Source organism: Python bivittatus, unplaced genomic scaffold (assembly GCF_059951505.1).
Source record: "Python bivittatus isolate LINGU-HERP-01145 unplaced genomic scaffold, Pbiv_v1 ctg000080_np1212, whole genome shotgun sequence".
NCBI lineage: Eukaryota > Metazoa > Chordata > Lepidosauria > Squamata > Pythonidae > Python > Python bivittatus.
Window position 1 is genome coordinate 90091896 of NW_028277035.1, and position 128635 is coordinate 90220530.

The 128635-nt window shown below is 42.2% G+C and overlaps 6 protein-coding genes across 10 annotated transcripts; 2 read left to right on the top strand and 4 right to left on the bottom strand.

The window, feature by feature from the left end:
* Nucleotides 1-3244: 3244 nt before the first annotated feature.
* LOC148216799 (uncharacterized) lies at nt 3245-17470 on the top strand. Its single transcript, XM_088134659.1, has 7 exons — nt 3245-3323; nt 5380-5700; nt 8116-8457; nt 11233-11350; nt 14413-14465; nt 16236-16291; nt 17341-17470. Exons 1-7 carry the CDS (start codon nt 3245-3247, stop codon nt 17467-17469), a joined length of 1098 nt encoding a protein of 365 aa, XP_087990785.1. The 3' UTR covers nt 17470.
* Nucleotides 17471-17520: 50 nt separating this feature from the next.
* On the bottom strand, nt 17521-28508 carry MPIG6B (megakaryocyte and platelet inhibitory receptor G6b). The gene is made up of 8 exons (XM_025171483.2): nt 28256-28508; nt 27487-27798; nt 23767-24051; nt 21860-22064; nt 21473-21496; nt 20844-20872; nt 20472-20536; nt 17521-19517 (listed from the first exon to the last, which is right to left on the bottom strand). Exons 1-8 carry the CDS (start codon nt 28485-28487, stop codon nt 19416-19418), a joined length of 1254 nt encoding a protein of 417 aa, XP_025027251.2. The 5' UTR covers nt 28488-28508; the 3' UTR covers nt 17521-19415.
* A 4851-nt stretch (nt 28509-33359) lies between these two features.
* Nucleotides 33360-58778, bottom strand: ABHD16A (abhydrolase domain containing 16A, phospholipase). Of its 2 annotated transcripts, XM_007435739.4 has the most exons (20): nt 58603-58778; nt 54544-54600; nt 53318-53384; nt 49449-49535; nt 48987-49072; nt 48107-48180; nt 47460-47564; nt 45323-45437; nt 45011-45112; nt 43442-43505; nt 42280-42329; nt 41102-41225; nt 39916-40020; nt 38432-38495; nt 36670-36723; nt 36423-36485; nt 35977-36053; nt 35372-35470; nt 34210-34256; nt 33360-33682 (listed from the first exon to the last, which is right to left on the bottom strand). In XM_007435739.4, exons 1-20 carry the CDS (start codon nt 58732-58734, stop codon nt 33599-33601), a joined length of 1656 nt encoding a protein of 551 aa, XP_007435801.1. In that variant the 5' UTR covers nt 58735-58778; the 3' UTR covers nt 33360-33598. The 2 variants fall into 2 exon arrangements, with proteins under 2 accessions (XP_007435801.1, XP_025027250.1); XM_025171482.2 differs by lacking the exons at nt 53318-53384; nt 58603-58778.
* Nucleotides 58779-61779: 3001 nt separating this feature from the next.
* Nucleotides 61780-73101, top strand: LY6G6F (lymphocyte antigen 6 family member G6F). The gene is made up of 6 exons (XM_025171484.2): nt 61780-62077; nt 62897-63172; nt 64378-64704; nt 66307-66445; nt 70788-70825; nt 72035-73101. The coding sequence occupies exons 1-6, from the start codon at nt 61963-61965 to the stop codon at nt 72085-72087; spliced, it is 948 nt and encodes a 315-aa protein (XP_025027252.1). The 5' UTR covers nt 61780-61962; the 3' UTR covers nt 72088-73101.
* Nucleotides 73102-79752: 6651 nt separating this feature from the next.
* Nucleotides 79753-104037, bottom strand: LY6G6D (lymphocyte antigen 6 family member G6D). Its single transcript, XM_007435736.3, has 3 exons — nt 103833-104037; nt 83063-83176; nt 79753-82636 (listed from the first exon to the last, which is right to left on the bottom strand). The coding sequence occupies exons 1-3, from the start codon at nt 103882-103884 to the stop codon at nt 82428-82430; spliced, it is 375 nt and encodes a 124-aa protein (XP_007435798.1). The 5' UTR covers nt 103885-104037; the 3' UTR covers nt 79753-82427.
* A 7922-nt stretch (nt 104038-111959) lies between these two features.
* LOC148216800 (uncharacterized) lies at nt 111960-119553 on the bottom strand. 4 transcript variants are annotated; one of them, XR_015795094.1, is made up of 3 exons: nt 116459-116497; nt 115869-116000; nt 111960-112213 (listed from the first exon to the last, which is right to left on the bottom strand). XR_015795094.1 is itself a non-coding variant. In XM_088134805.1 (3 exons), the coding sequence occupies exons 1-3, from the start codon at nt 119480-119482 to the stop codon at nt 115020-115022; spliced, it is 420 nt and encodes a 139-aa protein (XP_087990931.1). In that variant the 5' UTR covers nt 119483-119553; the 3' UTR covers nt 114004-115019. The 4 variants fall into 4 exon arrangements, 1 of the variants encoding a protein (XP_087990931.1); XR_015795095.1 differs by lacking the exon at nt 116459-116497 and adding an exon at nt 116226-116392; XR_015795093.1 differs by lacking the exon at nt 116459-116497 and adding an exon at nt 116175-116392.
* Between the last annotated feature and the right edge of the window lie 9082 nt (nt 119554-128635).

Consider the following 128635-nt stretch of genomic DNA (forward strand, 5'->3'; position numbering starts at 1 on the left):
CTCTTCATTATTATTTTTTACTTGTTAAAAAATACAGGTTTTTTTCCACAAAAAATATGTTATTTATGTTAATATCTAATGGGCTTGTTATTTTTACATAATTCAATAAATATTCAACAAATGCATCAATTTAAATTTTGAATACGGTAAACATTGATAAATATAACCCATACAAACAAAAGCTCTTTTGGGGCCCTCCATAATTTTTAAAAGTGGGAAGGGGTCCTGAGAGCAAAACGTTTTAAGAAACATTGATATAGTGATAGGCTTAGCTGCGTTACCAGTGAATGCTAACAGACTTCATTTATAGTTGAAACAAAAACTATATTTATTACAAAATACATGAGGACAGTCATGCCTTGCTTAACCAAACTACATCTTGATGAAAGAGAAGCAGGACTCTGGGAGTTCCACTCAGATCAGTCATACTGATTATAGCTGTTATTCTGGGTCCAACTCAAGGTGTTGGTTAGCCTTTCATGGCGCAGGACCAGGTCATCTGAGGAACCGTCTCACCCCATTCTATCCGCCCACCCCACTCGGTCCGGCAGCAGGGGCATGTTGTGGACCCCACCAGTCAAGGAATTTCAGCTGGCTGAGTCTAGGAAGAGGGCCTTTTCTGCTGTGGCCCCCGCTCTGTAGAACAGCTTGCCAGCTGAGGTGTGGGCTGCCCCCGCTCTCCTGGCCTTCCGAAAAAGTGTGAAAACATGGCTATGCCAGATGGCCTGGGGCCCTGATGGGACCTCGCATTGTTGGAATTGGCTCGTGGGGTAATTGATTCTGCTCCTCCCGTCATCTTGAATTTAATAGTCTTTTTATGGGTATAGTCTTTTTATATAGTATGATTTTTTAGCTAATTTAATATGGATATTTATATTTGTACTGTTTTTAATGTTTGATTTTAATTGCAAGCAGCCCAGAGTCACCCTCTGGGGGAGATGGGCGGCATATACATTTAATAAATAAATAAATAAATAAAATTAATGTTGAAGATCCTGGTAGTTCAAGTTAATTTTGCATTGTGTGTGTTCTTTTAAAAATGGTTTCATAATATTAGTAAAGCCCTGAAGGATTCATAAACGTAATCTTCCTTCTTCCTGCCCCCATGTAAAGTTGCACCATTACTTTGACTCTTCTTCTTGTTTTAAACACCCATTTCCAAGCTGGGTTCCCTAGAGGTGTTGAGACAACAATATCTAGATCTGTGTTTCTCAAACATGTCAACTTTCAGATGTGGGGACTTCAACTCCCAGAATTCCATGCTGGCTAGAGAATTCTGGGAGTTGAAGTCCACACATCTGAAAGTTGACAAGTTTGAGAAACATGGATCTAGAGTTTCCAGACAGGTGATGCTTCCTGGGAATTTGGCGGGCAGGGAGAGAAGCCCCAGCCCATACGGCAGATGCCTGATTGGGGAAAGCTAATGTAAAATGATCAGGATCAGATCAGGATCCTGATCCTCCAATAACCCAAGATGTCACTGGGAGGCTTCCAAGCAGAACAGATATGAAGTAGTAGTTCTCATGTATTTCCTCCAATAACTGATTTTTTGAGAGGCACGTGGCCTTTGATGCTGCAGTAAACAATGAGGTTGTGCAGATTCAATTCTAAATAAGACTTCGAAGTGCACAAGATTGCAAATGGAGCGCTTCCCTGCAACTCCTTTCAGTAGTCACACAATCTGGGAAAAAGATGCAGCTGCTTTAAAGAGTCACAGACAGGCAACACCTTTGCACCCTCACATGCTCAAGGGCACTTTTTGGAATTGAATCTGAAGTGTTGCACACTAACAATAATAATAATCGTTGAGGTGGGGAGAGAGATGTAAGGAGGTCCATTTATTTGCTTGTTTGCTAAGCTTGTATGCTGCTCCGTTTCCAAAGAATCCAAAGTGGCTTATAAATAACAACATAAAATTAAAACGTAAAAAAATCTGTAACAATAAGAAGGTCTTGAAGTGGCATCTTTTGGGTAGCAGAATCTTTGGGGATCCTCAAAACTCATGCCGAAGGTGAACCAGGTTTTCTCTGCTCTTCAATAATGTAATAGAGCAGTGTTGTCCAAACTTGGCCACTTTAAGATGAGTGGACTTAACTCCCAGAATTCCCCAGCCAGCCATGCTGGCTGGGGAATTCTGGGAGTTGAAGTCCACTCATCTTAAAGTGGCCAAGTTTGGACAACACTGTAATAGAGGCTTTTAAAGGGGCCTGGATGCTGACAAGTATCGCAAATTAGCAAATGCATAAAAAGGGGGGAAACAGAAATTAATAATTTAATTTTAATTATTATTACTTCTTTTTTCACTACTTTTTAGGTATTTTACTACTTTTTAGGTATTTAAACTTTTAGCTATTTTAACGTTTGTTATTTCCTTTTATCAAAATATAAACATATATACACACAAGCACACATTAAGTAACAATACAATGGGGGTCTTAATATTAAGTAATTTGTTTAACATTGAAACTATTATTTTCTAATACTTTGATGTGAATTGCGGTGGTGTGTGGTTTTTTTTTAAATCTTACATTCAACTTTGGATGAAAAGTTAAATCATCTTATGCTTCTAACGCTGACTTCCTAAATGCCAGTTAATACTGATAGAATTTGTACTTTTCCCTTTTTATTTTCTATATTTTCAGCTTTTTAAATAATAGAACGTTAATAAGTTTTAATCATATTATATAAACCTTACTGCTTTGAAAGCTGCATTGAAATAATACAGTGCATTCCGATTTATAATATTACAATAAATGGAAAAAAAAATTAATGTCATAGGGAGGGGGTGGTCCAAACACTGAAGGTAAGTTGTTCCAGATATGGGGACCATCCCTGAAAAGGCTTAAGCAGAGGGGCCCTGAAGATGGCATTCCGTTACATTTGGGGGCCCCCGCGAGCCCCTCGACTTTGTAGATTTCTCCAGGCTGGGAGATTCAACTGGGTGAGGGCAGAGATATCCTGATATCCCATGGGGCTGAGAAGGAGATAACCCACACCTTGAATTGCACCCAGAAGCTGACTTGTATGAATCAGAATGTTCTAAAAATTAGGAACAACATGGGATTGAGAGGGAAAGGCTGCTTGGCAGATGTCCCGGGGGACCCACCCACAGTGATGCAGCCTGGTGTTCCTTCTCCTTCTCTTGCTGGCTGACAACATCTGTGGTTTTCCTCTGCAGCTGCCCCAGTTCCTGTTCACAACTGGCCAAAGCTGGGCTTTGTTTCCATTGCCAGTCTTTCCCCCCATGAAGTCCTTTCACTTCTTAATTCTGGCTGCTATGGCTGCAGCCATCCTGGCAGGGACAACCACAGGTGCTCCTCAAGGTAAGCTTTCCGTCCTTCCTGGCAAGACGCGGCCTGATCATCTCGCGGCCAGACCCATCCGATGGCTTGGAAGCCTCCTTCAGCCCACGCCAGCCAAAGCTGAGGGCTCTATCGGCTGGTGCAGCCGGGCGGCACACAGATGGGGACGTTTCGAGTACAGCGACCCTATTTTCTCGGAAAAAATAAAGGGCAGACCTGAAAAAGGGGCCAATCTGAAAGAGGGTCAAAAGGAGAACCATTTCTTCATTCTTTATCCCTTTGCTTCAAGAGCCAAAGCAAGAAAACCTTTTACAAACGCTCCTCTTCTGATCAAAATATCTAAAATCAACCCGGAGATGTAAATTTATTTGAAAAAGACAATTCCATTTCCAGGTTTTTCCCATGAAGGTGAAAGACGGGGGGGCCATGAAGTGGTACCATTTGTATGGTAAAAGTTAGATGGCCGAAATGAAGGACAGAAGTGAGTTTTTGAAAAATGAATCGATCTCAAGGAGAGCTTTCTGAAATGAAGGATTGTCCTTTATCATAAAGGACATAGGGTCACCGTAGAAAGGCAAATTCTACTCCATCATAAAGCGAAGGGACAGTCACTTGTTTAGTTTAACTGCCTCCCCGCCCGGCATTATTTGTTAAGAAAAAATGGGAGAAGAAGGAGAGAGACCACGTGTTCCTACGAACAAAGCCAGGATTAAAATGCAATAGAATTAAAATAACGAGATTATCCAGTTAACTGCTGTAATTGTGCTTTAGCGTCACATGATAAGGCAAAATTAGCAGGTGATTGCTGAATTGTATTTACTGGATTCAGGCGCTATCTCACAAGTTAGAATCGTAACTGGTTTCTTAACAGGGTTTCTTGTGACATTCTGCCTTGGCTCTTGACACGGAGCTGCAGCGGGGCCAGTCTTTCTCCCTTAGCCCGGCCTACCTCACAGGGTTGTTGGGAGAAAAAGTTGGCGGAGATAGGTTTATGGATGCTGCCTTATTCTCCTGAAGGAAAAGTGGGAAATAGGACTTTTGAGAGTAAGTGTGGTATTGTGAATGGCGAAGGGTTGGACTAGGAGCAGCGAGACCCGGGTTCTAGTCCCCTCTCAGCCATGGAAACTCCCTGGGGGAGCTTGGAGCAGTCCCTCTCAGCCCAGCCTTCCTCACTGGATTGTTGTTGGGGGGGGAAAATAGGAGCAAGGAGACATTGAGTACTCTGTGAGTACCTGAATGAAAGATGAAGGAGAAATCTAATAAATAAATAATAAGTTTGCTACTTTTTGCTCCTGGAGGAAAGGTGGGACATAAGCCTCATACAAGTACTCCTGTGTTAATGACGCAATTGGGAGTGGAATTCCCATTAAGTGAAGCGGTCGTAATGCCCAACATCACATGATCGCACTGCTTAGCGATGGCAGTTCCGATAGTCCCAGTTGCCGTTGTTAAGCGAGGATTACGGTTCGTTAGGCGAGGACCTCACAAGACTGTGACTTCCGACTCCCTGCCGGCTTCCCCACTGACTTTCCTTGTGGGAAACTGGCAAGGAACGTCAGAAATTGTGATCACGTGACCGCAGGGACGCTGCGACGGACAGAACGCTGAGGATCGGTCATAAGTCCCCCTCATTCAGCACCATTGCAAGTTTGAAAGGTCACTGAACGAATGGACGTAAGCCGAGGACCACCTGTAAATCCAGTAAATAACTGTATTAGCTCTGGGGGTGAGATAGGCTGAAGAACTTGGAGCAACTGGCATCTTACACAATTTGTGTGATTCTTAGCACAAAGAAAACACATTTTCCATTTACATTTAACAGCATTGCTTTTACTTTATGTTGCTATGGCTCTGATGCTTGCCCAGAAGTTGGGGTTTGTCAAGATGTTTACAGCGGAGGGTATAAAAAAAGGTGTGGGCTTTGATCCTGGGGTCCAGGACGCCATCTTGACTGCTTTGACTCCCACCCCCTGCTGCAGATACCTCAAGTTCACAGAACGCTCTTGTGATTTTGGCATTTGGGGCTGGCATTGTGGAGGGTAAAGAATAATTAACATTTTTATCCTCATAATTTCAGAGATGGAGGTCGATGCTGGAGCTAAGATTAAAATTCCCTGCAGCCTGAAAGGCGTCCAACTCTCATGGCACTGGGTTCCCCATTACCCCATCTGCGCAGGCATAAGGATGATCCAGAAGGAGATTTTCTTCGTGATTTCTAGCAGCACTTCCACTAATGGAAAGGTGGACAGATTCCAAAAGCCATCACACTTGGCACCACAGGAAATGAATGGGAACTTCTCCCTCACCGTCCAGTTCGATCACATGAATGACTCAGGCATTTTCTATTGTTCCAATGGCAAAGATACCTCATCAGAAATCTCAGTCATTGTGAAATCTGGTAAAAAAAATATAATTGGGGTATCTAAAGCAGTGGTCTTATGGCTTTGGGAAAGGTAGTATTGAATATCCTCATTGTGCCAAATGATGAATGAAAATAGCAGTATGCTGTTTGAAAATGGCTCTGACTTTTTCCAGAAGACCTCTCCCCATCTGGGTGGCCTACCTAAAATGTTGAGAGACCAACATTTGGTTTGAATGAATGTCGGTGTGTGAGTCTTAATATACATCGTGGGTTTGAATGGTCCAAGCTTGCAATTCTAGACCAGTGTTTCTCAGACTTGGCAACTTTAAGAGGGGTGGACTTCAACTCCCAGAATTCCCCAGCCATGCTGGAGAATTCTGGGAGTTGAAGTCCACCCCTCTTAAAGTTGCCAAGTCTGAGAAACACTGGTCTAGACCATTTCTAGCTATTAAAACTTCAGTGTTACTTTTATGGTGTGTGAGGGAAGTGATGTGTTTGAGACCACAAGTTCTCTTAGGCTCTGTTATTGTTAGAATTATATCTCACCTTTGTTTTGTACAACACAAGGCAGCTGTCAGCCCTTCAAGGTAGTCCAGACAAGGAGCATAAACCATGAGTACTAACACTACCTTTATTGTAAGGTTACAGCAAGTCTGAAAGCATTTCTCCCCTCTTTATTTTTACTTTCCAGAGAACTAGGGAGGGTCCCTTCTGAGATGGTTCCCACACCCTTTTTCTTCTGTGGGCTGAGATACCTTTTCCATGATGTTGTCTAGGCTCAGCTCTTTCTCCTGCCTCCCAAGGTCATTCCCACATACCGTTAAGCAGCACATACCACACTCCCAGCTCCTATGATTAGATACCACACTCCCACCTGTGATTTGAACTCACAGTCTCCTGGTTTCTAGTCCAGCACCTTCACCACTACACCAAACTGGTTCTCATAGATGCCTGCAGTGATACTATCTGAGCACAATTGTGGGGGACTCTGATTCACTAACTGTAATTTTTCAGCCTTCCAAAGGCACAGGAATCCTGGCTACATATATAATGATGTCAGTGGAAGGAGTATATAAGTTACTTTAAAACGTTGGGGATGCTATGCAAAATAAATGTTAAGCCTTGCTTAACACCTCCCCAAGTTAAAATTCACGTATCCAAAATTGGTGATTTGTTGAAATCTTTGGGACTCTAGAGGCTGAAAAGATGGATGTGGGCATTTTTGAGTATACTATGGGCTGGCCATCACTATTTTAAAATATGAGTGAAAGTCACTATTTAATGCTGAGGTTCAGGAGACTAATTCCCATTCTGTCCTGCACTGGTCAGGGCAGGGATCACATGCCCAGTTCTGAGGACCATGTTTTAAGATGTGAATAAGCCAGAAACTAACTAAAGAAAGGTGAACAGGATCTGGCAAACCAACTCCTACAAGGGACCGTTGGAAAAGCTAAGAGAAAGATGATCAAAGGAGAGAGCCAGTCTAGTGTAGCAGCTATGAGACCATGAATGCTAGATATGAAGGCTAGCTTGGTGACTTTGAGCTGGACCCTCTTTCCCAGCCCAACCCACCTCACATAGTTGTTGCTATGGGCAAAATAGGAGTTGAGAACATTACGTATGTATGTCATCTTGAGTTGAGCAAAAATAAAGGCAGGATATAAATCAAATAAATAAATTGATAAATGGTAGAAATCTTCAAATATCTGAAAGGCTGTCCTTAGAAGATAGGCCAACTTTGTCCTTTGCTGCTCCGGAAGACCTAGCTAGGAGCAGTGAATGGGAACAGTAGAGAAAGAAGAACTTCAGGACAAATCAACCAACCAAAATCTACTGTTTGGCAACAGAACAGCACAGGTGGGTTCCTATTCACTGGAGGCTTAAAGCAGAGACAGCAGAGCCATCCATTTGGGATATTGTACTACATAGATTTTATGGAACCAAGTCTAGATGATCTCCAGCACGCCTTCCAACCTGTATTTGACAGGAAGGCAAGGACATGCTGATGGTGGTTTCTCCCCAGTGTCTGATTAACAGAGTGTATATTTCCCAAACCAAGAAGATGTCGTTGATGATATAGCCGTTATCGGACCTATTAAAAAAGTAATCTCGGCTAGTATTTCTCATTTCTTCTGATGGATTCCTTCCTGATGAGATGAGGAAAGTTTGCCTTTGTCTGTCTGGTTCTCCTCAACTATTTTTATTTGCTCGATCCCAAATTGCAATATGACAAGGGAGAGAAATTTCCTTCCATCGGTCTCCCCATATGAAGTCACCATGTCTCCCTTCACTGGGAGCATCCCACCCAATGCGCTAGAGAGCTCCGTATGTTACCAGGTAGGGCCACTGATAACTTAAACCTTTCATTCAGATTCCAGGGTCTCTCAAGAGGTGTCCTTACCTCTGCATGTGAAAATCTTTCCAGGAATAACATGTTGGTATTTCTGACAGATGATCAAAGAGGGATGAAAGTTGAAACTTCCAAAGACTCCCGGAAAGGGAAAGAGTGGGTAACCTTGATCTGCCAATCTTGTGAGAAGAAGTCGGCAGCCAGAACTGATAAAAGCACTGCCACCACCTGGACTCTAAATGGTAAAAAAGCTCCTGATCGTGTTTTCAAGGAACTAAGGAATAGAATTATAGTGGAAAAAAGTCCCCAAAACTATGGTCTCTGGAAATGCAGACATCCCACATGTCCTATGGAGCTTGATGGCTATTGTTTGGAAAACAAATTTAGAACTTCAAAGAAACCGGGGATTGAGGAAACTTCTGGGACTACCTCAACACCATTGGGTGAGTATCAGATTCATGCCCTGTCCATATCAGAGCTACCACCTGCATAGATTACGGCTCAGTTGAGTGCATACATGTAGGAGCAGCCCATAACACTTCAGGCACTCAAAACAAGGGCTTTTCCCAATATAAACCTAGTTTTGAACCTGTGTGAGTACAGGGCTGGTTGTAACAGCTGATTCCCATTTCTCACTTTATTTGAAACCCCAGTAGAGGAAAAGCTAGTTGAGCCAGTTTGGTGTAGTGGTTAAAGACACCAGGGTAGGAACCGGGAGACCGTTTTCGTCCCACCTTAGGCACAAAGCCAGTGGGTGACCTTGGGCCAGTCACTCTCTCTCAGCCCTGGGAAGGAGGCAATGGCAAACCACTTCTGAAAACTTGCCAAGAAAACAGCAGGGACTAGTCCAGGCAGTTGCCAGGAGTCAACAATGACTCAAAGGTGCACACACACACACACACACACAAAGAGGAAAGCTAGTTTTCCTTTGCAACCCGTGTGGGCAGCTTTCCCCCCAGAAACTTGCTTAACACTTCTCTTTGATTCCTGGATTCAAGGCAACCTCCGCTCCCTAAAACATCCTACAGCAACAGGCAACAATGAGGTTGCAGCTATAAGGAAACATGACTGACTGCCTAGAATGCCAGCATGTTATCCTTTCATGACCACAGCTTACAGGGACTGTTAAAGGCAAACAGGGAATGATGGCTTGGTGGCTTTGCAGCTCTCCATCTTAAAACCACTCAGACATTTTTGGCATATGGCCAATCAGTTGGATAGAATATGAGCTAAAACTTGGGATGGAATAGTGCCAGAATTCAATTTCTATCCATTTTGTGTATGTAGTGGTGAGGGAATATTTGTTATTCTGGGGTCTGCAGTGACTCAAGGGGAGGGGTACCAACAGAATGACATGCTGTCCACTCTCCTCCTGGTGTTCTAGAGGGAATACTTGATTGCTTCGTGATGTTCCTGGCATGTTCAAGGTCAGCACAAGTGAAAATTACTGTAGGTTGATTCTGTACTGCATTGGAGGGACAGGGACATAGAAATCGGGATGGTATGGAAATGTCCTTTATCACCTAAAAACTAGCAACTTCATCACCTGTTAACTGGGTGAAAGCCAGATGAGAGGTTTTGAGATCTAAAGTTTCATAATTGGTCACATTTGAGCTGGAATGTGTCTGAGCTTGCCCTCAAATGATCAAAAGCCACTTTAGTTTAACAGCAGGACTTTTGTGCTTTTAAGGGACAAAAGGCTGGCAAGAACAGGGAGCTGTCTTTCCCAATTAGCTTGAAGATCTCTTTCTCTCTCTTTCCGGAAAACCCAGGTAGAGGTAGGGAAAGAGAAAATAGAATCAAACATTTATAGATTAGAATAACTAACAGTGTTAGAATCCATTGGAGTTGGGCGGCCAATAAGTTTAAATAAATAAATAAACAAACAAACAAACAAACAAACAATTCAGGATTGATGTCTTATAGGTTGGTTTTGCACAAAGGACTTAGCAAAGACCAGGTTGATTAGTTTGTGGCCCATTGTGTTGAACAAACCCAGCCCGTGTGGTTAATTTACGATCTAGGATGTTCCATGAACCCAGTCAGATGGGTTACTTGTGGTAGCCATGGTTAAGCTAACCATGGATCAATGCATTGTGCAGTACAGCAACCATGATAAGCGATGGCAGAAGGGAGATTGGTGGAGGTGTGTTTCAGGGTAGCAAAGATGCGGTTGGGAGGCCATTGAGCTGCATCTGTCTGAATGTTTTTCAGATGCTCCTGAATGTTGAATATTCAGATGGTGGATGTTTTTCAGATGCAGTAGCAACCTCTTAGAGCTATGGTAGGAAGGAAGTGATGGAAAAGATTGCAGCTCTTCCTAGTCATTCCAAGGGTCCATTGAAATGGGGTGTCATTTTTGGCCTTAGAAATAGATGCACTCATGACAGTGATGTTTCTGACAATGCCATGTCGTAAAAGACTCAGCACAAGCTATCCCATTCCTCAGAAATGAGGTTCCCCCTGAGATCTTGCTGAAGACTCTTGGCCCAGGCCTTTGGTGAGGGCAGTGTTTCTCAACCTCAGCAACTTTAAGATGTGTGGACTTCAGCTCCCAGAATTCCCCAGCCAGCATGACTGGTTGGGGGGTTCTGGGAGTTGAAGTCCACATGTCATGGCTGGCTGGGGAATTCTGGGAGCTGAAGTCCACTCATCTTAAAGTTGCTGAGGTTGAGAAACACTGGGTAAGGGTGATGGAAGGCCCCTTTAGGTGCTGTGTTGGTTTACCTTTGTTCCTGTCGAATTTGCCATCCTTTATTCCTTGTTCTTGTTTATTGTTACATGGTTTTATTCCTTTTAATGTTGTTGATGTGTGAACCGCCCAGAGTCGTTGGGAGTCAGGTTGTGCCGATTAAATAAATAAATAAATAAATAAAAAGAGGAAACAAGTTGAGATTTCCATAGGCCAGGTAATTGGATCCTTATTCCCTCCATCAAGCGTTCAGCCCGATTGTATGTCAAAAAATCAAGAGGGCGACCTTGACGTGCCACTCAAGCTCCAGACCTTCATTATGAACACTGCATGGGCAGTGCCTTCTAAAAAGGGGTAGGGGCTCAGTTGCACGATTGAGGCTGTCGTCTTTTGACCCCTCCCTAGTAGATGCCCTGGAATGGCTCCTTTTCTCAGCTTAGAACAACTGGGATTCTGCTTTGGCAGAGACTGAAAGATACAATGTCTTCGCTCATTCTTTTCTGCCCTATTCTCTGTCTCTCCAAAGACACAACGGAGTTTAACATCCAAATCATTGGCGGTTCAGTGATAGGACTTCTCACTCTCCTATGGATAGGGGCCATTATATTTGCCCTCTGGGAGAAGCTTCGGGCACGGAGAATCAGGTAATGTTAAAAAAAAGAGAAAGGAATGACTCCCTTGAATTCAGTTTGTTTTATTTAATTTATTAATCAAATTTATGTGGCTGTCCATCTCACAGAAAGTTCTTTGCAGGGATGTTACTTCCTTGCTTTCCATGGTGGTGGGAGGTTGGGCAGAAACGGTTGGCAGTTGTCTTCTTCTGGAGTGATGTCCTTACCATCTGGCCAATGAAATCACATGAGAGGTGACTTGTATTCCACTAAAGCATGTAAAGAGTTAACTGGGCGCCTCCTTATAAAAGTAGGGGGACAGAGAACTGAAAGAACTTAGAAGGAGGAGACAGTTTTATAATTAAATAATTCAGTTATGATAATTAACCATTGGAAATTGGATCATTGAGAGCAAATAAAGGAAAAGGAGATAGGGTTAGAGCAATGTCTCTCAACCTGGGCAACCTGAAGACGTGTGGACTTCAACTCCCAGAATTCCCCAGCCAGCATGACTGGTTGAGGGGTTCTGGGAGTTGAAGTCCACACATGCCCAGGTTGAGAGACACTGGGTTACAGGATAGAATCAGTATAAAGAAAGAAAGGAAAAGATGGATAAACTTGGGAAGAAGTAAGCTATCATTCGGCACATAAGTATGACATTCGGTATCTTTCAAGGGAAGAAACCCAGATTCATACAATCTGATTAGAGAATTTTATTGTTAAATAACGTTTAATGGTTTATAAACAACTGGTTCACTGAGCAACGGAGGGACAGACTGCAATACTTCCTGTCTCTAAGATCCTTTCCTAAAGAAGAAGAACCAAAGAGAAGATGTAACCTCAATAATAAGAATTTGTAAGACTAGTATTTTGGCATAATGGCAGCAAGACTTTAAACTATCTTATTTATCCCAAAATGAACTTAGAAGAATGTAGGCAACTTCTGATCAGATAAAGCTTGTTTTGCCACATCTACAATCCTGGGGAATTCCTGGTAGTCTCCCATTCATATATTCCCCACAATCAACTTTGTTTAGATTTTTCTGAATCACCCAAGGTTAGCTGATTGCTGGGGATTTCCATTAGGGATGAATCTTCTAAGCCAGGAGTAGCCACCTAGACCCCCATGGGCTGCCTATGTTTTATTTTATGTTATTTACAAGTGTTTTTATGTCACTTCAGTCAGGCAAATCTAAGTAGCCTACAAGTAATGACAAAACATATAGCATAATAACATATAACTATGATCACAAATATCAATTAAACTATAATTAAATGGTCAACAAACTATAAACTTCATAAATGCACAATAAAGGACACTATACTTACCCAAGGTACTAACTTATTACATCTCCAATCAATCCTGTAGTTCAGTGTTTCTCAACCTTGGCAACTTTAAGATGTGTGGACTTCAACTCCCAGAATTCCCTAGCCAGCATGCCGGCTGGGGAATTCTGGGAGTTGAAGTCCACACATCTTAAAGTTGATAAGGTTGAAAAAAACTGATGTAGAAAATGCATACCTCCAAGGCCCCTTCTGCTGCACCTCATGGGTGATTGGGACTCTTAGAAAATATTCTCTACCAGCTTGTTGTAGAGAGCAAGGAAGAAGACCCTGACAGAGATATGCAAGCTCCATTACCAAAGCGATGAGGGATGAAACATATCTTAAGCCCACAACAGACAGGTAATATTCAGAAGAAGCTCAGACAGGCACCTCCTTAAGTCACTGGAGTATAAGAAGGGGAAGGAGGTATAACACAATCTGATTTGCAAGATCCTGTCATTATAGCCAATCTCAATAAAAGGATTTTTAGCTTTCCTGTGGAATTGATTTCTTGGTCTAGTCAACCTAGTGGGGCTGACACTTGGTTCTATTTAGTAGGTTCTACCTGGAGCAAGCAAAGGTCTTATAGATACCCAGGTCCCAAGCCATGTACAACTATAGAAGCTATTATTAGCACCTTAAATTGCACCCAGGAACAAATGAAGCTCCCCGAATACAGGTGTTGTTTGGGAGTATTGAGTCACTCCTGTCAGGATCTGAGCTGTTGCAGCAGCTGTAGTTTCCAGGTGATCTTCAAGGGCAATCCCACGCAGCGTCAGTTACAGTAGTCTGGTCCTGAAGTGATGAGGGCATGAGTGATTGTCACCAGCAGATGAAGCTGGGCAGAGGCCTTCCTGGCCACAGTCTCCACCTGCTATCTAGTAGGAATGGAATGTAATGTAATCCGGAAACACTTCCAGATTACAATCCAGTTTCTTTTGGTGGAGCACAACCCCTTCCAGAGCTAAAATTGGAACTCTCAGGGTTGCTATAAAGCTCAGTTCTGGGAGCTAGCTGTTATCCATTTAGATAAATACAAGTAATCTTCGACTTATGACCATTTGTTTAATGACCGTTTGAAGTTACAACAGTGCTGAAAAAGTGACTTACAACCAGTCCTTACAGTTACAACCATTGCAGCATCCCTGAAGTCACTTGATCAATATTCAGGCACTTGGAACTGGCATGTATTCATGACAGTTGCATCATCCCAGGGTCATGTGATCACCATTTGCAACCCTCCCAGGGGGCTTCTGACAAGCGAAGTCAATGGGAGAAGCCGGATTCGCTTAACGACCCTGTGATCCACCTAACAACTGTGGTGATTCACTAACGACTGTGGCAAGAAAGGTTGTAAAATCGGGCACAACTCACTTAATGACCGCATTGCTTAGTGATGGAAGTTCTGGTCCCAATTGTGGTTGTAAGCCGAGGACTACCTGTAGAATGGTACCTTTTCTTTTTACTTCAGAAAAGTTAGATCAGTAGAATGGGATGAAAGCCTCTGCATGAGCTGTAGATAGCAGGGGTTAAAAGGCCTCAGTCAGTTCCGATACTGGGAGGATTTTTTTGCTGAACCAGGGGGCTGATTTAGATGATCTCTGAGGTACTCTCAGATTCTAAAATTATTTGATTTTGCCATACTTTATCCTACTCATTCCAACCCCCATATTAAATGCCTGATCCAGCACAACATTGTGTTTTTCTTGTTTGAATTAACCTTATAAAAAGCTGGTATTTAGGAGGCATTTCTCTGTCACCCTTTTAAGCTCCAGTAAGACTGCAAAGGAGTCAAAATCACAAGAGATTCAGAATTCAGTTGGTGAGTACAGTATTTCAGAATTTCCCCCCCTTTTTGCTGGTCTACAACTGTAATAAAGGTTGATTTACTTTTTTTATGTTCCTGATAATGCTTTGTACAGTCCAAATCAGTGCATCGTTCACAGTCAATATTATGGGGTCGACAATTGTTTCTCTTTTACTGGCCACAGTAAAGAGCCTTCCAACTCTCAATAGGACAATATATCCGTTTTTCTATTCTGATTATAATGTATATACCTGAGGAATAAACTGTTGATTTTGTTCACTTAAGACAGAACTTCTCTGGGGCTGATAGCTACAACTGGCCTTAAGGAGTAGGCTGGAAGTTGCATTCCAAAGAGGGTGGGTCTCAGACACAAATTACATTTGACTTAATAGGAAGCTAATTAAAATTTAGTGAGTAACTCTGATTAGTTCTTATATTTTTAGGATTTTTTTTAAACTTAGGTCACATTAAAAATCACAATTCAGTGACAACCTTTAGTGAGACCCTGGTTTGTGCACCCCAGTTTAGGATATTTATATATACCCTTTAATCAAATCTGCAAGCGTGTAATTTGTGTGTATATGTATGCTTATTTAGGTGTATAGTCCCTTCTATTTTCAAGTGTGAGTGTGCTTATTCAGCTGTATAGTCCCATTACTTTTGATTATAATCTACTCTTGCTGCAGATCTTAATCTAGCCAACCTTGCTTAGTTTATGGCAATGAATTCAAGTCTTGCAAAGGTGCTAGATCTTAGCTACCTGACAGCCCAGATTTTGAAAAACATGTGTTAATTAACATGCCACACAGCTGAGGCTCATTTGTAAGAACCTCTAACAGGACTGTTCAGTGCTTTAAATCTGATTTCTAAGAGGTGGTTTGGTCTGTGGGTTATTTAACCTGATGTGTTAAATAAATGATAGTATATACCAGTGTTTCTCAACCTCAGCAACTTTTTAAGAAATGTAGACTCCAACTCCCAGAGTTCCCCAGCCAGCTTGGAGTCCACACATCTTAAAGTTGTTGAGGTTAAGAAACACTGGTCTATTTTATTATTTGGGTTTAATTTTCCTTTCCTTCTTCTTTGGGGAGTATTTTAAATTATAACCCACTTTGCATATTCATGTAGGACAGAAAACAACATACAGATAGTCTTGACTGAATGACAGCAATTCGGACCAGAATTTCCATCGCTAAGCCATGCGGTTGTAAAGCGTGATGTCACGTGACTGCATAGCTTAGCAACAGAAATTCTGGCACTTCTGGTTGCTGTCATTGAGCAAATCACCACAGGTCATTAAGTGAGGATGTCACATGGTCCCCATTTGCAACCTCTTGCTGGCTTTCTATTTCACTTGGCTTGTAGGAAGCAGGCAAAGAAGGTCGCAAATGGCGATCGCGTGACTGTGGGGACACTGTAACCAATATTAGTACGAGCACTGGTCATAACTACCACCCATTCAGCACTGTTGTAAGTTTGAACAGTCACTGAACAAGTCATTAAATGAGGACCACCTGTATAAAAATACTGTAATTTCTGCATCTACACATATCACAAGTAAGCCATAAACCATGGCTTACAAATGTGAGTGGCTGGATTCCCACAATGAGCTAAGCCTAAACCAAGCAAACTACATTGTGACTTAGCATGATGACTGAAGTCCACCTATGACATTTTCAGAATGGGTGCCTGGGAAGAAGAGCTGTTGACCAGGTCTCGAGCAAGTAAAACTAAGATGCTGTAGCTTGTTCAACTGCATTTCTTAATACCATCTTTCAATCCTAGGAGTAGAACAACATCCAAAGAAACAAGGGAAGGAGAAAGATGTGGAGATAGACGAGGTAAGTTAGGTGTCATTTCTACTGTTCCAGATCTTTATATTAATTACTGAATAAATGAATATGCCATTTCCAATATCAGGAAGAGTGTGATTGGAATAAACGTGATGTCCATTTGAGTTTGTGACAAACTGTCCTGTTTCTCAAGTGCAAGCCATTGTAAATTGAACCCGTTCTACCAGTTAATTCACATACTTTTGCATATTTGGCCCTTCGGCTGCTTGTCTGCCATGCATAAACCGGCTACAAATGAAGCCAGTTTAAGAAATCTCTTTTTGGATTCTAATTCTTCCTTCGCTGTGGCAGCAGTGCATTGGCACCCCAAAGAGAAAGAAGAAAGGCCTCAGGATTCAGCTATTTGTTTTGCCTCGCCCACTTCTGTCCTGCCAGACTATGCTGACTCCTTGAAGGCCAACAGGGCAGTTTCACACCCGTCCCTGTGCAGTCTTGCTACTTCCAAGCCAGGTCCCTCAAGACGTTGGGAGCAAAGTCTGTATTTGGGCTGCAGAGATCCAGATGACCACCAGGAGACAGCAACAAGTGATTCCCAACCTGAACAACTTCCAGTTGTGTGGACTTCAGTTCCCAGAGCTCTCAGTACTAACTGCTCTGGCTAGGGAATTCTGGGAATGGAAATCTATTTACCTTGGGCTTGCTCATGTGGGGAAACAGTGATTAGAGATATATCTTTGCTGCCACCTGGTGGTCATCTTCTGGATCTTTATGGCTTAGGTATGGTAGCTCTACTAAGAGGAGACCGAGGCAGATATTAGACAAGTCTACCAGAGGGTGGAGGAGGATGGAGGGCAAACACCATTTCTGGACTGTCTGGCATATTTCTGGAGGTCTGGCCACCCTACAAGTCGGACAGGATGGAAAACTCCATTCTATTGATTGCCAATTCCAGCTTCTGCAGATGGAATAGGGAAGAAGTAATGTCTGGCCGTTAGCCTGAGCTAAAATGCAGGAACGTTGATGAGGGTTGAAGGAGTTTGCTATACACTGACCCCACAGGCCTTTGTCTTTTGTTCTCTCCCCGTTTTGTCTTTTAGGGGGCAGAAGGGATCCAGTACACAGTATTACAATTCAAGGAGCTTGAGCAATGCCACGGTCAGAAAGACAAGGGAGCGCCCGCTGTCATCTATGCGGAAACGCTTGCAAGCAATTGTTCAAGAAGCTGATCGGTCCCAAAGGTTGACATACAGTCTTCTAGTGAACATAACATCCTTTAGATGCTGTCATTGCTGAAGATGGCAGGGAACCAGATTCTACAGGGACCAAAGAAATATTAACCTATGGATTGGATTACAAGCCAGATGCCATTATACCAGTAAATTTTATTGGGATTAGAGAAAACAGATAATCAACAGCAGACTTGGGGGCAGGAGGTTCAACTGTTGGAATGTAAATACAAAATGTATTTTTGTCACATTTACAGTATTTTTGTTTTGTACAGTTTTTGCTTCAGGTCTAAATACAGTGGTACCTCGGGATACGAACTTAATGCGTTCCGTGACTCTGGGCGTATCCCGAGTTGGTCGTAACCCGACGCAAAGTTCCCCATAGGGTTCAATGTAAATCCGGTTAATCCGTTCCGCCCTCCGAATTTGGTCGCACCCCGAAGCAAATTTTCCCATAAGGTTCAATGTAATTACCGTTAATCGGTTCTGGCATCCGCGGACCACATGTCAGGGGCAGGAGAACGGCCGGGCGCCACGCGGCGCAGTAAGAAAAAAGCTGGGCGCGGCGCGGCAGGAGAACGGCCGGGCGCGGTGCGGCCCGGCAAGAAAAAGGCCAGGTGCAGCGCGGTGGGAGAATGGCCCGGTGCGGCGTGGCGCGGCGGGAGAACGGGCGCGGATCACGTGTCAGGGGCGGAAAAATGGCCGCGGACCACGTGTCTGGGCGGAAAAATGACCGTACCCCGAGGCGGAGTTCACACATCGAGGTAAATTTTTGCGGCCGGAGCTGGTCGTAACCCGAAAAGTTCGTAGAGGCGTTCGTATCCCGAGGTACCACTGTAAATAGTAATGGGCCTGTCATACGAGTCACCCGACCAACCTGTGCTGGTTTACTCAAGAATCATTTTGTTCCGGGGGGCTTACTTTCTAGGAATAATGTTTAGGTTTGCAGTTTCAGGTTGCAAAATCTGGCACGCACCTTGCTGTTATGATACAGACTTTCCTTTCTCAGTTTCTCTTCCTGGTGTACTTTGCAAATGAAAAGCATATACAGAAAGGAAAGACAGACCTTGATTGCCAGGAATCCATCGGTGAAGCTGAATGTTTATTATATTTATAGCACCGTGTTAGAAATGATTTATGTTTTTCTACAGCCACCACAAATGTACCTTAAATTTACGAGGCGATAAAAAAACAGGACTGCCAAGTACATTGAAATCTACATGGTTGCAGGAAAGCAAAAGGAGGGAGCCAAGGATGAGAAACTGGTACAACAGCTTAGATATTTACAAATGCAGTTGTGACACTGAGGGTTAATGGAGGTTAAAAGGATGGGTGGAAATATCTTCAACCACAGCTATGGCAATTAATATCCATGTTTCTTTAAATGCACATAACAGCTGCAGCTGGCCAGATAAGACACAAGTGGTAGGAGAATTTAACCTTTTCTCTGTCTTGCTTTGCACTTGGCAAAAATGCCCTTGCTGTCTAAGGAAATCTCCAGGACTAGTTGTAGAGATCTTTTGGATACAAACACATGAGGTGATTTCTATTATTAAGAGGCCCCGAGAGAAAAGGGGGTGATGTTCTCTCCTTGCACTTTGGAGTTGCTGCATGGGGACAAATGTTGTTAGGCACCCCAAAATGGATGCTGTAGTTCTCAGGCCTGATGCAACCCACCCTCCTGAGGGCGTGGCTACTCCATTGCTACGTCTTGTCCTGCCCTTCTAAAAGGAAACATGAAGTCGAGGAAAACTCTTCTTTCTCATTCAAAACATGGAGCTGGGAGGATTTGCTTGGTCCTGGCCCTGATGAGCTCACGGGATGCTATGTTGGAAGCAGAGGCAAGGTGGAGTTTTGTGGTGACGTCGCACTGTCAGGTGACGTTACACTGTCAGGTAAAAGATGCAGAGTCTTCAAGTGCACGTAGGAAGTGATGAAAGGTGGTATCAAACAATCACAGCATATACTGTGGCATTGTCTGGAGCCTGAACCGGTGGAGATTTTCCTTGGGAATGTTGCAGCTGGGCGTAATAAAGGGAAACGGATCTCTGGAAAGGAAACCAGCATGAGATAAATGGTTCGAATACCCTCGGAGACTGGGGGGATAATATTTGCTCTAACTGTTGTGCTACAGCATTTCCCTTCTCCTTTCCTTCTTAAAAAGAGAACAGTGTCCTAGTAGCCTAACCGTTCCAAACTAGGTTCCTTCTAGAGGGATTGGACTACAATTCCCAACGTTTTTGCCAGGGTGATGGGTCTGGGGGACTGATTCCAGACCATAGCAAGTTGGGGAAGCCTGGCTGGTTGAGAAACACTGAACTACATCTAAAGCCAACCTTTTAACATGATTTCTTATCAGGCTGAAGTTTAGGCTAGGAAACGTTACTTTTATTTGATGGCCTGGGGCTTATTTATTCTTACTTTTGCACTGTACTGGAAAAGGCCATCTAACCCCATGCTCAGTGCAGAGATAAGAATCCAAGGATTGTATTGAGGCCCATCTGATGAAGGATGCATGATGAAGACTATCTGATGAAGGATGCATGAAGCACATCTACTCTCTTGGGTCCATTCCAATTCTCAACCACTCTGACCAAGAGGAAGCCATTCCTCAGATGCAACTAGACTCTGATTTGCTGTAACTCTTTACCTCTCTTCTGTATCCTGTCCTATCAATAAAGGTTACAGCGTGCTTCCATGGAATACCCTTCCAGAGTCCTCTTTCCTGACTGTGAACATACTCAGCTCCCATCTAGATTTTTTTTTTTTTTTGCCAAGTTAAATTGATACTCTGCCTTTTTTTAAAAAAAAAACAAACCGGGTTTGTTTGGCGTGAATTTATTTGTGGTTAATCTCTTCCCCACGCCCAAATTAACATGTACGGCAAAATTAATTACTTGTGAGTTCGGTTATGGAAATATGGCATAGCACCTTGGACTCACAATGTGCCCAAGTTTATTCTAACCATACTCTGCCCCCAGGATCATCCAGCTGGTATTTACCTCATCCAAACTTTCCTGTTTGCCTATTTTCTTCTTCCTGATGGGATTTCTCACAGAAGTAAAATCTTGAGGTTGTGATGTCATGATGAGCAAGATATAAAAGAAAGAGTGAGGAATGGACATAGTAGAAGGAGCATAAAAGAACAGAAAAAATAGCAGTACAGACTTGGACTAGGAGACCTCCAAGATCTCTATTTAACCCAATGAGTCTATGACTCTGGGGAGGAACAACAGATAAATGTTAGTGTCAGTTTGCAAACACTCAAAATGTTCCATTTAAAAACAAAAATATTCTGGAAGGAGTGGGCTAGTCCCGAAATATTGCTCAAAAATAATCAGTGGGTGGTAAGAAAGACTTCATTCACTCCTCACCTGTTTGCGCCATTCTTTCACCAGAAGCTCTAGAAAGAAATTTTTTAAAAAAGCTTTAGTGTGGCACTATATTATAATCAACATGGCAAGACCAGCTAAAATAGCACCCTCTCCCTTATTAAACTCCTTTCTCAATGAACACATTTGGCAACCATTCCTGCCTTGATGGGAACTATGGAGAGTCGTATGCTTAAACTTCTGGAAGACACCAAGTTTGGTTTAGGGATAGGTTGTAGGCAAATGTCAGGTTCAACCATTCCATGCTGACGATTGCATAACGGATGGGATTTCATGCATTTTGTGGAGGAAAGGCTATGAAGAAGACACACGTCTACGTGTTCATGGGTTTCCCATAAAATTTAGATCACGGGGGGTTCTAAATAGTGTGGGGAGTTTAAATGCATACAGCAGACTCTCTGCTCTTGATCTGGATGGATGACGCTGGGAGTGGCCGCAACCTGATTCCCATCTGACTGTAATTGCGTGACTATAATCCTTGAAGATAGCTGTAAGGCCAAGGATAGTGTCATGGTTGACGCATTGGACTAGGACCTACATTAACATCCCCTATATGGCATAAAGGTTATTTCATGATCTTCAGCCAATCACTATGTCTTGGTTCAGCTCACCTTGCAGCATTGTTATGAGGATACCTGGAAGAAAGGAGGTATATGAATGCAACAAATGAAACCATTCATTCCTAAAAACAAGGTATGATTCCAAACCCCACTAATGGCAGCCAGTAATGAGGAGCACAATGTGATGGTACACTGGGAGAATTTGTTTTAGGGATGTCCCCCCTAATAGCTTTGTGCTTAACCCTCCCCATGGTCTACTAGGAGAGCTATGAGTTTCTAAGTTTAAGCCCCCATTTTAATGACCAACAGCAATGGGCTTAGCAGCATCTGGAAGGGAAATGAAGTTACAGTAGCCAAACTAGTCAATGGGGGAATGCCCGGTTGAAAAAGTCCCACTTCCCTCCCATCAAGGTTCTTCATGGAAGCATCTTGACTCACCTGCCTGAAAACTCCCTTTTCAAAAAACACAAGGTGACACCCAGAGCAGCTGTGACCAGAGTCAGCCCAACTAACAGCAGCACCCAAATCCAGGTTGTGACTCCATCTGTGTCATGGTGTGTCTGTGTAACTTCCGTAGTCCTAGTGACAGCAGGACTTGACCAGTGGGATGACGCTGACAAAGTGGGCTGAGTAGAAGCAACATCTTCAGGAAAGGTTGGGAGGGTGACAATGAGATGAGAAATACATGATTTTCCCTCCCTACTCAAACACTGTGGCCTCTCTCCATCTTCTGAAAGTGTTTCAGATTTTAAGGTGCTTTAATTATCCCTTGCCAGCAAAAAACAGGCCAGTCTGCTTTCAGCCACTAATGGCCCACTGCTAGCAGACAACAAGTTGGCTGGCCTGGTGGACCTGTTTTTTGCCAGCAAGCAAGGATGAAGATGTGTTTTTGTGGCATCTGACCAGGTACACTGAAGTCACTACACAAGCATTGCCTTGCAGCAGCAGCATGACACAAACATGTAAAGGAGGGGCTTCTGCAGTGACATCACTCCTGGGCTTGTCATACCATTTTGCTGCAGCTATTTATTTATTTTATTTATTAAATTTATATGCCACCCATCTCCCCCAGAGGGTGACTCTGGGCTATCCCAGTGTATCCCATAAATAAAAAAACAAACAATAAAAAAACCCACCCCACATGGATGATGGGATGATGGAAATGGATCAAACTTTGTTAATCCAGCTTGGTTTAGTTAAGTAAAACCTTTGGCTATATTATCTTTTTTGCTAAGGAGACTGGATTCGAGGCCTCTCAAGGCCTAACTTTACATTTTATGTTTTATATTGGTGAAGTATAAGAAACATAGAAACCAACCAACCAAAGAATACATTAGTGATAGTACAATAAAGAAAATACATACATTAATATGATTAAAAAGAAACTGGGCTTAAAAAGGGAAAAAAAACTAAGGAAGAAAAAAATGATCCATCTATTAATATAAAATTATTCAATCCTTAAATTTATTGTTAAATCTAGACCATATGGATACATATTGATCCATCTTCTCCAATTTAGTATATAAAGACATTTCAAAAACTCATAAAGCACACAAATCCATTCCTTAACATCAGGAGTATATATATCTTTTTATCTACTTAAAACAATTCTCTTTGTTAAGCTCCAGGCTTGATAAAGGCAACATTTTTCCTAAAATGTGAAATTCCATATTTTAGGAGTCTCACACCACATCATATCTACATTTGTATCGACAATGTTTTCCCCAAGACTATATTAACAGATATTGTAAGTTGACCAAATATTATGAGTCAAATTCCTTACTCTGCTAGCCCAAATAATCTGATGTCCAACCTTTTTAAAACTTTATTTAAGGAACTGAATAAACATGAAGCAATGTTCTCCCCAGGCCATAGAATGACTGGAAAGGAGCCCTTTTGTCTTCTCCATGCCTACAAAGGATGTGCTAATATAGTGTTTCTACTGTAGCTTCCATCTATGAGAACCAGTTTGGTGTAGTGATTAAAGTATCAGGGTAGAAACTGGAAGACTGGAGTTCTAGTCCCACATTAGGCATGAAGCCAGCTGGGTGACCTCGGGCCAGTCCCTCTCTCTCAACCCTAGGAAGAAGAAGGCAAGGGCAAACCACTATCCATAGAAACCAGATAGAGAAATGGACAGTGATGTTTCTCCAGAAGGAGTCTGAAGGTGCTGACTGTCTTCTTCAATATCTGATGGGGGAATCAGATAATTTTTGGACATGTGGGACATCTAGCTCAGTCACTGATATGAGCAATGCCATATCTGCTGAACTTTTCCCCTTTCTGCGCAACTCTTTAACACACATAAGCCACAGGTAAAAACAAACCACCGATTCCCAAGTTACCTTCATCCTTTTCTCCAATGGGTGAACTCAAGCAAATTTCAGAAATCCAAGCAGGATTGGAGAGAGACTGGCACTCCCAGCGCCCCCATACCTTATCCTGGATGGGATGTAATAATACAGAAGAGCCCTTATCGCTCTTCTTAGCCCAAGGTGGGTTGCCCAGTCGCTTTGAATTCAGTGTCCATCGGAAACTGTCAACCTTCTGGATATAGCAGTGATGGCAGTTGAGCTGCAAAGAGGACACGTTGAGCCAGTGGAAGGAGACAAAGAGGTTGTTATGGCAGCCTGAAGAAAGAGAAGGAAATAGGGGAAACAGCAGGATTAACTCTGGATTTGAAGGAATCCTGAGGGGTACTAGGCAACCAGGGACCCTTAATGTTTCCCACAAATTCCCTAACACAGAACTAGATCCTCTGGGCTATGGAGCACGTCTGGTATCTTGAGAGTCGATTAGAACCATTGTGGTTACTACCATGGGCAGATTTACCAGAAGTTTCTCAGATGCTTCTACCACATGAAAAATGTTCCATCCTGACCCAGAATGGAATGTTCTGCACATTTTTATTCTCTACCACTCCAAGTTAACCTTTGAGAAGTGGGTAGGTGTACTTCCAAGCAAAGGACTAGAAACCATATCCCTTGGCCAATTTTATTTTCAAAGAATGAGTTTGGGGCTGAGGTGGAAATGAAGATGGTCCTAAAGGATAAGGCTTTGCGGCATGTTAGTTTGATTTTTCGTATTTTTTTATTTTTTAAAAATTAAAAAGAATTAGATGGGGAAGAGAGCCTGATGGGGGCCTGGATGAATGTTAATAGGCACCTTTTATGGAATTAGACAGTTTTGTAGCAAAGTATGCAAAACAGAAGTTGATTAAATTACTGAAGCTGGGGACAGCATGATATGAACAAGGTGGAGACATTCTCAGGTCTTCATCTTCTCAAAGCTTAGATCTTTGATCAAGAGATCTGAGACAGCAACATTCCATGAAAAAAATTGAGATAATTTATTGTACCTTTTTAGATCTTTTCATTCAAGTCTGGGGGGAAAGGCAGACCTAACCTTATCTGTACAGGGACTCATGCAGGGTGTTGTGTATTGCCAGCCTGTCTTCAATAAATGAGCTATCAGATAAACATATCTGTAAATATTCGTGGAATCTACTATTTTTAACACTCTCTCCCTTGCTGAAGCCTCTTCCTTCTGCTGCTGCTCCTGATCCGTTTCAGGAAAAGAAACTGTGAGACAGAGCTAGAAATATAAAGAATCTCCAGGCAGAATTTGGTTGATGGACACACAATTTTTCCCAGATGAAAAAGGGAAGTTGTGGGGAGGTAACAGCTGGGAAGGAACAATGGTACATTAGAAGATGACTCCTATGAAGTCCACAGACAGGGTCCTGAGCTTGTGACTCCCTGTGTCCACCAAATTTGGTGGCAAATCACCCTTCCTTCCTTCCTTCCTTCCTTCCTTCCTTCCTTCCTTCCTTCCTTCCTTCCTTCCTTCCTTCCTTCCTTCCTCCCTCCCTCCCCTCCCCTCCCCTCCCCTCCCCTCCCCTTCCCTTCCCTTCCCTTCCCTTCCCTTCCCTTCCCTTCCCTTCCCTTCCCTTCCAAACAGCTAAAACATGTATGTTAAGACTCTGATATATTTAATCTATTTTACTAAAAATAGAAGAAGACTCCTCTCTTAAAAATAGCTCCAACTTCCAAATCATCTTCCTCTGGTGATGTCACCATATCACTTCCATCCTCCCTGCAGCTTTGGAGACCAAACCGCAAAACAAAAGTAAACCCCAAATCCTCCTCTTCCAAGGAGAAGGAGAAGGAGAAGGAGAAGGAGAAGGAGAGGGAGAAGGAGAAGGATGCAGTGCTCAGCTACAGAACCTCCCCTTGATTTTGGCCTAGGGCAGGGGTGTGTGTAGCACATATAGGGGTGTGGCCTCCCATGACCTAGGGACAGGCAAACTTAGGCAGGCTAGGGAACACTTTTGGGTTGTGCTGGGGCTTAAGGGCCACCTTAAAGTTGTAAACCCTCCTTATCTTACGAGGCAAGATGCTTCTAAGAATGTGGATAGTCACTGTGCTGGTGTGTTGTCAGGTTCCTATCCCCTTCATTTCATGTGGGGCGGAATCCTCAGCCTATCTCCCATCAGGGACTATTCTATGAGGCAGGCCAGTGTTGGCCAGAAGGATAATATTCTAAATAAGTAGGCACTAAACTATGTAGGACTAAGGGTAATTGCCAGTGCATAGATTTGGGCCCAGAAGCAGCCAATTCAGTATCATAGGTGCAATTATCATGGGAAAAAAATCTTCTGTATGTGGTCGCTAGGAGTTGAAAACGACTTGATGGCACATAGTCAATCAATCAATCAATCAATCATAGATACAACTTTGATAATCTGCTTCTTCAGTTATCCCACTAGATTTTGGACCAGATGAGGCTCCTGAGTCATCTTCAAAGGCAACACCATGTAGAGTGGGTTACAGTAGTCCATTCATGAAATGTGATGGCATGAGCCACTGCTGCCAGTGGGTTTTAAATTGGTGATGAAAGAAAATATTTCTGGGACCTTCTGCAGGCAAGTGTGAGGTTGCCTTCCTTCATAACAAGACTGATCGCTTGCCACATGCATCTGTCAGTTCAACTATCCGGCCTATTTCCTCTCACATTTGCACCAATCTAATTCTCTTGACACCTCCCCATTCACCTATGTTACATACATAGGATTTTCTACCTTGAAAAGCTTTAGTCATCCTCAAACCCTCCAAAAACAGGGTGTTCCAGAGTTTGGAGACAAACTCTAGAAAACACATTGCCCGTGACATTAAATGAGTCCACGCAGCTACTGTATATCTTTAGCTCTTCTTTCATTGATTCCAGGTCTATGGGAGCAGAATGTCTTAATTTTACCAGGATCACTGTGCTGGAAAGTCTTCCCTGCAGCCATGAACTGTATAAAAATATCTTAACCAGCTGTACGTGTTTTTTAAAGTTCCCATTGGCTCCAGTGGAAACTTTTGTAAGCCTCTTAGCCACACATAGGGTTTTTTGGTCTGGATCACAGCTCAGGAGAGAAGGGATTAATTTTCTCTCTGCTTCCTGATACGTTAATAATTAGAGAAGCACCAAAGATGTGGTTACACTCTAAACATTACATGTAATAAGTAGTTTGACCCTGAGAATTAAGTATGTTAGATGTAGGTGCTCAATTACTGGAGGTTTTCAAGGTTGAACAGCTGTTTGTCTGGGATGGACAAAGTTTCTTGTCCTAGAGAGAGAGCTGGACTGGAAGACCACTGTTGCCAAACCTTGGGGGTGGGGGTTCCAACCCTATGATTCTATGATTCTATGAAACCTATGATTCTATGCCTCTATGATTCTAGATATCTTAACCCACGATAGCTTTCAGCAAACTTCATTGTGGAGTACACAGTCTTTACCCAGAAATTGAACCACTTTGAGACATTTGTTCCAAGTGCTCCCCCAGTGTGCTAGTTAATGTCAAAAATTAACACCCCAAGCAAGACTAGATCTTTTTCTTTTTTTCCTCCTTAGATAGGATACTGTTTTGGCAGGGAGCACCACCAAACTTGTTTAAGTATCTTTTCAGTTAAATCTGACCTTCTTACTACAGGGAATGGGATGATAAGGGTACATGCCTGAAAGATGATATATTGACTACTATGGAAAAATTATATTTTGAATGCATGCATACATACCTGTAGTTACATGCAGAATGGTGTGAGTTTCTGAACCATTGGATAAGCGACAGATGTAGGTCCCTGAATCACTCATGATGAGGTTCTTAAGAAGTAGTGATTGTGGAGTCTGATATCTCAGGCGTTGATTGAACCGAAGAGGAATTACTTCATTCCTGGTAGGATTCCAGTTTATTTCCACTCTCTCTGTGCTGATGTCTGCACATTTGGGATCCAGAGGGATCCAGAACCAATGTGTTTGATAGCCCACAGCTTCACAGGAAAGGGGGGCCTCCTCTCCAGATTCATGAACAAGCCTTTCCACCGTCATGGCTGATGGAGAACAGAAGTAGAAGTTAACAGCCTCTTAGACAAATGCTACTTCCTGTCCTACCTTTAAGAATCCCACTCACAGTGAACCGTTGTCTTGATTCTGCTTTCAAGCAGTTTTGCCCAACCTCATGGTGTCCAGATGTAGTGGGCAACACAACTCCCATTATCCCCATATTAGTTGAGGATAATGGGGATTGTAATTTGTCTTGTGGAGAGGATGCTGAGTTAAGGAGGTGCCTTTAGTTATAATTCTCGCTCTTTTTTGAGGCACCTGACTCTCCAGCACTTGAGCAAATAGGCTAATCTGTCACTTACAGAAATCCTAAACACACACAAAGAAAAGTTGTCCTAAGCGAAAGAAGGCTTGCTGAAAATAAAGCCAAACCTCTCGTCTGCCATCCAGTCATCCCACTTCTTCATCTCCCAGCTCTAAGATGTATCCCGAAGGGTTTGTTACCTTGTCCTTCCCTCAGGATGATTAATTCCACCAATACATTCAGGAGACAAGACTTCATATTTACTCCTTGTTTGGGTGTTTTGCAATGGCTTTTACCATCATTCATTCCATTCGTGCAAGAGAGAAGTGTTTTTGAACAAGAGGCCAAAATTATCCCTCTGAAAAGATTATCATGTCTTTGTGGTGGCTTGGTTTTCCTCTGGGAGTCAAAGGAGGAGCACAATTTTATCATCTCCAGCCAGTCACAGTGTGGTCTCACCCTTGGGGTGGGGAAGGCTAGGCTGCCTCATGGACAGCTGAATTGTTTTCATTCATGCTCTCCCCAGGCCAAGGCTGATGGAAACCATGGAGGAAACTTGCCAGACACCCATATCTTACCCATCACTTTAAAATACTGCTGCTATTTTTTTTTGGGGGGGGGGGACAGAAAAAAAAAGCAGGTATCAGCTCAGGAATTAAAGACACCTATTTCATGATTGCTAATTCACTGCAGAACTTCTTAGAATCATGGAATCATGGCATTGGAGGAACCTTGGAGGTTTTCTAATCCAACCCTCTGCCCGAGGCAGGAATCCTCAAACCATCCTTTGCTTGAAAACTTCCAGTGATGGAGAACCCACAGTTCCAGGCAGCAGGTAATTCAGTTCAATTCAGAACAATTTGGACAAATCAGGGATAAGCCTTTATCTGGAGGCTTGTCCATTCCAAGCCCAGCCAAAAATAAAGAAATGAGAGCACTGAAACTTTACTCAGGGTGGGGGACCTGACAATACACCACTATAGAGCATGCCCAAGGGACATTATGGCCACTGCTGGGGTCTTCTCCAACACCCAATTTTCTTCAGCTTCTCCAAAGTTGAAATTTGGCAGCCATTTTCCTCCATTTTGAGGCCAGAAAAATGTGAAAACTCTAATACAGAAATCCTACAAAACTATCTCTACAACAAATCAGGAAGGAAGGAAGGAAGGAAGGAAGGAAGGAAGGAAGGAAGGAAGGAAGGAAGGAAGCTAGAGAATGAATGCTGGCAATGACATTATCTCCTTGAAAAGCTGATCGCTCTTAGCAATGGGATGCATTTGTATTCTTGTTCAACAGTTAACAGTTCTTTCTAAAACTGCATTGATATGTGTTTATGCATATGCACGCACGCGTACACACACACACACACACACACACACACAGCAACCTTAACTTTAACCCTCTGTCCTAAAATAATCTTACCTTCAGAAATTTGTGTGACCTGGCTGGAAGATTCCATCAACAGTCCTTTCTTTTAAAGTTTGTTTCTCCTCCTCCTTCTCCTCCTCTCACCCTTTTCCCAAAATAAGTTAAAAATTAGGATTGTTCCCACCTTATTTTCCCCATATTCCCTTATTCAATATGACATAATCAGTGAATCAAGCCCTTTAAAAAAGTTAATAATTGGGTATCCTTTAAAAAGAACACATTTCAGAGAATCATAGAAGCCAGGCATCATTTTGTGTTTTAGTCCATCAAATCCAATCTTCTGATTGATGTAATGGGATGTAAGAATGACCTTGAGGAACAGGAGGAATAGCCACAACCAAGACAAAGATCAGATAAAAGAAATCTGAGTCCAAAGCAGAAATGTAATTTGAGAAAACATCTCAGACTTGAACCTCCCTAGTTTTCTTAAAGATAAAGGCAGGGAGGGAGGAGGTACATTCAGACTTGCAAGATTCTGTTACTGTAACCCTATAATAAAAGTAGTAGTAGCATTTCTAATTTTGGTTTCCTAGTCTGGTCTACTTCAGAGGGCTGGCCCTTAGTGCAGGAATCCAAAGAAAAGCATCTCAGATAGATAGCTACTAGCTACCATTTGAAGACATCCCACCCAGGAGAGCCCCCTGGATCTCTTGGTCAATCGCTGGTTCCACTGTCCAACTGCTCTTAGTCTTTTTTTTAACATCCCATCAGAACTGCCTTCTTGAAACTTAAATGTTGACAACACATCTTGATATTTTCTGTAAATTTCTTTTAGGTTCTTGAAGAGTGCTGTCGCATCCCTCTTTAGCTGTCTTTTCTAAGGCTAAATTTTCACTGCTCCTTCTGTCTTCATAGGACTGTTTCTACAGTCCCTCAAGTGGTCCTTCTCTGAACCTATTCCAGTTTTTCTACGTCCCTGTTAAAGCATGGTGTCCAGAACTCTTCTGCACAGTCAATTACTTCTTGTGATTTGGAAATTTTATTTCTGCAGATGCAAGGCAACATTACATTGTCCTTTTTTGTAACGACATTCCATTGCTGGCTCGTACCCAATTTGCAATCAACCACTCATCAACAATCTTTTTCACAAGTTTCATTCCCATCGCCTACTGATGCGTTTAATTTTTGTTTCTTAAGTGAAGACTTGCCTCTGATAAATGTCAGTTGGTTATTTTTAGCCCATTTCTCTAACTTATCAAGATCATTTTGAATTGTATTACCATTTTCTGAGGTACTTGCTTGGTGCAGTGTTTATCATCAGCAAATTTAAAAAGCATTCCTTCCATCTTTTCATGAAAATCATTAGTAAAGATGTTAAAGAGTAGGTAACCCAGGACTGGCCCTTGGGACACCCCACTTGATAATGTGTTCTAATTTAAAGAGAATAAGTACAATCTTCAGTTATATATCTGTTCATTTGTCATGCTATCCAGTCTACAATTAACTAGCTTGCTAATTAGCATCCATGAGGTACTGTCATATGCTTTGTTGAAATCAAGATGTGTCTACAGTGTTCCCACAATTTATTAAAGAAGCTATCTGATTAGAAATGAGGTTAAGATTAATCTAGCATGTTTTATTCTTGATAGACTTCTTGTCATTCTTTTGGCACAGCCTTTAAATGTAGCCTGTGAGAATTCTTGGATCATTAGGCAAGTATGAATGACATTAATAATAATATGAAAAAAAACTATTTGAGCACATGTTCAACCCAGGAAGGTGTTTGCCCTAGGAAAACCAAATTTTACATCTTTCTTCAAATTGTTTTCAGTAGCAGTTGTGGGGGTGGGGGGATTAGAAGTTGGGGGGAATTTCTAAAGTGCTATTATTAGATAATTAGAAATCAGGAATCAGCTCAGATAGTACAAATCTCCAGAGATCTACCAACAGGTTCTAATTTGCATTCTGGCCAGTCTTGGTGTATCGTAATAATCAAATAGCTTGGGCATTTTCCTTCTACCTGTCCCCACTTTATAAAACCTCTTAAACCATTTGATTCATAACTGCAAATGAAATTAATGTTGCTTCATATTTTCCCCTGGACTTTCCTGAATCAACATTTTCCCCATCTATGACTTTCCTCTGCTAACTCTTCCATACCGAGTCTACTCCCAAATGTCTTCCCTGTCAATAGGGGTCCCTGGTCAGTGAGTAGAAGAGCTGATATGACAAGGAAGAATTCAGAAAGAGCAGAAAATGGAGTTGGCTACAAACTAGTGAGGCCTTCTACTTACTACTTAGGAAAGACATCTTAAAGTCCAGCAGGAGCTTATATAAATTTGCCATTCTGAAGGTGCTAAAATTGTTGTTTTACTGAAAGTCTCAGACCATTTTATAGTGAACAACGATCCGTTTAGTTTTTTTTTTAAAGATTCTGCCTTTTCCCCCTCTGTTTCCCTTCAAGGATCTTCTCAAACCAGTCTTTTCCTTAAGTTCTCAGTTGCAATTTCTCAGGGCTGAGATCTGTTTGCACTAGGAATTGTGTGCCGGATCTGCACCCCCTCAAGTGGGCAGACCAGGATGAAAAAAATAGCTTTTCCTTGATTCTGATCGAAGACTACAAACACGTTTTCATTTGCTTTAGATTTCTTAATTATGTACATTTTTTAAAAAAACACAGAAGCTGAAGATTTTCACTCAGCTTGCTTTTACATTTGCAGTCTGAACCTATGTGACTTGATCATTTTTAGGCTTCCTTTTTTTATTTTAGGTAGCGCCCCCTTGAGAATTGAAAAATGTTATAAAAATGCCTTTAAGAAGAAACACCCTTAGGTTTCATTTCTTTTGAATAAGCCTCTTGATGCTTTGCTGGCAATGTGTAATATTCAGTTATTTACAGATACACGCATTCAGCATTGGAGAGGATCACAACTGAACCTACAACCGGTAAGGAGAGTGTGGGTGGGTGGCTGGGAATAAACACTGGAGGCAGGGTTGTCAGATGGGCGGAACTGGAGCAGAGAGAAGTCCTCTAGAGCATCACAGAGCATGTTGGGAGGTCCCCAGAGAACATCTAGCCCATGCCCCTCAAGTCAGGGAGGAAGATGGATTCCTTCCTTCCTGAATGAACTTTACTCATGCAAAGACATCAAAGAGGAGAGCCGTTAGTCTACGGCATTGTTTCTCAACCTTGGCAACTTTAAGATGTGTGGACTTCAACTCCCAGAATTCCCCAGCCAGCTTCCCCAGAGTTGAAGTCCACACATCTTAAAGTTGTCAAGGTTGAGAAACAATGCCGTAGACTAAGAAATTAAGAAAAAACTGCATCAAAATCCTCCTGGCCTGAAGGACAAGTCCCCTTTTCTCCCTTATTTAGTTTTGAGGATATCAGCCTTTCTTAAATATTTATCTGTAAGCTTCCTGCTTACTCTGTCCTCACTCCCTGTGCGGACTCTGTTTTCTCCAACCGTTCAGGAGCTCTCTGCCCTTTTTGTTTCTAAGCATCCTTCAGGACGGTTAAAGGGACTTTGTGTACTGAAATGGACCCCTGGCCCCAGCACAGGAATATTGGTGACTTTCCAGGGCAAAGAGCTCAGCCAGGAACAGGAGAACCTCACGGCACGATAGTCAATTTTATTAGGTTCCTATCAATCCAAAGGTTATTGCTTTTCCAATATATCTATGAAGAGTCAGTAAAGACATCCCCCAGTTGAATGTGATTCCTAGTGACTACAGGATACTTGCGTGCTGTTTCCTTAGCAACATCAAGGAAGCGGTCTCCCACTGCCTTCCTTTTTTTTCCCACCCGAACCTCCAGCCCTGTAATTTCCTGCTGCTCTCCCATCCAATTTCTAACCAAGACCAATCCTGCTTAGCTTCCAAGACCAGACAGGGCCACTGGGGGCCTGCAGCTCCTGAGACGAGAGAGTCGGGAAATATAAAAAATACCATCTTTATTGTGAACCCCTACAACAACGTGTGAGTACTGGGGACAGAGGATCAATATTACAGGGGAGAGAAGCAGATTTACAGCATAGGGGAGGAACAGTAATGGCCGTTCACACATACACACACGCGCGCACACAAGAAAGGTGAAGGAGGAAGGACATCAGAACAAGAAGCCGTGAGTGCTACAGAAGAATGGGAGGTGGTGGTGGCGATGGTGGTGAAGAATGCTATAAGCTCCATGGAAGATGAAATTCTTGGGGAGGGAGTGGAGTACAGTGCGTCGCTTCAAAATTTTGCAGGTGCTTCCGTGCCTGTGGAATGAAAAAAAGAAAAGTTACATTGGGGGACCCAACCTGTACCCTCTGGGCCATCTCTGCTCTCCAAAGCCTTAGATCCACTCTTCCAACAGTGGTCATCAAACTGCTTTTTTTAATGGGACTGGAAAGGAAAGTCATTAGATACACAGGGAAAGTAATAACAATTGCCACTGATCTGATGGGCAGGAAGTTTCAACCAGCTCTTGTTCATACGGCCATTAGGATGAGGAAGGGCTGAGCAAACTATGAGGTTAATGTACTGAAGTCAAAGAACAGATTGTCAGAGTTGGGGAAGAGTGTTCCCTTTTCCTCAGGATAATTCTGGTGTTTCTTTATGGAGTGCCTCCAAACACTTTGCTTAATGGGTTGCTGGGTGTGGGTATGCACAAAACGGAGTTAATTTAAGGGCACTACATTGTGAAACCTACCTGGTTGCACAGAGAAATGATGGATGAGAGGCAGATGTGCTGGAACAATGGGGGGGGCAGCAGACTATATGGGTGAAGGCTAGAAGAACTCACCAGGAACAGTGCAAGTTGCCGTCTCCCATCAAGGGTCATGTCTTCACCTGGTTTGAAAATAATAATGGGGTGGAGTGAGAAGGTTCTAACAAGGAGGCAAGATGCAACAGAACAGTACTTCTCAACCTTGGCAACCTTAAGATGTGTGGACTTCAAGTCACAGAATTCCCCACAGCAGGGCTGGCTGAGGAATTCTGGGACTTGGTCTACACATCTTAAAGCTGCCAAGGTTGAGAAACACTGCAACAGAACCTTAATGCAGTCAATTTGGTGTTTGGGTCTAAAAATGCTGATTAGAGCTCATACTCTTCTATTGGGGTATCTGCGGGGTGTGGTTGAAAAAAGTCAAGTTGGTGGCCATGATGGTCCAATCAAAGCTCTGCTCAGTTTTTATGCACATCGTACATGCAATGCACATAAAAACTGGCAGAGCTTCAACCATACCATCACAGCCACCAACTTGACTTTTTTGACCACACCCTGCAGACACCCCTGTCTTCCTACTCAGATGACCAAACTCTGCTTTTATTGTCACCTCTCCTGTGTTCCTAAGTCAGCAATCTATCCTTTCCAATGATGGTTGAGGAATTCTAAACGATGCTGCAGGAGGTCATTTCTAAGATATATTATAGTACAGTCAAGCTTCCCCAACCCTTAAACCAGTGTTGTCCAAACTTGGCCACTTTAAGATGAGTGGACTTCAACTCCCAGAATTCCCCAGGCAGCCATGCTGGCTGGGGAATTCTGGGAGTTGAAGTGCACTCAAAGTGGCCTAGTTTGGACAACACTGCCTTAAACTCTTCCAGCCAATCTTCGCTGATGTAGCCCATCTACCTTTCACATATCCACACCAATCAAATGGCAATTCCACCTCTTCCATTTTTCCCCACTGGCTGGTCTGGTTTGACGTTCAGTCACCATTATTGGTCTACTGAGTTTAAAGTAGTTGTCGGGGTACAGCATATCTCTAGCTAATTCCTGTGCCGGTAAGCCAGCCCAACATTATTGGCCAATCTTTCCTGTCCTCAAATTTCAACTGGCCAACCTGGGTAGCGGAGTTTTAAGATTTCCTCCAACCAAGACAAGACTGACTTGTGGCAATTCCACAAGCTGGTTTCATGCCAAGCCTCTTTGCTCTCCATGCTTCTCGCACTGGACTCACCAACACACCAAGGAAATTCATCACTATCTTCGGCTTGGTATGACTTCAGTACAGACAGACACCAGTCGTCTTCTACTTCATGACGGCTATAAATAGAGGCTGCAATGACAAGGAGCCAGCATGAATAGTGCCTTCTGGCTTGAATGTCAGGGAGATGCAAAGGTGGGGCACTGATCTGACTGCAAGGGAGCAAGTTGATTTCTTTCTTTCTTTTTCAAATGTATATGACTACTCATCTCACACAAAGTGACTCTGGGCAGTGTACAATAAAACCAACAATTAAACCATTCTACAGAGCTGCATCTGGATATATTTTGGAAAGAACCGCTGTAGTTCTCCTGCATGCACTGCTTTATTTCAGTAGCATCATAGCAACGTTCCACCACTCATCTTTGGGACAGACCTTCTTTAAATGTTTCTGAGGGTCTTTTCCATTGAGTAACCAATGCCCTTCCTCCAAACTGTCTTGCTTTGGGACCAAGAATTCCTTCACAGGATGGTTAATATGACTCTCTCACCCAAACCTTTAACAGCTCTGGCACCTGTCAAGACAAGACTCACCACCTCAGCTATCTGGGGTTAGGCTTAGGTTTTGAACATGTTACCTTCTTCCATGGGGGTAGAAGCTTCCAGCCATTCTCGCACAATTCTGATGCCTTCTTCAGTCATGATTTTGGGGTACCTAGGACAAGTAGAACTTGCTGAGATAGAATCCCATCAGCTTCCACCCTAGGGTGACTGTCATGGGCCAGACAAACATCTATTTATAAATCTTTCTTCAAAATAGTCAGCCAATAAATACGGTTCTAGAAAAAACTATTGTTGTGGCCTCTGGATTCTCTGCCCCCAAACACTGAATTTTAGCGGCGACCTTGCTGAAAACTGACAGAGTGTTTTCCTGACATTTTGAGATGGAAAACACACAAAAGTATAATCTATACCGGAAAACGATTTTGCAAGGAAAAATCAGGCAGATGAAATCCAATATATCCAGAGTTATAATTGGGAAGGCTGTGCTCTCTATCTAATTTCAGCTACAAGATCTACTCACCTGTGCTGTAATAACTTCAGCAGCAAGTCATTCCCTCTGTTAGACATGATATCTTCAGGAACCCTAGAAAGTCAGAAAAAATAGAATGAAGGTCACAGCGAATGAGAGACATGGATCTTCCCTATTCCAAAGGGCAATTATTTCATGAAAGCTAGATTTGTTTATGGCCTCCTCGCTGACAACTTAGCCAACTTGGCAAGACTGGCTGGACATCTGGGCAATTTTCCTTGGTTGCTACTTTACTCACGTGGTGATGATCTCATCTTTGGTTCTGCGGACCAGCAACACGGGACCCTGATACCTGAAGAGGAGACCACAGGAAGACTTAGATTTGGTTTAGTGTAGGCAACATTACACTACTAGTGACGTTAAGTGAAATGGGCCCCGTGAGGTGCTAGGTGGGAGGTAAGCCAGGATGCAGACGCAAACTCATTAACAACTTGGTGGGCAAAAAGCAAGTATAAGAATGTATCTTGCATGCCCACAATGGCTTCATATAATCACTTTCCTATTTTGTTCCCATTCCCCCTGAACTTGCTACAAACACGAGTAAGCAAGAAGCTTTCCCAACTAACTCACTGGAAATTGATAGTTGCCTGCTTCAGATGAAATGGAGAATTACCTGTTTTATTCTGAGCACATTTTGAAGGGAAGAGCAAAGGGACCATATCGGGGGTTCTGTAAAAGGTTTGGCTTCAAAAGGTTTCAAGCAGGGAGTTTCAAAGGTGAAACTCACAGCTTGGAAAAATATTAAGTGTTAGAAGCTGAAAAATCAAAAAGGCAAGAAGAACTAGGAAGAACTTTCCATAGTAAGAAGTTCTGACCTCTTTAATTTTGCATTCTCCACAGAACCCACTATAATAGTCTCCTTCTGCTGCATCTTCTAGATGTTTCAGAACTTACTGATCTATTATTCTACTTGCATACTGCCAAATCAATACAGACTCATGCTGATTTACAAAACAATCAACAACAACATCTGCAACGGTTAAAACGACCATTGTAAATACAAGTAAATGAGCATAACCAAGAATTAATTATAATACAATACAAGGAAAAACTATAGTGATAATGAAAAATAAATAAAACAAATGGTAACAAAACCAACTAAAATAACATCAACAAGTCAATTAATAAAAGTAATTCAAAGTTAAATTTGGCAATACACTATTCAACCAAATGCTGGAAAAGTTCCATCTTCAGTAGCTTCTGGGATTTCAAATCCCAGCATTCTGTGTTAGGAACTCAGAATTCTGGGAGTTGCAATGCCAACCTATCTGCGGGGCTCCAGGTTTGGGAAACCAGAATGTACCACGGGACTACGTAAGTATCCACTAACAATGTATTCCTTTGCTATATTAGCATTCATTAAAACGTTACTTACTACCATATTTTTCTTACCACGGCAAGACAGAGCTGGACCACAGATATTCTAATACAATTAAAACAATAAAGCACCAGGTGCTGCAGGATGCAAGAAACAGAGATGCAACAAACAGAGATGCAAAAAAATGGACACCACAGACCAGTTTTTGAGACAGTTTTCTAAAAGAGGGACAGTATGAAAAAGACACTGTTTCTTGCTCCAGGAATTTTGGAAGCTGTCTTCTGTCAAGTCAGTTCATTGACCGATTTTGCTTTTTGGCAGAAATTATTTAGATCTTTCACAGCCCTGCCTGCACATTCCAGAACTGAACCTTTGCTATGATGAAATTAATGATGAAATTAACTCCTTGGCTAACCTTCACCTCCACTTACCGCTGACATGCAACAAAAACAAAGCCCCCGATGGGTTAAAACAAGGGAGGAGAACCTGCTTCTAGCCAGATGTTTTGGACTTTCTAAATCCTGGCCACTGGTCATGGGCTGGAGCGGTGGACCAAAATCACCGAAGGGCACCAGGTTGCCCAACCCTGATTTTAAAAATTAGCCAACGAAGTGTTGGCTTCTTCCAACACTCTTTTGGCAATGGGTTTGCTCCTTGGTTTTTCCTCCTCTCAGCTGCCTACCTGCAGAGCTGCTCCCCGTTGTTCAGGTTCAAGTGTTGTCTCACTGTCCGGGTGACCAAGCCCCCTGTGGAACAAAGAGGAGAACATTATATCACCTTCTCCTCTGGCAAGCAAGCCTCTAGTCCGAGCCAACTTCACACAGTTTTTAACATAATTGCTGTCTGCAGATTCCAACTGACCAGCTAAACCGTTTTCAAGTAATGGGTTTTGTAAGGATCTGGGAAAAGGTCTGGATGCTGAGAGGAAGCAATAGATACTTGCAGACAAGTGGTGCAAAAGCTTCTACCCAATGCTTTTGAGATGCATCCTGACAAACACTAACAGTTTGCGCACACAGGCTTCGTATATAAAGTCATGGGTGTGAAGGGCTGTGACAAATATGAAGGATGATCCTGACCATACTATCCCTGCACGAAAGAGGTCGTCATTCGGCAGAATAGCACGTGGATTATAGGTAGGTAGCCTCAGGTCCAATCCTTGACACCACTAGTTAAAACAACTGTAGGTGAAAGGTTGGAACGCTTGCAGATCTATTAAGATTTCTATCCTTAGCCCAAGGTGGCATACACTGCACCCTGTCCCTCTCCAATTTAATCTGTACAACCACCACCCTGTGAATTTGACTGGGCTAAGAGTGAGGAATGGCCCAAAGTCATCCAGTGAGTTTCTGTAGATAAGAGTAGTCATCAACCTGGGTCTCCTTGGTCCTATTCCATTACCTGCACCACCACTACATCACAATGACTCTCTGCCAGTTTGTATAGACAGCATGGAAGGAGACAGAACAATCTGTAAAATACAATGGGTGTATCTGTTTTCCAGCAAGTTCCTTTTAATTCAGTGGGCCTTACCCCTAAATGAACATGCAGAGGTCTGCAGCCTTAACTTGGCATTTCAGGATCCTGGGCTGATGCTCCCTGGCTGAACATTTATCTGCTTAACCTGCACATCTGTAAACAAATCATTACAACAACACTGCACATCTCAGGGGCCTCCCCACTAAAGGGAAAATCCTGTTGAGAATCTAACCACCACCAGTTTGAAATGCACAAAAACAAAAACCTCAACAGAGCTGCGAAGATCACAAACCCACCAACCTCCATCGTGGTTAAAGCAGAAAACAGAAAAAAAGAATTCCAACCTAAACCATTTCTAAACCTAAACACAGTAACTACTCAGGACTGGGGATTTCATGGCTCCATGACATCTACAACATAATACACAGAACGATAGTAATGTTGTAAACTGGAATTTGAATCTACAAGTGACAGGATAATACAATACTTCTGGGATGACAAGTGAGGGGAAAGAAGCTGAGCCCACCAGAGGAACAGAGAACTATCTTAGTGGTTAAAAAGAAGAAGTTGGTTCAGCTCTTATCAACCAAGTTTGGGTTGAACCATTTAGAAGTCTGGGAAATAGATTCAAAAGAGATGAAACCCTTGGACCATAAAGAAGTGCTCATTTATTGTTCTTCCCCTTACTCCAGCTTTCCGGCATGACCTTGAGAGCAAGAGGGACGAGGTCATCAAAGGAGGCATCCAGAACGACAGCACTGACATCGGGGTAAGACATGGCTGCCCAAGTGGCTGTTGGGTGTGAGGACAAAGAAAAATCAGCATTTACTACAGGGAGAGATGGAATGCAAGCGAGAACATCATGAAATCATAACACAGAGTTCAACATCGGTGGTCCTCCACCTGCATTCCTCACCATTGAATATGCTTCCATGAGATGCCAGGAACTGTAGTCCAGAGTCATCTGGAATGCTACAGATTATCTCCAGCTGCCTTAACATCACCTACTCCCACCCAACCGTCAGCTTCCCCCCAAAGACTTGAATTGTTCCTATCTTAATTGATCTCATGTACCCTCAAAATTGCATCATTCCAAACTCTTTGTGTCCACAAGGGGCCACCAAGTATGGAGAACCTTGTTTCCATTAGCATCTAATGGGGTAATTGGTGGATTGAGCATAATTACTACAAGAAAGGATTTTGTATGGATTTTCCACCTAGGGCATCAAACCCTTGAACAGACCCTCCTTCTAAATGCATGAACTTGGCAATGCAAATCCTATATCCCTCAAGATGGGCACCTCCCAAAATTTGAGGTGTGTAACTTTAGTTCAGGTGCAGGGCTACACTTGGCCTTGGGGTTTCACTCCAGGGATTGCAGGGTAGCTGTAGAGAAATAGAGGATGACCTTGATGGAGAGAGGGAAGATCCCTTATCAAGGCAACAAACAGATAAATGTGGCTTAAGCCCATTTCTTCATTTAGTCTACCTTGTGACATCAACAAATAAGGGGAGGCCAAGTCTGAGAAGAGGGTGAGATAGAATGAAACAACTATTTAAAGCCGAATGAAATCTGCACTAAATTAATCACCGTTAATATTACTACACACAATCTAATACTTTTCTCCTTCTGACTTATTAAAAATGACAACATGGTGGCAATTTTTGTGGGGCTTGGGGCTGTATTCAAGGCTTACTGGATCCACTAGGCACTCTGTTCGAAGAGGACCAATCTTGTTCCACATAATCCCAATTACTGACAATTCTCCACATGCCTGCTCTGTCCTGCCCTGGTCTGCCAACACCTCCCTCTCTCCAACCTCTCTCTTCTGCTAGGCATCCCAAATTCTTCCTAGGCCTTATTATTTGATACCTGTGAAGCCCCCAATGGACCAGGCATAGAGGATGATGTCTTCAGGAAGGAAGCCCAAGTGGTGGATGGCATATTGCATCACCACATCCATGGCATTGGCCTCATTCTGTGGCAGTGGCACTCCCTGAGACAAGTGGGGAAAACAGTTAACGCAAACGTTGAGGGTCTTCCTTTCTTCTTCCTTTGCTTATATACAAAAGACCCTTCACAAGGGCCTTGCCTGTCATTCTAAATCAGACCACCTATTTTTGCCCTTACAAAAAACAGGACAAAAATCCACACAGGGTAGTGCGACTACATAGCCTTCCTCTAGGAAAAACTAACATTTCCCAGAATGTGTGTGCGTGCCCAAAATGATGAGCTGTATTACTTCTAGCTGTATGCAAACCACTGAATAGATTCAATCAGTTCCTCTGCTGTAAAAGGGCAAAGGATTTTGCTGTGTCAACCTATTTGTATATTTTAAAATTTAAAATGTTTAAACTTTTTGATGATGTTGTATTTGAATAATCACTTTATTTTTTATAACAATTGTTTTTATCTATTTGTTATTTTATTTAATTGTTGTACACTGCCCAGAGTCACTTTGTGTAAGACAGGCGGCTATATAAATGTGATATATAAATAAATAAAATAAATAAAAACCTAAATATAGAGCATAGATGTTTCTATATTTCTAAGATAAAAATGCTTGATTTCATTTCACTGGACTTTAGCATTTGTGTATTTAAGGACTCCCAACATTTCTTCCTTGTCTTCTGCTAAGCCTAAGTGAATCTATTTAAAAATAAATATTCTTAGATCTTCCAAGTAGAGATGAACAATGACTACTACTAAGCTTCACCGAAGAGGAAGCAAAAGATCTTCAGGGCAGAAGAGACAGACAAAGCAGTGGGAAATTAAATCGCTTAGATGATTTACAAGGAAGGTACTCCATGTAGATATCAGGGTTCTACCTTCTTTTAAAGGCTTTCCAAAAAGACCCATTGTTTCAGCCTAGCTGCTAATAACTGTTAGTACTTCTAAATGTTTTTAATCCAGATGTTAATTTATTGATTAGCTCACTGGTCTGCAGTACCGTCAATGCTACTGAATGGATGGGTCCATATCAGATTTCTTAAAAGAGCAGTCACTGGAGAACTCAAAAACAATCTGAGATAAATCTCGGAATTACTCACCGTGCTGCCTGCAAACCCAGGATGATTCCATCCCAGCACAGAATATCCAGCTACAAGACAGAAAGAGAAAAATCAGCTGGAAAGGAAGGATCAGGTGATAACTACAGTAGAATCCCAACCAAGGAGGAGGAGAGGAGGAGGATTGTTATCTAGGGTAATGTGAAGGAATGGTTGGATGAAGGCCGCGCTCAGGGAGTTAAGCATTCCCTTAGTCCCCAAAAGGAGCGTGGGAAGTTTAAGAAGATGAGACTGGCACCACCCTAAGGAATTCACGGTGTTTTGGCTTGCTGGCTTGGGAAGTTAGATTCAGTCTGGAGAGATTTCTGTCTTGAGGTGGAAGCTAATAAACCTAACAGAACTGTTATCTGCACTGTCTCGTGGAGTTCTTTGGGCTGAACCTGACAGGTAAGGAGGATCCTTACACAGTGTCAGTCCTATCTGGTCTTAAAGCAGCTATGATGATTTTGCAAGTGTAAATTCCAAAGTACTATACCAAGGTTTGCCCTGAACATGCCATGGGGTCTCACCACTCTGCTGCAATGCCCAGAGAAGTATGACAGAACACTTTTCCACCACTCCCTCACTTCAGCTCTGGAAACCTGGATGGGAACTGAAGGTGCAGAACTCCACATGGTTGTCCATGGCAGCATATAACCGCAGCTCTACACCATCCCAACTACTTCTCTGGCTGTGGATGACTTCTCCCAATGACCTGATTTTCCCAGCCCTGCTTCTAAGACGCCATCCAGACGCCCTCCCCTTTTCCAGATTAAAAATGGATTTGTTCCAAATGAAGGGAGACCGTCTGCTGCACAGAACACCAGACTAGGCCAGAAATAAAGGAAGGGGAGCAATCTTTAGTCTCCAGCAGCTTAAAAGGAACTAGCAGAGATAACCTTTTTGTATCCCAGGAGAGGATACAAATGGAAAGTATCCTGCTATTTGGCCCAATCCCAGAAACATCGTAGAAGGGAGAGGGTCCCTAGTGATGAGTCTAAACTTTCCTGCAATCATTTTAGGAGAATCCCTGGTTTAATTCAATTCCAGGACATAAGATACATGTAACAGTTTAGTTCATCCATCAATCTATCCAATAGTGAATTAATTCATCTAAAAGTCCTTTCCCCTTTAAAACAGTGCAATGGAGAGAGATGGACCATACCATCCAGGGGAGTAGAGAGACAGCCTACTTCATAGAAGCCTGCATTTCCTTCACAGCAAATCACCTGAAAGAACAAAAATAGGGAAGTGATTACACCAGCCAAAAACTACAGGAAACATACTGTGCAACCAGCCAACATTCACTGAATCTCCACCTACTTCCTGCCTATGAACGTTCTGTGCATGACTAATAGCTATATTTATCCAAACAGTGGTACATACTGGGATATTGATGGGGATCATCTTTAGAGGAACGGCACTGCAGGACCTGTGAATGAAGATCAACCAATCTCCCCAGCAAAGCTGCAGAGAAACCATCGCCCACCCCAACCTCTCTGCAGCACTCCTTTAACCAGTAGCTATGGAGCAACAGAGGCTGCGATCTCCGAATAGTTTTATTGTTGGATGAGTTATCTACAAAATAATGGGTGCTTCTGTTTTGCAACAAAGACTTACTTAAAAAAAAAGAAAAGAAAATCATCATGTGCATTTCATTTGGTCTCTTCATGCCTTAAGCCATTCAACTGTCCTAAATCTGGAGTTGACAACTTAGTTCCCTGTAAATGCAAGTGAGAGCCATTCTTACTCCAAAGGATGCAAGTGATGTACTTCCTGTGTGGCACCCAAAATATGGAACACTTGCTGGGCCCTACCGTATGAAGCTTTACAACCACACTTCAATCCTCTTTGAGATAGCAGAGAATAAGAGGTCATGAAGATTCCTACAGTAAGAAGCCTAGATGTTTGTTTGAGAGGCACTGCAGTTTTCTGGTATTAAATATCTTCCCTGCCATCCAGATACCACCAAAAGTGGCTGTGCTGCCTGGGGTTGATGAGAGACTCCTGGTTACCTGGTTTGAGAAAGAGATTGTCCTGCCTTCACTACGAAGGAGTGCACTGGAGCCCAAATTATCTTGCCGGGCGAGTCAACTCGTACAACTTCCTACAGTTGTTACTTGATTAGATTGGCATGCTACCCTGATTTCTAAAGAATGCTGAGCAACTTCCAGAGGCCTGCTCCCATCTTATCCCCACAGCAACTCTACAAGGTATCTGAGATAAAGTGTAACTCATTCATATTCAGATAGACAGACAAGAAGTCTTGCCCAAAGTTACTTATAAATGTAGGACAGCTTGAAACTAGATTCCTCCAGTCTTTATTAGTCAGTGTATCTGTTACACCAGCTGCTGAGCAAAATCTGAAACTAGAAGCACGAGGCCACCTTAAGCAAAGCAAATGACGGGAGGACTATCCCACACAATTAGAGAGCTGGATCAGCTTCTCTGAGAAGCAACTGTATATAGTAACAACGTATTAATATAGGCAACCAGGCATTTTCATGCAGGTGAACCAATAGAATAACAAAAGACAGATGGATAATAGTTCCTGCTTTGAAGGCCGCTTGATTTCGGTGTCAGTGATGTGGAAATAGAGTCTACTCACAGAGCAACCTAGTAACCTTGGGAGGTTCTTTTGTAAGACCGTTGTAAAGAATGAGTGGGGTAGAAACTAAGGCAGATTTATCAATAAAGTTTTTGGGATCTGAACCATGACTTGGTGCCAACTCACTAGTTTGCTGCCTTGGGGCTCTGAGGTCTCCCTTCGATCCATGAACATGGTGTCAATTTCGTTTCCATCACAGGCTGCCAACTTTGCTCGTTTTCCATTGCACTGCAAGGAGAAGGACAACCTTTATTTGGGGTATAAGCACCATCTACCTTTTTTTAAGCTTTCCAAATGCCAGCTTCTCAGGCTGAGATGGAGCAGGTAGGGGAGAATAAAACAGGGAACTGTAATTTCTGGGTTGTGTTGGGATGAGAAATGGACTGGAAAGAAGTTTGGGAATTGGGGCTCCTAAATTCCTGGTTGGCGTTTACTCACTTCTTCCACCAGCCGAGCCTGTCCTTGAAGTAACATGGGCATCAGAGCCTTCTGTAGCAGGTACACAGAGCCGGGGTAGAGCATACGCCGTCCAAACGTGTGTGCCACTATAAAGCTATCAACAAACAGATGGGGAATGAAGGACTGGAGTCTCAACACTGTGGAATCTCCCTGCCAAAGTTTATTCTGGAACTCAACAGCTGCAGACAGAAGACCTCGGTCATTAAGTTCTCCTCCCACAATAAGTTTCCAAAGGGATCAATTTATCAGGATTTTGTAGCAAAACCAAACCTGAATGTTGTAGTGTCCTTAAGATATTTTTAAATAAGGCATTCTTGTTTTTGAAAGTAGGGGGCGACAGGTGCATTTTGTTAACACTCACGTTACATATCACGTTACAATGGTGGCTATCTTGGACATCTCCGAATATGACAATATTCCCTTGATTTGATAACATTTGCTATGTTCAGTGCATTGCTTGTATGACTTAAATGAAACTGGAACAGCTTCTTTTGCAATTTAGTTTGAGACAGCTCACAATTTTCGAAGCTTTACTGGAAAAATGAGGCTTCGCCTATCCTAATGAAGTCAGTGAATAATGCAGCAGTAATTTTGTCTCATAAATTTCCATCACCTCCTCTCTATGCAATAAGGCAGTCATTCGTTTTCAAGTTCTATAGCTTTTATCAGGCATAACTGATGCACCTCAACTTCCACTGTCCCTTGCCATTGGCTATTTGGGCTAGCCTGTGCTGGGGAGTTAAAAGTCAGAAGCATCTGGAGATCACTAGGCATTGTCTATCCCTGGCTTGGACCAAATTAGATTGTCCTTCTAACTTTCTGTTTCTAGAATACTCATAAACCACTGATGGATATGCCAGAGCTCACAATAAGTGTCTCTGCTACAATGTTCATTTCTCAAGATTTTTGGTCAATGCTCTATATAAGGGCCATGTCTAACCAACAAGCATCTTTGATTTCCCCTGCATTTTATATATTCATTAGCTCGGTGCTCTCTGAGCTTGGTTGTTTGCTTGCAGACGATTGATTACCAACTAGGTAACATCATCAGTGTGAGTGAGTGCAGCGTTTGCTCCCTGTTTATATACAGCAACTTGCCCTGCCAGTGTTGATGGGGGTGTGGTTTTCTCCTTGGTAGATCCTTGATTAGGGTATTGTTTTCTGCTTGACTGCTTGTCTGGTGTTAATCCCTGCTTATCAGGGTCTTTTTGTTTCCTGCTTAGCTTTTTTATTGTCTCTTTTGAATGATGTGTAAATGTGGTTTATCTTTATTGATGGCTGACTTGTCTGAATGCCAAGCTTCCAGGAATTCCCTAGCATTTTTGGATTGAGCTTGGTCTAGGGTGCTCACAGTTTCCCAGTTGAAACTATGGTTGTGTCTGTCCATGTGTGGTGAGATTAAGGAGTTTTCATTGTGTCCTCTGACTGCTAGTTGGTGTTCATGGATGCGCTCTGCTAGTCTTCTGCCTGTCTGTCCTACATAGTGGTTGTTACAGTCCTTACACTGTACGTTGTAGATGACTCCTGTTTTTTTCTTCCCAGGCAACTGGGTCTTTTGGTTTACTTAAGATGTTTTGGAGGGCTTTAGTTGGTTTGTGTGCCATGGTGATGCTGTGTTGTTGTAATAGTCTGCTGGTTGTTTTCGATGCATGGCAGTGTTATCCTTTTTGTAGCTTGTGTTGGTTGTGCTGTAGTGGGTTGGGTAGTCAGGCACTTCTTGACAAAGTTGTGTGGATATCCATTGTGTTAAGATGTTGTATAGATGGTCACTATACAACAAAAATAAATATGCAAGCTCAATCCTGGGCAAACACACACACACACACATACACACACACACAAAGGTATTGGCGAACCACTTCCATATTGTTTCCAAGAAACAACAGACATATCTGTATAATCATCAAAAGTCAAGTTCAACTTGGGGGAAATCTTTACTTTTACCTAATATGTCACAGTGCAAACACGTTAGCCTTTGGGGTGGTACTGAATAGGCATGCAGATGTTCATAAGTTCAACTAGTCTTTGATATCTGCCTTAAATTACACAATTTTCCTATACTCTCAGCCATGCTTAACCTCCTTCACAAAGGCTAAAACACGAGCAAGACATATACCTGGCAATTTGGCAGGGGAGCTTCTTGACAGCATGGAGAAAACCATTGACTGCACTTCGATGCTTTGGTTCTGACCGCAACAAGGGGACATTTCCTGAATCTGACCTGCAGGTATTATAAAACAGATTAATTTATCTCAAAAGGGAAAGCCTGTGTGGATTTTTTCCCAAGACTAATAGGGAAAGCACATCAAAGCCAGAACCTTCTGCACATTGTCCAGGGATTGCAGAGAATATTGGGAGAATAAAGAATGGCATACATTGTCCAGACAGAGGACATAACCTTCAGATATGGTTGGCTGCTGCTAAAAAAGCTGGGCAGCCATGCAGATTGAACCAACGAACGAATGAGTAAAGGATATCCTGCAAATTGCCAAAGCTCACTCGAAAATTACGCACGCTGATTATTTCTTTATTTAATTTCTAGTACCCAATATATAAATCCCCACCTATGCTATTCATACAAACGTACAAGACGTCTTGTCAATGTTTGCAACAGCAAGCTTTTCTCTGCATTTCTCCATTCAATTCACATCTGTCACCCCATAATACCGTGAACAGCAGCCAAGCTTTCTCTTTCTACCCGAAAGGAGGGGCAATAACAGAAAATGAATGGCAGAATAGAACGATTCCCTACTGTCAACTCACCGACTTGTAACCTCGTCCCACCGAAAGTCTACAGGCCAGCTCCTGAAGTCAAAATTGTAGCTGGCAAGTTTCTTCTGTGAAGTATAATGAGAAAGAGAAGAGTATGAGAAACAGCATGAGGTGTGAGATTAATGCAACCTCTAAAGTCAACATCCTTCCATATCAAGTATGGCCATGAAATAAACGTTCCTTATTTAAATTGCTTACGCAGGTTCCTTTCCTAGGTTCAAAGAATCTTCTAACAGATCTAGACGAATGTACAACAAAGTACAGGCAACATTTTCTTCAACATTCAAACCACCCACAATTGAGTCTTTTTATAAAGAAAATGAATATCAAGGCTGAAGGTTGACCAATAAATGTGAGCAACAGCCAACATACAATAAAACTGTTCTTGGGTTATGACTATACTTGGACTTTGATTTCATTTCATTTACTTAAAACTAAAAACAGCAAATATGATTACTCTCTAATCACATCTTTCCGTTCTGTCACAGAGAGAAAGTAGATTATGGTAATCTGTGATAGATTCTGGAGGGCTGTAAGTTCATGGGGGTGACATGCAATTCTAGGGTCCCTGGTTAAACATCTCTGCAATGCAAACACTGTCTAATTGTTGGTTAGGGAGCCCACATTTTATGGAACAATAAGAATGTTCCAGTCTTAAGCTATGTTAACAACAGGAAGGCTTTTCCAATTCAGGCATCCCAGATCTTTTAACAGGTGAAAGAACCGAATACATGGAAAGTATATCTGGGGCTATTATGCTACATCTGACCCCACTGATATTCCAAGAGGCCCAAAGATTCCTAAGTCAGGAAACTGCAGTAGACTTAAGGAGCTGATCAGGACAGCATCTGTAAGTCACAGCTATCTTTACCTTGTGTTCAGATGTGCCATACCGGTGAGCATCTTCAAGGATGGTAATGAACTGGATGTACTGAGGGTTTGTCCAACGTCCGATGCCTGAAAAGAAGCAACAACCCTTTCAGTTGACTGAAGCCCTGAATGGTCCATTCTGCTTGGAGTTCCCACCCAGGACACCTATGTGGTGCTACCTCCTTTCTCTCTCTTCAAATCTCTCCCCAAACATTCAACCCGTCAGTCTTCATAAAAACTACAACTATTCTTTCTATCACACTCATCTCTGTTGTGTTATCTCCCACCTGCAATCTTCTCACCTCCCTTCACTGTTGACGTTTAGAACAGAAATTCCTCCAGGGCTTAGATACAATTGAACAAACATAGAGACCAGATCCCATATTCTCCATATCTAGTCAAATTATAGCTTCCTGAGTCAGTAGGCCTACCACCCCACCTTCAGACCCCTCAAAGTACACACCTCTCAGGCAGGCAATCCCAGCTAACAATAGTAGCATGGTCCCAGCATAGTGAGAAATAGCAACAACTTTCGGCATGGTTAAATACCCTGGAAAGAAAGAGAGGAAGAGAAAGGGAAGGAGTTCAGAGCAATCAGTTGGAACATCAAAGACTGCTTTGCTAAGGATGTATTTTTTTTCTTAGAGAGGAAGGGGGTTATTGACTTCCCTAATCTGCCCTCCAGATGTTCTAGGATGGCAATGCTATGAATTTCCAGCCAGCAGGATCTTTTAATTGGGTTGATGAGAACCGAGGTGGATGGAACCTACCTGCAGACAGCTAAGCAGGTGGAAACTCAATATAATTTTCTCGGCTATTCCTCACCCTAATGAAAGTTCCTAAAAAATTGTCAAATCCTATCATTTCAGAATATACTTCAAAACAGCATTCGCATCTTCAACAGGAAAACATTTATCCATTCATCCACTTACGTATGTAACAATCTTCTTCCAAAAAGAAACCAGGATGAAGATGGCTTTGATGCTGCAATTACTGCAGAACGCATTTGCTAGGTTGCAGTTAGGAATCATTTAACCTTGCTGTTAAGGTGGGGACATTCAGATCTCTGTGTCAAACGATCTGAGCTTTCTAAAAAACAGCATACTTCTAAGGATAAAGATGTACACCTTGTAGATCCATCTTGGTCTTTAGAAACACAAGTATTTTTGGAGTGTCTTTTATCGTCTTAAGCTGATACATCAGCCTTGGCTGTACCTGGATCGACACAGCCTTACCAAAGGAACACGTACTTTGGTAGCTGAACAGGATGCTAAGTCTGAGGACAACAGATGGATGTGATGCTCCTGACTGGAATTGAGCATGTTGTCTATATTATACCATTATTCTACCCCTCTTATGGGGTCCTAGTTTGTTTTTGAGACCAGTTCAAAGTGCTGGTGCAAAATTTTACAGACTTCTTATGCCTTGGAGGAGTGCTTCTTCCCATCTATTTCTAACTGAGCCCTGTGACATCCCCTCTCTACCTTCACATATCAAGTTATGATAAGTAGCTACTTGACAACAGGCCTGCCTGATGACTATTTTGTGGGAGAGGGACTTCTCACATGGCCAGTGAATTCTTCTGGATTTGAATTCACAAACTTTCTTTAAAAAAAAGTGTAAGTTCTTGGACTTCTTGTGAGCACGCCCAAAGGAGTTCCATTCTTGCAAGTTGGGTGAAGCTTAACCCTTGGTTATATTTTTGGTGCCAGACAGTTCGTATTTTTGCCTTTCAGTCCTTGTCTATTTCTACCGTCATACTGTGTTTTTAAATAGGTTATCTCCAAAGTAAAAGTGAGCCAATTTGGCAGAGCAGTTGAAAGTGTTGGGTTAGAAACCAGAATACTGAGTAATAGTCCCGCCTTGGGCACAAAGCCAGCTGGGTGACTTTGGGCCAGTCCCTCTCCCTCAGCCCTAGGAAAAAGAAGATGACAAGGGCAAGCCACTTCTGAAAATCTTGCCAAGAAAACTGCAGGGACTTCCCGCGGTCATCAAGAAGCACGGTTGATTCAATGGACCATAACAAGCTCTATTGTATTTTTTTTCCTCCAAAGTTATTTCCGCCTTGGCTGTATTTAATTGATGGTTTCTTTGTGTTGATTTTACTTGATTATGCATTGCCTGGGGAGGCATTAACAATAAGTGACTAACATGTCCCAGCAATAATTGTTTGTTTACTTGATTTATTATAGTTTCTAAGTATTGTAAGATATTGGCTAAGTGGCAGATCAAGTCGTTCCGTGCCACAACCTTACCCCCCAGCGATATGTGTCTAGTAATACTGGCAGGCTATCCCACTTGGTAATAAAATAGGAGTTTTGAATAAACATTTCCAGGGCAGAAGCAAGCGCTCTGTGACATTCACCATCCAATCCTCACAATGGGGCTTTTCTTTGCCACTGATCACAAGGTGCCTTGTGATCTAGAAGAGCTTCCTATGAAACTTCCATACACATCAACCCTTCAAGTGTAAACATGAAGGGACATTTCATCATGTTTGGTGGACATGTAAAAAAGGCAAAAAAGTTTGGATACAAATCCATGAATTCAGAAGATTTTAAAGGTTAAAGTACAACTGAAACCAGAGACTTTTCTTTTGGGTGATGGACAAGTGATTAAAAAAAAAACATGGAACTTTGTTTTTATATATGACTACTGTAGCAAGACTATTATATACTCAAAAGTGGAAAAGTTCAACATTACGCACAAGGGAGGATTGGTTGGTGAAGACGATGGAACTTGCGGAGATGGCTAAATTAACCTCTTTGATCAGAGAAAAAACAATATCTACATTTATGGTTGACTGGAAACCTCTTATAGACTTTTGCATGAAATGGAAAAAAAAGGCACTTATGATTTATGGTTTTGATGATTAGTAAAAAAAAAAAAGGATAATAGAAAAAAGTGAGCTTTTTCCCCGTAATCATAGATAAGAGTTAATTTGGCAATTGCACTTATATTTGCTGCAAAGGAAATCAGAAGCTTCTTCTTTCTACTTTTTCTTTCTTTTTTCCTGCACTTTTGCTTTTTCTCTCTCTTCTTTCCTTTCTTCTTTACTGTTTTTACTCTTTATTAGTTTGTGTTAGTTTTTACATGCTTTGTAAACCTTTTAATAAAAAAAAATTAAGAAACCCTTCAAGTGTAAAAAAAAAATTGCTAAGTTAGCACCTCGGCCCTTCTGCTGGAGGTACTCTGTTTTGCAAATCAAATCTCAAAGGAGCAGTTCCCTCTACTTCCGAATTAAGAATCAGCTCAGCCTAAATTCTGTGTATTCTGAAAGGAAAGGAGCAGACAGCCTTTTGCAGAAATCCAGTGGCCAAGGAGCCACCTGTGTTATAGGAGGGCACCATCTTTTTCAGGCCAAAGACTACATTTTTCATCTAAGTGGTGCTCCAGAGGCCAAAAAATGGGCAGAACCCAGGACATTGATTTTATTTCATTTCATCTGATGTACCTTAACATGAATCGAAATGAAGGAAATGCAGTCAAAGCCCAGCTAAGTGGCAGAACCTAGCTGACCTTGGCAAGCCAATCAGGGTCCGGCCTTGTTAGTATTGGGATAGGAGACCACAAGGAAACCCCCAGAGAAGGTGAAAAATCATCCCAGAAGAAGGCAATAGCAAAGCAGTGTTATTTGCCAAGAAAGCTACATGGACTTGTCCATGAAATCACTAGGAGCTGAGCTTGATAATGCAAAAAAGACGTTATCTTTTTTAAGGAGGTGTTCAGGGGATGCTTCTCCACGTCTCACAATTTTTTCCATTCTGCCCCGTGAAAAATGGTAATTTGGGAACAGCTCTCGGAGGAGGCTTGGGGATGGCAAGATGAGGAATCTCACCCAAACGCGACAGGATGGAGGCAAGGCCAAAGTGATGAATCATCCATCTCCTTTGTGGCAGAACCTGACACTCAACCCAGTGACCTCCATTCGCAGCAGCAAGTCTTTTGAAGCATCCTCCAGCCCAGAGACTGGAATGCGCTGCCCGATGCAGTACATGGGTGATGGAGTTCTACCCCGTCTTCATCAACGGGTGGCAGCTTTCCAAGATCTCAAAAGATCTTTTGCAGAGATCTTTCCTAAACCAGCCTGCAGTTGCCAGGGACTAACCTTGTGACTCCCTGCAGCATATACATGACCTCTAAGTTACGCCCCTCCTTGCATCATTCCCAAGTAACAGAACATCTCTAATATAACAGACCCCAGTTTGGTGGACGCTAGGTGACATCTGACCCTTCTGAAGGGGAGCAGAGCCCCAAAAGGACACCCTACCACTATGGAGCAGAGCCAGCACACAACACCCAAGGAACCCACACAGGACCAGCAGCCCATACCTTTTCTGTACAGGTAAAACGCAGCGAGTGGGGAGGAGTAATAAGAAATGGACCACAGCACGGAAGCCTGCAAGGACAGAGCAAAGGGGAAGGGGTGAGTTAGACAGAGAACCAACGTTTCCAAGAATCTTTGCAAAGCCGGGGGGATGTTTCTGTATCCTGAGAGATGCACTGGGTTAAAAGCAGCAGGAGAGAGAGCTGAGAGGGCTACGGAAAGCGTGGCGGTTGAAACGAACAGGGAACCAAATCTGGAAAGAGCGATATTGCGTAGAGAAGGGGTATCCATAACGACTCCTGAAAACCACGGGGGACTGCACTGTGAGTAAACACGCTTTTCGTTGTGCACCTAATGAGCTCTTGCGTCTCTCAACAGCCTCGCCAAACCAGGCAGCATTCCAAGCCAGGGAGAGGGAGAAACCTGAGTTCCCTGGAAGAGTCATCTCTCCTTCGCTCCCTTGCAGAAGGAGCTGGCAGAACTCTCTGCTGGAGCTGTTTCATAAGGGAGGCCCCCTATTGGAATGCTGTGAAACCCGCAGGGCCTGGAGGAAGGGAGAGATTTAAGGTATCATTCCCTGATGTGCTATATTATTACATGCAGGGAGAAAGCAAACCAAAGCAAACAGGGAAATACTGAAAACAGAATGCCTTTGATGAGGATCAGTCCTGAACAGGACTGGCACAAGCACAAATGGGAAGCAAAAAGGGGGAAGGAGCTGGTATTATGACTGGCACTGCTTCAGGCTCTATCTAGCAGAATCATGTTGCTGAATACACCCTAGACCGATGTTTCTCAACCTTGGCAGCTTGCAGATGGGTGGACTTCAACTCCCAGAATTCCCCAGCCAGCCATCTCAACTTGGGCAGCTTGAAGATGTGTGGACTTCAACTCCCAGAATTCCCCAGCCAGCCATCTCAACCTTGGCAGCTTGAAGATGTGTGGACTTCAACTCCCAGAATTCCCCAGCCAGCCTTCTCAACCGTGGCAGCTTGAAGATGTGTGGACTTCAACTCCCAGAATTCCCCAGCCAGCCTTCTCAACCGTGGCAGCTTGAAGATGTGTGGACTTCAACTCCCAGAATTCCCCAGCCAGCAAGGCTGGCTGGGGAATTCTGGAAGTTGAAGTCCACACATCTTCAAGCTGCCACGGTTGAGAAACACTGCCCTAGACTGTGATGTTGTTGTGCTCTTTCTCCCTCTCCCCCAAATCAAATGGAGAAGACGCTCACCAGCGCAAGGATGCTATCTGCATGTTTTTCAAGGGTCCGTGGCTGGTAATATGATTCCTGTTGAAAGAAACAAGACATTTGCTGAGCTTGGGTTTCACATAACCAACCAACCAACCAACCAACCAACCAACCAACCAACCAACCAACCAACCAACCAATGTTATTGAGGTTTTTGACCCACGAACCAGCCAACCTTGGATTTGCACCTACTGTAGAAGTAACAATGTTCTCAAAAGCTTTTCTGAGGAGGTTTAGCTATTTGAGGAAACGTAAGGGATTTGCACTAACACTGCTATTTATATGGCCTGCAGCAAGTTACACAGAAAGGCTTATTCTTAATTTTATATTTCTGAGGCTAGCATGGGCTTGTAGTGGGCTGAGGTCTACTCTCGGAAACCCATCGCAAAATGGTAAGAGGTGGGTAAGAGGTAGTCAGCTGTTGAGTTCTATGAGCCACCGGCTGGGATGAATCATCCGTCAACACAAACTTACATCTGTATTACTATGGATCTGGATTTCCAAGTGAGAGCCCCAAATTGCTACTGTTAAAGCAACTGGAAGTCAGAGACCCTACAAATCAACCAGAAATCTACCAGTAGTCCTAATCCACCTTCTGCCCAATTCTGAATCTACTGTGCAATTTACGCCCCGGCTTCATATTTCTATTTGCACGTTCCAGAACTATCAAACCCCATTTTTCTGGCTCCCAGAGAATCCCCAGATCACGGTGCCTCACACAAGTATTTTGCATCTTAAACTCTTCTCCAAAATCCAAAAAGACCACAAATAAGCAACAACAAGCAAAGAGATTTTCACTTTATCCCCTGTGGCACTTTTTAGGATGAAAGATTGCCTGCTACACATAAAGCTAGCCACTGGCACTATACAACTCTTTCCAAAAACATGTGTAATCCACACACACGTGCTACCATCTGCCTGAATGACAGTAGCATACAGTGATAGTGATCATGGCAGATGAATTAGACTTTCTTGCACAAGCATCAAAAGGTGCGCAGAGCATTATTTCAGAAATATTATGAGATAATCTCACGCATCTTGCCCTTTGTCCCCTGGAGGAAAAGTAAGATACAAGTATAATTAACACATTTAGATTTCTCCTACAAAACTCATTTTCATATATCTTGTATATATCACCCTGTTGAACAATATGCTGCTTGCAAAAGATGGTTTAGATGTTTTCCTGACCTCTTGATGCACTGGGTATACACCTTCCAGAATTCCCTCACTGGCTTGAAAATCTGGGATTTTAAGACCCAGAAGATCGGTTGAGGCAGCTAGAAGGAACATTTCCAACTTTCTAAATCATACCCCTTCTTTCCTACATGTTTCGTTTTTCATATAATTAAGAGAACAATGTAAAAAATACCTACAGGGCAAGCACAGGTCTTTTATTATTGTTCTAAGATTGGTAACAGGGGTCAGGGACTTGCAAGGTCTTTGGAGAAAGTGCAGTTCAACCTCTGACTCCAGGAGATGGTCTTGGGAATTGCTAGGAGGATAATTTACTGTGTTCACTGGGGATATCTCCAATATTCTAAGCCTGGTGTTTGTTAAATACCTGGGCTTTACAATTATTCCCAACTTACAAATGCTTATTATGATCATACAAGGATAACCCCGCCACACTATGAAAATAAGAATATAGAAATATGTAGAATCAGATCATTTTTATACTGTTTTTTTAAAATTATTTGTGAGTGTTCAGAATCTTGTATGGAGATGGGCAGCTGTATAAATTTGATTAATAAATACATAAAACAAATAACACACCAACAGCGTACTTGATTTCCTTCCTTGGTAATTTTAACAGTTTTTCTTCTAAGCTGTCACTTTTATGTTCTTTTTACACAATATCCTTCCGTGACAGGGAAGAGAGAGTTAGATTAAGGGAATAAGAGTTACAACCTTTACTCCTTTCTTTAATGTCCTGCTGAATACTGACTCAAGATGTTCTGCTATGCAAATGGTCATTCTAATCCATAATATTGCAACTAATCTGTTTTTTGGGGGTATGTGCCTTTGTTTTGACCCCTGGCAACTGTCTGGACTAGTCCCTGCAGTTTTCCTGGCAAGATTTTCAGAAGTAGCTTGCCATTGCTTTCTTCCTAGGGCTCAGAGAGAGGGACTGGCCCAGCGTCACCCAGCTGGCTTCGTGCCTAAGGCGGGACTAGAACTCACAGTCTCCTGGTTTCTAGCCTGGTGCCTTCACCACTACACCAAACTGGTTCTCTATAAGTAATAACTAGTCTATTATGATTATCATCAGCTATATCCTGTGATGTTACTTTTAACCCCATCAAACAACAACATCTGCCTATCCTAGGTCCTTGGGAAGGACTCGATAGGTGGATAAAAATGCCAAATCCAGTCTAAACATTGGGGTGACTGTGAGAAGGAGGAGGAGGAGGAGGAGGAGAAGAGGAGGAGGAAGAGGAGGAGGGGAGGAGGAGGGGCGGAGGAGGAGGAATAATAATAATAATAATAATAATAATAATAATAATGGCAGCCAAGTCAACGTGGAAAGCGTCCTCTGAGGCTTAGAAGTCAGAGGTGGCACTTAACCTATCAGTGTCACTCTCATATTTAAGAATAAAGTTTGCAGCTTGTGGGTGTTGCTGGAGCTGGCTCTTACTCCCAAGGTCTAGGCAGATTCTGTGACAAAAAGTGACTTTTAGAAGCTTATGCTGAGAACTCAGTTGCAACATCTTCTGGAGAGTGATAGCTTTATCATGGTTACTTCCCTAACCCACTCCAGTTCAAACTGGGCGATTACCATTCAAGTGTTTTTCATGATGGCATTTCAACTTGTTTAGAATACAACTTCCAGGCAAACTAATTAAGGTTTGTCTTGTCCAGTATATGAAACATGAAAAGGTCTTAAGTAGTTTCCTATTGCTATGGGACCCAGTTTTTAAGCTAAGGGCCTGCTCCTATATAAAAGCAAGAGAGGGCTCTTTTTCAGCATCCATTATTTCTTTCACTTATTTGATTTCTATCCCGTCTTTCCTTCAGAGTGGCATACACAGCACTTATTTCTATTTCCCCCACAGCAGCCCTATGAAATAGGTTGGGCTGACAGTGACAGACAGCAAACCCCACTCCCTTCTAGCACTGAAGATGTTACCTAGCCGGGTAACGAAACGTCTGCAAGGAAACACCCAAGCTCAGAGAACCCCAAGGGCTCCACAGTTGACAGCGATCAGCCCAAAGTCCCCCAAGGAAGATGGGTCTCCCCACTCCTAATCCAGCACCCTTGCTGCCACCCCCTCTTTGAAAGAACCTGAATAAAACTAGGAGGTAGCCAGCCTAGTGATACCCACAAGCTAAAATTCTCAGCGATGGCATCTCCTCTCATAAACTTTGGAATAAAGTCCCAAGCTTTACGGGGTTGCCAAGAAAACTCATTGCAATTCCACAGACATTTGTCTGAGATTCTCGTCCTCCATGCATGCCCTGTAACGATGCTTAATACCCTTTTAACTGGCTCTTACCAGCGCAAGCTCTCTTGAAGGCTCTGAAGGAGAAAGACACACAGACTTCAAAACTGAACAGAGTTCCTTTCCAGACGCATAGCAGGTAGATATATGACCGGGCTAGCTTTAGATATTGCAGCACTGCTACGCCGAAAAAGCCAGCCTGCAAGAGCATTGCCCAGGCTAACCCTCTTTGCACCCTTTCAGGAAAGGACAATTTTGCAAAAAAACGGATTTCTTAACCAGCTGAGAAAGAAACAGAAAAGATGCTGCTTCAACCGGTTTATTTGCTTTCTGTCCTGCATTTCTCCCTTTGGACCCTCAGTAAGCGGATTCTCCGGGTTGGGTTTGTTCTCGCTTAAACCAGCTTGCAAGCGACCAAATTCTTCAACCGCGCCCTGTCTTGCTCAGGTCCCTTCTTGCAGGCTAGCATCTAGGAACGCACGACTGTTCCCCCCCCTCCGGGTTCGATAATGGTTTCGCTCACCTCCCCCCCCAGCCTCTATAAAGGGTGACGTGGGCGATACCAAGTCTCTCAAGGGGTCGTCAAAAGCAGCGGGCTCACCCAAGAAGGGTCCAGAGAGGATTGGGACCCATCGTCGGCTTCAGCCCTGAGGCGGCGCGATCTCGCAGGGCTTCGTTCCCGGTAAACTCGGTACAACCGCGGCCCCAGTACGCAGCTCAGTAGCTTCGCCATCTTGAAGAAGGACCTAGCCGGGTAGCAGCGCGGGAAAGAGGGTGGGGAATCCAGGAGGAACTATACTTCCGGGATCTGTACGGGAAGGCAAAGGGGTCAAAAACCGTCTAGGCTTTTTTCTTTTTCAAACGCAATTTCAGTTCTTGAGGTAGCTCCCGCTTCAGGCCGTCGGGAGTACAAGACGACCTAGCACTTCACAGTATTTGTTTCAATGCAAAGTCCTTCATTTGGGCAGGAAAAAGCAAAAAGATGAGTGTAGAATCGGGCCTGGGAGGGGAACCGTACTGGGCAGTCGTACATATGGAAAAGATCTGGGGGTCTTCATGAACCACAAACTAAACAGAAGCCAGTGGTGTGATGCAACTGCATGATGATGATGATGATGATGATGATGATGATGATGATGAATCCTTAATAGGAGTGTCAAGCATACGGGTCTGCCAGTATGCAATTGACGAAATTTGCATTGCAACACGGGTTCTTGTCATTTTGGCATTATCATGGTTGGGAACGGATGCCTAAGTTTTCAAGATCGGGTGACGTCATTGTTTCCATCAATTCTGCCTTGGTCGGACTGCATCTACTAGAGCAATTGCAGCAGAGCAACCAAACTTTGGACATCCGCCAGATGGCATCAAAGAGATTCAAAGCAAAACAAAACAAAACTGTGTTTTGCAGCTCAGAACTTGTGGCCCCGAAATATACCTGCAAATGTAACCATTTTACCTGCTTTTACTATAGCTTATTAGCATGGACCAAGTATTACCCCCTTCCAGTCCTGCTATGCTGCCTCATTGTAGCAGGGGGCTGTTCCTGGGTGGGATTAGTGAAGAACATTGGGAGTGTATGCCAAGAATATATACTCTCAGCCAGGTCATCCAAGGCGTAGAGGTCATCTCAGCTGCCCAGCTAAAACTAACAGGCACTTATATTGAAATGGACTGGAATTGGACACTTTCAATCAGCAGATCATACTATTTACTACCCAGGACACACACACACACACACACACACACACACACATAAACAACCCCAAGAAGGAATGGTATTGCTTTCATAGGAAGGATTTGAGTACAATGCCATCAGTGGCCAAATAATAACCATTAGACTTTGCAGGAAACACTTTGCAGGAGACCTCACAATTTGCTGGCCAAGAAGAGAAGAGGTGTCAAGGCCAAGAAAGACGAAGAGCTCAGGAAGGAAGTTAACAAAGAATTTCAGAGAACGATTAGTAGAAAGAAGGAGCAGTATTACAACAACATCTGTAAAGATGTGGAAGATGGAAAAACAAGGAAAGTCTTCCAAAAGATTTATGAACTCAGAAGGAGGTTCCAGCCTGGAATTGGGGTGCTAAAGGATGCCAATAGACGGATAGTAATTTATTCCAAGAAGATCAAGCAAAGATAGAAAGAGTATACTGAAATTCTGTACAGCATAGATGTCAACACCCAAGATACCTTAAAAAACATTCCCAATTTACAAGAACCTCTAGTACTAGAAGATGAGGTTAGATCAGTAGTCCGGTCATTACCACACCAGGCCACAGAAACTGATGGAATATGGCAAGAAGAACAGAAGAAGAATCAGTGAAGGTTCTAACCAAACAATGCCAGCAAACATGGAGGATGACACAGCAGCAAGCAGATGGGAAGAGGTTGGTCTACTTACTGTTACCTCTCCTTGTTCTATTTATGTGGTTGCTAAGAGTTGACACTGACTTGATGGAACTTAATCAAGATATTATAAGAAATACCTCAGGGCCTCAGGTGTATGGCAGAGCCCATCTCCTGTTTGTGTTAATGTCTGTCTTTATGACTTTCCTGGCTGCTGTTTTTATTTTTTGTATGTGTGCTTTTATTAATTTTAATGTTGTAATATTGTAATCCACCCAGTCATGCATATAAATCGATTAAATAAATAAACAAAACCTCAGTGTTTGAATTAGCAGCTAATAGTTAAAATAACTTTCTCTAGTGTGATGATGTCCTCCAATTGTGTTGGAGTTCAATATTTAGTATTCAGGGGTGGCAGAACTAAAATATATCATATTTTAGCCAACAGAGCTCTTTTTTTAAAACCGCAGCTCCTGTTGTCTGCTGTCTGACAGGAAAAGAAAATGGGGATCCATCTTATCTTCCTCCTGGCTGATGAATTGCAAAAGTAAATCACACATACAAAACACGTTTCATCATGTTTCCCTGACTAACAAGTTGATTTTCTTGTATGACCAGTGTCTTGGTCAGGACAAGGCTACTTCTGGGGGATGTGGAAAATGAGACAGCCAGAGTTTACGTGGACTTCTGAGTCTTAAATTTTATTATATTTACCCTCTTTTGGAGCATAATCTCTAAAGCAAATCATTTATGAGACTTTATCTTGGGTTGCTCAGAGGGAGGTCAGGGTAAAAGAAATAGAAAACCTTGTAAATGATCCGAAACCCCTGGAAATAAACCTAGTTAAGGTACTATATCGGTGTCCTGAAGGCTATACCAAAGTGCATGTGGGTCAGGACAAGATAAAGCATTACAAACAGTGAACCATAGCACTGAACGTGAGCTAGAGCCCCCACAGATGAGTTGACACTGACGGGATGCTCCAAGTGAAGGAAGAGAGAAAGCAATTGCTTCTTCACATTTCTTTTTCTTCTGTAGCCTCCTAAAAACCGTCCTGTGGGGAGGCAGGGTTAGCAGTTCTCCTGGACTAGCATGGAGTAGTAATAAAATATCTGCTTCTCCTTTGCTATCATCGTCAGAAGTCTGTTCTGTCCTTTTGGAAGTAAATTAATATATATCCAAATGTATTATTTGTTCAAATGAGTCGCTGCAAATTGCTGAGGGGTGGCTCAGAATTACAAAATGTAAAGTATCTTAAAATAATAATAATAATAGCCATATTTTAAAAAATGATCACTTGAGGGAGTTAATGACTAAATGGTAATTAAATGGTAATTAAATGTCAGGCATATATAATCTCTCTCATTCCGTACTACTTCCCTTCATAGTCCATTTCATGTCCTTTTGATAAGCTCCACCATCTGTCATCCTCTGGGTGTGCCGGATGTAGATGTGGTTGGATGTTCATGTTCTTTGCTTTTCTTTGACACTTTATCATGACTGTGTTTTAGAAATAACATAAATATAACCTAACAGATAATGCTGGGGATGCAAAAGAAGGACCTCCGATGGATCAGAGCAAAGAGCCAGTTTAGTCCAATGGTTTTTTCGTATAATGTTCCTCTGGAAGAATCTCTCCTCTGAAATGGATGCTGGTGCTCGAACTCCCAGGGCTGTCGCAGCTGTTCTGGCCACTCTCTTCTTACTTGTCCAACTCTGTGATGCCAACAGTAAGAACGATCTGAATTTTGTTTACCTCTTAGATTGGGAAAGATGCTGAAAATGCAGCATAAATACAGATAAGTAAGAATTGGGGCTCCCCTGAATTTATAACTTGTGAATTTAGAATTGGAGGCACCCAGAAGGTAATGTTGGGTGAGGGGGTGGGATAGAAGAGAGAACTGAGACATGTTCTCAGAATAAGAAGACTGGCTTGACTCACCATCTCCAATTTAGAACCCTCCAGATGTTGAGGACATCATCCAAGAGCTGTTCAGTAACGGAACAGATTTTCTCAAAAGGTGGTGGATTCTGGTTGGCTGGGGGTGTTTAAAGAGAAGCTGGATGGTCATCTGTCAGGGATGCTGTAGTTGTGTATTCCTGCAATGGGGAGGAGGCTGGGCTAGCTAATCTCCAAGATCGGTTCCAAAAAATTCCATTCTATTCCATTCTAAGATTCTGTTCTTCTGCAGGATGCTGGGAACTATTCTCAAGCACATCTAGAGGGCACCGGGTTGGAGAGGACACTGAGCCAGAAAGGATGGGAAAGATAACCGTCCAGTAGTAGAATACCCACAGGAGGCTTCAGGTCACTTAACATCTCCAGGAAGGGCTGGAAAAACTTCCTTGGACAGCCACTAGCTACTAGTCATTGTAGCTAATATGAAGCAAAAGGGTCCAGTTGGCTACTAGTCACTGTAGGCAATGCCAGGCGAGGGCTGTTTCCTAGACCAATTGTGATTCTGTCAATGGGCCATAGCTTGCCTGTCTTTTTGCTGGTCAATACCTTCTTAGGTTTGGGGGCCTAATGATGTCTTTTCTCCTCATAGTTATGTACGCAGAGAAAGGCTCTTCCCCAGAGTTGCCCTGCCCATGTCCATTTTGTTCCAGTACTCAAAAAATATCCTGGTACTTTGTCCAACAAGGCCAAACAACTCTCCTCTTCAGCAAATTCTCCAACAGCAATATAAAGCGTTGGCCAGTTGCCTGGAGCCAGCTCGAGATGCTTCAAAATAACTCACTTCGATTTAATCATGTGATGGACAATGACACAGGTCGTTATTGGTGCGACATGAACCATTTTTATGATCTTGTGGTTGTGACAGGTAGGTGAAGTACCATTTGAAAGATACTAAAATCCAGATAACAGCTTTAAGGGTTAAGAATCGGTATGCCTGAGATAGAGATTAGGTTAAATGTAGCAGGTCTCCAAAAATAGGAACTCCAGAGCGGTGGGGGTGTTGTTTTTAACAACCAGGGCTTGATATGCTCAAGACATTTGCAGGCTAAGATGCAGCAGAAAGTGGCAGCTTTTCTCCACTTGCCACCAGATGGATGGGTACCCCAGGCCAGCCAAGTTATCTTGGCACCAGAGGCAGAAAATCCCACTGATTGAGATTTCTGCAGCCTCTCCTGGGCAGAAAATATTTCAATATTTAGGAATTAAATAATTGGCAACTTGCTGTCCTTTCTTGCTACCTCCAAACCATTGCCTGAGGCAACTGCCTTGGTCTACCTGGAAGTAAACCAGACCCTGATTAAAGCTTAACCACTTTATTATGGCATAAACTTTTATGAAGCAAACTATAGTTTACAAAAGTTTATCTGATAATATGTTTAAGACAGGAGTAAAATTTCTGGGCATTGTAGTTTAAAAGCAATCCCAGGTTCCCACTGACTTACCTTCTTTCTTCTCAATATCTGCTTTGAGGATCATCCATTTGGCTAGGCCAGGAATGTTCTCCTGCTTTCTCCTATCTCTAACCCTGGCTTCCCCAAAGTGCCCATAGAGCCTGCCCTTGGCATCCACCAGACCCCTGACTCCCTATGCACTTTAATTTTAAACAACATTTTCAAAAAGAGATTGACAAGCTGCAAATCAAAGTGCTAATCTTCCAAATCATCTTTATTTCTAAGAATGCCCTTGGATTCCACAGGGGCCTCTCCGGACATGCTTTAAAATGGCTGGTGTCTGCATCTCACTGCTTTGTCCATGCCCAGAGAAAAAGACAAAGAGAACCTGGAGTTAATAGTGAATATCCCTGTGGGCTGAAGGAATGATAAAATGCAACATTGCCCAGTTGTCCTGTGGTAATTTGGTGTTTTGTGACTGGCACTTCCACTGTGGCAGCTGTTTTGTGAATGGGCAAGACATCCATGGCAGACATTTTCTTTGAGTTCCAACCAGACATTCTCAGAATATCAACAGTGGGACAAAAGGTTGCGGGCTTCTACTGGACCCCATCCAGTGCCAGGTCTACTCCTTCTGCAATTCTCTACTCTAATTTCTTGTTGAACTTTTCTCTCCCAGGAAGTAAGCAGATGTTGGAGCCCAACCAGGCCCATAGTGTGTGCTATGTCTTGACCTGCCTTTTCCCAGCTAATGAACTCTACAGAGATGTGATAACCTGGTGGGAAGGTAGGAAGCAAATCCTGGAAGGAGACCAAATGGGAAGATCCAGCATATTTAAGGGGAAAAGGGCCTCTCTGCTCCACGTTTGCTGGAAAAAAGAGGCTTTGAAGAAAAACAAGGAGAAGCATATCAAATGTCGCTTTTCTCTGAGGACTGAAATCATGTTCAGGTTGACGAATAATGATGATTTCTGTACTTGTAGTACTTCACAGCCTTCTTTCCAGGGTAAGTTTCTCCTCCTGAATATTTTAGAATATTTTAGCTCTTTTGGAGATCAGTCCTTCTGTTTCTAAAGTCTGGGGTATAAGTACTACAGTATTTCTTTTCTAGTCAAACAGTGCCACCTACAGTATATGAAAAAGAGAAAGTCTTGCCGCTAAGGAATCCCCATGTTTTGCAGAAACCCAACAGTCTTTGGGGAAAAAAAGATCCTCCCACAATTTTTATTTATTATGAATTAATTGTGCTTTGTCTGTTCATATATTTTGAAGTTTATTATTTCTATGGTTTTATGTTGATCATTGTTATCATTATTATTCAAAATACAAAACACAGCATATTGACAGATCACCTAAATACACTAAAAAACCCACAATTAAACAATCTTTAAACTTAAAGAAAAAAAATAATAGAAACCAAAAGCAAAGCAAACGATAAAAAACTCAAAGGAAAAAAGAAAGAAAAGAAAGAAAGCTACTTTATATATTAAACTTATCCATAGTCACTGGTTTACTAATAAATTCCTATACACTACTAGAATATAATACATTTTAAGACCTGTTTTCAGAGTAGAATTTTTCCAAAGAGTTAACTATTCAAGAGTCTTGTTATCAAAACCCAATCTACTCCTCAATATGGCCCAAAATTTCTCACCGCACATACTCCTGAACATAAAACACCTTTTCTACTATACATTGTTTTATGTTGGTTGACTTTATTGATTGCCTCCAACCTAACATGGTACAGATGCTTTATTTTTCATTATCTGACTTTTAAATTCCTTTTCCTTCCAGAGAGCTATAAGCTGTAATATGACTTCTTATCCTTCCACCTGTTCCTGAGTGTTCCTCAAAGCTAAAATGGAGGTACTATTAATGATACCATCACACAGATAACAATACTACATTACCAATTGGGAGAAAAGTTCCAATTCTACTCAGCTTCTGTGGAGCCAACAGGAGACGAGGAGTGGGGTGTGTGTGAACAAGGTGGGAGAATTGCAGAGACTGACGTGGGAATCATGCCCTTCCCCTCAAATCCCTCCACTCTATACTATAATTCAAACATATAATAGGCTCAGCATGATACAGCTACTGTTGAAAAATGCAGAAGTTAAATAGAGAGCTTGCGTTCTCCCAAGCTGTAGTTGCAAAATTGTTAGTTGTTATCTGTGTGATGGTATCATTAATGGTATCTTCATTTTAGGTTTGAGGACGTGATGGAACAGATAGAAAGGAGTGCTCCTTATAAAGGATTAGAAAGCATATTTATATAGTTTATAACTTTCTGGGAGGAAGATGACAGTCCTATCCAGATCAGTTCCGGGCTTTGTCCTGAGACTAGACTTTTGGACATCAGAGGGTAAGAACCTTATTCTAATGCTTCAGAGAAATCCTGTACATTGGAAGTTAGGCAGCTACTGAATTCTGAATCAAACCATTCCATCTAGTCTAGTTCTGACTCTCTCCAAGGTTTCAGGGTTCGAGTTGATGTAATCTCACCAGAAATGTGGGATAGTGGGATCTTCAATGTGTAAACCACGAAAGGTTATACTATTTGAGTTTTTTCCTCCTCCTGTCCTCTGTTTTTGCCTTTCCCTTGATATAGGGACAGTGAAAGATGGTTTATCATCTCAATGCTCAGAAATCAAAAAAAATGGGGGACCATGGATTCCGTTGGCTGTTTGTGTTATATTGCAATTTCTAATCATACTCAGTCTGGTGATATTGTGGAGAAGGAGTTGTAGGTAAGTTGGAATCATATGAATGGGGGCTTGGGAAGACATTATGATTAAGTGATCTGTAAACAATAATGGTGGCAAAGAAAATCTTGATCTGAGATCACAGAATATTATTGCTAGAATAAATGGTCCAGATCACAGATCTCACTTAGGGTAAACATAGCTTCACAGCTCCAAATGATCTGTTTCACAAAGTCCCAGTATAACCAATTTGAACCATGAAAAGCCAGCTATGGAAAGAGTTTCTTAGCATCTGAAATATCACCATTACATTTCTCTTTAAATATATCTCCATAAAATAATGTGCATGTGCATGTGCATGTGCAGGGAAGGAAGGAAGGAAGGAAGGAAGGAAGGAAGGAAGGAAGGAAGGAAGGAAGGAAGGAAGGAAGGAAGGAAGGAAATCATACAGATATTTATCAAAGAATCAAAGAGGTTGAAGATACTAATGAGATTACTGAATCTAGCCTTCTACTCATTGTAGGAATCTTGATTAAAACCTCCCTGATTGAGGTTTGTTGAATTTTTGTTTAAACATATCAGGTAAAGTGAGCTCATCACCTCCAAGAAATAACCTTTGGGATTCATTTTCGCAAGACAAAGTGATGTTCCACCACTTAGATGGATTTAAAAGTCAACTTCATGGGACATAAAGTAATTAAGGGTTATTAATCATGGTAGCTATCAATTACCTCATGTTTTGGACACAGTAAATGATTAATAGCTGTAAATCCCAGCCAGCTAATAACGTAGCTTTTTCATATTCGGTTACTTCTCTGGCCTAAAGGCTGTAATAAAGGTTTTCATTTGATTTGATATCTGGTCACAGTACTTGGGAAAGAGAGATAGAAGGAAGAACATTAACTGAGCAAGAGACAAAAGCAAGGCATCAAACTGGTCTTTATTCACTACACTCCTTACTGCATGCCTCTGTCTGTCTGAAATTTTGTAGCTCGCTTAGAATCGTAGCATCTTCAGCTGGTGCAAAATGCAGCGGCACAGGAAATTACATGTGCCCCTAGAAGGGTTCATGTTACACCTCTGCTCCGTGAGCTGCATTGGTTGCCAGTTTGCTTCCAGTCCAATTCAAGGTGCTGGTTTTGACTTTTAAAGCCCTTCATGGCATGGGGCCGGGTTATCTGAGGGACTGCTTCTCCCTGGTTACATCTGCCCGTCCCATCAGATCTGGCAGAGAGGGCATGCTGCAAGTCCTGTCTGTTAGGGAACTACACTAGGTGGGTCTCAGGAGGCAGGCCTTCTCTGTCATGACACCCGCCTTGTGGAACCTTCTCCCCCAGAAGTGAGATTAGCCCCATCCCTCTTAACATTCTGCAAGTCCCTCAAGACTTGGCTATGTGATCAGGCCTGGGGGGTCCCAGGGGACCAGGAGATTTTGCAATGGCTTCCTTACTACTCTAACATCATCCTCTCTTGTTCCACGTGCCTTATAGTTTTTACAGTTTTAATAATGTCTGTTTTATATGTATTTATTGGCTTTCTTTTTAATGGAGTGTTGTATGCTTCCCAGAGTCACTTTTTTGTGAGATGGACTGCTATACAAATATGATAAACAAACAAAATCTTAGGGTTGGAATGGACCTTGGAAGTCTCCTAGTCCCACCCCATGTCCAGGACAGGAATCCTCATGGCAGTCTATCTTTTGCTTGAAAACCTCCAGTGATGAAGTACCTGTTACTTCAGGAAGTAAGCTATTCCATTGCTTAATGGTTGTCACAATCAGGAGATTCCTCCTTTATTTTATTTATTTATTATTAAATTTGTATGCCTTATTTCAAGTTTGGATCTCTCCCTATCAAGCTTCCACCCGTTGGCTCCTGTCGTACATTTAGGAGCTATGGAGAATAAATCCACTCTCTCTTCCCTATAATAGCCCTCCAAATTTTGGAAGGGCTATCCTGACTCCTTTTCTTTAGATTAAACAGTTCCTTTAACTGTTCATACTGTAGGTTTTAGCCTCCAAGCCCCTCACCAGCTTTGTCACTCTTCTCTGCTTTTCTAGTCGCTCTTGGAATGAGATGGGTGGTGACTAAATTTGAAATATAAATAAAAACCATCTTGATGATGTGTGCCATTTATGTAAGTTGCCTTCAAATCATAAAGACAATTCTTTTATAAATTCACCCATTACTAGACTGTCCTTGCACACACGCACGAGTATGCCTGGCATTGATTAGTTTCAGTCCCTGAGGAACAACAATGCCTAAAAATGTCATCCAATTTAAAAAAAAGACTCACTTGTTGGGGTTTTTTGTAAAATTATAAAAAGAAAGAGACCCAAACTGTGAAAGAAGAGGTCAAATATATTCCGCTTTGAAAAGGGGACAAGGCTTACCCATTACATCAACTTCTTTTAGAAAATACCTGGTTTTTTTTTCAATTTTTTAAAAAAAATATTAGTGAAATGGAACCCTCCAAAAGAATAATGCATCAGTGAGAACACAACGAAACCATACGTAACTTATAAGGATTAAACTAAACTGATAAAGAAACGAAAGGGAAAAAAGGACCCATATGATATTAATATAAAATTAATTCAATCTTTAAACTTATTAAATCTAGACTTGTGTTTCGCAACCTTGGCAACTTGAAGAGGTGTGGACTCAACTCCCAGAATTCCCCAGCCAGCTTTGCTGGCTGGGGAATTCTGGGGGTTGAATCCACACCTCTTCAAGCTGCCAAGGTTGAGAAACACTGATCTAGACTATATAGAAATTCCATCTTATCCTTTTTAGAATGTAAAGAAGTTGATAAAGAACACCTATCTTGAATCCATTCTTTAACATCAGGAGGGTAGATTTCTTTCCATCTACACAAAATGTATAGAATTACTTTATGGAGAGAATACAGGGGTTAAAATTGTTCACTCATTCCCCATTATGGTCAACAGGAGCCATGTCTCTTTGACTTTTCTAGCAAAGTTCTGATTTGGACCAAGAAACTGTGGGTATCTTCCAAAGGGGCCCAATACCAAACTGATCTATGTTCCAAAGTGTTGAAACAAGACTGGAATTTATTTTAGTGTTGAAGCACATCCCTATGTATATAGATGCAAAGTTCTGGAACCATGTTCCTACCCAGGACAAAGTCTCTGTTGCGATTATTGTTTGGTATATTAGCTCTGTGTTCACCTTGGGACCACAGACAGCTGTTGTTAGAACAGGCAACATGGAATCAGGGATGGAGTCATGGATGGAACTGAACAGGAAGAAATATCGTGTTCTATGTCTGGGAAGGAAAAATGAAAGTCAGTTGGACCATGGGGGAGAATCAAGCCTTATGAGGAACAATTAGAGCCATTTATGTGAGATGGGCAACTACATAAATCAAATGAAGGAATGAATGAATGAATGATCTGGATATGTTTAATTTACAGAAGAGGTGACCAATAGGAGTGATAATAGTTTTCAATTATTCAACATGGCTGGCTGGGGAATTCTGGGAGTTGAAGTCCACCTATTTTAAAGTTGCTGAGGTTGAGAAACACTGCTCTAGAAGGTTGTCACAACAAAAGAGGGGACTGATTTATTCTCTGTTGTCCCAGAAGGCAGGACTAGAATGAATGGTTGAAACTACAGAAAGTAGATTCCAGCTAGGAACTTCCACCATATATGAGCTGACAGCCAGTGAACTGGTTTGCCCCATGAGATTCTCCTTCATTGTAAGTCTTCAAACAGAAGTGGGATTACAAGTCCTCTAAGGTCCCTTCTACTCTATGATTTTATGAACTTGAAATTCTTCCCTGAAATCTTATGAGATTAGGCTGTATTACAAGAATTTTAGAGTTTTATTAGTTTATAATATTAATTTTGGGATGTCCAGAGACACAGTTTAGGAGTCTGCAGAAAAGTTAAGGCCTTCAGGTCCTGTGTTCCCAGATCTTTATGTCAGCCTTCCCCACCCAGCAAGTCCTAAATGTCTTATTCTACAGCTCCTATTATCGCTAGCCAACACACATTTGGAGAGTACCAGATGCTGGCTGCCTTGTTCATTTCATGCAATACTTTAGGACAACTGGCAACTTGAAAACCCTTCCTTCCTTCCTTCCTTCCTTCCTTCCTTCCTTCCTTCCTTCCTTCCTTCCTTCCTTCCTTCCTTCCTTCCTTCCTTCCTTCCTTCCTTCCTTCCTTCCTTCCTTCCTTCCTTCCTTCCTTCCTTCCCATGAGGTTATGGAAGCATTTATTTATTGCTTTTTTTGTCCTGAAAATACCCTCCAAGGAGTTTAGCATAGCATCTGCTATGGCCAGTAGAGGGCCTTTTGGCCAGTAGAGGACCCTTGATGCAAATCTTCACTCTGGGTTGTGCTAATTTTTGCAATCCCTTCTTCCAGCCAGAAGTACCCAGACCATCTTGAGAAGCTGAGTAAAGGTAGGTGCTCTGATTTTCTCAGCTTGCCTGCCTCTGTTTTTGGATGCCTAGATTCTGTTCAAAAGGGAACGAAGCTTGAGAGAAGAATATCAGATTGGAGAGAAAACCCAGATCGTTGAATTCTGGAGTGTTGAGGAAAAAGATCTCTTAAATTAGAGTTGCTGAGGATGAAATATGTGGGCTGACCTTACTGAGAAGGCTGGTCAGAATGATTCTTCCTAATTAGCTTGGTAGCCTGTGTTCAAAGAATTGGATTTCTGGTGAGGAGCATTTAACCATATCACCTGCTCTCAGCTGTATCAGCATCTGAAGGAGTATTGTGGCAAACTGCTTCTGGTTTATCTGAATCAGAACCAACAGGAAGGGCAGGATGCAACAGTGTTATCAGTGAAGAGACATTGTACGCTTCATGTCCCTCGCTGAGCAGATCGATGCATTTTAGCAACTGAGGCTTTATATGTCCCGAAGTTTCATCATGCATCATATGTGAAATTTGGTTTTGCTTGTGGAAGTCATATGCATTCTGCAGTTTCAGCATGCATCGTATGTGAAATTTGTTTTCGCATGTGGAATTTATATGTATTCTGCAGTTTCACTGTGCAACATACACAAAATTTGCTTTTGACGTGGAATTCATACGTATTCTGCAGTTTCACCATGCATAAAATGTTAACTTCTTGCATCTGAAATGCCACAACCTGAAATACTATAGTTTCCTAGTTTGCACGGTGACAAATGCTCCCTTCCCCATGTGGCACCCTAGACAGGACAGAAATTGCAGATCATGATCTCTGAAAGGCCATCATTGTGAAAATCTGGGCCCTTTATTTTTGGGCTGCAAATAAATGTTTAGTAATCTCTCGGTAGTTGGATAGTTAAAGATAAACATAAAGGGATACAGATATGCAGCCATTTAATTACAAATCTGATTAGTTCTCCGCCAGGAGGACGCAGACTCTTCCAGAAGCCCTTAAAAAAAAAGGGGGGGGGGAAGTAGCTTTAAGACTTTAAGCTTCATGTTCTGCCCTTTGAGCAAAAGGAGGAAAAAAATTGGCAAAGGAAGCAAACATCTCCTATTGCATCATTGGTTCCATTTATAAAATTCCTATTTTAAGGATGCAGAGTTTGGGTTAGTTTGGAGCAACATGCTAACTTTTAATTGGGCAGTGCAAACGGGCTTACTCATGCTGCTGCCTCTGCTGATTACAGATGTCCCCATGTCCGAATACTCACCACAGCTCTACGAGAATGTCAGGACCTGATTGGATCTGCTGCTGCGACAAAGGAAACATTTCGGTTCTCACGGAGTCAAACAATCCTGGACCAAACCCAGCAACTCTTGAGCAATGTTACATTTTCCAAGATCAATGTTTTTCTGGGCCTTTATGTGTTCTTTCTATCCTGCCAGACTGTTTTTAATTCTCTGATTAGCTCTCCTGGATTGTAGCTCCCAACATCTACTGCAGTGTTTCTCAACCTTGGCCACTTAAAGATGTGTGGACCTCAACTCCCAGAATTCCCCAGCCAGCTTTGATCTTTGCTTTGCTGGCTGGGGAATTCTGGGAGTTGTGGTCCACACACCTTCAAGTGGCCAAGGTTGAGAAACACTGATGTACTGTCTAGGTTGTTTGGGGAAGATGTGTTGATTTAGTGCAGCACCTCAGGAAGACACCAGAGTGGGTAGGTCAAAAAACAAAAGCTTGGGTTTCTGGAAGGATTCCCCCACATCTGCGTCAAAGCACCCTCCACCCATCTTTGAGTCAGCAAAAACAATATAGGCATGACATTTGCTGTCTCCACGGCCGATCCCTCTCCTGCCTCTGTTTCAAGTCACTGCAGAGCAGACACCTGCCTTCTCCAATGGATTTTGCACACTTCGAAGCTGCCCTCGGGTGATGTTGAAAATAGAGGGGAAATACTATTTTAATATCAGTACGGTTAAGGATTACTTCAGCCCATCTTACTCATGAACTGCAGACTAAATAAAAATAATATTGTGGGATGTAGAAAAAAAAGGTTGTCTGGGCATATTTATGTTGTGTGTAGCTGCAACAGGGAAAAGATACTGAGTGGAGACTCTGATTTGGATGTAGATGTTCTTCTAAAATGGTCAGTCATGGTCTGAATTGCTCTATTATGGATTCAAGGATGGGAGTTCTCCAATAAGGAACTTCTTCCAGTATGAAATACATTTTTCTGGTTTTTCACTTTAATAATTTCCCATGTAGCACCATGGAACATACTTAGGATGACCATCTTTTCAACATAGGATATTAAAATGTAAGGGAACCAACTGGTCTTAGTCTCTACCCTCCGCTAGCTGAGCTGTGTCTTCAGTTGCCCCTTGATGGGCAGGAATCAGAAAGTTGAACCTTTTCACAACCTTGGAAGTTAGTTATATCATCTGGTCATACAACCAGTGATCAACAGCTAAAAGCAGAGAAGCCCAACATGAGTTAAACACTGGCCACCCTAATGGCAATTCTGTAGAAGAAATATTGCTGGGACAGGTTAGCTTGGTAGAGAGGGTCAGAGTTTTTCAAAAGACCAGGATCCAAATTTAACCCGATCTAACTCTCTTTCTACTGAGATATGAAGTGATTCTCTTTTAAGCCATCAGTAGACACGTAGACATAAACCACACTGACCCACCATTCAAAAGAGACAATAAAAAAGCTAAGAAGGAAACAAAAAGGTAAGAACACCTCCTTTCCAGATAAGCAGGGATTAACACCAGACAGACAAACCAGCAGAGAACAATACCCTAATCAAGGAACTACCAAGGAGAAAACCACACTCTTACCAACACTGGCAGGGCAAGCTATTGTACATAAACAGGGAGCAAACCCTACACTCACTGGCACAGGTAATAGGCTGTTTGTTAGATTGGAGTCAGTAAGGAAGTCAGAAAGGGTGGTGTGGGGTTTATTCCAAAGAGTAGAAATGAAATTTGGAGTTTGGGTAAGGTATAAAAAGCTGTGGTGTTTTTGGGGTGCAAGACTGATTCACAGATGGGGCAACAAGAAAGGAAAGGAGCAAAAGAAGCTGTGCCTGGAAGCATGAATGGGAAAAATGGGGGGGTAAAAGGAAGTTCTTAGCCTAAAGCAGCAGTTCTCAACCTTTTCACCCTGGATTGAATTAATTTTCAGGTCTCCGTGAACCCCTTCGTGCAAATTGCTATATCTACAGCTCCTAATAACATTAGCAAGATCAGTAAGTTTTAGACCTAACAGTCCAATAATAATTGTCAATGCTCTTTTGAGTAGAAAATGATATTTTTCTGGGCATCTGTTTATTTTTTTTTTTTAGATTTTTATCCTGCCTTTATTATTAAATTAAATAACTCAAGGCAGCAAACATACCTAGTACTCCTTCCTCCTCCTGTTTTCCCCACCACAACCACCCTGTGACGTGAGTTGGGCTCAGAGAGACAGTGACTGGCCCAAAGTCACCCAGCCGGCTTTCGTGCCTAAGGCGGGACTAGAACTCACCGTCTCCTGCTTCCTAGCCGGGTGCCTTCACCACTAGACCAAACTGGCTCTCTTTTTGGCCATCATTAGTCTACTCTGTTCATTTGGTTCCCCCACCCCCCAGGATATCACCTGTAATGCAAGTCATAATGTAGGTAGAGGAGAGGTATGCCCCCCCCTTTTTTAATCTTAGCTACGTAGGGCTGAAAGTCTTATCACAAGATGCTAATGAGGAACGGTACATGTAAGCATATTTTTTTCCCCTACAGGTAGTCCTCGGTTAACAACTGCCCTGTTTAGTCACTGTTTGAACTTATGACAACCCTGAAAAAGTAGCTTTATGACAGGTCCTTGAATTTACGACTGTTGCAGCATCCCCTTGGTAACGTGATTGGCATTCAGTCAGTTTAAAACTGGCTCGCATTTACAACCCTTGCAACATCCCACGGTCATGTGATTGCCATTTGCGAACTTCACAGCTTGCTGTCAACAAGCAAAGTCAGTGGGGAAGCCAGCAGGAAGTCGCAAGTCACAGTCACATGATGTCTCACGTAACAACTGTGGGTAATTTGCTTAACAACTGCAGCAGAACTGATGTCATAAGTCAGGCATAGTCATGTGATGTTTCACTTAATGACGGTGTCACTTAGCAATGGAGTTACCTGTCCCAATTGTTAAATGAGGACCACCTGTATTTAAAACTAAAATGGACTTTCTGGAAAAGAACAACAGGTAGGTATGCTTAGCTTACCTTTTTTGAAGTTAATCTCTTTCATTCCCTTTCTTAACTTTTAAAAACTCATAAGGCAAACATAAGATTTCTGTTAAGTAACTGCCTGAAACCAGAAGTGATGGTCTTGTTTTAAATCATGATCTCTCACAGAACCCCTTTTGAGAAAGGCTGGCCTGCAGAAAGGCAACATAGGGAAATAAAGGGAATTAAAGGGAAAACTTCACGTAAGGGGGAGAAAAAAATTACTCAAGAGTAAGCAAGTTAAAGGGAGAAGGCACAAGGCTTTTCTTCTTGCAGCGCATTGCACTATTCGGATTTCTTTATTTGGTCATTAATTTATTTTATGCATACACAATTAACAAAACAATCTTTAAACTTAAAAAAAAAAAACTTTAAAAAAGTTAGAAAAGAGGCAACCCCAAACAAACTAAAAATGCAAACTAAGAAAGAAGTACAAAAATTTACCTTATATTTTATACTTAACAATCGTCCGTGGTTTGCTCCCCCCCCCACTGTTTTTATTGAACTATGATTAACAAACATTGTCAGGTAACTAAATGAACATGCATCCAAGATGCATAGAGAAAAAAATACAGAAAATACCTTCAGAAATCGACTAAAAAATAAAGTGTACAAATTTAACATATTTATAAAGTATGACCATATTACAGTCTGTTGGTATTGTGGTAAACCATAACATTCATCCGGATTTGATAGAATTGCGGTTGCTGACTCGGATGTCTCATTTTAACTTTGTGATTTTTTTCTAATGTGGCAATTGAAGAGGCCTTGTTAATCCCCATCTCATTACATTATCTAGAGTTTTCCATTGTTGGGCAATTATTTTAGCTGCTAAAATTAAATAGATAATAAGTTCCCCTGGTTTGCGAATGAATACACTACTGTAATATGATCAGTACGAAATATTATTGTAAAATATCACAAAATCTAGTTGGGATTCAAGAAGAGGAAGGAGACAGCCTGGGATGTGTGCAGGGATTTAGAAATAGTGGTTAGTAGTGACGTCAACGTGGAGAGAGAGGCTGGCGGTTTCATGAGCTAAGAAGTTGCCCAATGGGTTGGCTGCAGGAACATTGAAGCTAGCAGGTCTTTAGAAGAATGAAGGGCAACATTTTGGTGACAGAAGCTGCACAGATATTTGAAAGTGGGGTGAAGGCCCTTTCACATATGTAAGGAGGTCTGGGATTTCTTTCTTGATCCTGTTTTTTAATAGAATCATAGGGTTGAAAGGGACCTTGGAGATCTCCTAGGACAGTGTTTCTCAAACTTGACAACTTTAAGATGTGTGGACTTCAACTCCCAGAATTCCCCAGCCAGCAAAGCAAAGATCAAAGCTGGCTGGGGAATTCTGGAAGTTGAAGTCCACACATCTTAAAGTTTCCAAGATTGAGAAACACTGCCCTAGTCTAACCCCTTGCCCAGGGCAAGAATCATCAGACCATTCCAGACAAATAACTGTCCAACCTTGGAAACCTCCTGTAGTTTAGGTGTTTTTTCTCTATTTCAAATATGAAACTCGTTTTAGAGCAAACACTATGGTGTTTACATGCTTTGTGCCACAAAAGGGCTTTGAATAGTGCCGCCATTTGTCAGAGGCTCATAATGGGGATACGTCTGGCTTATATTTGGATTAGGCTTTGGAGCAGGATGGGGGAAACTCATGCTGAGATCCACACTCAGTTATTTATTTATGTATTTATTTCCTGCCTTTGCTTCAGAAACTCAAGGCAGCCAACATCATGGACTTGTTGATAAAGATAAAATTAGAGGATGGGATATTGTATACTCTACCTTGAGTTTGTTGAGAAAAGGCAAATACAGTATAAAACTAAGTTAGTTTTTGGGCCAAATAGGACCTTCAGCTCCCTCCTGATTTTATGAAGTGCCTCCTACTTCATCCCACTTTAGAAGTGGTAGAGCTTAGCACCATGCTTCTTGAGCAATTTCACTGGGTGAAGTTTGAAGTCATTTTACAAATGCTTGATTTGATGAATGTTGGCTACAGCCTCACCATGCTAAGCAGAATAGGTCTAACAATTTACATTCAGGTGGAGAGAGCAGGAGAGTTCATCTTCCTTTGCCAGTGAAAACCACTCCTTTCAAGCTTCTGCCTGATCTTGGGTTGCAGATCCTGGCCCAGATCAATCCCATCTACTAAAGATGAACTAATGGGGTTATACATTTTTAACCCAGAGTTTTGCTAGTCCAAAAGCAGAGAATTGAAAATCCATGTTTTTCTTGTGCTTTAAACCTAACTATGAGTATCAGGGATAGAGGGTTAACATTCAGATCTCTTCATGGTCTCATCTGTCCTTTTCTAAAGCTTCTATACTGCCCTCCCCTGAGAAACATTTCACCTAAGGTTACCTGTCTGGGGTTTAGGTTCAGTAAAAGCAGGTGATTTTCACTTGAAAAATAAGGTATTTGGAGCAAGCTCTTGATTGCATTCCCCCCATTGATGGCTGCTATTAAGCTTTTAAAAAGCAGAAGATTCAACACAAGTCTCCAGAATTTGACAGACCTTAAGAATGTTATCTAATTTCATGTAGGGTAGATGGCTCTGGTCTGGTATTGTCAGACCAACAAGCTAAGAAACTAATGCCATGTGGGTCAGGACTATTTTTATTGAAACAGCTAAAGTAACAGAATCTTGCAAGTCTGAATGTGCTTCCCCCTCCCTCACTTATCTTCATGTGAACTTAGGAGGGTCCTGTCTGAGACATTTTCTCAAATTGATTTCTTGGCCTGGGCTCAGGTCCCTTTTATCTGACCATTGTCTTGGTAGTAGCTCTTCTTCCTCTCCTTCAAGGCTATTCTCTATGTCAATGTTTCTCAACCTTGGCAACTTTAAGATGTGTGGACTTCAACTCCCAGAATTCCCCAGCTAGCAAGCTGGCTGGAGAATTCTGAGAATTGAAGTCCACACATCTTAAATTTGCCAAGGTTGAAAAACACTGCCCTATGTCCTCTATAGGTATCCTCCAGATGTCTTGGACTAGAATTGCCATAATCCCAGGCATTAGCAGAACTGAGTACCATGATAGGACTTGCCCAAGACAACTGGTGGGGCACCAGGTTGAGGAATACTGAGATAACATCTCTGGCAGCCAAGTTGTAAGCAGCTGAGTGTTTCACCCAAATGAGATGACAGTCCAAAACTTTCTGGCCTTAAAAATGCAGCTGGCACTGCTTTTACATTTAGCCTAGATGCCTGATATCTGAACATGCACAGCTGTATCAGGCAGTGAGGTTAGAAGCCAGGGAGAACCCATTAGAACCTAAAGCAGTTTCATCGAGAAATGGAATACCCCTCTTCTAGTGTTAAAATTTGCCATAATTGCAGAAAGGTGTATGTGTATTGATTTCATGCACTGTTGCAAGTTCTGTATTGTTTTTCATGAGAATCATCATCAATAGCCATGCATAACCATCTGGGGCCAAAGGGCTTCATTCAGGTTTGGAATGCTGGGCCAGAGACTGCACCAAAGTGCAAGAGTGAGATCAAAAAGGAGAAAAACTAACTGAACTGAAGTTAAAAATGCATTACAAGCAATAAATATGATTAATGTATTGAATAATGTCTCAGTTCTGCCATGTTCAAAATGACAATTATGTAATTGTACGTGGAAATGGTCTTAGAAGACAGGAGGAAGAGCCACAGGCTAGACAGCAGTGAGGTAAGCGGCAGCTGAGCCCACAGATGGAATGGGGGAGTGGTAAATGCCTCAGAAGGGATCCTCCCTAGTTTCTTGGACTGTAAAGGCAAGGAGGGAAAGTACTTGGATGTACTTTCAGACTTGCACAATTCTGTTAATGTAACCTTACAATAACTGCTGGGTGTGCTTCTTCTCTGGACTATCTTGCAAGGCTGACAACTTAACAGCAAGTATTGGTTCAGTTCAAGATCAGGGTCTTACAGTTTCTCAGTTGCCTAAGATCCTCTTTCCATGCTATGCTCCTTGCTTTCTCCAAAGATTTTGAATTCCCTGGGCCCATAACCCTTTTGTTTGGAACTTTTTAGAGAATCCTGGTTCAGATTCTTCTGATAATTCACTGGCTTCTTCCTGTAGGATTGGTTGACAGGAAGAGGCAGAGTATCAGTCATCCAATCAGGGAAAAGGAAAACAGACAAAAAGGAAGTCCCTGGCTTGCAGTCTAATGCCCTACTGGTCACCAAGATAAAAATGCTACTGGAGTTGTATCTCCAATAAAAAGTTGAGTCTGAATAATGTAGGAACTTGAAAAACCACCGAGACATGAAAGCTCATATCATTAAATTTTATCTGGACTGGTGACCCTCTGGACTTGATTCAGAAATAACTGAACAGCAGATGTAGGTATCTCAGATGCCAGCAGAAGAAAGTCCAAGAACTTCATTAGCCTCTAATTAGGGATTAGAGCAGTAAAAGGAGGTTCCTCTAGATCAGTGTTTCTCAACCTTGGCAACTTTAAGATGTGAGGACTTCAACTCCCAGAATTCCCCCAGCCAGCATGCTGGCTGGGGGAATTCTGGGAGTTGAAGTCCACATGGCTTAGAGTTGTGGAGGTTGAGAAATGCTGCTCTAGATGTATGTATGGTGGGAAAGCAGCTAATCAAAATGTGCAGGAATAAAGTCTGCCCATTCGTCGGGGAAGTTTCTTCCATATTTTAGGAATGCTGTAAAACGTGCCAGGGATGGAGTAAAAAAGAGAGCAAACCCCAATGTGTGGAGGAATCGTGTTTATTTTTACAGAATACATGTATACATATCAAGTCAGAAGTCAGATCCATTAAGTTCAATGGGACTTGCTTCCAGATAAGAGGGGATTAAAAATACAGCCAAAAGGTCTTATTTAAAACTACAGTGCATTTAGGTTTTCTGTGTAAATTCTTCCCTTTCAACTTCCTATTGAATTATATATTCAACAATATATAATATATATTAGCCAGAATGAATGTTCAGTTTTTTGTTACGGAAGTTGTATAATTTAGTTTCAGTTGCTTTTTTCATTGTTCGAAAGCACATTCTGGAATTCGAATATCAAACAAACTTAAAGCAATTTTAAAAAGTGAATATACGCACACCAATCTCTCTATTCCCTTTCAGGGTAAGCAATGTTACATAAAGTGCAGAAAACTTAAAAGTAGTAAGCAAGAGAAATTAAAGGACAAAGAGAAAATGAAATGAAATGAATTAAATTTAGTTTACACAAACACCATTCATTCTATCTTTCCATTCTCCCAACTAACCTTGCTTCTACTCCATCTATACAATTTATCCTATATGGCCTTCTGTTTTCCAAGCCCTGTTTTTTGGGAGGATCCCATCTGACTACTTTACTTCATCAAAGCAAATCTTTATTACAGTTATGGACCAGCATATACTTTACTTCATAATTTGAGCTATTCTTGCTAATGAGGAAAATGAAAGATGTGGCTTAAAGAGGCTTTAATGACAGCTGAACAATTATTTGGAAAACAAAGGAAAACTGTCTAAAACAATTAGCATTCTTGGATACAAGTACTGCCTACAGTTTCCTGAAAAAACTTGTCCTGTAGCAAATCTAAAAGATCAGAAAGTATTTTTGCAGCTCCATCTCTGAGCACTCGGTCATAACTTGGTTACGATCTCAAGTGGGTGGTTGAATGCTTAATTTGAAAGATAGGTCTTCTTGACAACGTTGCCTTTTTGAGAAACTAAAAGCAGGACGACAACAGGGAACTACTGCACCAGATCAGAGATTTATCTAATTCATCTTGCTTGTCCAAACTAGACTGAGGAGAAGTCTATTCAGCAAACTTGATTAATCTGCCCTTTCAGAACCTAGAATGGAGAATGGAGCTACCATATATGCTAGTCTCTACAATTCAATTGTTATATTCACAGCTTTAAAAAAAAAAAAAAAGCACAAGGATGTATACATGTGGGGAATGTATGTGTAAAAATGTATTACATTAGAAAAAAATCCACTGCTATTAATGTGTATCTTAGAAAAAACGTATACTGTACTGGAGACCGTGTAATGCAAATGTATCTATTCAGAGAAAAGATGTACACATCTTGACTTTAGAACAAACTGGCAAACTGATGTGGAAATAGGAATAATTCAACATTGGAAAAATGAAGAACTGGGGGAAGGCAAATGGGCCAGATCTACCTGTGTTCCAGGTAACTCCAGGAAGCAGGTGTTAGGGATGTGGGGTCTGCAAGAAGACGAAAGTGCTTGAATTGGGCCTGCTGAATTCAGGAGATGGCAACTGAATGCGGCTGACGTGTCAAGAGTACGGATGCAAGAAAACTGCCTGCAGGTATTTGGGATAAAGGCAGAAATGTAGGCATATGTAGGGTTAAACCCAGCTTTCCTTCCTGACATGGTGTGCAGGAACTGGGAACACAGCTCCTCCTCTGCTGAATGTCATGTATGTAGCCTTTAAAACAGCTGGCTCACGGGCAACCAAAATAGCAGCGCTTGGCAGGAGTATTTTCATCAGCCGCCCAGTGGATCTCTTGCCTCAGAAGACCTCTTCCAGCGCTGTTCAGCTGATAGGCCGAATGTCTGCGTATGGACACAGGCATGCCGCAGATCATATTTCCTTAGTGGAATGGGGGTGGTATGAAAGGGAGAAGTGCCCTGGGGGAATTGCCCTGCATTGTCCTGTCTCCCTCATTGACACGGCACTGTCATCAGGAGAAGGCTGGGAGAGCGGGAAGGTGGCAAGTCCCAACCATGCCGAGGAAAAGTCATAACTTGTTATCATAGTTGGGGACAATCCTGTGGAATGAGGGGCTCTGGACAGCTGGGAGAGAGAACACAACACAACGCCTGTGTGCTGAAAAAGGAAAAAAAAATACTAAGTGGCTGAGGCAGGGGCTTTTAGTAGGGGAGGAAGACAACTGAGTGAAATGCCAAGGGGTGAAAAGGCTTAGAAGGGGTCTAAGGCAAGTGGGTATGGGGTATTTCCTGGCACCTAACTACCAGCTTTTGTGGACCATGATCTTCCTGGATGGGACTGCTGGAATTGTAGTGGGTCTGACACTTGTTTCCCAACCCTGTTTTAAGGAAAAGCTTGCAGAGAATGAAAATAAGTGGAACAGAAATGGAAAACGTAGAAGGCAAAGAAGATGACAAAGGAGGAGGATTTAGCCAAGTTCAACTCCTAAAGCTTCATTCATATGCTCCAAGATAGAGGATACACCTTGATTAACGAACAGGTGCATTTTTGAATAACAAGAAAAGGCAAAAGTGTCTATTTAATGCAGTGTTTGATAGGGTTATAGTACGATCCTCTACGGGGCAAGAGCTCGGTGGATCTTACTCCAAGGCAGAAGGGTAGCAGGACTGCAGACTTAATGTTTGGCATCTTCTAGAGATGGTTTCCTCTCACCTGGGCAGAGGATTAGAGGAGACCAAGGAACCAGGTGCTTCCAATGGCCAGAAGCACAGGCAGGGAGATGTGAGCGGAGGGCAGGATGGCCGAGTTGCACAAATCACCTTCGCAGCACTCGTAGCTGGTGACATATTTGATGCTCAGAAAGCTCTCAGTATCGTTCTTGTTGCATTTATCCTGTGGGACACAGTTCTTCCTCTTGATGAGCTTTTGGCCAGCTAGGGGGAAAGTCAGGACAAAAAGACATGGATTGAGAGGCATGTGTTGGTAAGTCCCCCGCCACCCATACGGTGCCATACTCGTTATGGCATCACTGTGAACAAGTTGGACAGAAAGCAGAGCAGAGTTTTACAGATCCACACCACCTGAATCTAAAATTCTCAAACCTGAGTGGGTCTATCCTAGAATAATTTCGTGCTTCTTGGTTGGCCTTAAACAAACCAAAGATGGTTGAACAGGTGAACAAAACGGAACAATTTTAATACATTGCCTGATGTTGATTAGGAATCCCAGAGTTGTTTATTCCACAACTAGGGTTCTATGGGGACCTATTCAAAATTATTATTCCAGAAAATGAAATTATGCCAGATAAAGTTCCTGGAGAAACACAGCCCAGGTGAAGACAGGGAGGAAGAAAACCTTACCAGCTCTTCCGTGGATGGTAGCACAAACTTGCCCGCCTTCACAGGGGACCACTGAAGTGTGGCATGGTATATTGAAAATGGTGAATTTACATTGGAAGCACTGCAGAGCAGATCCTGAGATGCAGAGAAAGATTTTTTTTTAGGAGGAGGATGAAATCAATTAAAGCTGGAGTTCACAGTACTGCCCCCACATTTTGAATGAGTTTGTGCCACACCACCCCTCCCAATAACAGAAAAAATGTCACTGGGGTTAGAGAAAGAAATGCATATACCTGTACCTTTTTAATAATTCAATTTTAACCCATAGGGCAAATAAAAGAATGACCGAACCTTATAACAGTATTAAAATTGAATGGAAATAAAGGAAAAAGCAATCAAACCGAGAACAGTATTTTTAATGGGAAGGGTGAGCCGGAAGACAAAACGATTCTGCAAATATAGAGTTACAATATTATGGTTTCAAGTGAGAAAAAAAGGAGGACACTCTAGACATTTTTTGGAGAAAAGTTAAATACAGTAATTGACTCCAATATTGGTTTTGAATAAGATGATGGAGAAATCTGATTTTGTTATTATTCTCCCCTCCCTTTCTTTGTTGGGTTCACTTAACCAAATTCAGGAAAAAAAGAGGAAAAAAGGCTTTTCCTTTGTCTGTACAGCCATAGAATAATGTTCTTTTCCTTCAATCAGCTTCTGTTAAACTGCTGTTAAAAAGCAGCACCTTGCAAACCCCTGGCAGACTGCAAGTTTTTTTTTTTAATGTTCTCTCCTGGGGGGCTGCATTGAGATCTCTCTCTCCATTCTGGTTGGTGCCTTGAATACCTCCCCCTTCGTGCTTCACCATTCATGGTGAAAAACTACAGCAAGTACATTAATTTTTGTAACTAGGTTGAAGGCACGTTCTACAATCATACTGTAATGATATGTGGGAATGACCTTGGGAGACAGGAGGAAGAGTCGTAGCCAGGGCAATGGTTGGATAAGCAGCAGTTGAACCCACAGAAGGAATGTGGACATGGCAAATGTCTCAGAAGGGACCCTTCATAGTTACTGGGGCTGTAAAGGCAACAGGGGAGAAATGTCCTTTCAGACTTGCAAGTTTCTGTTCATATAACCTTACAGTAAAGTAGAGCGAGTACTTCTGGATGTGCTTCTTGTCTGGACTACCTCACAAGGCTGATACATACTTGCACATTCACCATCACCCATTTACCAGAAGGCAAATTATCTAAGTTGCTCCCTGCAATAATTGATTGAACCATTGACTGATGATTAATTATGTGCCATCAAGTTTCAGCGCTGCAGTGCACATGGAGAGACCATCTCTAGGACATCTGTCCCCAGATGTGTAATGGGGAACCTCTTGATGTTGGGCTACAAGTCCCATCATCTCTGATCACTGACAACGAATTTTGGTTTTGTGGGTTGTTGTTGTTTTTTTTGAGATTCATGGCACTTTATATTTAAAAAATCCAAAGGATCATAGATTTCTCATCCTTAATGTAGACCGGGGACCACTGCACCCCTTGGTGTGGGTACTAAAATGAAAATAGTACGAATCCTGTGTGTTTTGGCATTCTGTCTTAAAATCTTGTAGGATTTTAAATTCTTGCCCCAAAGCCACCAAATTTCAGACTTTATTACCAATTTCTGGCTTATGTGATGGTCCTAAAAGGTTTTCAGTGACAATGTAGTGTAGTGTTTTTCAAACGTGGCAGCTGGAAGATGTGTGGACTTCAACTCCCAGCATTCACCCGCCAGCAGGAAAAACACTGATGTAGTGGTTCTCAGCAGCTGGGGTCTGCTTAAGGAGACAGCTAAAGGCACGATGCACCGACAGTATATGTTTTATTATTAGTCAGCTCCTATTACAATGTTTAGGAACATATTACATTACAGCAGTGTTTCTCAGCCTTAGCAAGCTGTGTGGACTTCAACTCCCAGAATTCCCCAGCCAGCATGGCTGGCTGGGGAATTCTGGGAGTTGAAGTCCACACAGCTTAAAGTTGCTGAGAACTGAGAAACACTGCATTACAGCCATTAATAGTATCATTTTTTACCTTCACCTAGAAAAAATCCTGAGAACTGGTATCTAATCAGCTTACCAGGTACTCTCAGAAATTCTCCGTTTGGCTCTTCCCCCACTACTGCAATTACATTTTGCGGCTGCATTTAATAACACAGCAAAATGTGGACGCGCCTAATCCAAAAATACATCACTTAATTCCCCTGCAGATGCCCTTGGAATTAGAAAGTGACGTACCAAGAAATGCAATGACCTTTCAAAAATAATTGTTCTGTCTCGGCTTGTCTGCTTTGGGGCTGGGATTTAACGGCAAACCGCAAAAAGGGCTATTTTCAAACAAATGGTTGTAGTGCAAACACTGGCCGCCTGCAAGGGAAATGTATTTATTTCTCCTTGGGAACAATTGCACGAGTGTTGGCTGACCGAGAGTGGGAGGTGGTGTTGGTGGTAGGAATAAGAAGACGGGGACAATGCTGAGTCTGTCAAAGAGTGGGGAAGCTGGAATTAGCAGGATCAGGTTGTATGCTAACTCCATGTACTTGCTTAACGAACATCTATTCTCAAATGCCATATTCAGGTCAGATTTTTTTTCAGCATCTCTTACCATTTAGCTAAGGGCAATTCAGAAACTACAGGTAGTTCTCGCTTAACGACTGTTCGTTTAACAATGGTTTGAAGTTACAGTGGCTTCGGAAAAAATGCTTTACAACCTGTACTCACACTTACGGCCGTTGCAAACCATTGCACCATCCCCCACAGTCACGTGGTCATGATTTGTGACCTTTTTTATGACAGTTGTTAAACAGATCATGTGATCATTAAGTGGATTCTGGCAAAAAAAAATCCATTGGAGAAGCTGGATTTGCTTAACGACCGTGGTGATTTGCTTAATGACCATGGTGATTCCCTTAATGACCATTGTAAAAATGGTCATAAAATTGGGTCCTGTCATGTGGTGACTCACTTAACGACTGCCCCACTTAATGGCCAATTTTCAGGTCCCTATTGTGGTCATTGAGTGAGGACTATCTGTACAGCAGTAATTCTTAAACTGTTTGATTACCCCTTTTTCCAGGCTCAAGTAATGTAATTGTCCCCACAAGAAAAATAAAACTTAGACTCTGTTGTTTTACACAAGTGTCTTGACAGCAACACTCTCAAATGGGATCCTTGACTCACAAACAAGCAATTACAAATTGCTTCATTACCCTCAGGATATGCTCAAATTACCCCCTTGGGATAATTACCCCTAGTTTAAGAACTACTGAACTACAGGGTGGGCAATCTTTTTTGGACGAAGGTCTTAATGGATCATCTGAGGGACACCAGAATGCCTGTGTTCACATGCCTGATTGTGTTTCCCTCAGCCCGGTTTTCTGAGTCCACCCAGCACAGCGGCCACATGGCCTGGATTCACCCAGCTTGGCTAAAACGCAATTGACTTGTTAGTAGGTCAGCGTGTTTTGCGAGCCTACCCATAGTGGCTAACCAGATGCTACAGAGAAAGCCAAGAACCAGATGGTTGGATGTGCTGTTTTGCAAGAAAACCCTTTATTGGAAGATGGCTCTGTTGCGAGCTCAGCTGAAAACCCTAAGAAGAGAGAACAGAGTGGGGTCCGCAAACAGCCCACCCAGTGAACAGCTCCAGGAGAGCAGACGGAGCAAAACATAGCTGATTGGATGAGCGATACCGTGCTTCAATTTAAAATAACAGCAATTCTAAGTTTGCAAATATGCACGTGAAATGCAAATACTCGCTCAGTTTTGTGGTGATAGGTGGGTGGCCATCCTACCCCAAACACAAGCTACAGGCTTTCTGTGCTCCTTATAGAACTAGGATTCTGTGACATGCTACTTTTAAGCATGGGAGTTTCATACTACTGGCTTAATCCACGCCCATCTTCCTCTGAACCCAGTGCCTTCAAAAGCATTTAACAAGCCTGGGTCAGCAATATCTCCTGCCAATTTTGAATGGTATTTTGCAACACAATCAGCCCCAAAGAATTCACACAGAGCCTTTCTTCCAACCCCGCTCCCGCAGACAAGCACAAACACGGACACATTGCTACAGTACAAATCCCCTTTTCACATTCTGCTGCTTGAAGTTTATTTTTTTAATATCATTTGTACTGAAGGCATTTTTCACAGGATAAAAACCACGCAAACATTCGAAAAGAAACAAAGGCAGTAAGGAAAAAGAGTGAATAAGTAAGGAAGAAAATAGAAGAAGAGAGATGATAAAAAGGCAGCGTCTGATCTTTTTGATGGCGGTTATAAATCATTTATATTTTACCCTCTCTCTTTAAGGTTACATCGGCTTGAAGTTTCTAATGTTGATGCGTTTGCCTGTGTTTTCAGAATAACTGTGGTGGTATCCTATATTTTCCACAGCTTTCATGGGTTCTTCAATAACTCTTTCATTTTGCTATATACACCACCTTTCGTCTACGCGGGTGTAGAAAAGAAATGAGAAATTAAGTCCTAATACTGCAACAATACTCTTCTTAACAATAGTTCTCAGTGTTTCTCAACCTCGGGAACTTTAAGATGGGTGGACTTCATCTCCCAGAATTCCCCAGCCAGCATGCTGGCTGGGGAATTCCGGGAGGTGAAGTCCACCCATCTTAAAGTTGCTGAGGTTGAGAAACAATGATAGTTCTTCATTTATAACCACAATATGAACTCCCAAGGATTCTTTCATATTTGCTGGTGGAAGAAAGAAGCCAGCCCTACTAATTTTATTTCTCCCACTTATCTATTTTGCAGAGTACAACCCCATCTAACTTCACCAACTTCTTTTTAACCATCAGCCAGGTTGTTTGAGCAAGGACTCTGACAAACCGTGTGCCCCTTTTTGCTTTTCTGCCAAGAAAATCTGCCCCCAAAGTGAAGAGGTTGAAATCCCAAAGCTTCACTGGCATCGGAGGAAGACAGACCAATGCCTGAAGTATATTTACAGCAAGCATGAAACATGCTGTTTGTACTCTGCTGGAGCAAAGCAAATAGGGCAGAGGTTTTTGGAGCCTGTCAAAAGTAGCCGGAGCAAATTTGGAAAAACAGGAACAAAATGAAGGCCCAGCCTGGAAAAAACAACTCTGCTCCAAACCACAAAACTCTGAGGAAAACAGAGCAAGACTGAGAACTGCGTCCCCTGCTTGCTCAGACAGCCTGTTGTTCATTGGTGTGCGTGTCCTCAAAGTGAACGATGGGATGGGAGGAAGAAGAGAACTTGAGCTGGTCACACCACTTTTTCCAGCTTCTGGTCATATCCCTTTTTCTTGCTTTGGGGTGTAGAAAAAAAGCAGCACATAAGACACCTTTTTGTACCAGGAGGATTAAAATGGTTTCTTTCTTCTGAGGCTGCCTTCTGAGGAAGATCCAGCTGAGAAGGCATAGCGGGGTTGTGGTCACCTCTGCTCCCCATGATGAGTGTGTAACATGATTGCATACTCTTCCCCCTCTGTATATCTGGCTGGTGCGTAAATGGGGTTTCTGTGCATCTGTGTTGGGGAATATTCCAACCAACAAGTTGGAGAGCGTGAACAAGGTGCACCTTTATTTTAAAGAAGAAGAACGATCATTGGGCCTTTCTTGAGAAAGGGAAAAGGCATTGGGATGGAAGCAGGAGCAGAACATGTCTACAGATATACAACTAATATTCTAATAGTTAATTATGAATAGCCAAGCAAGGTTATGTCATGCCATGTATACATTTCGATGAGATTTCTATATAGACCTTCTCCCTTTATTTGCAGAGAAGGACCAGTTCAGAATGAAGGTGGTCGCATCAACTCATAAGATTAGTAGGAAAAAGCAATTAAAAAAAAAAACCTCATGAGATTAGTAGGGAGATTTCTTCAAGGCTCTCTAGTGCCTGCTCCTATATGCATAACCTGCTTGCTTCATATATCTCCCTTTGTTAACCAAGCTCCTTTCACATCCTGCACATGAGGCAATGGGATGTCCACCTAGGTGTCTACCTCAGTCCCTCCCTCCCTCCCTCCCTCTGTGTTTTCATAGAACAATAGACTCCAAAGGTTGGAAGATACCCTCATGATAGTCTCATCCAACCCCCATCCAGGGCAGGAATGCATTCTTACAGCATCTCCAACACAGAAGCCTTCGTGTATGTGTTTTGTTACAGAAGACTGCATCAAAAATACACTGAGCAAAACTCCAGGACACCACATTTAGAAGTTTTAGCCAGGAAGTATGAATACAAACTGGTCTTTGGGTACGTTTGTCAGCATTTAGACAAATACATTACACATTCACCAAAGGTGTGTGGGATTTGGATGGAAGCAGGAACAGAATATGTGTACATATATATTCAACTAAGATTAATAGTTAATGATGAATATTTTATTTATTTATTTATTACTAAACTTGTACGTCACCCATCTCCCCCAATGGGTGACTCACTAGGTCACTAAATAAATAGCCTATTTATTCTATTTATAATAGAATAAAATGACTTTATGTATTAATCAAATTTACATGGCCACCTAGAGTTTCACTGGTTAGATGGGCAATCGTATAAATTAGACAGATACATTGACTCGGCTGCCTCTTTTATACTCACTAACCCTCTTTTATGTCACTCTGGCTCTTATGGTTCTTATGTGAATTAAATCATCTCACCCCTTTTAGAAGACATTGTTAATCCTGCTCCTGATTTTAACGTATGAAACTGACATTTAGTGATTTGCAATTTGCAACCCCCCCCCCAAAAAAACTATAGCTTTACTTAATTTTTTGCAATTTCTGTTCACAGGGGGAGGTTTGGGGGAGGAAAAAACATTCATTTAATTTGAAAATAAGAGACGGATGTACATATTTAAATGAATAAAGAAATCCTAATAAGTAGTGATAGGTCACAAACCATATTCTTGATGTTCAATGATATTTCTTGAGTAATATTTATTCTGCCTTTCAATGATATAGTCATAGGAACTTGTTTTATAAAGAGGGCATTTCCACACAGGTCTTCATGGCAGTTTAGAAACCATTCCAGATTTGCTGGTTCTTACAACACTGGGGGAACCCAGTAAATTTATTCCTACCTCCCTTGAATTTAATATGAAATTGAAGCAACACTACTATTTCTCCTAACGCACTGTACAGGTTCTGGCTCATCCAATCTCCACACTTAGGAACTCCGAACTACACATATTCTCTTCAATTGGTACTCTGAACTCAGTCTATAAGTTCATTTGGTCAGACGGTCTCAGGCTTAAGCAACGGGGCACACTTTTAAATAAGATGTTAATTAGAAAAGCGCTACAAAATATCCATAATCGTTTTCTTACAAGTTATCTTGCAAAGTTCCTGTTTCCTGCCTTATGGATTTCTTACTGTTCTATCTTATCTATGATTCTATGATTTACAATTCTATATTTTTTTCTACTTGGCTTCCTTATCTTTCCCTTTCGGAATCTCTGCTGTATTTTGTTTTCACTCTTCTTTAATCTGGGCCTTTCTCACTTCATTTATAACCTTAATGTCGGTCTTACTCTCCATTCCTCTCCCCACTAGGGGAGTCTGCCGGAGAAGAGGTAAAAAGAAATTCAAGTTGATGGCTGCAATTGAAGCCCCACTGCTTCTGTGTATGGGTCGACATCATGATGTCCCGTGGGAGCTCCTGTTGCCTACAGTCCCTTGCACGGCTTGCTGGGTCTTGCTGCAGGACTGAGATAGCTGTAGGCCATCTTGGAGTCTCCTCCCATTGCTCAAGCTTTTATGGTGTTGCCCTGATATGTCAGCTCCTTCAGTGCCAGTGTCTGGCATTACCCATAAAGATGTCCTGAGATACCTGCCATGAACTCTAAGCCATTGGCAGTCCTTAGATTTTCACCAAACTCTCCAACACTTGGACCACTTGAACTTCCACTCATTGTCTGAAGCCTTTGGAGAGGGTTGGTTGACTTCCACGTTGTGCTGTCTCATCCAGGCACAAGTTTCTCCCTCCATGTCCTTTAGCTCTTTCTAGTCTTTAGTCTTTTTTGTTCTTCCAATTGTCTGTCACTGATGCTGCTCTGTGTTTTCTTTATCAGCCAAAGCCCTGTTTAGAGGACTGTTCCAAAACGGTAAGGTGGGTCCTTAAAGGGAAATAGGCCACGCATGTTCTTCCTTCCTTCTACAGATAGGAATTCTTGCTTCATCCTGCTGCAGGTTCCTGCACTGGTGAGAACCCTTGCCTCACCCAACCTGTGACTTCCCATTGGCAGAAATCCTCATTGCACTTTGACTTCAACCCCAGTCCACTGGTGGGAACTCTCATCTTACTCTGTCTCCAACTCTCCCATTGATGGGAACTCTTAAGCTCCATCCATTGACTTCCCTCTGAATGTGTTAGGAACTCTCACCTGATGTAAAGAGGTAAGGAAGTCGACAAGAGATAGGCCAGATGCATTGTCAAAGTGACAAGGGGGAAAATATGGCTTAACTCCAAAACAAGAAGAAGGTATGTGCTCAAGCAGACACCTCCCTAATTCCCATGTGTATAAGGCTGGGGAAGGGGAAGTAAAGCAGAGTCAAACTTGCAAGATTCTGTTATTATAGTCAATAAAAGTCATTTTAGCCTTCTTGTGATTTCTGACTCTTTTTTGCAGCAATAGCCTTTATGTTTGACAACTGGTAGTGAGGTATCCACAATGGGGAAGAGGGGCAAAAAAGTCAGATGGTGGTTACAACTGGATGACTGAAACCCCAGCCTATTTACATGCATGGCACATATGATACATGTAAAAAGGAGTGGAGCTTTGTGCAGGCATGGACACCGTCTTGATTTTTTTTGACACCCCCCCTCCCCCCTGCAGATATTCCTGGAACCCAGATCAGCTTCATACAGCTTTCTGAAGGATTGGGGAGTAGAAACAGTGTCAGTGTCAGTCACTGAGTAGAATGTCAATCAAAGCATCAAACAGGAAGAATGTAAAACTTCTGAATCAAAATAAAAAATCATAGCACATGAAGAGTAAAAATGTTAGTTGATTCTTGAGTTCACGTAAACTTTTCAGAATTCTGAGAGAGCTATTAGGAAGGAAAAAAACCCGTTACATGGACTAAAAGAGAATAAATATTAAAATGTTCTTTTTTAAAAAGTTCATGAATTAATAATCACTATTTATGTGCTGTTATGGGAAGAGCATTGTTTCATAAATTGGCTCAGCTGGGAAATCAGAGATATGTGCCCAATGACACATTATAATTTTTTAAAAAAGGATTTAGTTAACAGCATGTTCAATCGTTCAATCGTTAAGTCGTGTCCGACTCTTCATGACCCCATGAACCACATCGCGCCAGGCCTTCCTGTCCTTCACTGCCTCCCTGAGTTTGCTCAGTTTCATGCTCATAACAACATGAGTTATAGATTTTTTTCTGATTATTTGTAAAGATATATGACCCATGTTCAATATACACAACTATAGCTAAGATTTATGTCATATATTTGAAATTTCCCAACAAGCTTCAAAATATGTAAGATTTGTTACTATATTTCAATATATGGTGAACTCTACATTTGATGAGACCATTCCAGATGCTCTGTCATCTTAAGGAGCTTAGCTTATGTTCCTCCCCTGCCAATTTTATGATGTAGTTTGAATTTTGATTTACTTTTTGAGTTTTGATTTACTTTTTCTCTCCAATGTGTAAACCGAGTGTGTTTAAGGACACATTTGTTGTCCTTACTTCTTGTTTGTTATTTTTACCCAGAATTGCACTGCTAGTCCATTAAACCTGCTGCTGTTGATGGCAGATGAACACAGCTCACTGTTCAGGAAACACCAGAACATTTATATTGGAATGTTCCATTTTTCTTCTGGACCGCTCCTGAAAGACTGGCTTGGCAAGGGGTCGGAGAAATTTAGAACATTCCGACATTCCCAGAGACATTTCAAATCCCGGACAGTGAGTTTTGTACATAATTCCCCTTCAACAGCTCTCCAGCCCTACTTGAAAATGCTGTTTCGTTAATTGGGCCTATTTATTTATTGCACCTTCTTTGAAATTTTAAGTGTACATGGGGATATCTCATAATTTTAGCCCCACAATGACAGTCCCAACAATAGATTGTTGGGAGAGAGACAAGAGAGATTGCTTCAAAGTCATCTGGCTAAGCTGATGGTTTGGTGACGTGGACTCAGGTCTCCTCAGTCCAGCACCTTAATCATTATGCTATAGTAGTAAGCAATGCATATGTGCTCCCAGTGACATAGGGAACTGGCAAATAAAGGTAGTTGTAAATGAATTGTAAAATAATCTAAAAAAAAACAAGGATAGAATGAATTGTGGGGAAAAAAATGTTATACATTTAGACCAGTGCTTCTCAAACCTGGGTAAATTACCCAAAATTGGGTGAAAATGGTTTTTCTTGGGTAACAACACACAAACCCATTACCCATCACAACAGGGAGATTTAAATTGACTTAAGTGAAAAGAACTTTCTGATAAGCAATTTTGGGTAATGAAGGAAAGAGTTTGGGAAGCACTGATTTAAGACTATTGGATTCAGTAGTAGCAGAATATATCAAATTCAGTTGAATGAATGGAAAGGTTCCTTTTGCTTCCCAGCATACTGGCTGAAATTTCTTGTTGTTTTAGACCCACGTAGAATTCAACTACAATCTCGGTTGGGAGCAAAAATGAGTAGTTTTGAGCTCTCAAGACTTTTCAATGGCACGCACACGGGCATCAAATAAAGTCTGCTGACATTTGCATTTTGCTAATCTAAAATCCATAAAATAACAGGCCTGAGAAGCAGCAATGATATTTTAAAAAAAAGTTGGGGTGGTAGGGGGAAAGTATCTGCATTAGAGAAATTAATCTGGCCTGATTAAGCAGGTTAAAGTGGCAGTTTATGTTTGTTTTTAAAATTTATATGGCTGTCCATCTCATTGCCGTGACTCTGGATGGCTTACAAAGTTAAAAATACAAAAAAGAATACAAAAAGAACAACAACAAAAAATAACAGTAAAAATCATTAAAAACATTACAACTATTAAAACCATTAAAAAATATTAAGAGTTTTGTTAGTAGTTGTTTGGTTGTCAAACTTCCAGGCCACCCGACTCTAGAAAAATTCTGGGTGGCTTCATGAGATCAAAGACACTACATTATACATAAAATAACACACAACATAATATAAATGGGCATATGGGGAACTACAAAAACCACATGGGGGGAAAAAGACTTTTATTAAAGGCAGGTAAGGCGGGAAGGAGGTGTCATATGGATCTTAGCGGGGGGAGGCTATTCTAGATGGCAGGTGCAACATCTGAGTAGGCCTACTTCCTGGTTCCTAGTAGATAGCATTGTTTAAATGATGGAACCAGGAGTAAGCCCATCCTCTTGGAGTGAATAGGACAGATGGACACTATGGGAGACAGGTGGTCCCTCAACAGCTAGGCCATCTGACATGTAGGACTTCATAGGTGATAACCAGCACCCTGAACTGCACCTGGAAGCCAACTGGCAGTCTGTGGAGCTCCCATAGCAGGAGTGTTACATGGGTACAATTAAGAGTTACATTAGTCCACATGACCTAAGTAGCAGAATCCACACATTGGAAGGAGTTAGGAAGAAGACTGCAGTCACACTGAAATCTCAGCCATGGTTTAAAACTCTAGAAAACTTCCTCTTCAAGTTTTGGGAGACTGCATTCCAACTTTGTTCCTAAGAGTAACTCAAATTAATTGGAAAAAGGACTTAGGTTATGACCTGAACTTGGTTATTGGGGAGATATGATAGAACTTCAAGTACTTAAAGAACTGTTGCACAGAAGAGAGAGTACTGCATACTATTATAATTAAAATCTTCAATCAAAATTATTATTATTGTTTTTTTGTTTTGTCCGCACTCAGTCGTTACCGACTCTACGGCGACTGCTTTGGACGAGTCCTTGCAGTTTTCAAGGCAACTGTGTTTTTCGGAAGTGGTTTGCCAGAGCCTCCTTCCTAGGGCAGAGCCCAGCTGGCGAGCGCAGGAGGCGGGTTTCCGTTGCTTCGCGCCCTTTTCGGGCACGCGTGGCTTTTCATGCTTACCGGCAACTGCTCCCGACTCCTTTTTGCAAGGCGCCGCCAGCATTTTTCCTCCCACCGGAGTGAGAGTCCCCATTTATCTACTCACGTGAGTTTTCGACCTGTTGGGTTGACAGGAACTGGGGAGGAAACAGGAGCTCACCCTGCTAACGCGAAGGCTGGACTCGAACCGCTGAAGCGTCGACCATTTCTGGCCGGCAACTTTCAGCGTCAAGGGAGAGTACTGTAGATTTGTTCTCTTTTGCCCCAGAGGTGAGGACATGAATTGCTGCGTTGATGCTCTAGTAGATCCTGCACTGGGGGTGGAGTGGTGCTAGATGGTTCCTTCCAACTTCATGACCCCATGTGATAAAAATTTCAGTGTGATTTATCATTGGGTGCAGAACTGACCATGAAGAACATTCTGCAGTATTCTAGTTGCACAGCTGGAAAAGCATGTCTACATGGGCTAGGTTCATACCAGATGGGCTTATCCTGTTGACTAAATTCATCCATGTTCTGAGTTCATACAATACATCAAACTACAAGCTAACTAAATGGCCTGGGTTTGCACAACACGTAAGCCACGGAAACAACACCTCACCTTCGAGATTAAAACTATGCTTAGCCTTACAACTGTGCAGTGCTCTGGATTCAGTCTCCAAAAGGTGCTTCTGAGCACAGACACCGCACCTATCTGCAACATCTTACAGCTCAAGAAAGGGCACAGCTGCTTTAGGGTGTTACAGACCAGTGCTACAGGGGCACTCCAAAGCATTTTTGGAGATCAAATTGGAATTGCTGCATAGCTGTAGTTCACATACTGTGCTAAGTTCTTTAACTGTTGTGGTTGAGCACGTGGTGTGGACCAACCAGTGTTGGCTAGTGTTCCATCTTCTGGATGTCTATGATCTGTTTCTTGATTTTGTGTTTTTCTTGCTTTTGAAGTGTAAGCCACTCAGAGTCCTTGGGAGGTGGATGTCCCCTACATTAATTAATTAATTCAACCCATCTCGGGCACTTTGCCTAAGGGTGAAGATGGTTTTGGAGAACAGCTGGATTTTCATATTTTGAAACGTTGGGGAATCAATTGCTATGTATATCTAGGGTGCATGATCTGGAAGGTACAGTAGGCTCTGTGCCTAGGCTTAAGGAAAAAAACCCAATTCTTTTTTTTTGCATAATTAAAACTTTTGGGCTGATGTCCTGATAAAACATTATGAAAGCTATTTATTTAGCTCTGGGAGTCTTGGATGGTGATCAGGTGGTTGCTTTGTAATGAGGCATGTTGCTTTTAAATCAATTGCCTTTAGTATTTTTCATGAGATTTGTAGTTTTATGCAATCCACCTGGAGTTTGTGAAATTGGGAAGGATGCAAATTATGTTAACCAACTATCATCGTCGTCATATACATGCATGTAACAGGGAACAACCATACCAAAAGTAACAGCACATAGTAGTGGCCAGCATGTAATTACATTCTGTGACAACATATGTCACACATGCCATTTTTCAATCTGAAAAAAAAAATAAACGATCATCCATCTACACACAGAAATCAATACACCCATTAAAATGCATCCATCAAAGGGTCTGTGAAACCTCAATCCTTTCTGGGTTTTATCTTCCTCCCAACAGCCATAAAAGACATGCCCTAATCTGTAGACTGATTTTTTTTTAATGATGCTTGGGGCTATCCTGACATTTTCTGTTCCCTGATGCAGATATTATTTATGGTAAGACTTCACTGAATTTCAAGTTCAACCATCAGGCTTTCCTCAAAGGATCCTGGTCATAGTAGTTTGGAAAGAATTAGCTGAATGGGTATCCCAAGATACCCCACCCCCTGAGAACTACAATTCCCAGCCTTCCCTTGGAATAGCTATTCCACCAGTTCATGTTTGCAGGATTAGACATGTATTTGTCTTTTTGTAATCCTATGATTGCAACCTTCTTATCCATGTCGGATGGTCTGCTCTTCCTTGCCTCTTTCCTTTCACCGCAGGAGTGAAGAAAAATATTTTTGAAAAATGATATGCTGAACAGCAGGGTGTGGTTGTGCGAAATAGGAAAGACTAACCCATGGATTTCATTAAATGTGAGTAAAAGAATTACACAGTAGGGTGCCAAGGAAAAAAGGGCAGGTAGGTTCCATGTGTCTGAGTCATCATTAAACAGACAGCTTTGCCAGAATTTGGGGAAAGGAAGATAATCTGGGCTCAGATCAAGGAAGGGAATGTTTTAATTGCTACCGACAGGAATAACCAGGCCTGGAGTGAATGCGCTGTAAGTTATGGAAGCAAGGAAGAAACCTGTGTTGTGCTGCAAAGGGAAAAACGGATTGGGGTGGTTGTGTGTGGGGAAAACTGCAAGTTATGAAACCTTTTCTCAAAGGTGTAAGACATTTTCAAGGGCATTGCTGGCATTCCTACTGCAAGGGTGGGGATGGGTGGTGAATCGGCCAAAGAGTTAAGCACAGAAGTTTGAGGAGCTGATGTTTGGAGGACCAAATGAGTTTTTAATTTCTGGAGTAACAGTTTTCAAAGGTGTTTCCCTTCTCCTTGAAGAAGCCTCTAGAAGGCATTTCTGTGTTGGGTGCAGAGTTCCTCAGAACAGCAAGAGGATGGAGATGGGTGGGGCTGGGGCCTCAGACAGAGGTGCCAACTTTTGGAGGCATATTTGGAATGTTGAAAGCAGGTTATAGAAAGCCACAAAACGGCTTCCATAAAAAACAAAGCCAGTTATAAAATACCCAGACCACACCTGGGATCCACATGGGGCCTTTTAATATTATTGAAAGTTCCTCTTATGCTGGAGGGGGGTGCTTTGTTTTCCTACATGCTAAAATCAGGTGGGGCAGATAGCCTAGCAGGGGGGAAGGAAGATCCTGGAAATACACTGGGGCCAAGAGTAACCACACTGGGGACCACACCCGTGAAACATTATCTTGCACAGTTCTTAACCGGGCATGATAAGCCTAGCTTAAAGTCGCTTTTTTCCCAATCAAAAAGGAAATGGCCAATGTGGAATTAGAGAACTATGTCCTTGGTGAAGTACAGGGAGTCCTCGCTTACTGACTGCTCATTCAGCGACTGTTCAAAGTTACAACGGTGCTGAAAAAGGAGATTTACAACCTGGTCCTCGAAGTTGCAGCTGTGGTAGCGTCTTTGCGGTCACATGATCGCGATTCAGGCTCTTGGTAACTGACATTTACAAGGGTCATAGTATCCCACGGTCACATGATTGCCATTTGTAACCTTTACAGCCAGCCTCCAACAAGCAGAGTCTATGGGGAAGCTGGCAGTGAGTCACAAATCAGGGTCACATAATGTGCTTAATGAACACAGCTGGAACTGATGTAAGTTGGGAATGGTCACGTGATGTTTCACTTAACCACCACGTCACTTAGCGACAGAGCTGCCAGTCTCAGTTGTGGTTAGTAAGTATAATGGTATGTGGGAATGGTCAGATAAGAGACAGCACAGTCCACATCTGGATACTGGGTGGGGCAAGAGGCTCAGAAGAGACCCTCCCTAAATTCTCAGGGGTAAAGGAAACGGCAGGAGAATTGTACTTTCAGACTTGCAAGATTCTGTTAATGTAGCCTTACAATAAAGTAGAATTGGCTCATCTGGTCATGTTTCCTGTCTGGTCTACCTGGTAAGGCTGACAGTAAGTGAGAACTACTGGTATGGCTTTCAGCAATCTTATTGCTGGTTCACTGATGGGAATGCTTTGGCTGAGCATATTTGATTTATATCCCCATTTTCTCCAGTTGATCAAGGCAACATATGTGACACTTCCTTCTCCAAGGTTATCCTCATGACAGTAATGCTTATGAGGTAGACTGGACTAAGAAATGTTGATTATTCAAAGAGATTAATTGGCTTTTAGGGTTAAGCCAGGTCCCAGGTCCACCTGGCCCTCCTCCATCACTCCAATCACCCACCCCACCCCATGCTTTCATGGAATTAAATAACTCTTGAAATCCACTGCATCTCTTTTAAAGTTCTTCCGAAATCTGAGACTTGAAATCTGACAAAACTGCCTCTGAGCAAGAAAGATCAGCAGGACTTCTGAGACCAGAGTTGGTCTTGAAACAATTTCATTTGTTTTCCCCTTGCATCTTTACTATTTTTCAACTGAGTTCTGGAGAAAAGTTTGCTCATATTTATACTTACAAAGAAAAGAATGAAAAAGTCTATGGTGCATGGTTTAGCAAAACATATTTTGGTTTCCTCACAGAACAATGGCAGAAGAACAAAGTAGGTATTGATTGATTTTCCTGTTATTCATATCAGTCCCAGATCTGGAACAATCAGACCTTGTCACACCCTTATAGACAATTCACGGCTTGGGCCAATACAGCTGAGGGAATCTTGCCCACTTTCCACCTCTTTCTCATCCTTGGTTAGTGGAAACAATTTGCCATTTCACTATTTCTATTTGAACCATTGAAAACAATGATCTCCGTTAGAATCACTGGAGGAGGACGGGTGTGTCCAGTTCTCAAGATTACTCTTGCATGAGGTTTAATGAGGGGCAAGATTAAAGCCTTCTCATCCAGTGATTATAGTAAATACTGTAATGCTATTTTCTGTTGCTGGTTGCAAGGAAGAAACTGCAACCCTGATCAAGGGAACCTGGCCTTTCCTTGCAGAGAAGAATGTTGCTTCATAACCATTCTTACAGCAGATAAACATGGATCTTGATTCAGATTGCTGGGCAGTGAAAGAAGGGTGATGAAAATATTTCTGGCTGGAATATGGAATATCCAATTTCAGGTTCTCATTATTTGGCCCACTGAAACTCTGAGTGCTGAGATACCTGTTTGTATGTATGTATGTATGTGTGTGTATATCTATATCTATATCTATATCCATATCTATATCTATATCTATATATCTATATCTATATCTATATCTATATCCCCAGTATTTTCCATATATACATATATTTTCCACATATAGATATCTAAAATCAAATATGAAATCTTGATTATTTTACCCATGAAAAGCTGAGATTGTTTGATATTTTTCTTTAAAAATAGTGTAAACATTCATTTTCTTGGTCAACTGGGCTTCTGATAATATTATCCCTTTGGATCAACCCAGTGCTAAGAAAGCTGTTTTTACAAATGTACCTAGAATTAAAAATTGAGATTGATTTATTGTGCTTCTGGGCAGTTTATTCCACTCAAGCATTTGTCTCCTGGACTGTTGGGTCTGGATGTTATTGCTACATCTGCAGTGATTGGAGGTTCTGGAGGAATTAATTGTGGCTCCTAAGCCAGTAACCTTATTTTTTTAGGAAGCTGATGAAATTGACTTTATTTATGTGATCTCTGAAATATTAAGCTTGAATGTCCTGTCCTGGTAAGGGAGTGGAAGTTACTTTATAATGTTACTTTTGAGTTAATTGTAAATGTTTCATGTAAATTGGATTTAAATTTCATGTAAATCATTTAAGCTGTCCATGTAGAGAATTTAGGAGTTGGAATATTCGCTTACATGTCTGGTCTTGTCCTAATGTTTCTACATTTCACACTGAAATCAAAAGGAAGTTTAATATGCCTCTGATTGCTGTATGCCTTTCTGAGATACATGCTCAGGTTTTGGAATTTATGAAGGTATCAAGAATACTTTTTTGCCTCTGTGAGCAAGCCAAAAGATCAATTTATATAACACTCAATGGAGAAATCTACACTGACTTGCAGCAATAGCTTTGTAATATATATTGTTTCTTAATATTTGAATGATCTTTTTTTAAACGAAGGGGCAAGGAAGAAGACTTTTAAGCAATAGGGCTATATTAAATGCCTGTTGCTGGCATATTTTTTCCAGACATCTTTCCCTTTACATTATACATAATTTTGAATATTTGTAAGTATGTGTGTGTGTATGTGTTGTGTATACATTGATATAAGAAATGAAAATGTATAGATAGTATTGAAAAACTGTTCTAGATCATGAAGACCCTTGACTTGAGATGGCACTTAGGCCCAAACACCTAAATCTGAGACCACACCGTGTTGAGCAGCCAAACCTTTCCCTTCTCAGGCAGGTGTGAATCTAACACAACGATGCACTTAAAAAACAGGCAGAGCTTCAATCACACCACCATCTTGACTTTTCCAACCATACCTTGGGGGCACTCCTGGTTCTGAGTCCTGGGAATTGTTTAATTCTGCTTCTCTGTGTGTGTGCGTGTGTTTGTATGTGCGTGAGTAGGGGAGGGGGCAAGGCAGCCTAAGGAAGCATACTGGGGAACTTGTACAGCACAGGAATACATTTCAGACACGTGCACGTATGCTGTGGGTTGAATGGCTGCTGTAACATGACCCATTTTTTTAAATTAAAACAAATTAGAAATGGAAGACGGGAATACACTGCTACTCTTGAGGAATGTATCAATTGCTTGCATTACAGTCTTAGAAAGGAATGAATTGTCTTTCCAAATAGCCACCAAAGTGGATTCGATATTTTGAGATAATCTGTAGGACCCAGTTTTGCCAACTTGTTTAATGTTCAGACCATAAAACAAAAAGACTTCACGAGGCTTCACTTCCACACCCAAAAGTCTTGTAGCACCATAAAAAATAACATTCCTTTCTGGTGAATGAACATTTTTGATGCATCGTCCTTCCATCTAAAGCACAATTCTTTCCAGGCACCTTACCCGGAAGATAAAATCGGCTTATAGGTTAAACTTTGTACCCCCAGCTGCAGATTGTAAGATTCAGGACATATTTCAGACTGAAGAAAACTGTTTGCCTCAAAAGTCTTAAATAGCCTCTATTTATTTGTCTACGTGGGCATGTCAAACATGTCTAGAACATTTTGGAAAACAATTGCCCCGGATTTCCCCCAAGCAGAAAATTTAGGACAAGGTTGGGAGTCCCAAGTTTTTGGTAGGGTGGGGTGAGGCAGAGGCAAAAAGGCACAAGACCAGTTTGAAGCCAACCCAAATCCTGATTGTAAGGCTTACATAAGAAGAATGTTGAATTCTTCTTAAGAAGAAGAATGTTGTTTACAAGCAGGGCAGAGAAGGCTGTTTCAAAAGGGTGTCATCCATAGCTTCAAGGCAAATACAATGCCCTGGGTTGTACCACACCCATATCCGCATGAAGTTGGAGAATATATACAATGCAGCCCCCTTGCCAACACGAAGCATGCCGACAGGACCACAGCCCACCAACAGATTACACAGACTGGCATTCCCAAAGGAGTTGGAATATCCATGTACACTCTCTACGTACACACTCTAACGGACCTCTAATGGAAAAATACAGTTCCACGCCCAAACAAATTAGGTCTTCAATTGCTACAGTCCAAGGCAGCTCTACAAACTCCAGATGCCAAATCTTTCCCCAGGGAAATGGGATAATTCTTCAATTATCTAGCTCATTTCTTCAGGACATTGTTAGCCTGCTGGCACGGATGCCAGCTGGAAACTTTGGGATGTTGTTCTGTTATGAAACCATTACTCAGGCTGTAATCTGATAGTCTTCAAGAAGATTTTTACACATCAGGCAAAGCCATCGTTTACAAAGCCAGCATCGCGTCTGAAGGTTGGGCAGTGGGTCGCTTTGCATCTAGAACGTTATGATTGCCCATCCACCCAGTCCTATTTTAAGCTGCTGGTCATTTGCTAAAGCTGATTTATTGCACTCAGGTTTCAATGTGGGATGAAGTTCTCTAAACCATTTTTTTCCCTGCTGGATTTAAGTCCATCCTTTAAAAAAGGTAACTTGAAGTCTTTCATGGACTTTTGCATATTTAATGGTTGGTTGGGAAGGAAAAAACATGTTGAGGATGAGTTCCGTTTGCATTCATCTTTTAAAAAATATCTATCTATCTATCTATCTATCTATCTATCTATCTATCTATCTATCTATCTATCTATCTATCTATCTATCTATCTATCTACCTACCTACCTACCTACCTACCTACCTACCTACCTACCTACCTACCTACCTATCTGTTGCACAACAAGGGAAGTGTTATGGTTGTTTATCAGTGACACCAAACCTGAATTCAGTTTGGAATTTAGGGTGAAACGATGATGTTCTCACTGCCCTTATTTGTTTTGAACACCCATGGAAGCCAACATTCATGCTTGACTGAATTGGCAACTTGCAACTCAATCAAAAGAATGTGCAGGAGGGAGAAGGGCACTCAAAATATGGGTGATAAGGAACTGGGCAGACAAAAATTAGCCAGGGCTACAGAAGCTTCTTTCAAACCATATACATTAAGACAGGTATAGGCAAACATGTACACCTTAATTTAAAGGCATATTATCTTTCAGAACAACCCCACAACTGGGACAGAATAAATGTAAGGTTTGAGAAAGGAGAAGCTGGCTGAAATACATCTTGATAGATGCACCTGTCCCTACTTTCCAGAAAACAATCATATTCTTTCTCTGTACAGGAGCTCGGTTCTTTGCATTTCTTATGGGTCTGCTAATAAACCAGACACCCCCCCCCCCCGTTTTGACTGTAAAAGGAAGCAAGAGAGAGAGAGAAAGAAGGAAGAAAAAAGGGAGCGAGAGAAAGAAAGAGAGAAAGAGAGATCCCAGTTACAAACCGGGTCTGGCAAGAAGCAAAGTAATAAAAGGAGGAGAAAAGAACTAGAAAAAGGGGAGTTAAGGGTCGGGGAGACGAGGGCATCCTAGGCAAAGCGAGAGGGCTGAGCGCCGCCGCGGGCGGTCTCGCTTACCGATGGTGATGCACGCCAGCACGACCGCGCAGAGCCCCAGCACTTTCCCCATGGCGTAGCTGTTGTGCCGACGGACGGAGGGGCAGCGAAATGATCCCGCAAGGAAACCCGGCGACGGCTTAGAGTGCCTGAGGAGTCTCCCCCCGCCTGCCCCCTCCTAACTGTACAGCCACGTGATGTGCTCCACCTTCCCACGCCCGAACTGGCTCGCTGGGTGGGTCCCGAGCGCGCGGCCGTCCTCTGGCTGGCGTGGGCCCGGGGCGGGGGCAGGAGCGGTGAGTCAGATGGGCACGGAGGGGGAAGGGGAGGGAAAGAAGGGAGAAAAAAGGGAGCGAGAGAAAGCGAGAGAGAAAAAGAAGGAAAGAAAGAGGGAGAAAGAGAAAGAGGGAAAGAGAAAGAGAGGGAAAGAGAGAGAGAGAGAAATAAAGAAAAAGGGAGAGAAAAAGGAGCAAGAGAAAGAAAGAGAAAGAAAAAGACAGGGAAAGAAAGAGGGAGAGAGAGAGAGAAAGAAGGAAGGAAAAGGGAGCGAGAGAAAGAGAGAGCAAAAGAAGGAAAGAAAGAGGGAGAGAGAGAGAAAGGGAGAGAGAAAGAAAGAGAGGGAAAGAAAGAGAAAGAAATAAAGTAAAAGGGAGAGAAAAAGGAGCAAGAGAAAGAGAGAGAAAGAAAAAGAAAAAGACAGGGAAAGAAAGAGGGAGAGAGAGAAGGAAGGAAGGAAGAAAAAGGGAGCAAGAGAAAGAAAGAGAAAGAAAATGACAGGGAAAGAAAGAGGGAGAGAGAGAGAAGGAAGGAAGGAAGGAAAAAGGGAGCAAGAGAAAGAAAGAAAGAAAAAGAGAGGGGAAAAGAAAGAGGGAGAGAGAGAAAGAGGGAAAGAAAAAAGGGAGAGATAGAGAAAGAAGGAAAGGGGAGTGAGAGAAAGAGAGAGCAAAAGAAGGAAAGAAAGAGGGAGAGAGAGAGAAAGGGAGAGAGAAAGAAAGAGAGGGAAAGAAAGAGAAAGAAATAAAAAGGGAGAGAAAAAGGAGCAAGAGAAAGAAAGAGAGAAAGAAAAAGACAGGGAAAGAAAGAGGGAGAGAGAGAAGGAAGGAAGGAAGGAAGAAAAAAGGGAGCAAGAGAAAGAAAGAAAGAGACAGAAAAAGAGGGAAAAAGAGGGAGAGAGAGAAAGAGAGAAAGAAGAAAAAGGAAGAGAGAGAGGGAAAGAAAGAAGGAGGGAGAGAGAAAGAGAAAGAAGGAAAAAGGGAGAGAGAGAAAGAGGGAAAGAAAGAAGGGGGGGCAGCCTAAAAATCCAGGATGTCAACTCAAGCGATGTGTACTGTGAGGAAACAGCGCTCAGAGTTGTAGAGCCACACAGCAGCCACCTCCCAATTTCATTATTTCCTTTTGGATTAAGCCAGGGTAAGTAAAGTGCCAAAAAGGAGAAGAAATGGAAAGCAAAGCTCACGGAAGACAAGGAATAAGAAAGGAGGAAGGGAAATGGAGTTTGGATCCACCCCAGGAGTTCTTCACTTTTTCCAGTTGGGCAGGGTTGTTTGACCCATGCTGCAACTTTGAACTAATAACTAATAAATAAAGATTAATTCCTTTATTGCTTTCTCTAAGACATCTGTGATGTTATTACAATGAATGATTGGGACCTTAGGTACTTGTACAGTGGAATAATTAAATATGGGAAATAACTCTTATTGGGAAGGAGCGAGCTTTACAAAGAAAAAGCGTTTGAAGAACAGTACAACATTAAAACAGCAATTGGTATAGAAGTGTAGTCCTGGACTTTATTTTTTATTATTTAATATATGAATGCAATTCTTGATTTTGTAGAAGCTTTGGATGCTTTTCAAACTGTGCTCATGTCTTGATTTTCATGACCTATTTGTTTATAAGTTTAGCTTTTTGTGGACACCCACTCCTAAAAGATTTGGGCAGCTAATGGATGCAAACAATTGAACACTTCAACAATAGAACAGTTGAACCAAGAATTCCAGTGGGGAAAGAAAAGTAATTAATTCAAAATGTGCAGCCTATAGCTTACCCCAAATGACCTAACCTGGTTCTCCTGGACAGGGCCAGATCTTCAGCGCTTTCTTGAAGGCAGACAAAGCTGGGGTTTTGCAGATCTTGGGGGAATATTGTTCCAGAAGCAGGTGCATTGATAGAGAAGGTACATTTCTGGGTCCTGCTGGATCTTACTGGATGGGCAGACACAATGGGAGACTGGCAATCCATATTCTAATCTATATTGTATAGGTCTTTATTGATGACAACTAGCACCATGAATTGCACTCGGTAGCCTACTGGTAACCAGTTAGCTTGTATACTTGTGGTCTTACATAGGTGTACCAAGGTCTGCCCATAACTATTTGCACTGCCACATTCTGGACCAGTTATCGCTTCTGCGTGGTCTTCATGGGCAGTCCCATGGAGAGCGCGTTGCATGCTAGCTAGGGAATTCTGGAAGCTGAAGTCTGCATATCTCAAAGTTTCTCAAGTTGAGAAACGCTGCTGTAGGATGTCGCGGTCAAAATCAAGATTCAATTTGTCCCGTGCTCAGCGATGTGATTTTTTAAACAGTCAGACCGTTCAGCATTTTTGTCTTTCAGAGACAAGTTTAATGTCAGGAAAGAAGCAAGCTTGTTTGCTTTGATCTTCCTCTTCCACAACTTCAGTTTACCTTTCTAAGTTGTTAGTGTCTTGATTAACCTAACTGCAACTTGATCCTGAAATATGAGCTTACAAAGTTCTGCAAATGCACCGGGGAGATAAGCAAGTTTCGATAGCCGCTTGCAGTTCAGGAATGACAAGGCCAGGAGATGATTTTGTTCAGGTGCGGTCCCACAACTCATAGAAAAACGTTTCTTCAAGACGATCACCTAACCACAGAATAATAAAGCAAATGGGTGCCCTTGGAGACACTATCGGGGCACATCTGGGTAGAACTCCTGCTGTTGAGTGACCTCGCTGTTTTACGTTCACAACTCAGTGACCACTTTCCTCACATTATCCAACTCCTCTAACAACCTCTTTGAACAAAGATCATGAAAAATGGTTGCTTGTAGACTTGTTTTCTTAACGCTGGCACAAAAGCCTTGCCATATTCCAAATATTGCTGGTGTACCATCAACACACCCTCTGAGTCATTGATTCCAGGGCAGCATCACAGAATAATAGAGCTGGGTAGTACCTCAGTGGTCATCTAGTCCTGCTTGACGCAAGATCTACTGAAGCATTTCAGATAGATGAGGTGAATATCTGGTCTCTGTTTGAAGACCTCCGGTGATGGGAACATACCACTTCATGAGGCAACCTATTCCACTGGTTGATAGGTCTTACCATTAGGAAATTATTATTATTTATTTCATTTTTTTATTCTTTCATTCTCCCCCCCCCCCTTTTTCCCCCAGTTACTCTGCTTAAGCTGCTCCTTTAATGCATATAATATTTACGTATGATCAAGTGTAATGCCTTACAAAACCCAATTAAATATAAAAGGGATGGGTGCAACCTGAACCTCTGAAGCATGCTGTTCCATAAGGTGGGGGCATTACCATTGGGCCCCCACCCCGCTCACTTCATGACTGTAATGTATCTCAAGTATTCTGGAATAAGCATTTGAAATGCTTAGGTCTGTGTTTCTTTCTCAACCTTGGCAACTGGCTGGGGAATTCTGGGAGGTGAAGTCCACACATCTTAAAGTTGCCAAGGCTGAGAGACACTGGCTTAGGTTTTACCTGGAGAAGGTGGTTCTCAAGGTACCTAGACTCCAAGCCATGCATGGCTTTAAAAGTTAAAACCAGCATGTTGATTTGCCCTCAAAAGCCACCTGGAAACAGATGTGCGACCCTGGTGTTGTAGGCTATGGCAACTCTCCCTGGCAGGTGGAATTCTGCATTTTGCACCAATAGCACGGTTATGAAACCCAGCTAATGCTATCTCTACATAAAGGCAAAAGGCAGCTTTGCTTGGAACAGCTGACGTCCTGCAAGATACCTTTCACACCATCAAACCACAACGCAGAATTTCAACAACAGAGAATTTCCATACTAAAAATCCCAGAAAAAGATGAATATGGAAGGTTATTGAACATTTGTAGTTTGGTTCGATCTAGCAAGGTTGGCGCACTCCAGGTTTTGTCAATTAAACCATGCCATCTGTCGAGACCCCAGAAAGGCACCTTCTCTGTAGCAGCACCTGCCCTCTGAAATGAGGTCCCCCCTGAAATTTGAAAGGCTCCCACCCTACTGTTGTTCCAAAGAGCCTTAAAGACCTGCTCTTTGCTCAGGCCTTTGGCAAGGATGATTGACGCCCCTTCCTTCTTTGTTGTCCCCTCCAAGTTTGTTTTCTTTGCCATCCTTGTTCTGTCTTGTCTTGTTTTTTTGGTGTTTTTTCTACTGATTTCTGTTCTTAAATGTTTTTAACAATTGTAACCCACCCGGAGTCGCTGGGAGTCAGGCAGCATATAAATTTAATAAATTGTTATTGGTTGCACGGTCAACCAGATGTTTAGACTGGATTTGGCATTTTTATCCACCTATCGAGTCCTTCCCAAGGACCTGGGATAGTCAGATGTTGTTGTGTGATGGTGTTAAAGGTATTGTCGCAGGATGGAAGCTGTCCCAAGTAAAGCTGCCTTTTGCAATTGACTGATGGTGATTTTGTCAGTGCTGATGGTCCTCAAGTGGTGCTCCAGATGTTTTGGGATTGCACCCAAGGCATCTATAACTATTAGTATTATCTTTGCTTTCTTTTGTCACAGTCATTCTATTTCTATTTGCAGGTCTTTGTATTTTGTGATTTTCTCCAGTTCTTTCCCTTCTATTCTGCTGTCTCCAGGTATTGCAATATCTTTTTTAAAATATTTTTTATTAAAGTTTATATATATAAAAACTAATACAAAACTAAAAAACCTGCAAACAAAAAGAAAAGGAAGGAAGGAAGGAAGAGAGAAGAAATGAAACCTAAAAGATCTCTCCCCTTAAGCATACAAAAGACCAATAATAATCACATATGTGTTTTAAGCTAAACCAAATAAATCACTTTTTCAGGTATAAATCATCTTCTTACAGTCCTGGTCAGAGAAAGAAAGATCAATATTAACAGTGCAAGGTCAAAACACGGACAATTTAACCTTGATCTGATAAGTCCACTTTAAATTCCTTTCTCCTCTATTTGAAAAGCTCAGTCTTCAGTCTCTTCTCCAAATAAAACCCCAGATAACAATCTCTTATAGTTCTCTTTGTATTTATTTTCAGAAAAGTTTTCAGAGATTTCCTATTTCCCTTCTGTATATCCAAAATAGGGTAATTCTCAAAGTCACTCTTTTGATCCATTACAACTTCTTTCTCCATATCATTCTCATAATCAATCAACTTTGATGGCTGGTGGGGGTCTTCCGGGCTGTGTGGCCGTGGTCTGGAAGTTTTGTTTCCTGACGTTTCGCCAGCACCTGTGACCGGCATCTTCAGAGGACAGGAGCACAGACAGGAGCGGTTCTCTCTGTGCCCAGGATGAGGTGACCCTTTTGTGGGTATTTATAGAAGATCCCGGTCACAGATGCTGGCGAAACATCAGGAAACAAAACTTCCAGAACACGGCCACACAGCCCGGAAGACCCCCACCAGCCACCGTATTCCGGCTGTGAAAGCCTTCGACAATACAAGCAACTTTGAGTCCATCTTCTCCCGGTGTATAGCAACTTGTCTTCAGGAGGTTTTTAATGACCAAATAAATCACAGATAGACAATTTATGATATTAGTTAAAAGAGGAAGTAAAGCAAATCTAATGTCTGTTTGAAGGCTCTGCACCACCTTGACTCCCAAAACACTCCACCTGCTGGAGATTGCTAGATTGCAATCTCTTCACAGGGAATCTCTGTAAGGAGTACCTGTGGGTGATCCTGTTGATCTCCTTTATCTGGAGATGACGCCAAAGAGCTGGACCAAAGCCAGCTCCTCTAATTGCTGTGGGTGTTGGCTCCACAAAGAACAGAGCCATATTCAGTTGGCCATTTCTTCCCCAGAAGCCCCGTATTGCATTATCCACTATCCAGACTTTTTTGTCTTTCTTATCAACAGTTGTTAAGTCTGGGGTGTGGCGTGGCAGGTGCATCTTTGTATTGTTGTTGTTGTTGTTGTTATTTTATTTATATACTTCTTGTTGAACTCATAAGTGAAATGCTCTTCAAAATGGGCAAGTGATTTATAGCTCTGAGGTCACATGAAAACCTGCTTTAGAATTTCCGTGCTAAAAAATCTGGCCTCAGGGAATGGTCACAGAGGTGGAGATCTATCAACTCTCTATGAACCACACCTTTCACCAAGGATCAATAGAGGGAGGGCACACTGAGTCTGGGCATGTCCAGGGATGGAAATATTTCCAAACCTTTGCAGGATGGTCTAATGTGTGACTCATCTGTGAATTCACTCTGCACAATAGCAGTGACTTAAGCTGTAGGACGCTCCTTGTCCCAGCCAATCAAAAGAGGAATGGGCAGATGTGATGTAGGTAGACATCTACCTACCTACCTAGACATCTTCTGAGTAGAACCCATAGGACATTCCTTGAAGACCCATACTTCTTTCCTTTCTCTTAACATTCTAGAAAATTCATGCCAGAAGATCAGGGTGAATAATACTTGTGAGTTTATACCTCCTTCAAGAGGAATTAAGGGTAGTTCCAGAAAAGAGAGAATGGATGTGGATTACATATTTTTCCAGAGGACAAACCCAGCCCTTGAAACCACTCCTGAATAACTGAAGATTTCATTGTACAGCTGGATCCTCTCGAGAGGCTTCTGAGTGAAGCCTCTTAATCAGCTTACGAAAACAGTAATGTACAGGGTCAGTCACCCTTCCTAACAGAAGTCAAAGCTGGTATTCAAGAGCAGTTTAATAAAAGATTGCAAAGAACATTTTGTGATTCGACACCTAGTAACAGCTATACCCACACCAAGGGATTGCCACTTCTTAAAAAAGAAACAAACCTTCTAATCTCAGTTTTTACTGACAGAAGCAAAGAGAATCTGGAATTGTTCAGGAGGAAATGCCTCTTGTCCAAAAAGGAGAAGAGGTACATTTTTTTTTGAAGTGGTTTTCACATTTCCCTGCCCCCAAAGCACCAGGGTGTAGTTCTGCTTTATCTGCTAAAGACACCCACCGATCGAGAGTATTTTCATTGCTGCAAAATATAGATCCAGATTTATCTTGTGCTCATCCCTGGCCTAGAGGTCGAATTGGGTTTAAAACTATTGGGCCACTATCCTTTTACTTATGTGAGCTTTCAGAGGGGCAAGGGTACAATGTCCTTTCTTTGGGGCCCCTCTGCCCAAAAACACCTTGGGAATTAAGACAGGAATTGCAATTTGGATAATTAGGCTAATATTAAAAAAGAACAACAGATGCTTGGTTTAAGAAATGCAGCCCACCAAGAAATGTTCCAAGGGTCATGTCTGAAGCAAACAGGATGGCTAGACATGTTTGGCTGTTTTGCTCAAGCTATTTTTGATCACTGTCACAAGAGGAAGCAATAGTGCAAGAATTTGGCCACCAAACGCAAGCTTTAAATAGCTCAGAGTTCATCTATCAGACTAGGTGGTTTGAATTCTTGGAGAATTGTGTGAACAACGCTTACATTCTAAAATGTAATGTGCAAGTCAGTTCTATCTGAGGATGATATTTTTGCCCTGATAAAAGAATGCAATTTTTAAATTGTCAAGATAAGTTTAGCTGCTGCAAAACCCACCCGGTGCATGGACAAAAGGGTACTGGGTTCATGTGACTGCAATGCCAGATGGGCACCACATTTCTGTGCTCTGGTTTTGCCTGTGTTTTCCTTTGCATGAACATGTCTTCCTTCTCTTCCTCTTCTTTTCATGGTAAATATTAGTTCTCATCAAGGATCTGTGGGATTTGTAATCCAGTCTAGATCTGTATAAGTGGTCCACTTCACAGTACATCAACATGGGCTCCATCATGATCCAGTGGGACAGCAAAGGCCCATAAACCCACGATCACCAGAAAAGAATGAATCTACTTTGAGAAAGTTGTAGACAAATTTCATACAGTAGAGAAAGCTAAGAGTAACTGCGAACAGCAGTCTTTCACATAGATTTACAAGGATTCACAAAAACATTGCTTTATTTGAGCACATTAGCATGACACATTTCACAATAAGCTCATAAAAACACATGAATCAAATTATAGCTCTCTTATGTAGGTCATTCCTTGAGATGTTTTTATGCCTAGCTGCAGAGAGAAAAAAATAGATTCAATGGCCTCCAAGTTTGTATCAGATCTTTGGTTTCCATTGGGGCAAATGATGTTGAGATCTTTCTTTCTGAACTTCTCCACTTCCTTGTAACCCTTTCTCAGCCGTTTTCAGCCCAGACTCATTCCTATAGGCAAAAAAATCATAAGATTTTTTTATTATTTCTTTGTGTACAACAACGTCAATTGTAGCAGCTTAATCTTATCTTGGGATAACAGTCAAGAGCAAGCAAGGGAACATACATTCTGAGCTTCGTGGTCTTATGAATGGGCCTTTCCCTTATGTAGAGGAGTACAGAGATGTCTTTGAAGGAAATATGCAACAGCCACTGAGAGAACATGAACTTAGGTTAGGGAGAAAGAAAAGTGTGAGAAAAAAATTCAAGATTGCCCTGTCCTGATTCTCATGGGTATAAGAGGGAGGGAAGGAAAAAAACTGTCATGTTTTTTTAGATTCTGTTATTATAGTCTATATCACTTTATTGCCCTAGTAGTTCTTGTGGCATTTGTTTCCTGGCTTAGTCTTCTTTGAAGAGCTACACCCACTTGCATCTAACCACAGATAAATATGTCCTAGCAGCCCTTTTTTTCTGCCATGTCCCCCATGACACTGCCTTCTTCTCATCTTCAACCAATGTGTGAATAGCTTTAAACTGTTCTTGCTGTACAAGCGTTCAACCAATACTTGCCCCAAGAGCCCACAACTGTTGCAAAGTGTATGTAAAACCCGACACACTTCACCAATCATTCTGAGAAGCAGTTGACTTGTGACAGGTGGAATCAGCCCAGCATCAATTGGACTCTTACAAGGTTGGTGCAAGCACATCCCTTCTCCTCTAGTCACAGGTGTCAGCCTTGTGAGGTAGTCCAGACAGGAAACACACCCAGAAGAACCAGCTCTACTTTATTGTAAGGTTACATTAACAGAATTGTGCAAGTTTGAAAGTCCATCTCTCCCCCTTCTCGCCTTTACAGCCCAAGAAACTTGGGAGGATCCCTTCTGAGATATTTGCCCCACCCACATTTCTGCTGTGGGCTAAGCTGCCTCTTATCTGACCACTGCCCTGGCTGTGGCTCTTCTCCCTGTCTCCCAAAGTCATTCCCACACACCATTACATCAGGCACACTCCATCATTTTTTATTTCCCCTGTGAAAGGAGCTGGACACCATGGTGAAGCTGCCACTTTCTTTAGCAGACTTGTGGAGGTATGAAGTTTAAAAGTGTGCAAAACCTACACTCTGCTAGGAGTGACAGCAGGAAACATGGGTCCAACGTCTTTCAAAACTTGGGGACATTGATTTTGATGTGTTTTGTACATTTGTGGGTCTCCCTGTGTGCTTGTGAGACTCAGCTTTCATGATCCGGTTCAGTTCTCTTTGTGATCCCAGCTAGTCTCACTTGGCAACAGGAAGGGTGTGTGCCATCAAAGATAATGGACTTCAGATGTCAAATGCCACCCCATTCCTGCCACAGCATTGCCAGTGTCTGGGGATGTTGATGTTCAAAAAGAGTACGGGAACAGCAAAGCCAGAGGGTTTAATCAATTGCATTGCTTAACATGTCCTACATGCACCAAATCAGGATACTACCATTCAGCAGCAAGCCCAAACATAATGAGTAAAAGGATCAGAGATGGGCACAGCAAATTGTATGGCAGTATAGTTTTCTGCTGATTGAAAGATGGGCAGAGAGGACCTCAGAATTGGGGGTGTCACTTGGTGGCACTGTTGAATCTTCACTGTCAGCTTCATCTGTCCTAGGATTGTTAACCTTTGGGGGAGATGGGCAGCATATACATTTAATAACAAGCAAACAAACATTATGGTGACTCAAGATCTTGTGATATACAGTACATTAGCCCCAGGTAGGACTTTCATAGCAAAACCCAGAGGAAGCTTCCATTATGGGCCACTGAAATAAAAACCCCAAATCATGGTTTTTCTGGGAAAAGCTTTATTGATTGTCAAGCTGCTTATCACTAAGTAAGTACATGGAAAGTGTGCTGTAATTCCACAGAGCAGGATCTGAAATGATACTCTATCATTGGTCTCAATAAGTTCCTATACAGCAAAAGTGCATGATATCGAGCCCATGTTAAGGTTGAAGATTTACATTCCCATCCTGACTAGAAGTTATAGTTCCAACTGGTTTAAATGAAATTAGCTTATATACATTCTTGCAAGACCCTGTGAGGTAGATCAGTATTCTGATTGTCTTCATGTTGTAGAGAGGAAAATTGGCAGCCTTTCCCAAAAGTGGATTCCCCATGTCACTGGAGTACAATTATTATAATCTCTGACAATTAACTTATGGTGCTGGCAGCCAAATTCTAGGCATGTTTACTTTGAAGCAAGCCCTATTAAGTTTTATAGGACTTATGTGCTTACTGGAATTCAAGTCTTAGCCTCAACTACAGGTAGTCCTCATTTACCGACTGCCTGGTTCAGCAACCGTTTGAAGTTATGATGGGGCTGAAAAAGGAGATTTATGACCGGTCCTCAAACTTGTGGCCGTTGGAGCATCCCTGCAGTTGTGTGATTGCCATTTGCAACTTTCACAGCTGGCTTCTAACAAGCAAAGTCAATGGGGAAGGCAGCGGGAAGTTGCATGTTGTGGTCATGTGATATCGCACTTAATGTCCTGCGTGATTCACTTAACGACTGCAGCAGAACTGACATCATACGTCTGGCATGATCACATGATGTTTCACTTAACGACCACATCACTTAGTGATGAAGTTGCTAGTCCCAGTTCCAGTTGGTAAATGAGGAATACCTGTACTATGTAGACTAGCAATGAATCTACTAGACTTCCACCAGAATGTTAACCTTTTATCTAGCCCCTACAGTAGGCCTATAAAGTTTCTAACCCTTGATGTGTAGCAGAGTCAGTCATTGCTGTGACTATGGGTGGAAGCAGGTGGATTTTAGGTCTTAGGAGAAGGAGGCAAGCAGAATGGCTACAGTTGTGGTCACCACCAGCAAGAAGAAGGATGTGACAGAAGTGTGGGCTGCCCCGGAGCTATTCCCATTGCAGAGACTGGTATTACAACAGTAGTTCCTGATCCGGTAGGGGACATTTGCATAAACAACCCTCTCTTCCTTATTGCAAATGGTGGCCGGGATGCAGCCCCTTGCGAAAATGGATTCATGCACTTTAAAATCTGCAAAACAACAAAAATGCAATGTTAGGGTTAAGCGAGTTTGGATGTGCAAGGGGTGGATGGCCCAGCAGGCATGATGAATGCTGATGAAGGGGTATGTCTGTGCACACGTATGCACACCATGTGCATACTTGTACACATGTCCACTGTACATACTTGTGCAGTATAGGTCTCTAGCAGGGATTTTGCAGTGGTGGATACTGAAGAAAGCAGGAAATCATTGCAGAAATGCCAGAATATAAACACAGAAACTTTAGGATCCAGTTGAATGGGCTCTCATGGAAGCAATGAGTAATAGCATAGGAGTTGAGTGAACTGGAGGTGGTGGGGGGGTGGGGTTTGTTGTAAAGTCCTCTCCCCATCCCTGATGTTTTTAACTGGAGGAAACGGAATCTTTTCCCCCTGTGGGCCAATTAATAGATACAGGAACCTAGTTGAGATCAGGATTCCAGCAGTCAGCCATTGCTTAAAGCTCACTAACCTCAATACTTGGGTTTATATCTGGATTGTATCCCAACCCACCTCATTTGTTTTGAAAAAAATCACACATGCAGTTGCGGAGGGAGGGTAGGAAGGAATCTGAGCATCTATAGAAGGTCAGAACAGTCTTGAAACAAACCTGAAAGGCCCTTTATGATGCCACACCTCTCTCCTTCTTTACAGGTATCCACTGACGGCTGTAAGCAAGCTTGTCCAAAGGTACACTTGTAACACTGCACCGCCTCCACATTCTGGCACTGGGCTGGGATACCTAAAGGGGGGGAAAAAGAAAGAAATTTAAGAAGTTAGCTCCTGCCCATTAATGCAACCACTGCTATAGGGGAGCAAAAGTGACCTTCTGGGTGACAGTCTCTTTCCTTACTGGCCAAGAAAGCCCACCAATATGTCTTAGATACATTGTTTGCTGCTCCTTCCCCAAACCTACAAAATTATAGGATTTCTGTCACAGCCTTCTTCATCTGTTGGGAAAACCTACAGAAACATTCAGCTACACATCAGCAGGATGGCTGGAAATTATGGGAGTTGCAGTCAAGGACATCTGGAAGGGATACAACTGAGGAAGTTTATCCAATAACACAGACTCCAATCAGGAGATTCTCCCCCTCCAGCCTGCAGAGGCCCTGATGAAGCCCCTGTAGCCTCTCCAAAGCTCCTCCCCTTCCAACCTCAACATCTTTCTCTAATAAAAATATCTTCATGCTCCTTTACCAGGGATGTGAAAAAGCTAAACGGGTTGGATGCAGCTCGTACTTGAATGCAAGACTGCCAGAAAATCTCAGACTGTAAACTAGACTGGAAATTGGAAAAAAATAATTCCTAACTATTTCCATATTGTCAAGAAATTGATATGGAGATATCTGTGTATCTGCCAGGAGTTGAGCCAACTGTAGGGAACTTCGCCATGCCAGGAAATAGAGACTGTCCCTATTAAAACAGGGAGAATTGGAAGATAGGATCCCCAGGAAATGCTAACATGTGCGCAAGTTTGATTATTTATGCAATCCAGGGATCTGTTCTAAGGAAATCCTGAGACTGAACTTTTTTTTGCTGCAGTTGACTGTGCATGCTGTTTTGAAACATGGAGTGGAAAATGCCTGGGCAGACTTCCATCTTGATGTAGGGGAAAAAAAAAAAAAAAAGAGGGGGGGAGAGGAGGGAGGAGAGAATATTAAATAGCTACGGATTGACTTTGTTGCCCCAAATGGTCTGCTTGAAAAGGGAACCGTCTCCATAATGACAGTGTGAATATAACCCAGGGACTGATTGGAAAAAGTATAATGTGTGGATGGATGGTGGGAAGTAAACCAGAACTGGAGCAGGTCAGGGAATGCATTTCGGGGTGGGTCAAAAAAGTCAGGATTTTTATATGCATGCAAAAAAGGGTGGGCCGCTGTGTGGTTGCATTTGCCATTTTGACTTCTCTGACCCTCCCCTTCCCGGGCCTCCTGGTTTGAATTCTCTGCCAATTTACTTGCTTTGAAGCAAAGATGCCAACCATTCTGTGTTCATTCTTTTGGGAATATTTGTTCCATTTATTCATTAACTGTTTGCATGATATATTCCTTTAGTTAAATCCCCAGATGGCTTGTAACCAATGCTATCCAACCCAACAGCTCAACAACAGTCCGACGAAACCAAACCAAAAACAACAGTCTGATAAAAGCTGTGTCAATAAAATAAATAAATAAAAATAAATAAATAAAAGGAGTATGGTGATTGGAGGGGAGAGAAGCATGATTAAAGGTACAAAAGCCCTAAAACATATCAGGATGATGTATTAATTAAAATGGGATGGGAAAATGCAACCTTATACATGTTGATTCAATATTCAATTGAGTTGATTCAACTCAACCCATTGAGTTCCATGGGACTGATTTCCATGGATTTATGATTTATGTTATGCTATTTATTATTTAACTGAAAATAGGGTATAGCTGGAATAAACATGGAAGAGATGACATTTAGGGAGAAAAAAATGTAGGACACACCTACAAGATGGGGGATTTGGGGTTTGGAAGTACTATATTGGAGAAAGACCTGGGTGCTGGTCATTGACTACAAGCTGAATGTGAGACAACAGGGGAAGGCAGCTGCTAGAAAGGCCAGTGCAGGTCTGGGCTGCATTAGAAGAAGCATCATACCAAACATCCATGAAGTCATTATTCTCTATTTGGCACTGGTGAGGCCATACCTGGAGTACAGTGTACAATTCTGGGCACCACACATCCCAGAATATGGACAGCTTGGAAAGGGTTCAGAGGACAGCAACAAAGATAGGACAAGGACGTGGGGACGTGCCCTATAAGGAAGGCTGAAGGAACTTGGAATGTTCAGTCTAGAGTAAAGAAGACTTAGGGAAGTCATGATAGCTGTGTTTAGGAACAGAGAGGGAAGCCACAGCTTCCCTTTCTGTTACTAAACACAGAAGAAGAACTATTTTCAAGAACTATTTTCCATAACCACAGAAACTAGGACCAGAAATACAGTAATGGGTATATTTTGCAGTTACCTAAATTTGGTTTAAATATAAAGCAAAACTTCCTGACAGTAAAATCTGTTCCAGTAGAAGACAGGACTCCAGGGTAAAACCTGTATAACAGTGGGACAATCTAGCTAGGGGGGGTTGTAGGTTCTCCATCTGTGGAAATTTTGAAGAAGAGACTGAACAGCAATCTCTTATGGATGGTTTAATTTCTGAATATTGCAGAGGGTTGGACTAGATACTCGTGGTCGCATCCAACTCCATAATTCTATGATTGAACGAACGAACGAACGAATGAATGAATGAATGAATATTGCATTTCTATCCCACCTTCTGGGGGGTGCTCAGGGCCATGCATGTCAGGGAGATCACCTTTCTTTTAACCTCACAACAAGAATCATGTGGGATAGGTTAGGCTAAGCAAATGTGACTGGACCTAAATAATCCAGTGATCTTTTTGGCTGAGGGTGGTCTTAAAACTGGATGCCTTTACCCAGCCATCAAATGGATTGTCATTGCATAATGATGAGGTTCTTCAGATATTGCTGAACCCCCATTCACATCAGCTCCAGCCTACATGACCAGTTAAAAGGAATTATGGGAGCTGTGATCTATCAATGGTCGTTTCAGCACTACTAACTTACAACATTTTTACAGCATCACACAGATACTGTTTAAGTGACATAAAGCTGTCCACATTGTTGTTTTTTGGGGGGCACAAAGATAGTTGTATGACTTGAGAAGACAATATAGCTAGTGAGGAAATGAGCTATATCTGGAGGGCTACCTGTTCCCTCTCCTGATTGTGCAGATTACTAGCACTAGAAAATGGCTATTTCCATACAATATATTAAACCAAATTGTTTGAATAACAAATGTACAGATGCCACACCTTTGTTCTCCTTGCAAACTCTACCAAGATTTGAGACTTGAGGTTTATCATGTCATGCCAACTCCAAATAATGGCCCTTTTAGCATTATGCAAAGTGGAGTTGGTAACTCATCTTGGTTACACAATCTGATTTGTGCAAACTCCAAATAATATCAGGGCAGGAGGTGATAGGGTAGTTCAGTCAATGTAGTAAGTTTCAGATCTTGGTTTTTGACTTTGCATATCTAGCTAAGCATTAAGTGATATTCAGAACAATAGCCTGGTTTGCAAATTCAATTCAAATAAACTTGAGCGTCTTACCTATTTGGAAGAAGGACATTGCCAAGAAGATAGTCAAGACTCCAGTTCTTTTCACCATAGCTCAGATTCTGAAATGTCAAAGCAATCAGAAGATAGACTGGCAGACGTACAGCAACCGTACAACTGGAGAAATACCAGCATCAGCTCTACCTGAAGCAGTGTCTGGAGGTTAATTCTAGCACCCACTATATACTGTTGCTGTGATCAAGTGTCAACATCTAGTGGGTGGAGGTGAGGCTGCAGCTATAAAAACACACCCTTCTGAACTTGAATTGGGAAGGCTCAAGTACAGACAGAGGTTCATAGAGAGGGTCTAGAATAGGAGGTAAGTCCTCAGACAATGACAAGACCCCTTTGCCTCAGGGTCAGGGGTCTCCTTCCATATTGTGGGGGGAATCCAACTGTAGGATAGGATTATGAGAGGGGACTGCATGGGAGAGAAGCATGGATGTTGCCTGGGAGAAATTTTGAGTCAATGAAAAACTATGCCATTTCTAGGTAGGGCTCATTAGCTATTTTCCACACCTTCTGTTGTTTTGGGGATTGAAAACATCCATGAACTTTTAGTCACATCTTATTGCATAAGCACAATGACTCCCGCAGCAACTGCTCAAGTCTTGCACAGAGGAAAATAATAGTGACCATGTTTCACCTCCTTCCACTGAAGTTATTGCGACAACTGTAGCAACTATAACTAAGTTCGTATTTCCTCCAATATCTGGATAGTTAGGTGAAGTAGATGTTTTTGATGCTACCTTCCAAAACTGCAGTGTGGCACTTGGGTAGTCACCTAGAACTGGAACCTGTGACCAGGATTGTGTTCCTTCAGTTGTAACTTCCTCTGGCAACCTTGCTTTTGTGGTGCAATAACTTGATGGATTGATTATGTGCCATCAAGTCATTTTCTACCCCTAGCAACCACATAGATAGATTTTCTCCATGTTGATCTGTTTCTAACCTGGTCCTTCAGTTCTTCCAATGGTGCCCCCATCGCCCCTGTAACCGAGTCCATCCACCTTGCTGCTGATCATCCTCTTCTTCTCTTTCCTTCCACCTTTCCCAGCATTAAGAGACTTTTCCAGAGAGCTAGATCTTCACATGTGTCCAAAGTAGGATACAATAAATACAATACCAACACCAAATACAATAACTTGGTGGCCTCTTATCTAGATTATTCCAGTGCAGAGAAATAGGAAGCCAATAAGCACTCAGTTAACAATCTGTCTCTCAGTGTTGCTTCTCAGGAACTGGCACACAGGGACATCCTCTTTCTGAACATGTGTGCCTCTTTGTTATTCAATAGTCACATCACCTCCATCTAGCTCCACTAGAGGTCATCCACAAACATGACCAATGCTGTCTTTGTATTATAAACTGATCTGAAATCCAACTGAAATGGGTCCAGATAATGTTTCCTCCAGTGCCTTCTGAAGCTGTACCTTCTCAACAATCTTCCAGAGAAAGGGGAGGTGGAAAATGGGGTGAAATTGTCCAGAACTGTTGAATCCAGTAATAACTGTGTTTCATCAGTGTACTGATGATATCTCCAAGAACCAATGGATGACCTCTTCCAATGGCTTCATGTAAATGTTGAAAAATGGAAGGGAGATGATGGAACCCCACAAAGGAGTGCCTACTAGGTTGGAGAGGAATTGAGGTGGGAGAAGGGAAATGGTTGCCTTGGGAAAGTAGAAAGCATGAGACAGAGATTCAGAACAGCCCTGCCTTGACCTTGTTGTCCTTAAAAAGAGGAGTAAAGGCTTGAGTGGGCTTTCAAGATGCTATTAATATAGCCCACACAAATAAATCCTATGGCATCTGCTTCTTGACCTGGCTTACCTTGAAGGACTAACACAGGCTGCCATTATTCCCCTACCACCATCACCTGAAACCTGCCACTGTGCCTGCAACACCCAGCCCTTGCAGACAGTCCAGAAGACGTGAGCTTTGTGTGGCTCATAGTGCATTACAAGACAATTAAAGAGAAGCATCAGTAACCAGACAACAATGTTAAAAAGTCAAGCCTGAGATGCTGTCAAACACTTCCTTGGCTTTAAATATGGAATTAGAGCAATTAGATAATGCTAGACTTCATTCCTAATGATTTCATGAACTTTATCCCCAGATGTCAACATGCATCTGTTTGCTTTTTGGTATGATAAAATAGCCCTTCCTTACTCACACTGCCACTTGGAGCTCTGACCTAGATTCACTGATGGCACAACTGGCTAAAATGAGATTACCTGAAATCTGGATGTAGATCTGTTTGCAAAGCCAACCCCCAAAAGAAGGGTCAAACTGGCAGCTTTATAGATATGAGGAGCTTAGAGGTCAAGGTACGTTTGTCACAGCCTTTCCAACTTTGGGTCCTGAGCCATGTGTTGAAGGACAGGTCCTGTCATCTCCAGCCAGAAATTCTTGAGTCTACGCTGTCTACATCTACCAGCCATAGCAAGAGAGAGACTAATGTTTCCATGAATAGAAAACTTCCCTGCCCATAGGAAGGATTAGAGCAAATTTAGGATGATCTTTCTTAATTATTTGAATAGTCAGCAACAGCATCTACTCTACACGGAGGTCCTGGGGGAAGGGGAATGGAATATAAATGGAATAAATGAACAACTGAATGAACTAATGAAAAAACAGTAATGCTTCCGGAATAGACCTTGTGCAATATAACGTTGCACCTCTCCAGCTTTTAAACACACTGAAGAGACGCAGTTAGAGAAGAAATAATTACTAATGTGTCTTCCATCACGCCCGAACCTTCTCAGTGACAGAACAAAAGAAAAATACTCTATTATTTCCTACTGAGAACTTCTGACGCGTCTCTCCCACTGTTGGCAGAAGAAATAGACAAGCAACACCAATAACAGCAACAGTTCAGCAGGGTGGTAGGACAATGCAATAGCGTAGTTTCACAATTCTCATGCTGTCTGCTGCAGATGGGGCTCTGCTTCTTTTAAAAAGCTCCTTTTCACATTCCATGTTCACATAATATTCGGAACCTCCTATATATTTTTTATTTATTAGGATTATATTCGGTCTTTTCTCTGGGACCTCAAGGCGGCTTATGGGGGATCTCCCTTCACTGGTTGGTTCAGCTGAAACAGATTGACTGGCCCAGAGTGCCCAGGGAGAATCCAGAAGTTGAGCTTCTTCAATCCTAGTCAAAATGAGGGTTTCTCTTGCTCGATCTTGATAATGAAGCTCATGCGCAGATACTTTGGTCACCTCATGCGAAGAGAGGACTCCTTGGAAAAGACCCTGATGCTGGGAAAGATTGAAGGCAAAAGGAGAAGGGGACAGCAGAGGATGAGATGGTTAGATAGCATCACTGAAGCAATGAGCATGAAACTGAGCAAACTCAGGGAGGCAGCGAGGGACAGGAAGTCCTGGCGCGATACGGTTCATGGGGTCACGAAGAGTCGGACACGACTTAACGACTGAACAACTTGCTCAATCTCGTTTGTGAGTGCTGACATTCTTCCCTGACAGCCTCACTGGATGAAAGGCCTCCACCTGAGAGTTCTCCCAGTAAATAATATTGATCTGTACATGGTCAGGTAGTGTGACTCAATAGACATCTGTTTCTTCTATTCCCTGTGATCGAAGGCCTTACTTGGAAAGGGGTCACTGCCTTCCCCTTAGAAAGATCATGGCAGCCAACCCACTTTCTTTTTCAACTTGAGTTTCACAAATGTGTGGGTCAATCCACCAATTTCAACTCAAGGCTTCAGCTGTGGCCGTAGTGGTGGTGGTGATGATCATGATGATGATCATCATCATATAAACATCTCTACTGGTTTTATTTATTTATTTATTTATGACGTCGCCAGCTACGCTGTCACCGCTTCCCTCCTTGACGCAACGTCAGGAATATCCTTTAAAATCCATGGCTAGCCTTTAAATATGATTGTTTATCAATATCTTGGCCAATCCTGGGAAGCTTTTATAAGGCACTGCCTAATGACTTGCTGATCCATTCATTCCCACTTGATGATCCGCCCACTCAGGATGAAAGCCCTTCAAATCATTCTTTGAGCAAGAGCAAGTTGGCTAACTGAACTCAAGAAGAGAGTTGCTGGGAAAACAAGAAGCACGGTGTGCAATCTAAGGATGAAAGGAGCACGTTTCACTAAGGATGAAAAGTCCACCCCCCAGAAGACTTTCACCGGCATGGCTAGATTAGCTCAAATCAATCAAGATTTCAGTGACATCTTCAAGACCGACATAGCCCCAATGCCCTTCCTGCCATCCAAATACAGTGGTACCTCGGGTTATGAACGCCTCTGTTAACGAACTTTTCGGGTTACGACCAGCTCCGGCCGCAAAAATTTAGCTCGGTTTGCGAACTCCGCCTTGGGGTACGAACAGGATACGCGGCCATTTTCCCTCCCGTGACATGGTCTGCGGCCATTTTATGCCCCTGACACGTGGTCTGCGGCCATTTTTACGCCCCTGACACGTGGTCCGCGGCCATTTTCCGCCCCTGACACGTGGTCTGCGGCCATTTTACGCCCCTGACACGTGGTCCGCGGCCATTTTACGCCCCTGACACGTGGTCCGCGGCCATTTTCCACCCCTGACACGTGGTCTGCGGCCATTTTACGCCCCTGACACGTGGTCCGCGGCCATTTTACGCCCCTGACACGTGGTCTGCGGCCATTTTTACGCCCCTGACACGTGGTCTGCGGCCATTTTACGCCCCTGACACGTGGTCCACGGCCATTTTACGCCCCTGACACGTGGTCCGCGGCCATTTTACGCCCCTGACACGTGGTCCGCGGCCATTTTTACGCCCCTGACCCGTGGTCCGCGGCCATTTTTACGCCCCTGACCCGTGGTCCGCGGCCATTTTCCGCCCCTGACACGTGGTCCGCGGCCATTTTACGCCCCTGACACGTGGTCCGCGGCCATTTTTACGCCCCTGACACGTGGTCCGCGGCCATTTTCCGCCCCTGACACGTGGTCCGCGGCCATTTTCCGCCCCTGACACGTGGTCCGCGGCCATTTTCCTCCCCTGACATGTGGTCTGCGGCCATTTTTACGCCCCTGACACGTGGTCCGCGGCCATTTTACGCCCCTGACACGTGGTCCGCGGCCATTTTTACGCCCCTGACACGTGGTCCGCGGCCATTTTTCCGCCCCTGACACGTGGTCCGCGGCCATTTTTCCGCCCCTGACACGTGGTCTGTGGCCATTTTCCGCCCGACACGTGGTCGTAGGGAGGGGGACTCTCCCTCCAAGCAATAGCTGCTTCCATGTCCTCCACTCCAGAATGGATTAACGGTAATTACATTGAACCTTATGGGGAAATTTGCTTCGGGTTGCGACCAATTCGGGGTGCGACCAGAGTCACAGAACGAATTAAGTTCGTAAACCGAGGTTCCACTGTACTTTCTTCTCTCACTACCCATGGAATAATCTGTCTTCCCTCCTTAAATGTATTTGGACTTATTGCAATAGAAGATATGTGAATTGTATGTAGGTGTATTTTTTTCATCAACAGTATTTTTACAGCACTTCTCTTAAAGAGAACCCCGGCACCGTTTACAAAAAATTCGCAAATCATTCTAAAAGAAAGATGACTACCCCTGATGGACTTTTTGCGTAAAAATGGGGGAAAAAATGAACTTGTGATTTATGGTTTTGATGATTAGACAGGATAGATTATAGAAAGAAGAGAGTCATGATGTAACTTTAATAAATAAAGAGAGAGGTTAAAATATAATTGTACTCATAGCTGCTGGGAAGAATATTGGAAGATATAAAGATCTTTGTATCTTTAATGTCTTGCTCTTTTTTCCTACTTTCTTCTACTTTCTTTTCTTATTGCATGTTTAGCTTTTTCTTTCCCATTTTCTCTATTCTAATTTAGTTTGTAGTAGGTCTTATTATTGTTCTTAAAACGTTTAATAAAAATTATATATAAAAAATAAATAAAAGAAAGATGAGTAAAAAAAAACCCACCCTGGAATAAAAGCAGAATAAACCAAGTGAACAACAGTAACAAAGCCAGATGCAAGGAAATGTTCGGTTAAATGACAATCCATTAAAAAAGGGATTAATGGCTGGCAGGGTGTGGGTGGTGTGGGGGTGGTGTGGGGGACATGTCAGCATTAGGGCCTGATTGTTGAGCAGGGATATTAGTCCACAGCACTGGGGCCACCACAGAAAAGGCCTTGCTTTGCCAACTAGCAATTTGCAGGTACAGCCTCCTCTGCAGACCTTAATATGCCTAGGAGGAAGACATCATTGGGAGTCTTCTTTAAGGGAGAGCCAGTCTAGTGTAGAGGTTAAGGTGCTGGACTAGAAACCAGGAGACTGTGAATTCTACTCCTCCCTTAGGCACAGAAGCTGGCTGGGTAACCTTGGGCCAGTCACCCTCTCTCAACTCAACCCACCTCATAGAGTTCTTGTGGAGAAAATAGGAGGAGGTAGCATTATGTACATCAGTGTTTCTCAACCTTGGCAGCTTTAAGATGTGTGGACTTCAACTCCCAGAATTCCCCAGCCAGCATGGCTGGCTGGGGAATTCTGGGAGTTGAAGTCCACACTTCTTAAAGCTGCCAAGGTTGAGAAACACTGATGTATACCATCTTCAGTTGTAAAAAATAAAGGTGAGTTATAAATCTAATCAGGGTAACTGAACTGGCTCTGAGTTGTTGAAAGGACTTTTAAAAGTAAAGCTCCGATGAAGGCTTTAAAAAGAAAAGGCTTCACTAACCGGGCTGCTGGGATGGACCAGGCTGGGATCTCTCTGGACATTTTAGGCCATGGTGGGCGTGTTCCTTTCCCTTCAGTTGCTGGGCACTGCCCTCCTTAAGGCTTGGGTGGTAAGAGGTACCAGACACCTGGCTTCTGCAGTAGCATTTGCTCCTGGATGTCTGCCCAGAAGTCCTGGGCTTTCTCAAGTCTTATGCAGACTCCTTCTCATCAATGTGGGTTTAGGGCTCTTGCAAGATTTCACGTGGCAGTTATTACCCAATAGTTATTTCTCTTTTTTTCTTTTGGAATTTTAATGGTTGTTAAATTTGCTTCACTTATCTCCTTTTTCCTTTTATTAACATGGAAACAAATACAGTGGTACCTCGGTTCACGAACTTAATTCGTTCCGTGACTCTGGTCGCGACCCGAATTGGTCGCGACCCGAATAAAATTTTCCCATAAGGTTCAGTGTAAATACGGTTAATCTGTTCTGAACCATATGTATTTTTTTTTTAAAACCACAAAAATATGAAACAAAATACAGTACGAAAAGAGAGAACGCTAACCTTGCTCGATGCGACTTCTGGCGTGGAGGACAGGAAGGTGGGTGGGGAGGCAGTTATTGCTTGGAGGGAGAGTCCCCCTCCCTACAGGAAGCCACGACCACGTGTCACGGCAGGGAAAATGGCCGCGGACCCTGTTCGTCACCCGATCTGGCGTTCGCGAATGGAAGCAAAATTTTGCGAACAGAGCTGTTCGTGACCCGAATTGGTCATGAACAGAAGCGTTCGTGACCCGAGGTACCACTGTACTAAGTAACAATAAAATGGAGACCATAATGCTAAGTTCTCCGCTCAAAACCAAAACGTTTACAGGTAGTCCTCGGTGAACGACCATTTGTTCAGCGACTGTTCGAAGTTACGATGGCGCTGAACAAGGAGACTTTCAGCTGGTCCTCAAAATTGCAGCTGTCGCAGTGTCCATGGTCATGTCATCATCATTAGCGATCTTCACTGCCAGCTTCCAACAAGCAAAGTCAATGGGGAACATGGCAGGAGGTTACAAATGGCGATCATGTGACATTGCGCCTAATGACTGCGCAGGATTCACCTAACGACGGCAACTGGAACTGCCGGAACTGCCATTGTAAGTTGGCATGGTGAGGTGATGTTGCACTTTATGACCATGTCACTTAATGATGGAGTTCCTGGTCCTGATTACCGTCATTAACTGAGGACTACCTTTATTGTGCAACAAATACTTTGATGCAATCCACACTATTTTTGTTTGTTTATGTTATATTCAATTTTGGATGAAAAAGTCAAATAATCTCATGCTTGTAATACTGACGTCCTAAATTGTAGTTAATATTGATAGAAAACTTCTTTTTCTTTTATTTCCCATAGTTTATCTAAACAATGTGTCAATAATCTTCCATTAATACTGTATAAATATCATTGTATCACAACAGTATAATGTATTAACATTTATAACAACATAATAAAAAAAACAATGCTGAAATCACATGCCTCATTTACAGCAAGAACACTAACATATCACATGATATCAGGTCAAGATCACTGACATCTCATAACATTTGGCCATCTTGGAAGACTTAAAGTGACATTCCTTTTTTCTGGTGTGAGGACAGGAGACTCTTCCAAACCTATCTGGACTGGGGAAACATTTGGCCTAAAACATGTGCTTCCCTACAGCCATTGTTCACTAACATACTACAAGATATATACAGAAAGCAAATAATCCAGTGAAAAGGAGATGCATCAAGGTTGCCATGTCGATTCTTGATACTTTGAGAGTATCAGTACAACCATCTATATCAATATGACCATCTATACAGATGTAGATCCATGGTGGGCAAAGAAGGCAACTGAGAAATTGTGCATTGCAATATCACAACCCAAGCTCTGACCCTTAGGAACTTGCATGTGACATCATGGCACAAGTCCATGACATCACAATACATGTTTTGGTATCTTGTCATCCATTTCTCTGGCTAAGAATGGATGCCTATGTACCAGTGAAACTCCAATTCTTCTTCTGGGTACATACAAACACGCCTGTGAAAACCCATCTCTCACACACACAAGTTTATTTTTTCCCTTGCCTTTTCAAGAGATTGGAATGTCTTGGGAGGGACACACGAGAAAATAATATATAGATACCTAGATCAGAGGTGGACTCCAAGTGAATAAAGAACAAAAGAGGTGGTGGTTTTCCTCATGCTAGATCAATCCTTGATATTCCAGAAGAGTAATTTGTATTTGTAGTTAGAGGAAGATCCTTCTACAAGACCCTGAAAAGCTGCTTCAAACAAAGGAGATAACAACTCCCATCCTATACGTATGTGGCTGGGCATGATGGGTGTGGCATCCAATGCCCCAGGGAGGGGGAGGCAAGAAGAGATGACATTAAGGGCGTAATTTGATGTCATATATGACAGTTGTATCTATTTTACTCAGCAGAATACAAAAGTCACACT

What these genes read in the sequence shown, in the direction of transcription:
- LY6G6F (XM_025171484.2), top strand. Translation starts at nt 61,963, where the DNA reads ATGTTCCTCTGGAAGAATCTCTCCTCTGAAATGGATGCTGGTGCTCGA. An exon ending in TTGTGGAGAAGGAGTTGTAG is followed by an intron (nt 66,446 to 70,787) that starts GTAAGTTGGAAT and finishes CCCTTCTTCCAG; the next exon opens with CCAGAAGTACCCAGACCATC. An exon ending in TCTTGAGAAGCTGAGTAAAG is followed by an intron (nt 70,826 to 72,034) that starts GTAGGTGCTCTG and finishes TGCTGATTACAG; the next exon opens with ATGTCCCCATGTCCGAATAC.
- MPIG6B (XM_025171483.2), bottom strand. Translation starts at nt 28,487, where the DNA reads ATGATAAAATTGTGCTCCTCCTTTGACTCCCAGAGGAAAACCAAGCCA. An exon ending in AAAAGGGAGTTTTCAGGCAG is followed by an intron (nt 21,497 to 21,859) that starts GTGAGTCAAGAT and finishes CCTTTCTTCCAG; the next exon opens with GTATCCTCATAACAATGCTG. An exon ending in TGAAAGAATGGCGCAAACAG is followed by an intron (nt 20,537 to 20,843) that starts GTGAGGAGTGAA and finishes CACAACCTCAAG; the next exon opens with ATTTTACTTCTGTGAGAAAT.
- LOC148216799 (XM_088134659.1), top strand. Translation starts at nt 3,245, where the DNA reads ATGAAGTCCTTTCACTTCTTAATTCTGGCTGCTATGGCTGCAGCCATC. An exon ending in AACCACAGGTGCTCCTCAAG is followed by an intron (nt 3,324 to 5,379) that starts GTAAGCTTTCCG and finishes TCATAATTTCAG; the next exon opens with AGATGGAGGTCGATGCTGGA. An exon ending in GACTACCTCAACACCATTGG is followed by an intron (nt 8,458 to 11,232) that starts GTGAGTATCAGA and finishes GTCTCTCCAAAG; the next exon opens with ACACAACGGAGTTTAACATC.
- LY6G6D (XM_007435736.3), bottom strand. Translation starts at nt 103,884, where the DNA reads ATGGGGAAAGTGCTGGGGCTCTGCGCGGTCGTGCTGGCGTGCATCACC. An exon ending in GCTGGCGTGCATCACCATCG is followed by an intron (nt 83,177 to 103,832) that starts GTAAGCGAGACC and finishes TCTGCATCTCAG; the next exon opens with GATCTGCTCTGCAGTGCTTC. An exon ending in TACCATCCACGGAAGAGCTG is followed by an intron (nt 82,637 to 83,062) that starts GTAAGGTTTTCT and finishes CTTTCCCCCTAG; the next exon opens with CTGGCCAAAAGCTCATCAAG.
- LOC148216800 (XM_088134805.1), bottom strand. Translation starts at nt 119,482, where the DNA reads ATGGTGAAAAGAACTGGAGTCTTGACTATCTTCTTGGCAATGTCCTTC. An exon ending in AATGTCCTTCTTCCAAATAG is followed by an intron (nt 116,001 to 119,424) that starts GTAAGACGCTCA and finishes CCCCCCCTTTAG; the next exon opens with GTATCCCAGCCCAGTGCCAG. An exon ending in CATCATAAAGGGCCTTTCAG is followed by an intron (nt 115,250 to 115,868) that starts GTTTGTTTCAAG and finishes GTTGTTTTGCAG; the next exon opens with ATTTTAAAGTGCATGAATCC.
- ABHD16A (XM_007435739.4), bottom strand. Translation starts at nt 58,734, where the DNA reads ATGGCGAAGCTACTGAGCTGCGTACTGGGGCCGCGGTTGTACCGAGTT. An exon ending in TGGGATTGCCTGCCTGAGAG is followed by an intron (nt 49,073 to 49,448) that starts GTGTGTACTTTG and finishes GCTTCTTTTCAG; the next exon opens with GCATCGGACGTTGGACAAAC. An exon ending in AGCCCCAAGGCAGCAAACTA is followed by an intron (nt 43,506 to 45,010) that starts GTGAGTTGGCAC and finishes TTGTTCTTTCAG; the next exon opens with GTGATTTGCTGTGAAGGAAA.